General features: G+C 41.8%; 1 long non-coding RNA gene across 2 annotated transcripts; it reads right to left on the bottom strand.

Moving 5' to 3' along the window:
• Positions 1 to 26,423: 26,423 nt before the first annotated feature.
• On the bottom strand, positions 26,424 to 101,014 carry LOC309545268. Of its 2 annotated transcripts, XR_014224886.1 has the most exons (4): positions 100,916 to 100,993; positions 59,917 to 60,072; positions 32,142 to 32,258; positions 26,424 to 26,537 (listed from the first exon to the last, which is right to left on the bottom strand). It is a non-coding gene; the product is annotated as an uncharacterized lncRNA (long non-coding RNA). The 2 variants fall into 2 exon arrangements; XR_014224885.1 differs by lacking the exon at positions 59,917 to 60,072 and having other exon boundaries at positions 100,916 to 101,014.
• Positions 101,015 to 144,179: the final 43,165 nt, after the last annotated feature.

The raw sequence follows: 144,179 nt of genomic DNA, 5'->3' as shown, positions 1-144,179 counted from the left end.
GCATTCTGCTTTTGCGTGCTCTGGCAGAGGAATTTCCAGTCACAGAGAGACAGTTGCGGGTAGCAATCCAACAGCGCCTGCAAGAAGAGGGCGGTTTGAAGATGTCTTGGTCACTTCAGATATTAGATCCTTCTTTCAGCCGACCCATCGACAGCTGTACTCCGGATTCAGCATCAGGGAACGCCTAGACCAACAGGCGTCTGACTACATCGGGGTTAATGGCCGATGTGGATGCTCTGAGGAGTGATGAACCCCTGGACTACTGGGTGGGCAGGCTTGACCTCTGGCCAGAGCTTGCACAATTTGCAATGGAACTGTTGGCTTGCCCCCCATCCAGTGTGCTGTCCGAAAGGATGTTCAGCGACGCAGGGGGGATCGGGACCGATATGCGCACTCGCCTAGCTCCTGACAGTGTAGACTACCTCACATTTATAAAAATGAATGAGGCATGGATCTCTGAGGAATTCAACACATGTGACCAGTAGACCATGTTTCATTGAAATTCCTCATGACAGGCCACAAATATCCGCCAGACTGCCATCCACCCACAACAATTCCTGGTCCTTGTCTTCGTTAAATACAGCGGCATAAAAGGCATTTCATGTCCATTGAATGCCTAATTTTGGGGGCCTTTCATGGCCGACAATTATTTTTTCTGTGAATGCCTAATGTACCTCCAGCCACAGAATACAATGTTCTTAGCTGTCAGGTAAACGCATGTGGGATAATTTTTGGGGCCTATACTGGCCGACACTTACTTCTGTATCCTGTGAATGCCTAATGAACTTTCAGCCACAGAATACTACATTCTTAGCTGTCAAGTAAACCCATGTGGGCTAATTTTTGGGGCCTATAATGGCCGACACTTACTTCTGTATCCTGTGAATGCCTAATGAACCTTCAGCCACAGAATACTACATTCTTAGCTGTCAGGTAAACCCATGTGGGCTAATTTTTGGGGCCTATAGTGGCCGACACTTACTTCTGTATCCTGTGAATGCCTAATGAACCTTCAGCCACAGAATACAACGTTCTTAGCTGTCAGGTAAACCCATGTGGGCAAATTTTTGGGGCCTATAATGGCCAACACTTACTTCTGTATCCTGTGAATGCCTAATGTACCTCCAGCCACAGAATACAACGTTCTTAGCTGTCAGGTAAACCCATGTGGGCTAATTTTTGGGGCCTGTACTGCCAACACTTACTTCTTTATCCTGTGAATGCCTAATTTTTCAGACTGGAATTGAAAATCAATGGGTCTGTAAATGTTCCGCCAAATTTTGGAATGGATGCGGACCCATTTTACAGATGTGTGAATGGACCCTATATGTATTTGACATGTATTTACCAGCTGCTGTCTGTTCTGGCTGATTTATGAAAAAAAAAAAATTTTTGTTGTAAAAAAAAAAAAAAATTTTAGGGCAACTTTTCCAAATGCAATATTTCTGTTATGACATTGTCCATGTGGTGGGACTATTTGTGCACAGCTAGTAAGTCTTTTGTGGCTGCAGATATGACCTAAAGGTTTTTAAAGTTCGCCTTCCATTAAAGTCAATGAGGCCCGACGCGAACATGCGGTTCGCGGACATTTGAGAAAATTCACGGCTGACGTTAGCGAACCGACCCGGCCGATGTTCGTCCATCACTAATTCTCACTACCCCTCATTACATGGGAGTTACAGGCACAAAATAATGCATGCCTGACTTTGTGAACACTTGGGTGAAAATGCGAACAGGTTGAGAGAGTCATACAACTTCTTATCTTTCATAAAAAGCCTACCTATAAGAGCTTTTTTAAAATAAAAAAAAAATACTACTACTTTAGATACAATAAAATGAACTCCACATTAATATACTTAAAAATGCCTATTTTTGTCATTAAAAAACTTGCTTCTTCTAGCTTGCATTGAGGAACACAATGACCTCTGTATATACAGTATGCAATACCTCTATGGGGTCGAACACCAAACAAAAAAAGGTCATGGCTCTACTTACAGTATACCCCTGTAGATATTTAACAATCTCAAATTAGCTTAGTGTCCAAAGGAAGCAAGATGCCTCTCTAGCTTGGCTGGATAAATACCCTGAAAATGATGTTTCCTACAGGAACAGCTGCTGGAATTGACACACAGATCCTGGATATTCACCCCTGGAGTCAACATTTGCTCAGTATAACAAATATGCAGATTAGGATATTTGCTGTAGCATGGGTCATACCAGACCCACAGATCTGAATATTCATGCCCATTTCCAAGCTCAGTATTGCGCTCAGCCCATGTCCATTTTCCAGCTCAGTTACTTTAGACCTCCAGATTTGGATACTCATTGAAGCTTCTTATTGTTTCATCACCTTTAGAAATTTTATTTTTTTACTTTGCTGTTTCTTGTTTTTTTTTGGAGGGTACATTTTCTGGTGCATTGAAGAAAAAGAAGAGGCTAGCACCAGAATGTTTTTGCATTGGGTGAGGGGATCCTGTAAGCTGCTCTCTGCCTTCACTCTCTCCTGCTTACTATCTTTCGCTTTCAGGGAAACCGCATACAACAGGTTTTTACCACTTGGGCTTCTGATAATAACACTCATTAACATTTCTAAGTTAATTAGCATGGCAGCTTATTGCCTTCCCAGGGCAAAAATGTTCTTCTGAATGGTGACTATGCCCCTGTACTATTTCAAAAGGCTTAAGGCCCGTACACACGATAAGAAAATCTGAAGGGAAATTTCGTCCGACGACCAATCTGCCGATTTTCGGATTGTTAGTATGGTGTTTTCGACAGCCAACTCCGACTTTTCGGCTGAAAAAATCCTGATGTGCAGGCTATATCATTTTTGTTGTCCGTCAACACAACGTCCGATTTTCGTTTCATTAGCACAGTTTGACGGAAAAAAATCTTGAGAGCAAGACTAGGTATGCTCAAAGACAAAAGAACACATACAAAGCAATCCAACACATGACATCACTTCTGAAGTAGAATTCTGTAATACGAGAAAATTCGTATGAAAATAACCTCTTCACTTTTGACATCAGACTAGCATGCAACAAAAAACGGATGACAGATCGTTCGATAATCTGATCGTGTGTACGGGGCTTTAGGATAGGAGGTTGGGGTTAGCTCTAATTGGGGTATCTTATTTGGGTGCCACTTAAGACCCTCCTTAATAATGTTTCCTGATCTTTACCAGATTACCTTGGTATAGGTTCCCAATGTTTAAAATTTAAATCTATAAACATTTTTACACTATGGCAAGTTTTTTATTCCATATATGGGGAGTGTCACTTCATGAGATTTTCTGAAGTCAGACCATTTGCTGGATATTTTTAAGGGAGATCTATTCATTTCATCAATCCCTCTGGAGACACAAGGCCCAGGCTGAGCTTAAGCCAAAAGTGCTGTTGACCTTTGCATGAGGTCCAAATTTTCTGGTAAGCAGGCATTCTTGCTTTGGTGGAGGATATCATTTTTGGGTGGTGGAAGGTGTTATTATCATGGAGAAGATTAGTTTGGAACAATGTGCTTGGACATTATTTTGTCTTTTTTTTTTGCACTAGTGTGTTGAAGGATTTTTCCTTGTTTTCTTCTTTTTTGTTTTCAATATTGTTTAATGTCTTTATTGTACATGGTAAACTGTATATGATTCAAATATTTATGCACAGCTGAACTTTTATATATTGTTTGCTTTTGTGTGTATCGCACATTTAAGTTGCTGTTTTTTTTTTTATATTTATTGTAGCGCAGTTTTCTTCTCTTTTTTTTTTACATATATAGAGCTGGCCTGTAGCAGTAAATCTGCTATGGGGCGGTCCTGAAACGGTTAAACACTGAAATTAGGCTTTGGAGTGTGGCTTTATATTTTTTACCTACACTTTTACACTATATACAGTATATAACAGGTGTACAGGGCGCCAGGGCTGGGTCCCGAATGGCAGGTAAATGTCCCCACTAGGTATATTTTCCCACAATGTGGGTTGTGATCCCTTTAAGGGGGTGATTTGCTGGTAATGTTGAATACTTAGGGGTTCTTATCCATGCAGGTTGAGGGGTTTCACGGTAGATTGGCTGAAGAGGAGTGGATTGGTTTTCAGTATTCTCTGGATTGTCCTTATTAGGGATCTGGAATTTCAGAGGTTCGAAGAGTTTTGGGTGGGAAGAACCTTCAAATCCTGATTTCAACAACTTTGGTCCTGAAGATACCCCAGAATCAAGAAAAGGGAGCGAAAGCAGTAAGCACCTGGCTCTCAGATAGTGGGATTGCTTTACTAATAGTGGAGTGCAAAATCTAGTGCAGCTCTGCACAGTAACCAATCAGCTTCCAGTTTTTTTTTTTTTGTTTTTTTTTGTAAAAGCCTAATCAAACAAGCTTAAGTTAGAAGCTGATTGGCTACCATGCACAGTTGCACCAGATTTTAGGAAATCAACCCCAGGTGAGTTGGATACCTGTGAGAGCAGGGTGGACTGAGTTTAGGATTGAGCCACGGTTGCTGAGCTGTGAAAACCTCCTCCTTGGGATCCCTGAGGCCAACTGGAAACCCCAAAACCCCAGAGTGAGACTGGTATGGTGGTGGTGCGCCAATAACTTGTTTTGTAATTTTGAACCAGAGTATGGACTAATTTTCTGTTTGCTGAAGACTAAAGCAGGGTACACACTAGTAGTAAATCTGCCGAAAATTCGCCCGATTTGAAATCGTCTGATTTTCGCCTACTGTGTACACAGCTTTCAGCAGCTGATCCCGACATTTTCAATGAAAAAAAACGGAGGGAGAAACACCAAAATTTCTTTCGGCCGTCTTCAGAACGACCAATTTTCGTTTAATGTGTACACAGTACGTCCGGGAAAAATCGGCTACGAAAGACCGCGCATGATCGGAAGTTACTGACGACCCGGAAGTTTATCAGAAAAAAAAACAACTAAAATGGATAATTCGTATCTATCTTCGTTGTACTTGACTTTATATTACATGTTTATTCAGTCTACAGGGGATGTGTATTCTATACAGCAATGTATATATGTCAGCATAGAGAAAACTACAGTGTTGTGAAGAATTTACATATCCATTGTCTTTGCATGTGTATTGCCAATTCATTAGTTTCAATACAAGTGTATTCAGTCTACAGGGGGTGTGTATATTCTATACACTAATGTTGTTACATGATATTATATTACCATGTATGTATGTTGGATAAATAAAAATACAACTATTAATATATGAAATAAGTTTTTTTATTTAAACAAAATCAACAAAACATTGAACACTACCCATCTCAACAGGAAATGGAAATAAATAAATTCATATAATAACTGAACACAAATAATTAAAAAAGTGCAAATGCAAAGTAGCAAAAAAAAAAAACGAATTTTAAAATGTAACTAAAATCATAAATTAGTGTATCGGTAATCCTGGGGCCATGGTGAGTTATTATGTCCATCTGGTCCAGGATAATGCCAATGTGATGTTGGCAGAGGTGAGGCTGGAGTTGGAGGTGGAGTAGGAGCCATGTACTCAGACACACAAGTGTTGTTGGTAATATCACCTCTTACACCTTTGTTGAGAACGTTCAATAAAAGGCACTCCGCCATTGTCTTTGCTCCTCAGACATGCTACGCAGCTTATTGGCAGTCAGTAAACCAAACGCATCTGCAGCGTCATATTTTTTGTTTAGAGCTGTAGACGCATGACTCAAAAATTATGTCGTAGCATCCTCAATATTTTTACGTTTCCTCTTTGCTGCAGGCAAGCGAGGTGTGGGCATGACAGTATCGCTGTCCTAGAGATGATAATGAGAAAAAACATATAAACATCTTTTGTCATTTAACTAATGTCATTAGAAATTTCACATTGAAAAAAAACTTACCGCCTTCCCTGAGAACTCCTGGGTAAATGATGGCTCTTGTGTGAGCGGTATCTCCTCATTGTCTTCCCTAAACAGTTCAGGTGACTCTGACTCTGTAGAGGTAGACGGTAATGTGGACAATGAAGGCCTGCAGTCACACTGATCCGTCAGAAAGCGTAAGCTTTCGAATTACCACAATCTTGGCACGTAGATGTCATCTGCCCCAGCTCCGGAACGTTCTGAGTCCTTGATCTTGTTCAATTCCTTTTTGAACACAGTGCGCAGATTGGAAATTTCATTCTTCACATAGTTAATGTCTGCATTAGGACTTATGGTTTTGCACAGCTCCACTAGCTTTCCCAAAGCCTCATTTTTAAGAACCCTGTTTGAATATTCCTTAGATTTTATTTTCCATAAGCAGGGCATCTTTTGGTACTCCTCAATAAATTGGGGCAAGAAAGAAGGTGATGTGAACTTGTCTGCCATATCTGTCACCTGCAACATACAAAAAGAATGTCAACCGTTGTTTGTAATAGCATATACACTACAAAGAATATTCTGGTAAAGAAATGAATTTACCTTCGTTCGTACAGCCAAGATTCTGCGGTGGATGAACTTTGGTGATGGGGAAAAATCCGTCTCAAAAAGAAACTTCCGTAGTATAGAGGAACTTTCCAGGAGAACTTCGGGAACAATGGCGAAAGTTTCGGTTAAAAAAGGTTCATGACCAACGTCTCGTGCGTTCTGTGCGTGGCTCTGCCCTTCCATATCACGCGGAGTCGGTATGTGCCCACCAGATGCCATCTGTGACACAGGGCTACAGGGAAGATGGAGGACACCGGAGAAGGCCGCAAGTGCAGCAACCAAGCAGGTAGAGCAAAGGCAACAGCCATGAGCAGTGAAGAAATGGTGGAGATGGTGCACCTGCTCAAAAAATATGATTATGATGGACGGTTGAAGAACTACCTCAAACCAAACGCCAGAAAGGACTAGATTCTTACGAAAATTCTGCAAGTTCTGCAAAAGAAGTGTGGGGTTAAAAGATCCAAAGAGTAAGTCAGAAAGAGATGGTCAGATCTCAAACATCGAGAACCTGAGAAGCTTGCAAGTATCCACAAAATCCTAAAGAAAAGTAAGTATTGTGGCTTTTAAATCTTATGTTTTTTGCAATGTGGTTGAACTGTGCACCTGCTGTGCACCTGTTGTAAGCATATAGAATTGACATGACATGTTCTTGTTTTCAGGAAAAATCAAGAAGCACCTTTCTAAACGGAAAATATCTAGGAAAATATATGCTAACGGCACAAATGGGAAAAGTAAGCAGTGTTCAACGATAATAATTGAAAACGTAGACTCAGACACCCTTCAGAGCAGTACAGGTAGGTGCACATAATGTATGATTTGTGTCCTATCCAATGAACATTGCATATTTGACATATATGTAAAAAGATGTATGTATATAACTATATATATATATATATATATATATATATATATATATATATATATATATATATATATATTATAGAGAGAGAGAGAAAGAGAAAATAATGTGAATTTCTAAAAAGTGTACAATTACATTTTTTTCGCCGTGCTGAATACTACAGAGTTAATGTCATTTTTTATAATCTACAGTCGTACAGGTAGATGTCAGTGATGAGGATAGTTTGAAGACAATGGATACAACTAGTATGCAAGATCTACAATTTGAAGAGGAAGCACTGGAGAACATTACCAGCAAAGATCTGTCATGCACAGGTGAGTTTAATTATACAGTATTTAATATAATTAAAAACTGTCTCTCTTTTGCAATTATGCTCTTTTTGATACTCATGTCCAGCTGTATTGTATGTTGCTTATTTCACTACCTGTGGATTACTGCATTCTCCTGTTACTGTTGTTTACACTTATTTGTTCAATAAAGACCTGTTTGATTAAAAAAAAAAAAAAAAAATGTCTCTAAATGCTATTGTTCACAAGTCTCTCAGCCATTTTTTTTTTTAGAAAAGTTAAGTATTATATTAGAAACCAAAAAGGTCAACAACACCCCCTGTAAACTTTTGCTTTTCTGTTTAATAAGGTGTGGGCACAACCACTGCGAATGAAGATAATATACATTCAACATACCCTGATTCTGCGGTTGACATCCAAGATGACATTCCCAATCTAGATGTGAGCTTGGATGGAGAAAATGTTGACGCTCATGTTTCTTCAAGAATACATGACAGTGAGTATGTCTCCTACACATGTATTGTACATATATAATGAGCATTATCGTTTCGACAATTTTGGTTTGATAAATGTCTTTATTACTACAGGCCGCAGTGTGGATAGTGGCACCATTGCACGACTGACCATGGATTTGTTCCACTGCTGTCACAAATTAGAAAAAATAAGGGATGCAGCTAATGTTTTACGTCAAAAATTGCAGAACTTTATCGACATACTTTGTAAAATTCAACCACTCGGAACTGAAGACCTGACTCCCCCCAACTAGTGAAACAAAAATCTCAGGGCCTCAGGCTGGGACTTATAGCCTTTCACTAGTTTGGGTGCTGTCATGTCCTCAGCTCTGAGGGGTTCATGCTGGAACTTGCAGACCTTGGCAGGTCCATTCACAGGACTACAAGTCCCAGCATGACATACTGACCAGTGCCCATCACTGTGGGTCCTGTGTAAAATTGTGTAATAATGTTTTTTTTTTTGTTTTAAACATGTCATTGACCTTCCACAGTAATTCTATGAGGTCTGTTATATTTTTTGCAGGCTGCATAGAATTTTTTGAAGTTATATGCATGTTTTCACAGAGATAATCATCTGCAATATTGTGCTCTGACACAGGGATGCAGTTGTCTGCCAAACCCAGTACATCCCCTTCCCTCAAAACCCTCCCACCCCCCTCTGTTAGTACATTTCATTAATCTTAGTAAAAGTAAGGTTAATTTATATTGTGCAACTATCTCCTCACCTGGTATCAAGATGGAAGACAATGACACTCCTACGTACTGTAATTATGTAAAAATTACATTGTTTGCCTAATAAAAAGTGTTCTTTTCTTCTAATATTAGAGGTGAATTTAAGATGACATTGCACAACGTTACTGTACTATATAGCACTTTGTAGGCACTTTAACCTCCCCGGCGGTATGATTCTTTTGGATTTTAGGTGCTGAAAGTGGTACCATTATTTTGCATGTAATTCTTGTGAATGAGCAGCCCAAACCAACTGTATACATTTATTATATATATATTATATATATGTATGTATGTATACATATATTATGTATACATATATTATATATATATACGTATATATTGTAAGGGATTAGCTCGGTGGTAGGCGTATGGGTGACCCCTTTGGGGGTGCGTTTTCACAGAGATAGCCGATTAGAGGTTGAAAAACAAGACTGATTTATTCATGCAATTTACTTAACACAATTGCAAGCATCAAAACAGCCAAAATAAAATAAAAGACAAAATAAATCCTTGCCTCTGTGGGCGGCTACCTTCTCACAGCTGGAACCTACCTAAGAAGTCTTTCCAACCTACTGTTGGGCCGACACTGCTGATCCTACAGCAGACACTCAAATGTCCATTTGTTTGCTTTTCACACAGCACAAACATTGTCCATTGAACATGTCCCTTTGTTTTCTTTCACACAGCACATGTTCATTTATAACAGGATCCTTTACTCTTCAGATTCTTCACATTGAACACAGTTCATTTAACAGGTCCCTTTACTCTTCACACTCTTCACATGGAACACTTCTCTTCACACTCTTCACATGGAACACTTTGTCTTCTCACCTTTGAGACGTCTTCACTCGTGGTTACCCTCCTTAGCTTCACATCGCTTTAGGGGGTCTTCTCCCATGCTCACCAGCTTGTCGGGAGGCACACATCCGACTGTCCCCCTCTCCCAGCCCACACGGCGACAGGCGGCAGCAGTCCTTCTCCCATGCCCACACGGCGTCGGGAGGTACACGTATGTCTGTCCTCCTCTTCCCAGCTCACACAGCGACAGGAGGCAGCACTCAATAGATTTTCTCTGGACAAATTATAGAGTCCTTGATCTCCTCATTCTGAACAGCTGAATGGTTTTCAACTTCCTGCTGGCTCTCTCTGCAGCCAACACCCTATAGTATCAGTGAACTTTCAAAGCAGGTGGGAATGTGTCTCCTCTCAGTGACTACATTCCCAGATTTACCTGACTTCCTGTCACAATATATATATATATAAAATATATACAGTTGGTTTGGGCTGCTCATTCACAAGAATTATGTATATATATATATATATATATATATATATATATATATATGTATATGTAGGAAAGGGCACTGGGGGGCAATGTAATGTGAATTTTTTTTATTTTGAATGGTATCAGTGTGTTTGGTGTGTTTTACATTTGAATTTGCCGCCGGTTCTACCCCCCTGCGAACGTCACGTCGCCGGAGACGGAAGCCGGGGCTCGCAGACGATCGGGAGGAAGCTCCGCCGCCGCATGCCGCCCGCATACTTCGCTGGATCCCCGAGAAAAGGTAAGTAAAACCTCTACCAGGATCCAGCGATCTTCCTAGCGCTACCCCGAGTGTGGCTTGGGGTTACCGCTTTTGGCTCTAAAATCTAACCCAGAGTCACGCACGGGAATACCGCTAGGAAGGTTAATGTTTGAAAATGTTAACAAAATAATGAAACAATTTGCACCAGGGAAATGATGCCCACTTTATCATTATACTACGTTTTTGGTTATGTAAAAATGTGGCAATAAAGTATATTTATCTGTTACTGGAAGTACAGTTTCTGTCTAATTATTCGAACATCAGATATGGCCTTTTATAGTAGTCAATAGGCTTATGTTAACGATCAATGAATTGGTATGTCTAGATGCAAAAATAGAAGACAAGAGAATCATGACGTGTGTATCAATATACAAAAATATTTATTATTAAATTATAACACTCTGAACAAGAAGAAATATGAAATTAACTGTAAAAATGTAACAAACTATGTGATGCAACAGGCATATAACATGAAAAAACTGAATTTTTGTAAAATCTTACCTGTAAAATTCCTTTCTCTGAGTCCTCCGACAGTCGCCGCCATCTTCATATTCGTCACAATGGGGTATTAGACTTTGCTCCGAAGGAGTAGCTAGGCAACAGAATATGTTAATATAAAGGCTTTTAACATATCCCACCCCCAGGGGGTGGTCCCCTCAGTCAATACCCTCCTACTTCCTGTATCCATACTTCAGTTTCAGTGGAATAGCAGTAGAGTATACAACCAAACCCCAAAAGAGGGGCGGGGGCGGCGACTGTCGGAGGACTCAGAGAAAGGAATTTTACAGGTAAGATTTTACAAAAATTCCGTTTTCTCTTACGTCCTCCGACAGTCGCCGCCATCTTCATATTCGTCACAATGGGGACGTCCCAAAGCAGTGCAAACATGAGGGGTGGGAAACGCAGCCGCGCCTAAAGGCAACGCAGTCTCCACATCAGAGAAAAGAACCTTACCAAAGGAAGGAAACCAGCTGGGCAACAGAAGAAAAAACTTGCTCAACAGAAGCAATAACCCAGGAAAACAAATAACCTAGGGATAACAACATGTATCCCAAACAGCCAAGGAGCCCATACAAAGAGCTCTAAGGAACTGCCGCACTAAGAACCTTGCGGCCAAAGGAAGCATCTGCCGATGCCTGAACATCCACTCTGTAGAATTTCGTGAAAGTGTGCACGGTCGACCAAGTCGCCGCCTTACACACCTGGGCCACAGAAGCCCCATGCCGACAGGCCCAAGACGTACTCAGAGATCTGGTAGAGTGCGCCTTCACAGGCACAGGGGGAACTTTCCCCTTCAAAGCATAGGCCTGTTCAACAGTCTGTCTGATCCATTTGGCGATGGTAGAGGCCGACGCAGCCATGCCCTTCCGAGGTCCCTCAGGAAGGACAAACAAGGAATCCGACTTGCGGAAAGATTCAGTCGATTTTAGGTAAACCCTAATTGCCCGAACAACATCCAAGGAATGCAGCTCCACCTCCTTCGGATGTCTGGGCTTCGCGCAGAGCGAAGGCAGGACAATGTCCTCATTGATGTGAAAATCCGAAACCTTATCCAGATGAATAACCAGATACGGAGACTTGCAGGACAAAGCTGCCAGCTCCGAAACCCTGCGAGCCGAAGTGATCGCCACCAAAAAAGCGACTTTTTTGGACAACATGGACAACGAAATCTTCCTGATCTGTTCAAAGGGAGCATGTTGTAGCACGGACAGAACAAGATTCAAGTCCCAAGGAGGTAAAGGTTCCCTCCTAGGAGGGACCAGATGTCGCACCCCTTGAACAAAGGTACTAACCAAAGAGTTAGACGCCACAGGACGTTGAAAGAGAACGGCCAGTTCCTGACAAGCTAGACATTGAAACTGAAGTATGGATACAGGAAGTAGGAGGGTATTGACTGAGGGGACCACCCCCTGGGGGGTGGGATATGTTAAAAGCCTTTATATTAACATATTCTGTTGCCTAGCTACTCCTTCGGAGCAAAGTCTAATACCCCATTGTGACGAATATGAAGATGGCGGCGACTGTCGGAGGATGTAAGAGAAACAACAATTTCTGCTGGCTAATTATAATAGGGAAACAATAACAGTTTAAAGAATATGCACATCCTGACGGTTACATGTAATTTTGCCACTCCACTGCACCAACCCCATTGAAATAATTAATGTACTTTAGCCTGTTTTGTCTAGCGCTCTGAGTGGCTAGTCCAGAACGGCCCATGCCAATGGGTGTCATAAAATCCAGATGTTCATGCTCCTGTTTGCCAGATGTGTTCCCTGCCCTTGCTGGATCCTCATCAAATTGATGCGCAGAAATGTATTTAGCTGCATGTCTCCGAAGAAAGTTATGTAGAATACAGCAACACAGAACAAGTTTGTTCACTTTGTATATGGCCAGGTTGATGGTAGTCAGGAAAATTCAAAACCGATTTGCCATAATTCCAAAGGTGTTCTCCACCACACGCCTAGCCCCAGACAGTCGATAATTGAATATTCGCTGTTCTCGTGTGAGATTGCGCATAGGGAATGGTTTTAATACATTTTCCGAGAGTGTAAAGACGTCATCTGCCACGAATACGAAATTCAATTTTTCAATGTTATCCTCAGGTGCAGGCAAATTTAGATTTCCGTTCATCAACCTTTTATAAAATTCGGTCTGATCAATAACCCCGGCATCCGAATTACGACCATTCTTCCCGATGTCCAGATATATAAATTCATAGTTGGCCTTTACCACAGCCATCAAAATTATACTAAAAAAGCCCTTGTAGTTATAATAATAGGAACCCGATTTTGGGGGAGGGCTAATTCGAACATGTTTACCATCCACAGCTCCTCCACAATTCGGAAAGTTCCACTGCTGGTTAAATCGGACTCCGATCTCCTTCCAATCCTCTGCAGGTGTAGGGAACTGATAACATACAAAAAACAAAAAATATAAACATTTTTAGGATCAATATATATGTTTTTAGGTTTTTGCAAATTGAACAGGCATACTCAACAATTATCAATTTAGTTTAAAATACATGTATATATACTACCTTTATGTATTCTTCCTGGAGGACTTGGATGACGGCATTACAGGTTTCAGATATTATAACTCCAAGGGCTTGCGGAGAGATGCCTGTCGTGAACTTTAGATCCTGTAAGCTTCTGCCCGTGGCCAGGTAGCGCAAGGTGGCATCCGTAAATAGTTCCTGAAGTCATCAGGATTGTTCTCTTTCAATTCCCTCAGTAGTGATATATGAGAGAACTGGTCACGGTTCAGCAGCCACCTCTTGCACCATGCTCTCCTCCTCTTCATCTACCTTTTCTGCTGCCTTTGGATAGCCAGGACTCCAAGACCAAGTATAGCAAGGGTCTCGGATGTTTCGATTTCCATCTTCCAAGATCGTTGTATAACGAAAAAGGTGATAAATCTCGAAGATTCTGAAAAATCCGAGGCGCAGTTCCATGAATGATCCGAGAACAAAAGCCACGTCACATCCGCAAGAAGGAAGGCGCGGCCTCGGGGGTCACACGTATACGTACTTACATCACACTCTACGAACAAAACGTCAACAAAAAAAAACAAAAATCGTACGAGAAATTTCGTGAACATTTATGCACTGTCAACTAAAAACGGTTGTGAACGCGAGCATGAGAGAGAAAAATCGGAGGATATTTCGTCCGATTTCCGTCAAGTGTGTACGGGCCTTAACTGTTGTTCTGTTTGTCTATTTTGTTCAGAATCAAAAAGGACTGTTTGCTTTTACCAAAGTGCTTAGCTGATAACCCCCAAACTTCATAGGTGACAGGTGACACAGGATATTTATTGAACAAACTTTACCTTCAGGTATGACCTTTTCAGTTTCCCACAAACTGCCAGATGAAATGTTTATCTCCAATCCTTTGTGGATTAAAAACTCAAAGTGATCTGTAACAAAATTCTCATGGAAACATTTGGAAATCTGTAAAAAATTCAAAACATGGCATATTGTTATCATATATATAATAGCTGACTTTCCTATTATGTCTTGCAGACAGGAGTGAAATTCTACTGAATAATCTAAGGGTAAAGTGATTTTGCTGCTAAAACTATAATAAAAAAAAAAAAAAAAAAAAAAAAAGAAAATTAAAAAAATGTAAAAATACGTTAATAATGCTTACCATTCCCACTGCCTGGTAGGCCAATCTTCAGTTTCTTAAAGAGCTACAACTATTAGTAAAACCTTTAATATCTGACACTTGACACTCAGATGAGTTAAAGTGATTCTAAAGGTAGTATTTTGCTGTGTGAGCCAATGAGGAGAGAGAGACCGAGGAGAGCCGCTGCATTCATCCATGGAGTTGGAGCTCAGGTAAGTATTCGGGGGGGGGGGGGGCTGCACACAGGTTTTTTTTTACCTTAAAGTGATTGTAAAGTCTAGTATTAAAAAAAAAAAATAACAAACATGTCATACTTACCTCCTATGTGCAGTAGATTTGCACAGAGCAGCCCGGACTCTTCTCTTCTCAGGTCCCTCTTAGGCTCTCCTTGCCCCTCCCTTCTGTTGGGTGCCCCTACAGCAAGCAGCTTGCTATGAGGGGCACCCAAGCTGAGTCACAGCTATGTGTATCCGTTCAGACATGGAGCTGTGGCCAGCCCCGCCCCTTTCTATTCTCATTGGCTGATTGACTTTGATTGACAGCAGCAGGAGCCAATGGCATCGTGCTGCTGTTTCAGCCAATGGGGAGGGGAGTCCTGGACGGCTGAAACATTCTTACAACATCAATGGAGCTAGAGGGACCTCAGGTAAGTATTAGGGGGGCTGCAGCACACAGAAGGATTTTTATCTTAATGCATAGAATGCATTAAAATAAAAACCTTCTGACTTTACAACTCCTTTAAGGCATAAAATGACTTAAAGTAAAAAACCTTCTGCCTGTAAATGCCTGCATCCTCCACTGCACATTGTAGTTAGACCTAAAGCCAAGATACATGGATCCACCAATAACTCGTACCCAGTGTGTGAAACCAGAATATGAAAAGGGGATGCAGGGATCTGATACATGCAAAGTTGGCTGCTGAGGGTTCTACTGGTGGGTGTAGCTTTGCAACATTAATCAGACTGGGGTCTGATTTTTTTTAGAGACAAAGTAGCTTCAACATAAAAATCAGGCTGTGTTTACACCAAACAATATATTTCCAATATATTTTTATCTTACCTTTTGGCAAATTATGCTAAGATTATTTGGACCTTTCAAAAATTTGCCTATGTAAAAAATGTATTGAGTTCTCCAAAATAAATGAAAGGAATTGCTAGATATGTATCTATTAATCTATCTATCTGCTTCTAAAAGTGATCCAGTGGTAAAAAAGGATTGCCCCCTCTCCTCCCACCGCTTTCCGGTGATCAGTAGCTTCAGGAACTGTTCCGCACTGGCATTGGCTGGGCACAGAGATGAGCGAAAGAAAGATGGCCTAGGAGGACCAGAGCGACATCATGACGTCATGTCCAGCCCCATGTAAACAAGGTTTTTTCTGAAGCAAAAGATCTCTGCAAAAGGGGACCTGTCATGCTGTATTGTTATCACAAGGGATGTATACATTCCTTGAGATAGCATTAAAAGTGATCAATTTTATATTTTTTTTTTTTTTACAGGGATAGTGTGAAAATTAAAAAAAATTTAATAAAATAAATTCAAAGTATTTTTTTTTTTTGTTCGCACACAGGGGTGAGCCCATACGTAGGACACGCCCACATATAGTGGGGATCGAAAGTTTGGGCACCCCAGGTAAAAATTTGTATTAACGTGCATAAAGAAACCAAGGAAGGATGGAAAAATCTCCAAAAGGCATCAAATTACAGATTAGACATTCTTATATGTCAACAAAAGCTTGATTTTATTTTCATCATTTACACTTTCAAAATAACAGAAAACAAAAAAAATGGCGTCTGCAAAAGTTTGGGCACCCTGCAGAGTTAATATCTTGTACTGCCCCCTTTGGCAAGTATCACAGCTTGTAAACGCTTTTTGTAGCCAGCCAAGAGTCTTTCAATTCTTGTTTGAGATATCTTTGCCCATTCTTCCTTACAAAAGTCTTCCAGTTCTTTGAGATTTCTGGGCTGTCTGTCACGCACTGCTCTTTTAAGGTCTATCCATAGATTTTCAATTATGTTGAGGTCAGGAGATTGTGAAGGCCGTGGCAAAACCTTCAGTTTACGCCTCTTGATGTAATCCCCCGTGGATTTCGAGGTGTGTTTAGGATCATTATCCATTTGTAGAAGCCATCCTCTCTTTAACTTCAGCTTTTTCACAGATGGCATCAAGTTACCATCCACAATTTGCTGAAATTTTATTGAATCCATTTTTCCTTCTACTTGTGAGATGTTCCCTGTGCCACTGGCAGCAATACAACCCCAAAGCATGATTGATCCACCCCCATGCTTAACAGTTGGACAGAGGTTCTTTTCATTAAATTCTGTGCCCCTTCTTCTCCGAATGTACCTTTGCTCATTCCGGCCAAAAAGTTCAATTTTAACCTCATCGGTCCATAGAAATTGTTTCCAAAATGCATCAGGCTTGTCTATATGTTCATTTGCAAAGTTCAAACGCTGATTTTTGTGGTGAGGACATAGAAGAGGTTTTCTTCTAATGACTCTTCCATGAACACCATATTTGTAAAAGTATCTCTTTATAGTGGAATAGTGTAACACAACTCCAGTGTCTGCCAGATCTTTCTGGAGGGATCGTGCAGTCAAACATGGGTTTTGAATTGTTTTTCTCACAAACCTGCGAGCTGTTCTGTCTGATATTTCTCTTGGTCTTCCAGATCTTGCTTTAACTTCCACTGTTCCTGATGACTGCCATTTCTTAATTACATCCCGAACAGAGGATATTGACATCTGAAAATGCTTTGCTAACTTCTTATAGCCTTCTCCAGCTTTGTGATCGTCAACTATTTTCAGTTTCAGTTTTCTAGACAACTGCTTAGAAGATCCCATGGTGCTGATGGTTGGTGCAAGGTCAGATGAGTCTGGGCATTTAAAACCTTTGAGATTGACATCACCTGGTCTTCCCAGACGATAATTGAGAACAATCCATGACACTGGCAGGTCTCAGCCTTGCAAAGGGGGCAGTGCATGCTATAAATTCTGCAGGGTGCCCAAACTTTTGCAGACTCCATTTTTTTGGTTTTCTGTAATTTTGAAAGTGTCAATGATGGAAATAAAATCTAACTTTTGTTGACATATTATAAGAATGTCTAATCTGTAATTTGATGCCTTTTGGTTGGAGATTTTTCAATCTTTCCTTCTTCTTTATGCACATTAATACAAATTTTTACCTGGGGTGCCCAAACTTTTGATCCCCACTGTATGCAAATGCTGTTCAAAACACACATGTGAGGTATCGCTACAAACATCAGAGCGAGAGCAATAATTCTAACACTAGAACTCCTCCTCTGTAACTCTAAACTGGTAACCTGTAGACATTTTTAAAGCATTGCCTATGGAGATTTTTAAAGTGCTATAATTTGGCGCCATTCCATGAGTGCATGCAATTTTAAAGAATGACATGTTAGGTATCTATTTACTTGGTGTAACATCATCTTTCATAGTTTACAAAAAAATTGGGGTATATATTGTTCTTTTTTTAAAATGTATTAAACACTTCAGCCCCGGAAGATTTTACCCCCTTCCTGACCAGGCCCTATGTTGCGATTCGGCACTGCGTTACTTTAACGGACATTTGCACGGCCGTGCGACGCTGTACTCAAACAAAATTTACCTCCTTTTCTCCCACAAATAGAGCTTTCTTTTTATCACCTGTGCGATTTTTATTTTTTGCGCTATAAACAAAAAAATAGCGAAAATTTTGAAAAACAAAACAACATTTTTCACATTCTGCTATATGACATTCCCCAAAAAAAAATTAAAAATCAAAATTTTTTAACATTTTGGGCCAATTTGTTTTCCACTACATATAAAAAATCGCAATAAGCATATTTGGATTGGTTTGCGCAAAAGTTATCACGTCTACTAACTACCGGAAAGATTTATGTCATTTTTAATTGTTTTTTTTTTTACTAGTAATGGTGGCGATCTGCGATTTTTTGCGGGACTGCAACATTGCGGCGGACAGATTGGACCCATAACTGACATTTTTGGAACTTTTGGGGGTACCAGTGACATTACTACAGTAATCAGTGCTAAAAATATGCACTGTTACTGTAATAATGCCATTGGCAGGGAAGGGGTTAACCCTGTTGGTGATGAAGGGGTTAAATGTGAGCCTAGGGGATTGATTCCAACTGTAGGGGGGGCGTGGCTTCTGAGATGACCATAGAGACATGTGATCCTATATAGCAGGATCACATGATCTCTATGATCATCCCAGGGAGAAGGACGGGCGGCTGTGTTTACAACAGCTGACCGTCCTTCTCCATCAGCGGGGAACGATCGCGGGTGTCAGGCAGCAATCAGACCCGCCTGACACAGGTATCGGCTTCCCCGCTGATGAGTGTGCTCGCCCCCTAGACTCCTCAGAGTAAGCGCCGTACATGTACAGCGATTTGCCTGGGAGCGGCTGCCTGCCGCAGTACATCTGCGGCGGGCGGTCGGGAAACAGTTAAAATGCTTTTTTTTTTTTTTTTTAAATGCGTTTGAAAAACCGCTGTACAAGAACCGTGTTACATAAAAAATTGCAATGACATATGTTTTAGGGACTCTGCTAAAAAACATATAAATATATACATTTTTGGGGATTCTAAGCAATTTTTTAGCAAAAAATACAGATTTTTACTTGTAAACAAAGAATGTCAAAAAAATGTCTGGTCAGCAAGTGGTTAACACAATTAATAAAAATATAATGTTTATGGCATATACATGAAAAGTGGCCACCTTATAAACTCACGTAGCATATACTCAACCAATTAATAAAGGATATCAAGTATATATTTTTTTACTTTGAATTCATTAATTGAAATATCAAATACAAAAGTTATCAAGTATAAATGTAACACTTCACCAAACCTATTGAGTTATAACTATAGAGTTAGCAGACTAAGCTGTCTGTTGATACTGTTCATCCTAGGATTTGAGTGGGCAGTTTTAGACGCGGTAATTTGCCCAATGACAGAGATGACAATTTAATACATTTGTATGGTTGTTGTTAAGGTTATTTTGTGACTTCTAGACGTCCATTTATGTATATAGTATACAGACAAATGTGTCTTTTTAATAGGTGTGGTGAAGGGTTACACACACACACACCCACACAGGTTGAACTGGTTGGACTGGTGCCTTTATTCAACCTTACCAACTCCGAAACTATACATGAATAAAAAATAAAGATACTTTACATACTTTATCAACCACTTAAGGACTGCCCCACGTACATTTATTGTGGCAGGGCAGACCCTAAGCACAAAATCATGTACCTGTATGTGATTGTTTTTATCGGCTCTAGGGGGAGCGCGAGTGTCCCCGGAGCCACGATCCCGCTGTGATTTGACACAGCGGGAGCCAATCAGCGGGTCTGGCGGCCACGATGGCCGCCGGCCACCCGTGATCGTTCAGGGGAATGACAGAATGGCGGTCTGCCTACGTAAACAAGGCAGACCATTGTTCTGTCAGTTAGGAAGAGAGAGATCTTATGTCCCTACTAATCAGGAACACAGATCTCTCTCTTCCTGTAGTCAGTCTATCCCCTTCACAGTTAGAAAGCACTCCCTAGGAGCACACATAACCCTTTGATCACCCCTGATGTTAACTCCTTCCCTGCCAGTGTTACTTATACAGTGAAAGTGCATTTTTTTTTAGGACTGATCACTGTATTAGTGTCACTGGTTCCCAAAAAAGTGTCAGATTTGTCCGCCGCAATGTCGCAGTCCTGCTAAAAATCGCTTATCACCGCCATTACTAATAAAAACAATAAAAAATAAATAAAAAGTCCATAAATCTATCCTACAGATATCTAGACGCTATAACTTTTGAGCAAAACCAATCAATATACGCTTTCTGGAATTTTTTTTTTTTACCAAAAATATGCAGCAGAGTACAAATTGGCCTAGACTGATGAAGAAATTTGATTTTTTTTTCATTTGTTTTTCGTTGAATATGTTTTATAGCAGAAAGTAATATATATATATATATATATATATATATTTTTTTTTTTTTGTTTTTTTTAAATTGTCTGTCTTTTTTTGTTTATAGCGCAAAAAATAAAAATTTCAGAGGTGATCAAATACCACCAAAAGAAAGCTCTATTTGTGGGGAAAAAAAAGGACATTCATTTTATTTGGTTACAGCGCCGCATAATTGCCAGTTACCCTCCTTAGCGGTATTCCCGAGTGTGGCTCGGGGTGGAATTTTAGTGCCATTAGCGGTAACCGCGAGCCACACTCAGGGTACCACCAGGGAGCATCGCTGAATCCTGGTAGAGGTTACTTATCTTGTCCCCGGGATCCCTGCAGCATGCGGCGGCCGGATCTTCCGCCTGATGCTGTGAGCCCCGGCTTCCGTCTCCTGCGACGTGACGCTCGCAGGGGGGGTGGAACTGGCGGCAAATTTGAAAAGTAAAACACACTGATATATTGAAATCCTATTGGATTACATTACAAAATAAAATAAATTGACATTAGTTTGCCCCCCAGTGCCCTTTTCTGCAGTTTTACTGTACTTTATATATATATATATATATATATATGTATATATACACATGAGGGTCTCTGCTAATATATATATATATATATATATATATATATATATATATCATGTTTGGGGGTTCTAAGTAATTTTTCTAGCAAAAAATACTGATTTTAACTTGTAAGCAACACATGTCAGAAAAAGGCCTGGTCTTCGAGTGGTTAAAAGAAGAGGCATCACAACAAAGTACACATCCTACTGACTGTAAGGGCTCTTTCACATGGGCGTTCCGTATGTCCGTATATCACCCCATCCGTTTGCGGGTGATATACTGACATAATGCATGTCAATGGGATTGCGGATGTCAGCGGATGACCATCCGCTGACATCCGACTTGCGTCCTTTCAGTTCTGTTCCGTTGTTTGGAACGGAACAGAACCCTATTTTTCTTCCGTTAAAAAAATGGAACGGATGCAAAATCGGATGTCAGCAGTGTCCGCAATCATCATAGACATACATTATGTCCGTATATCATCCGCAAACGAATGGGATGATATGCGGACATATGGAGCGGATGACACAAGTGTCATCCGTGTCCGTGAAAAAAAAAAGTGCCGCAGCGGAAGAGCGGCCGTGTGAAAGAGCCCTAAGTTATGCTCATTGTGCTGATTTTTCTGTTTTTTTTATTTAGGCTGCACTTAGGCTTTAACCCTAATTTTGTGCCTTCTGTTTCTATGTGGTACACTGCGAAAACCATATGCATGGGATTTCATCCTTGCAATCTTCACTCTAAGCACCAAAGTATGGAACCTGCTTAATTCCTTGGATTGCAATTATGGCCTCTCTCACACGGGCATTCCATATGTCCATTTTTCATCCCATCCGTTTGCGGATGAAAAACGGACACAATGCATGTCTATGTAAATACGGATGTCAGCGGATGACCATCCGCTGACATCCGTTTTGCGTCCGTTCCGTTCAGTTCCGTTTTTTTGAACGGAAGAGAACCCTATTTTTTCTTCCGTTTAAAAAACGGAACGGACGCAAAAACGGATGTCAGTGGTGTCATCCGCTGACATCCGTATTTACATAGACATACATTATGTCCGTTTATCATCTGCAAACGGATGGGATGATAAACGGACATACGTAGCGGACACTCCAATGTGTCATCCGTGTCCGTTAAAAAAAAATAAAAAATGAACTGATCGGAGGAAAAAAACGTAACGCCCGTGTGAAAGAGCCCTATGGCAAATCATCTGATTTACTAATGAATACATGGATATGCAGGTTGATCATACAATAATTCTACAAGAATAAGAAAAACCTACACTTACAGAATTCATTGATCAAACAAATAATACAGGCTCCAGCATATATTGTATACATGGAATATATTACCATGTATGCTTTGCTATAATATGTATGTTCCAGTTGTTGTTTGGATGGCAGCTAAGATGTGTGAAAAAAACCTTTAAATAAATAAATTTTAAATAACTTTAAATTTTAATAGCATCAGAGAGTCATATGTGTGCGGACAGTGGCGGCTGGTGTTTATGGGGCGCAGGGGCATCACCCCCCTATCCATGCGTCCGGCCCCCTAATCTACATGCAGGGCGCGGGACGCATGGAGTTCAATGGGGCTTTTTTTTTTTTAACAATGTGATTAGAGCCAGAGGCTCTTACAGGCTAAAAAAAAAAGGTGGACTCGGGGCGCGGAGCAGTGCGCCCCAAGCCCACCCAGTTGTGTAACAATAGCAAATGAAAATTCGCTATTGTCACATGGATCCTCCTCCTGGCCAATCAGGAAGGGGGTTTTGAGACCCATTTCCCGATTGGCCGAAGGGAAAAGCCATGCCATTGGGCATGGAGGAGGAGGGAGGAGACGCAGAAAATGGGGAAGAAGCCGAAGCCGCCGCTGCCGCCGCTGCCTGCTGCTACATCCAGGCAGGGTGAGTGAGGGGGGGGGGGTCCTGTCCTGTCTCCTGTCTCTCCTATCCTGTCTCCTGTCTCTCCTGTCTCGCTTTGGTTCGGGGGGGGGGGGGTACGGTGTGCGGTTGCCTGGTGTGGTCCGGGCGGGGGGTATGGTGCGGTCCATCTGCCGCCCCCCCTGGCCCATGGAGCACCAGCCGCCACTGTGTGCGGAGATGTTATACTGTGCATACACAGGGCTTTATCAACTCCGAACAGCATCAAATAGTGGGTGTGATCAAATTTCAAAAACAATGGGAGGATCTTAAAGGGGCATTAAATACCAGGAGTGAAGAGTTCGGGAAGGAGGGGCTAACAGAGAGCTCAGAATTCGGGGGTGCGCTACTTACACACAGAGTGCAGAGTTCATCCACATCTCACTTTGAAACCTCTTCAGCTGTGACCTCTGGATGCAACCCCATCCTCCCTCCACTGCCCCCATCTTATCCCCACCTCCTTAAAAGCTCCATCATCTTCCACATGTCTTACTTGTGTTGCTGTATTAAGCTGAAGCACCCAGTCAGCTCAAGTACCTCCCCACACACTGCAGATAGCTCCACCTCTATCACTTGCAGGGAGATCATCCAGTGGGGGGGGGTCCCGGCATCCACACTGCACCCTGGGCACCTGCATCTCCATGGTCCCCATCATGCACTCAGTGGGAGCCACTAAGGAGAATAGATCTGTGGGAGATAAACTGTCACTGACAAACACAGAAGCCGGACTTCTGTGTTCACAAGTGATAGTGGTGAGTAGGGAGCCGAGGGCCTGAGCCAAAGGTGGTGGAACTGAGTTCCACAAACACAAAAAAAGGTCCAGGCGCTAGTCCTTTAAACAGATTCCTGAAAGGTCATAGATCCAAATTCTGTAATACTATGGCTGTGACCGATTGTAATCAATTACACCAAGGCTGCCAAATCCTTAACATGGGATAATGTTCAAAACTGTCAATACTATAAAAAGACTGAGTTCCACCAAGTTCCAACTGAAAAAAAAGCACTGGGTATTTGACATATCCAGTAGTTCAAGAACTACTTAGTGTATGAAATGTAATATACTTGTGCTTAGCATACAAATGACAGTGAAATTCCAGCAATTGCTAAACGATTTCATTTTAAGGCTCTTTTTAGGTGCATTTTAATTTAGTGCATGCATGTTTCATTGCCTAATGGGCCATTATTCCAGGGATCTCCAAACGTTTTAAATAAAGGGCCAATTTACTGTCCTTCAGAATTTAGAGGGGTCGGATTGTGGTCAGTGGGGGGTAGAAAATGTCCCAGGACCCAGCATCAGTGAGAATAATCATGGTCTCCGAGTTGGTGGTCAGTTGGAGGAGAAGTAGTGCCCCATCTTTGATATTAGTGGGAATAATAGTAGCCCATGATTGGGATCAGTAAAAGAAATAGTGCCCCATTGTTGGTATCAGTAGGAGGAATAGGGCCTCATATTATTGTGAGGAATAGTGCCCCAAGGGCCTGATAAAGACTAACAAATGGTCGCATCTGGCCCTCAGGATGCAGTTTGGAGACCCGGCATTATTCTTTTATTTTAATGTACTATTACGATTAGTGTTGAGCGAACACGGACTGTATTATTCGTGTTCGTACCGAATAATTGGATTTTTGTTACCCGAACACGGACCCGAAAACTTTACTGTATGTTCGGGTTTAAAATTCGTGTTCGGTCATTTTATTTCCTGTTTTGTATGTAATGGCGCGCTTTTAATGGCGGGCTTTCAACAGCCAATCAACAAGCGTTTAACTGGTGTGCCTTAAACCATCCCAGCCATGCCTACTAATGTATTAGTAGCTGTGATTGGCCATCTGAAGCATGTGACCATGTTTTTATAAGTTCGAGAGCCCCAGCGCGCTGCGTCATTCTGCTGTAGATTAGGGAGAGAGCACACATCATACGTGCTGGCTGCTGATTAGGGACAGACAGTGATTCTGTAAAAAATTGTGTCCGAAAAGAATGCAGGGTCAGGTCGGAGTGCAGGCAGGGAGAGTTATTAGAGCATTTTAGGGCGAGGCTGGAGTTTAGGCAGGGTCAGTGTTCTACATCGATTTTGCTGTGTGGGGGGTTGTGCAGTGAACGATCTTATTGAGCATATTAGGGCGAGGCTGGAGATTAGGCAGGGTCAGTGTTCTACATCGATTTTGCTGTGTGGGGGGCTGTGCAGTGAACGATCTTATCGAGCATATTAGGGCGAGGCTGGAGATTAGGCAGGGTCAGTGTTCTACATCGATTTTGCTGTGTGGGGGGTTGTGCAGTGAACGATCTTATCGAGCATATTAGGGCGAGGCTGGAGATTAGGCAGGGTCAGTGTTCTACATCGATTTTGCTGTGTGGGGGGTGGTGCAGTGAACACAATCTTTTTGCCCTCACTTGAGCCCACTGAGGAGGAGGAGGGAGAAAAAAATCTATTTTTATCAGTCAGTTGTGTGCAGCGTTCATCTTAGATCTATTTTACTACAAGATAAAAGGGTTTTTTTTTTTTTTCCCCCTTCATAGCCTTTTTGCTTCAGTGCTGACTGTGATAAGACACTGCTGTGTTCACATGTGCTATTGAGTGATTTTCAATTTTATACACTTTTTTCTATTCCACTATTCAATATACACCCTTTTGGGTTAAAAAAAATTAAATTGTGGCATAGTCTGTACTAATCTATTTAAAAATTACAAACTTAAAGGGGAATTTTCTTTTTTTTTCCCTTCATAGCCTGCAGCAGAGCTGACTGACATAAGACACTGCTGTGTTCACATGTGCTATTGAAAAATCACCAATTTTATATCATATTTTCTATTCCGCTATTCAATCTACACCCTTTGGGGTAAAAAGAATTAAATTGTGGCATAGTCAGTATCGGTACATGTGAGATACACCTTTCCAATTTTTGGGACGCATCTTAACTACGTTTTGCTGCCATTTGCAGCACTCTAGCCCTTTCCATTGGTGTTTTAGAGCCATTTTAGTGCCTTAAAGTTCGGGTCCCCATTGACTTCAATGGGGTTCGGTGTCCGGGTAAAGTTCGGAAAAAGTCCGGGACACGGACCCGGACTTTTTTTTCAAGTTCGGCCGAACCCACCGAACACGGACATCCAGGTGTCCGCTCAACTCTATTATGATCTTCATACACAGAACACGCACAAGGCAGTGTACAATCAGCAAAATAGGATCAGAAAACACGATTATGTATGAAAGCACACACATGCGGGCCCATCCTAAATAAATACTTTCTCTTTTACCCCTTCCCCCTCTTGATGTTTTATTTTGTAAAACAAAAGAGAGAATGAACACGAAGAAAGAAAAAGAATGAATACTATATTTATTACCCTTTGTAGAAATAAATATGCATTTACTTTAAAAAAAAAAAAAAACTTAAACAATTTTTAAAATGTTTATGCTTACATTTATGTCTTCTTTACAGCTTTCTTCATTCTCATTGCGAAACTCAATGTGATAGGTGTGTTCTGCCATTGATCTTGTTATATTGCAGTCCCATGTCACATTGATGAACCCTGGATATAAAAGTATTTTCACATTTGTTGGTAATGGGAAAAAATTGCCTTCTAAAAGAAAAAAAAAAAGACCATTTGTTAAAAGTGTGTACATTTTACCTAAAAGCTAACAAGCACAAGTGCACAATATGTACTTTGAAATTCTACTGGGTATGTGGTACCCACACCTTAAGCAAAACTTCAAGCACAAAAAAAATGAATTTAAAAATATTCCCCTGTAGCCACAAAGGGTATACATCAACCCTGTGTGCAGAAATGCTTGTACAAACTCAGATATTACCTGGTAAATTGGTGGTGATATCATTACTGGACTTCACATAGCCTTAGCACAAAACTGTAGGCAAATTCCTTTGTTTTTTGTTCCTTTTATGATTATTATTTTTTTAGTTTATCAAAATGATGCTTATAAAGTTGGCCATACATTATACAATTTTCTTATTCAGCCTCCGCTCGTATGCGGCGGTGGGGGCGTCTTGGTTTGGCCGTGCGTGCTAACAGAGCCCATTGAGCTACCATGTGTTTTATAGGGGATAATTGTAAACCCTCTGGTTGGTTGGCCTCCTCCCCCCGAGGTCGTAGTTTTTGATCTCCTCCAGATTAAGGGGCGAGGCTCGACACCCCATCTTTTGGGACAACTTTTCTTGCCCCTTTGGGGGCTGGAGATACCCAGTTTGTTGCCTCTTTGAACGTGGGTGTGGAGCCGTGCATCAGGTTGTATGTGGAACCCCCTGGTCACCAGCAACTATCCTCAATTTCTCTATTTATGTGTCCACCCGGGACTGGCTATGGTCTTTGAGAAAGCCCATCCAAGGGCGAAACGCGTCAGACATGTCCCAGGGCACATGTGAGACCTATTTGGACTGTTGCACTGAATGTACTATGGAAATGTTGTTTCCTTTTTATATGTCTGTTCATTTTATGTCTATGACTTGCAAATTTAATAAATTATGTTTTTTCAACATGTGAAGTAATTGTCTCATGCTCACCCATCAGGAGTCCTCCTCAACATATCCACTATTTTTATTCCTAGTTACCAGTATCCTTTTACCCTCTGGGGTTGGGGATCAGGTTCCTTGGCTCTTTTATTTGTCTATTAGGATTGGAGGCCTCCTGTAATCACACCCACTAAGGCTATTTCTATTTTGATATCATATACAATTTTCTTATTCAGTTTGCTTTAGTTTTACCTTCAACTATCAAGTGCAAAGGCCTACCTGATTGCATACAAATTGAAAGTGTTTAGGTTTGACCTCATATTGTATGATTTTGGTAAATCTAAAGGAAAATTGTACAGGAAAATTGTATAATGTATGTCCAGCCTTACGATGGCCATACACTATACAATTTTCTTGTTCAACTTTCCTTTAGATTTACCAAAACCATATAATATGAGGTCAAACCTAAACACTTTCAATTTGTATGCAATCAGACAGGTCCTTGCACTACATAGTTGAAGGTAAATCTAAAGGAAATTGAATAAGAAAATTGTATAGTGTATGGCCAGCCTTAGGTTGGCCATACATGTTCAATTTTCTTGTACAACTTTCTGTTAGATTTACCAAAAACCACATAATATGAGGTCAAAGCTGAACAACACTTTCACTTGTATCCAATTAGGCAGGCCTTTTTACTACATAGTTAAAGGTAAAGTTCAAGAAAATTGTACAGAAAAATTGTAAGAAAATTGTATAATGTATGGCCAGCCTTAAGCCTCGTACACACGCAACGAATTTCCGCCAAACGGTCGTCCGTCTTTTGTCCAGAGTGGTGTCTGTTGGTTGGAATGTGCTCTAGACTGCACACGAATTTTCTCGCACGACAGAATTCTACTTCAGAAGTGATGTCATGTGTTGGATTGCTTTCTTTGTGTTCTTTCATCTCTGAGCATGCCTAGTCTTGCTCATAAGATTTTGCCCCATCAAAATCTGTACTAATGAGATGAAAATCAGACGTGTTTTGACGGTCGACAAAAATTTTATAGCCTGCACACCAGGATTTTTTCGGCCGAAAAGTCGGAGTCAGTTGTCGGAAGCATCATACTAACAAGCCGAAAGTCGGCAGTTTGGTCGTCGGACGAAAATTCCCGGCCGAATTTGCACTCGTGTGTACGGGCCTTTAAGGAAAAAGTCTTCAGAAAATTGTATAGTGTGTATGGCCCATTAGTCTTTTATGTGATAGTAACCAAGTGCTGCTTACCCTGCCACTAGAGCAAGCAGATATGCGTCTACACCCAACTGCCCTAGCCAGGAATCAAGAGCTCTGAACCAGAAAGTGATCAAAGCTGTTCATGTCTGGGTTCAGTCTCAGCAGAGAAGAGAGAACAAATGCTCCCTGATCTTTGCCACTGCTTTCTGTTCTAAAGTTGCTCAGCCATCCTAAAGCCCCATACACACGAGTGGAAATTCGGCCGGGAATTTTCGTCCGACCACCAATCTGCCGATTTTTGGCTTGTTAGTATGGTGCTTCCGACAACCGACTCCGACTTTTCGGCCAAAAAAATCCTGGTGTGTAGGCTATAAAATTTTTGTCGACCGTCAAAACACGTACGATTTTCGTCTCATTAGTACAGAGTTTGATGGGGAAAAATCTTATGAGCAAGACTAGGCATGCTCAGAGATGAAAGAACACAAAGAAAGCAATCCAACACATGACATCACTTCCGAAGTAGAATTCTATTGTGCGGGAAAATTTGTGTGCAGTCTAGAGCACATTCCAACCAACAGACACCACTGGACAAAAGACGGACGACCGGTCGGCAGAAATTCGTTCCGTGTGTACGAGGCTTAAACCCTCCCAGTACCTGTCCTGGGCTCACAAAGGAGTAAGGTGAGTCTGGGGACACAGAGGGAGGGCAGCCCACTGACAAAATGCACGCATGTAGACATGCATGCACAGCATGTAGAAAGCATCGTTACACACACACATAACGCACACACGTTCAGGTCCCATTTGTGTGCTTATTAAATATCCCCACACACCAGAGGTATGATAATCATTTTAGGGTAATAATTTTAGGACTAACATTTGAAATTGATAGAGAAAACTCTACTTTCAGCGAAAAAAAATAAAATAAAAATCAATACAGCATGTAAAATTTGCTACACATTGGGGTTGATTTACTAAAATTGGAGTTCAAAATCTGGTGCAGCTCTGCATATGCCCCGTACACACGTGCAGATTATCTGCAGACTTTTGTCTGCAGACTTACCTTTTCTATGTAGTGCAAGGGCCTGCCGGATTGCATACAAATTGAAAGTGTTTAGGTTTGACCTCATATTATATGGTTTTGGTAAGTCTGCAGACAAAAGTCTGCAGATAATCTGCACGTGTGTATGGGGCAATAGAAACCAACCAACTTTTAGGCTTTTTTGTCAAAGCCTAATTGAACAAGCTGATTGGCTACCATGCACAGCTGCACCAGATTTTGCACTCTCTAGTTTCAGTAAATCAACCCCAATGCATTTTTTTTTATTATACTAAATGTATTTAAAGTAGTGATCGACCGATATCGATTTTTTATTGCCGAAACCGATATTTTGGTCATCGGATATCGGTATCGGCCGATATTTTCGGACATTTAAAAAAATGTTTTTTTTTTTTTTTTTCCACAGGTACTCTGGTGGAGGGTCCTGGGGGTCTAAAAGACCCCACACCCCTCCTCTGCACTTAAAAAAAACCGCCAAGTTTGGCTGTTTTGAATGCGCGCATTTTTTTGAATTTGCCGCCGAGTACCCAGAAGTGATGTAATGACATCACTTCTGGGTTTTTTACATGGAGACTCGATCAGAGCCGAATGCTGCTTTGATCGGGTCTTCTCTTCGGCGGCCATGCAATAGGATGCCCGGGTTTCCCGGTGGGACGGGAGATCCAGGCGAGCCACGGAAGGGGGGGACATCTCCTCCCACTCCTTATAATGACAGCTGAGCGGCTTCTCAGCTGCATTGGTTGTCTGGTACAGCACTTTCCCAAAATATCGGTAACCTCATGGGCCGATTCCGATATATAGAGGAAAGTGCATATAGGCCCCCGAAATCTCGGCATTGCCAATAATCGGTCGATCCTTAATTTAACGTTTTAAACTAGAAAAAAATCTCTACATTTTAATCTGCAGAGACTATAATTTTCTAAAAGTGTCAAAAACTTAAAGGAGTTGTAAAGTCAGAAGTTTTTTTTTATCCTAATGCATTCTATGCATTAGGATATAAAAAAAAAACCTTCTACGTGCAGCAGCCCCTCTCAGCCCCCCTAACACTTACCTGAGGTCCCTCTCTGTCCAGCGATGTCCAAGAGTGTCTTAGCCATCCAAGATTATTCCTCCTGATTGGCAGAGACACAGCAGCAGCACCATTGGCTGCCACTGCTGTCAAATCAAAGTCAGCTAGCCAATCAGGAGAGAGAGGGGGTGGGGCCGGGGTAGGGCACCAAATATGAAAGGACAAAGGGAGCTGTGACACGGCTCGGGTGCCCCAGAAGCAAGATGCTTGCTGTGGGGGGCATGGATAGGAGGGAGGGGCCAGGAGAGCAGAAGAGGGACCCGAGAAGAGGAGGATCTAGGCTGCTCTGTGAAAATCCACTGCAACAGAGCAGGTAAGTATAACATGTTTGTTATTTTTATAGGAATTTTTTTTTACTATTAAAATAACAAGCATATTATACCTACCTGCTCTGTGCAGTTGGTTTTGTACAGAGCAGCCCGGATCCTCCTCTTCTTCTCGGGTCCCTCTTTGGTGCTCTTGTCCCCTCCCTCCTTTTCAGTGCCCCCCACAGCAAGCATCTTACTATGAGGGCACCCGAGCTGACCTGCAGCTTCGTGTATCCATTCAGACAAGAAGCTGCTGTTTGGCCCTGCCCCCTTCTATCTCCTGATTGGCTAACTGAGTTTGATTGACAGCAACTGGAGCCAATGGTGTTGCTGCTGTGTCTCTGCCAATCAGGAGGGCACACAAAGCAAGGTTCATAAAGACATGGATGAGCGAGTTTGGGGTGCAGGAAGTTGACTGGCCTGCACAGAGTCCTGACCTCAACCCGATAGAACACCTTTGGGATAATTTAGAGCGCAGACTGTGAGCCAGGCCTTCTCGTCCGACACCAGTGCCTGACCTCACAAATGCGCTTCTGGAAGAATGGTCAAACATTCCCATAGAAACACTCCTAAACCTTGTGGACAGCATTCCCAGAAGAGTTAAAGCTGTTAAAGCTGCAAAGGGTGGGCCAACTCAATATTGAACTCTACAGACTGGGATGCCACTAAAGTTCATGTGCGTGTAAAGGCAGGCGTCCTGATACTTTTGACAATATAGTGTACGTTAGAGCAACAGTACTTTTGGGATAAAGGGTTTACATGAATAAATGAAAGCTGATCATTGTAAGCACCCCTGTCAGTGGTAAATGGTTTGCCTCATCCCTGTAAACTGATACGTTATCAGGACATCTGGACATCTTGTTCTTTTGAAAAACAACAGACTTACTAGCTGGATCACCAGATGAAAATAAAGGAAATAACGTTTTTAAAAAGAAAACAAATGCAGCCATCACATCTAAGAATTGGTAAGCTGCAATACATTAAATGTTTGCTTTTGGGCTTAATATCATTATATTAGAGTGTCCTTTTCAAACATTTTGAAGTAACATATTATTACTGCTTTACTTACTTACCAGGAGTTATCATTGAAGCCTTACATGCTAGTTCAAGTGATAACCGCAGAGTGATGAAAAATACCAGACAAGATATTTGCAGCATCATTTGATCAGACCTTATATCTTGTTTTGATTCTAAAAACAGACAGAAAATACACGTAAAAGCAATACAGTACATCCTGCCGTAGCCACATACATTACAATGCTTAAAACTTCAATATAGCCTTGCCAGACTTGAAAAAAAAGTGCAGACAAAACTAACATATGTAGGAGGAGAACAGAATAAATCGATGAAATCCAGAATGCTAAAATTTCTTTGATTGGACTTCAAGGGCCTTGACAGGTTCATCCTGCACTTTTGGTAGCTTTCAGTAATTTTTTTGAGTTATCATGAAAAAGATAGGGGTCTCTTTACCCACATAAGAAAATGTAAAAAATAACTGGGTTTGAGTAATATAATACTAAACCACATGTGGGTGTTCTAAAGTGCAAGTGCTCTTCTATGATTACTTCTTTATAAGCCTAATCATCATGGAGGTATCAGGGGTCTATTACCCCTAATGACTCCTACATAAAGAATACCTGTCACTGAAAAAGCGCTAACACATAGGGACAGGGGCGTATCATGAAATGAGTGGGCCCGTTTGCAAAATCAAAAGTGGGCCCCAGGCATCAACAGATAAATAATTGCGGCGCCATGATGAAAAGTGGGCATGGTTTAAATTGTACCATGCAGAATGTAATAATGTTAAATAGTGAATGTACAGTACGGAGTGTATGGCGGCGGGTAGTATGTGCAGAAGAGGGGTATTGAGTTACTGTAATGGCGGCGGGTAGTATGTACAGAAGAGGAGTGGCGAGTGTACAGCAGTGGGTAGTATGTGCAGGGAGAGGAGTGCAAAGTGTTGTGTATGGCAGTGGGTAGTATGTGCAGGAGAGGAGTGTGGAGTATACGTCGGTGGGTGGTATGTGCAGGTAGAAGAGTGTGGAGTGTATGGCGGTGGGTGGTATGTGCAGGTAGAAGAGTGTGGAGTGTATGGCGGTGGGTATTATGTGCAGGAGAGGAGTGCGGAGTGTACAGTGGTATGTGAAGGAGAGTGTATGGCCAGGGGTAGTAATTGCAGGTAAGGAGTGTACAGCGGTGGGTAGTATGTGCAGGATGGTCACAATAGGGCTTTGAATGATGTCAGTAGTTCTTTATTATTATTTTATTTATTTTTTTACAATTAAGATTTTTTTTTTCGTTTTTTTTTTCAAAATTCTTTTTGGAACCAGTGAATGGTGTCAGAAGGGCAGTAGATTGTGTCCATAGAGCAATATACAGTGTCATGAAAGAAGAACATGGGGGGCTGGAGGAGGACACAGAGGGGCCAGTTGAGGACACAGGAGGACTCAGAGGGGCTGGGGGAGGACACAGGGGGACTGTCAGGGGTGATCGGTGCAGTGGTGGGGGGCAGTTACAGCAGGGCAGATGTAAGAAATCATGGGGCCCCCTACAGCCTACCTGATGGGGCCCCCAATCACACCCCTGACCCTGCATACCTGCCTAAAATACCTGCCCTCAGTCCCCCCACTGGTGCTTAGTCCAGAGAGATGGGGGGTCTTGGTGTTTAGTGGGGGAAGATGGGGGTCATGGTGCTTAGTGGGGAGAGATGGGGGTCTTGAAACTTACTGGGGAGAGATGGAGGGTCCTGATGTTAGTGGTAAGAGATGGGGGATCCTGGTGCTTATTGGGACGGGTTTGGGGTCTTGGGGGGGATCTTGATGCTTAGTGGGGAGAAATGGGGGTCTTGGAGCTTAGTGGGGAGAGATCGGGGGGTCCTGGTGCTTAGTGGGGGGGGGGGGATCAGGTTCTTTTTGCTTAGTGGGGAGAGATGGGAGCACATTATGCTTAGTGTGGAGAGATGGGGGGTCCTGGTGCTTAGTGGGTGGATATGGGGGTCTTGGTGCTTAGTGAAGAGAGAAAGGTGGTCCTGATGCTCAGTGGGGAGATATGGGGGATCTTGGTGCTTTGTGGGGAGAGATGGGGGTTTTAGAGCTTAGTGGATAGAGATGGGGGTCCTGGGGCTTAGTGGGGGGGGGGGGGTGGGAGTCCTGGTGCTTAGTGGGGAGAAATGGGGGTCCTGATGCTTAGTGGGGAGAGATGGGGGTCCTGATGCTTAGTGGAGAGAGATGCCTGGTGCTTAGTGGGAAGAGATGGGGGGGGGGTCTTGGTGCTTAGTGGGGAGAGATGGGGGTTTTAGAGCTTAGTGGGGAGAAATGGGAGTCTTGGAGCTTAGTGGAGAGAGATGGGTGATCCTGATGCTTAGTGGATAGAGATGGGGGTCCTGGTGCTTAGTGGGGTGGGGGGGTGGGAGTCCTGGTGCTTAGTGGGGGAGAAATGGGGGTCCTGATGCTTAGTGGGGAGAGATGCCTGGTGCTTAGTGGGAAGAGATTGGGGTCTTGGAGCTTAGTGGGGAGAGATGGGGTTCTGATGCTTAGTGGGGAGTGATGGGGTCCTGGAGGTTAGTGGGGGGTCTTGGTGCTTTATGGGGAGAGATGGGGGTCCTGGGGCTTAGTGGGGAGAGATGTGGGGTATTGGTGCTTAGTGGGGAGAAATAGGGGGTCCTGAAGCTTAGTGGGGAGAGATGGGGGGTCCTGGTGCTTAGTGGGGAGAGATTGGGGTCTTGGGGCTTAGTGGGAAGAGATGGAGGTCCTGATGCTTAGTGGGGAGAGATGGGGGGTCCTGGTGCTTAGTGGGGGGGAGATTTGAGTTCTGATGCTTAGTGGGGTAAGATGGGGGGTCCTGGTGCTTAGTGAGAAGTGGTGGGGGTCATGGAGCTTAGTGGGGAGAGATGGGAGATCATGCTTAGTGGGGGGGGGGGGTTGGGGTTGGAGACAAAACATAAAAAAAAATGCCCTAAGGCACATACTCAAGCACTCACAAACGATTGTTGTATCACAATATAAAAGTCCACTGTGTGAACACATGAAGTAGCGGTCAATAGGTGACAGCAGATAAGCATCTGTCAAGGGGAAAAAATGATTGAAATAAATTGTTATGCAGTATAAACTGAATAAAAAATACCAATGAAGGCATAACTAGTGATCCGCATCTCCAGGTAATTCAGATTGGGGAAAGATCCATGGAAAGGTGCACACTAGTGTTGAGCGTATTATTCGGGTCCGTACCAGGTAATTGGATTTTTGCTACCCGGACACGGACCCGAAAACTTTACTGTATGTTCGGGTTTAAATTCCGTGTTCGGTAATTTTATTTCCTGTTTTGTATCTAATGGCGCGCTTTTAATGGCGGGCTTTCAACAGCCAATCAACAAGCGTTTAACTGGTGTGCCAAAGAAGCCATCCCAGCCATGCCTACTAATGGCATGGCTGTGATTGGCCAGCTGAAGCATGTGACCCATGTCTTTATAAGCTCGAGAGACACAGCGCGGTGCGTCATTCTGCTGTAGTGTAGGGAGAGAGCACACATCATAACGGTGCTGGCTGCTGCTGATTAGGGACAGATAGGGAAAAACAACATTGTACCCGAAAAGAATGCAGGGACAGGTCGGAGTGTAGGCAGGGAAAGATATTTGAGCATTTTAGGGACAGGCTGGAGAGAGTAGGCAGGGACAGATAGGAGACACAGGACAGAACAATCGTCCGTTAGCGATTTACATGGATTTTGCTGTGGGGGGGGGGGGGGTGCAGTAAACAATCTTTTTGCCCTCACTTGAGCCCACTGAGGAGGAGGAGGGGGGAGAAAAAATATATTTTTATCAGTCTGTTGTGTGCAGCGTTCAGCTATATTTTACTACAGATTGCTGTTCTAATCTGCTATTTAAAAATTACAAAGTTAAAGGGGATTTTTTTTTTTTCCCTTCATAGCCTGCTGCTGACCGTGACATAAAACATAAGACACTGCTGTGTTCGCATGGGCTATTGAAAAATCACAAATTTTACATACTTTTTTCTATTCCGCTATTCAATATACACCCTTTTGGGGTAAAAAAAATTAAATTGCGGCATAGTCTGTACTAATCTGCTATTTAAAAATTACAAATTTAAAGGGGAATTTTTTTTTTTCCCTTCATAGCCTGCTGCTGACCGTGATATAAAACATAAGACTCTGCTGTGTTCACATGTGCTATTGAAAAATCACCAATTTTATATACTTTTTTCTATTCCGCTATTCAATATACACCCTTTTGGGGTAAAAAAAATTAAATTGCGGCATAGTCTGTACTAATCTGCTATTTAAAAATTACAAATTTAAAGGGGAATTTTTTTTTTTCCCTTCATAGCCTGCTGCTGACCGTGACATAAAACATAAGACACTGCTGTGTTCACATGTGCTATTAAAAAAATCACCAATTTTATATACTTTTTTCTATTCCGCTATTCAATATACACCCTTTTGGGTTGAAAATAATTAAATTGCGGTATAGTCTGTATAGATACGTGTGAGATACACCTTTCAAATTTTTTGGGCGCATCTTCTACCGCCAAGGATTGCAGGGAGCTTCAGTTTGTCTCCTGTTCTGAACTCCTCCTACTCCTCTTCCTCATCCTGCCTTTAGGGTACAAAAAAATTGTAATCGGGGCCTAATCTGTGTTTGTACGTGTGAGATACACCTTTTTATATACTATTTTCTATTCCGCTATTCAATCTACACCCTTTTGGCGTAAAAAAAATTAAATTGTGGCAAAGTCTGTATCGGTACGTGTGAGATACACCTTTCAAATTTTTTGGGCGCATCTTCCACCGCCGAGGATTGCAGGGTGCTTCAGTTTGCCTCCTGTTCCGAACTCCTCCTACTCCTCATCCTCATCCTGCCTTTAGGGTACAAAAATTTGTAATCGGGGCCCAGTCTGTGTTTGTACGTGTGAGATACACCTTTTTATATACTATTTTCTATTCCGCTATTCAATCTACACCCTTTTGGGGTAAAAAAAATGAAATTGCGGCACTGTCTGTATCGGTACGTGTGAGATACACCTTTCAAATTTTTTGGGCGCATCTTCCACCGCCGAGGATTGCAGGGTGCTTCAGTTTGCCTCCTGTTCCGAACTCCTCCTACTCCTCATCCTCATCCTGCCTTTAGGGTACAAAAATTTGTAATCGGGGCCCAGTCTGTGTTTGTACGTGTGAGATACACCTTTTTATATACTATTTTCTATTCCGCTATTCAATCTACACCCTTTTGGGGTAAAAAAAATGAAATTGCGGCATGGTCTGTATCGGTACGTGTGAGATACACCTTTCAAATTTTTTGGGCGCATCTTCCACCGCCGAGGATTGCAGGGTGCTTCAGTTTGCCTCCTGTTCCGAACTCCTCCTACTCCTCATCCTCATCCTGCCTTTAGGGTACAAAAAATTGTAATCGGGGCCTAGTCTGTGTTTGTACGTGTGAGATACACCTTTTTATATACTATTTTCTATTCCGCTATTCAATCTACACCATTTTGGGGTAAAAAAAATGAAATTGCGGCATAGTCTGTATCGGTACGTGTGAGATACACCTTTCAAATTTTTTGGGCGCATCTTCCACCGCAGAGGATTGCAGGGTGCTTCAGTTTGCCTCCTGTTCCGAACTCCTCCTACTCCTCATCCTCATCCTGCCTTTAGGGTACAAAAAATTGTAATCGGGGCCCAGTCTGTGTTTGTACGTGTGAGATACACCTTTTTATATACTATTTTCTATTCCGCTATTCAATCGACACAATTTTGGGGTAAAAAAAATTAAATTGCGGCATAGTCTGTATCGGTACGTGTGAGATACACCTTTCAAATTTTTTGGGCGCATCTTCCACCGCAGAGGATTGCAGGGTGCTTCAGTTTGCCTCCTGTTCCGAACTCCTCCTACTCCTCATCCTCATCCTGCCTTTAGGGTACAAAAAATTGTAATCGGGGCCTAGTCTGTGTTTGTATATACTATTTTCTATTCCGCTATTCAATCTACACCCTTTTGGGGTAAAAAATAAATAAATTGCGGCATAGTCTGTGTTTGTACGTCTGATATACACCTTTTTATATACTTTTTTCGATTCCGCTATTCAATATACACCCTTTTAATGTAAAAAAAATTAAATTGCGGCATAGTCTGTATCGGTACGTGTGAGATACACCTTTCAAATTTGTTTGGCGCATCTTCCACCGCCGAGGATTGCAGGGCGCTTCAGTTTGCCTCCTGTTCCTAACTCCTCCTACTCCGCTTCCTCATCCTCTACCGCCTCCTCATCCAGTCAGCGTAACACCTTCACCACCAACTTCAGCACAGCCAGGGGTAAACGAAAGCAGGCTGTTTTAAAACTTGCCTGTTTGGGGGAAAAACCACACACCGCGCAGGAGTTGTGGAGGAGCATGGAACAGCAGACAAATGAGTGGTTTCTGCCAGCGAGCCTCAAGCTCGGCCTGGTGGTGTGCGAAAACGGGCGAAATCTCATAGCAGCTCTGGGCCTAGCCAGTTTGACGCACATCCCTTGCCTAGCGCATGTGCTGAATTTGGTGGTGCAGAGGTTCCTTAAAAATTACCCCGATATGTCAGAGCTGCTGCAGAAAGTGCGGGCCGTCTGTGCGCACTTTCGACGTTCTCACCGTGCTGCTGCTCGCCTGTCAGCGCTGCAGCGTAACTTCGGCCTTCCCACTCACCGCCTCATATGTGACGTGCCCACAAGGTGGAACTCCACCTTGCACATGCTGGAAAGCAGCAGCAGGCCATAGTGGAGTTTCAGCTGCAGCACGCACGCGTGAGTCGCTCTGCGGAACAGCACCACTTCACCACCAATAACTGGGCCTCCATGCAAGACCTGTGTGCCTTGTTGCGCTGTTTTGAGTACTCCACCAACATGGCCAGTGCCGATGATGGCGTTGTCAGCTTATCTATCCCACTTCTATGCTTCCTTCAAAAAACGATTTGGGCGATGATGGAAGAGGATGTGGCACAGGAGGAGGAGGAGGAGGAAGAGGGATCATTTCCAAGGCTTGCAGGGCAGTCAGTCACAAGTGGCTCAGAGGGTGGGTGCCTGCACCCACAAACGCCAGGTACACAATTGTCCAGCAGGGGCACAGTTCTGGAGGATGAGGAGGATGAGGAGGAGGAGATGGAGGAGGAGATGGAACCATGTTCACAGCAGGGTGGCACCCAGGCCAGCTCACGGCCATCACTGGTGCGTGGCTGGGGGGATACAGAGGACACAGACGATACACCTCCCACAGAGGACAGCCTTTCGTTGCCTCTGGGCAGCCTTGCACACATGAGCGATTACTTGCTGCAGTGTCTCCACAATGACCGCCGAGTTGCCCACATTCTAACTTGTGCTGATTACTTAGTGGCCACGCTGCTGGATCCCCATTACAAGGACAACGTACCGTCCTTAATTCACTCACTGGAGCGTGATTGCGTGATCGCAAGATGCGCGAGTACAAGCGCACGCTGATAGACGCAATGCTGCTGGCATTCCCACCTGACAGCGGGGCCACAGTGGAAGCACAAGGCCAAGGCAGAGGAGGAGGAGGAGGAGGAGGAAGAGGTACCAGGGCACCGCCAGCACCTCAGAAGGCAGGGTTAGCATGGCCGAAATGTGGAAAAGCTTTGTCAGCACGCCACAACAAACAGCAGCACCAGCAGCTCATATGGAACGTCTTAGCAGGAGGCAGCATTTCACCAACATGGTGGAGCAGTATGTGTGCACACGCCTACATGTAGTGAATGACGGGTCTGCCCCCTTCAACTTCTGGGTCTCCAAATTGAGCACATGGCCTGAGCTTGCCCTTTACGCCTTGGAGGTGCTGGTGTGCCCTGCAGCCAGTGTATTATCTGAACGTGTATTTAGCACGGCTGGGGGCGTTATCATAGACAAGCGCAGCCGCCTGTCCAGAGACAATGTGGACAAGCTCACCTTCATTAAAATGAACCAGGCATGGATCCCACAGGACTTTTCCGTACCTTGTGCAGAATAGAGATGGATACCGACCTTACCCAGCCATTGTTATATTTTTGATCTTTCTCACTCTTGTAGGGTGTACCCTAATTTAAAATGACTAAAAAAAAGCAGTTGGCTACCTCGTCCCACTCCGCCGCCGCTTCCTCCTACACCGCCACATCCACCGCCACCTCAACCTCCCTCCTACTCCATATGGGCCTCGTCCTTTACAGATGAAGAAAATTGTTTTATTTTTCTGTTTTTTTTTTGTTGTTTTAAGTTATTTCCCTATCCACATTTGTTTGCAGAGCACTTGCCATGCTCTTAACTACATTTTTCTGCCATTTGCAGCACTCTAGCCCTTTCCATTGTTTTTTTAGAGCCATTTTAGTGCCTGAAAGTTCGGGTCCCCATTGACTTTAATGGGGTTCGGTGTCCGAATAAAGTTCGGAAAAAGTCCGGGACACACGGACCCGGACTTTTTTTTCAAGTTCGGCCGAACCCGGCGAACACGGACATCCAGGTGTCCGCTCAACTCTAGTGCACACAAATAGCCAGGGAGCAGGATCAATAAAAGTGTCAAAAGTTTATTAAAGCAACAGTCTCTGGGAAGCAATTCAGAGGTGAAAATTGTAAAGCAGACACAAACCAGGGACTGCTGAGCAGGATGGCGGTATGCCACACTGTTGTGGATCAAAAGGCTGTCAGCATATTTACTGATCCCTCTGTCGATTGATCAATGCTGCAAACTAAGGGAGCACTGGAGTTGGACTCACAGGGACTCAGCACAGCAAGGAGAGTGGGGGTCCCACTCAACAGCAGTGTGAGATGTAGGACAGCTGGGCCAGGAGATGGAATGCCAGACCTCCAGGGGTACAAACTGCTGTCAGCATGTGAGGCTTCCCTCTGGACTATTGGAAGAGACCAAATTTGAATGGCTGTCGAACATGTTTCAGGGACCCGCCCCTTTGTCAACGTCATCTGAAGCCTCACACGGGTGGGGGGTCCTGGTGCTTAGTGGGGAGAGATTGGGGATCCTGATGCTTATTGGGGATATATGGGGGGTCCTGATGCTTAGTGAGGAGAGATGGGGGTCTTGGAGTTTAGTGGGGAGAGGTAGGGGGTCATGGTGCTTAGTGGGGGGAGTTGGTGGTCTTGGTGCTTAGTGGGGAGAGATGGGGGGTCCTGGTGCTTAGTGGGGAGTAATGAGGGATTCTGGTGCTTAGTGGGGGGAGATGGGGGTCCTGGTGCTTAGTAGGGAAAGATGGGGGTCTTAGTGCTTAGTAGGGGCATATTAGGGGGCACTGCCAGTCAGTGGGGGAGGGGGCACTGGTGCTCCTAACCTGGCTGCTTGATTCATATGGAATCCTGTGAAGAATCATCCCCCTCTCACTTTTCTTCTCGGCTGATTTTTCTAGTCTGAAGGGATGCCCAGGATACCAGTGCAGTGCTAGCTCAGACAATCTCACAAATAGCTGAAAGCAAAAGAAAACTTCCTCTGCTCACTTCTCTGCCAGGCTCTGACTGATGACTTATTTATTGCAGAGCCCAGTAGCGGAAGCCAGTGGTGGAAGCCTTCCTTTGCTGCCACTTTTTGTTTACTTGGCTGAGCTGTCACTGCAGTGACTGCCGAAGCATACCTCAAGGCATACCAGCCATAGGAGCATTGATACATAGCTCCCAACTGTCCCTGATAAAATGGCAGTCGTTACAATATTCTTTGTCATGTGGTATTTGCGCAGCGGTCTTTCAAACTGCATTTTTTTTTAAATACATTTCACTGCATTAAAAAAAAAAAACTAAACAGTAAAGTTAGCCCTTTTTATATATTGTGAAAGATGATGTCATGCCGAGTAAATAGATTCCTAACATGTTACAGTTTAAAATTGCGCACAACCGCAGAATGGCGTCAAACTACGATCAATAAAAATCTCCATAGGCGACATTTTACAGAGTACAGTTACAGAGTAGCTTTTTTTTTTTTTTTTAAATAATTGCTCTCGCTCTGGCGATCGTGGTAATACCTCACATGTGTGGTTTGAACATCGCTTTCATTTGCGGTTACGACTTCCGTATACATTTTTTTTGCCTGCGAGCTCACGGTGACGGGGGCGCTTTAACATTTTTTTTCCTATTTCTTTTATTACATTTTTAAATTTTAGCACAGGTTTAAAAAAAAAATAAAAATCTGATCACTTTTATTGCTGCCACAAGCAATGTAAACATCCCTTGTGACAGCAATAGGCAGTGGCAGGTACTCTTTATGGAGGGATCAGGGGTTTAAAAGACCCCAAACCGCTCCACTGCACTTCAATGTATTCAAAATGCATTTTTGAATACTGTAACTTTTTTAAATTTGGCGCCTTTAGCTGCCGAGTAACCTCGATGTGACGTCATGAACGCCGCTTCTGGGTTACATCATCGGAGGAGGGTTAAATCCCCGTCAGAGGTGCCGGCTGGTTGCTCGGGTCTCCCGGTGGGACAGGAGACCCGGGCAGAGCTCGCTGGGGTAACGGCCGAGCGGCTCCCGAGCCGCATCGGCCATTACCACCTGAAAGCCAACCGCCGGCTCTAAAAAATGTTACTGGGATGATGGCAGGCATCACCCCGGTACAACCACTTATTGCAGCTGAGGTAGAGCTACGTGATTTTGTGGGAAGTGGTTAAAGAGGAGCTCCAGTCGTTTTGTGTTTTTTGACCACTTGCCGATCAGGCTTTTTCTGACACTTTTTGTTTACAACTTTAAGTCAGTATTTTTTGCTAGAAAATTACTTAGAACCCCCCCCCCCCCCCCCAAAACATTATACATTCTTTCTTAGCAAGAGACACTAGGGAATACAATGGCATTCATTGCAATTTTTATGTCACATGGTATTTGCACATCAGTTTTTTTAAATACAATTTTTTAGCAATAAATAAATTTTAATCAATTAAAAACACACCAATATATACCCCAATTTTTTGTAAAAGGTGAAAGATGGTGTTACGCTGAGTAAATAGATACCTAACATGTAACGCTTTAAAATTGCGCATGCTCATGGAATAGTGACAAACTACGGTACTTAGAAATCTTCATAGGTGACATTTTAAATGCCTTTACAGGTTAGCTGTTTAGAGTTACAGAGAAGGTCTAGTACTAGAATTATTGCTCTCATTCTAATGTTTGCGGCGATACCTCAAATGTGTGATGCAAACGCCATTTACATATTCGCTTCTGTGCCCAAGCAGTGAGGGATGGGCACGCTTTAAACTTTATTTTATTTTTTATTTCTACTTTAATAGTTTTTTTTTATCATTTTTTTTCCTATTACAAGGAATGTAAACATCCCTTGTAATAGAAATAAAGAGAGGAGGTCCCCTTCATGGAAATATCTTTACCTTTAAAAGCAAAAGATAAAAAAAAATATATATATTTTGTTCTAGCCTGGACTGAAAGCAATGGCTACTCTCTGTTCGCATATGGGAGCAGCCGGCTGCCTCAATGGAATTGTTTCTTGGGTGAACCGGCAAAAATGGTAGGGGGGGGGGGTGTGCTGCCTGAATAGTCAGGCAGTCCGGCAGTCTTCTGGGACCTATGATGTGTCCCAGAAGACTGCAGGGAGGGAGGGGTAGAGGAAAACTTCCGCTCGGATCGCCTAGGTCAGTGATGGCGAACCTTGGCACCCCAGATATTTTGGAACTACATTTCCCATTATGCTTATGCACTCTGCGGTGTGGTTGAGCATCATAACATGGCTAAGTTGACCTGAGCAAAAGTGGAAGTGGGTACCTGTCAAAACTAGGTACCAACTCTCCCCCCCCCCCCCAAAAACAAAAATTGCATGCCAGATGTGGCAGGGAGGAGGGGGGAGTTACTTAAATTGGAACTTCCCTTTTTGGGTGGAGCTCTGCTTTAAGTTAAGTTTGAAAAATGTAAAAAGTATCTAAAAACTGAAGTAAAAAAAAAAAAAAAAAAAAGTAGATTAAAGTAATATTAAACTCCATGTGATGGATACATTTGTTCTCTTTTTTTTAGGTTTTTTTTCCCTCTGTTTTCACCTGGTGATCTGGTCACTAAGACACCTCCTGTATTAGGGTGCCTACACTTTGGATGAAGCAGCAACAGAAACGCCTTTGGGAAGCAGCATTGTCAGCAGGAGGAGGGGAGTGTTAGATTTTCTTTTGGGACAAAGGTTTTACATAAATAAAAGCTGAACATCGTAAGTACCCCTGTCAGTGGTATATGGTTTGTCTCCAGTGTTGGAAGTAACTGCGTTTAAGTAAATGGCGTTACTTAACGCAGTTACTTTTCAGGGTAACGAGTAATCTATCAGATTACTCGTTGTCTTCCTGTAACGCCGTTGCCGCTACTTCCGGCTGCGTTACCGCAATTACATCTACCGCCACTAGATGGCAGTAGATGTAATTGTATTCCCCCTCTCCTCTATGACCGCTGTCCGCGGTACTGGAGAGAGAAGAGGAGGAGACTCATCGAGTGAGTCACGTCACGCGGCGCAAGGACAGGACTCGGAGTCGAACAGTCACAGCCTCAGGCTCACACAGCAGCAGCAGAACAGCGCGCCAGGAGGACACAGGAGAGGGCATAGAGTCTGGCGATCCGACCCAGCCATTGCCGCCCACAGTGCCAGTCTGCCAGTGCTTGCCACCACACACTAGTAGTAGACACAGTGTCAGTATATAACTTGTGTTGTGTGACTACTGACTTTAGCAGCAGAACAGCGCGCCAGGAGGACAGGGGAGAGCTCAGCCATTGCCCCCACAGTGCCAGTCTTCTGCCAGTGCCACCCACCACACTAGACACTGCAGTATATAACTTGTGTGACTGACTAGTGACTACTGACTTACTTAACTTTTGCCTGGCAAAATATAATATAAATATTATAACAAGTCAACCAGTGGCAGTTACTTTACTTACAGTTACAATTACTAAACGATATAGTCCAGGCCAGGAGGAGACTCCACCACCATTCCACCACAGGGCAGTAGGGCACTGGGCAGTGGGCAGCAGCCAGCAGGAAGTCCACCACCACCAGTCCACCAACGACGGTCCAACGCACACAGCCAGCCCAGAAGAGGAGAGAGGCACAGAGACAGGCAGGCCTGATGCCTGCAGGAGGATGGAGCCAGAGGGACCCGGACAACAGTGTGCCTGCCAGGCCAGAGGCCACACCACCACCAGCAAGCCCAGCACAGCAGGTACCAAAAAAAAAAAAAAAAACTCACAGTCAGTCACAGACAGTCAGGACAGGAGTCAGGACTCAGACCCCCACCAGCAACCAGCCACCCACCACACCACCACCAGTGTGCCACACCACCACCAGCAGCCAGCCAGTCCAGAGACAGCAGCAGCCAGCAGGTACCAAAAAAAAAAGGTTAAGTCAGGAGGACTCAGACCCCCACCACCACCAGTGTGCCACGCCACCGCCAGTGTGCCACGCCCACGTCACCACCAGTGTGCCACACCACCACCAGTGTGCCACATCACCACCAGTTTGCCAAGCGCCCACGCCACCACCAGTGTGCCACGCCACCACCAGCCAGGCAGCCGCCCACCACCAGTGTGCCGCCCACGTCACCACCAGTCTGCCAAGCACCCATGCCACCACCAGTGTGCCACGCCACCACCAGCCAGGCAGCCGCAAACCACCAGTGTGCTGCCCACGTCACCACCAGTGTGCCAAGCGCCCACGCCACCACCAGTGTGCCACGCCACCACCAGCCAGGCAGCCACCCACCACCAGTGTGCCACACCCACGTCACCACCAGTGTGCCACGCCCACGTCACCACCAGTCCAGTGTGCCACATCACCACCAGTGTGCCACGCCGCCACCAGTGTGCCACGTCACCACCAGTGTGCCAAGCGCCCACGCCACCACCAGCCAGGCAGCCACCCGCCACCAGTGTGCCACACCCATGTCACCACCAGTGTGCCAAGTGCCCACGCCACCACCAGTGTGCCACGCCACCACCAGCCAGGCAGCCGCAGAACGTAATTGCATTACAGAATATTAAAAGAAGTCACAGTTACTTTGCTGAGTAACTAATTACTTTTTCAATGTGGTAACTGAGTCAGTAACTCAATTACTTTTTGGGAGAAGTAATTTGTAACTGTAACTAATTACTTTTTTGAACTAAGATGAGCAACACTGTTTGTCTCAGCCTTCTAACTGCAACATCTGCAGGACAGCTTGTTTTGTTGAAAAAGAACAGACTTGGGTGTACGTTTAGTAAACTGAGATAAGCCGAGATCTGGATGATCACGGCTTGTCTCAGAGCATTGCCAGTTTAAATTACTGAGAAGAGTAGTGGAGAACATAGTCTTCTCCTCTCAGTACACAAACGGCTTGCTTTCACTGCAATAGAAACGGCCAGTTTAGTAACACATGATGTCACCTGATCACGGTGCTTCTCTTTGAAGATCTCGTCTTCCTGCTTCTCCAGCTCAGAGGTGGAGAATCAGGGGGAGAAGAGGAAGAAGACTTCTTTCTTCCTATATATCAGCACCAGTGGGTTCAAAATGAATGTATATATTGTATGTATGTATGTATGTATGTGTGTGTGTTTGTGGGTGTATGTATGTGTGTATATATATATATATATCTATATCTATATCTATATCTATATCTATATATATATATATATATATATATATATAGTTTGTATATATACAGTATATAAATATATATATACTGGTGTGTGTGTGTGTATATATATATATATTGTGACAGGAAGTCAGGTAAATCTGTGGATGTTGTCACAGACAGGAGATACATTTCCACCTGGTTTAGAAAATTCACCAATTACTATAGGGTGTCGGCTGCAGAGGTAAGGACGTTAATTGCCTCATCCTTAACAGCTGATGTCTTTCAACGTCCTAACACCTTTCTGGCTACCTCTGCAGCCGACAACCTATAGAAATTGGTGAATTTTCTAAACCAGGTGGAAATGTATCTCCTGTCTGTGACAACATCCACAGATTTACCTGACTTCCTGTCACATAATATACATATATATATATATATATATACTGTATGTACTGGTGTGTATATATATATATATATATATATATATATATATATATATATATATATATATATATATATATACTGTATGTACTGGTGTGTGTATGTATATATATATATACTGTACTGTATGTACTGGTGTGTGTGTATATATATATATATATACTGTATGTACTGGTGTGTGTATGTATATATATATATATATATATATATATATATATATATATATATATATACTGTACGCACTGGTGTGTGTGTATATATATATATATATATATATATATATATATATATATACTGTATGTACTGGTGTGTGTATATATATAAACAGTATATATACTGTATGTACTGGTGTGTATGTGTGTATATACTGTATATATACACACTGTATGTACTGGTATGTATGTATGTATGTATGTATGTATATACATACGTATGTGTGTATATATATATATATATATACTGTATGTATGTATGTATATATATACTGTGCATGTGTGTGTGTATATACATATGTTTTCATGTGTCAGAACATGTCATTACGAGTTCTTTTAAACTTTAGTTTCACTTTTTAAACTTAGGGGCGGCTGTAATCTCACAATATCTCGTGAGATCACAGGCAGTCCACCCAGTTATACACAGATCACGGCAGTTCTCAGAGAAAAAAATTCTCCTCTGATCACCCTGTGAGAAGTGAAGTTATCCACCTTCTAAACTGGGTGCCAAAGGAGATATTTTTTCTCTGAGAACTGCAGAGGAGTGAACTGAGAGAAAACTTCTCAGTTTACTAAACGTACACCTTACTAGTCCAATCAACAGGTGAATATAAATGAGAGAAAGCTTAAAAAAGAAAACTAATACACCCATCACATCTAAGAATTAGAAACCTGCAACATAATAAGTGTTTGCTTTTGGCTTTAATACCACTTAATTCCGACAAAATATTTTTTACAAGTTTTACTAACCCCTCCCCCTTTTAAAAAAAACAGACACACACACACGCAGACACACACACACACTTTCTGCTCTACTCTGTAGATTTCTTTAACCACTTTACCACCGGAGGATTTTGCTGTCTTACGTCCAGGCCACTTTTTGCGATTCGGCACTGTGCGACTTTAACTGACAATTGCGCAGTCGTGCGACGCTGCACCCAAACTAAATTTATGTCCTTTTTTTCCCACAAACAGAGCTTTCTTTTGGTGGTATTTGATCACCTGTAAGATTTTTATTTTTTGCGCTATAAACAAAAAAAGAGCATACATTTTGAAAAAAATTATATTTTTCACATTTTTTTATATGAAATCCCCCCCCAAAAAAATGTAAAAATCAAATTTTTTTTAAAATTTTTGGCCAATTTGTTTTCTGCTACATATGTTTGGTAAAAAAAATCACAATAAGCGTATTTTGATTGGTTTGCGCAAAAGTTATTGCGTTTACTAACCAATGGAAAGATTTCTGTCATTTTGGTGTTTTTTTTTTTAACAAGTAATGGCGGCGATCTGCGATTTTTTTTTGCGGGACTGCGGCATTGCAGCGGACAGATCGGACCCTTGACTGACATTTTTTACACTTTTGGGGGTACCAGTGACATTACTACAGTAATCAGTGCTATAAATATGCTCTGTTACTGTAAAAATGACACTGGCAGGAAAGGGGTTAATTTTATTGGAGAGGGAGGGGTTAATGTATGCCTGGTGCTTACTAACGTGTGTGGGGGGAGGTGACTGAGTGATACAGGGACAGATCTCAGGTTCAGCTATGCTGAACCCTGCAATCTGTCACTGTCTGTCACTTAGGAGATTCGCCCGCTTTGTTTACACAAGCGGGCGGATCTCCAAACTCGATTCCCAGACGATCGGGGAAGAGCGGCGGTGATCACCGCCGCTCCTCCCCTGGCCCGACTCCCGCTGTGACTGAATACAGCGGGAGTGAGCCTCCGGCGGCGCGCGTGTGCCGCCCACAAGGGGAGGAGTCCAGCGACGTAGGTCTACGTCGCTGGACGGGAACTAACCACTTTGCCGCAGTAGAGCTCGAGTGAGCGGTCGGCAAGTGGTTAACCACTTCCGGATCGCCCACCACATATATACTGTGGCAGGGCAGCCCATCTGCACAAAATCACGTATAGGTACGTTATTTTGTGCACGGGCTCATGAGGGCGCACACGCGCGTGCCGCCGGAGCAGCGCTCCCACTGTGATTAGACAGAATCGTGCAGGAGAAGGTAGACCACTGTTCTGTCACAGAAGAAGAGTGAGATCTTGTGTTTCAGGTAAGCTGAAACACAGATCTCTCTTTTTCTCTAGTACATCCATCCCCCACAGAGTTAGAAAGCACTCCCTAGGAGCACACTTAACCCCTTGATCACCCCTAGTGTTAACCCCTTTCCTGCCAGTGTCCTTTATACAGTAACAGTGCATTTTTTTGAGCACCGATCACTATATTGGTGTCACTGGTCCCCAAAAAGTGTCACTTAGTGTCAGATTTGTCCGCCGCAATGTCGCAGTCCCGCTGATCGCCACCATTACTAGTAAAAACAATAAAAAAATTCCCTAAATGTGACGTTTAATGGCATCCCAGTCTTAGTCCATAGGGTTTATTATTGAGTTGGCCCACCCTTTGCAGCTATAACACCTTTAACTCTTCTGGGAAGGCTGTCCACAAGGCTTAGGAGTGTGTCTATGGGAACATTTGACCATTCTTCCAGAAGCGCATTTGTGAGGTCAGGTACTGACGTTGGAGAGAAGGCCTGACTGTTCAAATTCATCCCAACGGTCTTCTATCGGGTTGAGGTTAGGACTCTGTGCAGGCCAGTAAAGTTCATTCAGCCTAAACCCTACACACCCATGTCTTTAAGGACCTTGCTTGCTGCCAGCTACCCTCTCCCACTGTGATCACACACAGTGGGAACCCAGCGGTGAGTACCGCACACTGGATGTCTGTAAACAAGGCAGATTGCCGTTCTGTCAAAAGGGAAGGTATTGATCCTGTGTTCCTGTAAAACAGTTAAATGGATCATTGCCTTCCCCTAGTCAAAGCACCTCTCCCATAGTGAGAAAGCACAGGCTAGGCACACTGTTAACCATCTAATCGCCCCTGACGTTTAACCCCTTCCCAGCCAGTGTCATTAGTACAGTGACAGTGCATATTTTTTAGCACTGATCACTGTATTAGTGTTACTGGTCCCCAAAAAGTGTCAGTTAGGTGTCCGATTTGTTTGCCACAATATTGCAATCCTGCTATAAGTTGATGATCAATTCCATTACTAGTAAAAAAAAAAAATAATTAAACAAATATATTATTTTTTCCATGGTTGTATAAATAGATGAAAAAAATCCCATACGCAAGATAGTATGATCAGGTAAAGATTCCCAACAACCATTTAGAGATGATTCTTCCTGAATATTTTTGTGATCCTATTTAAATACACCATGCTCCACTGCACACAAAAGAGTATTTGCCTCTTACCAGATGGGTTGACCTTTGCAGGTCTAACACAGCTTTTTTTATCACAGCCTTTTCAATGCAAGCAAAGGGCGCCTCATTTATGGGATGGCACTTTCTTTGCAGATCCAAGCTCTCAGTATAGATTGATATGCTGCATCTCATCTCATTATTATGTTTTATAGCAGAAAGTAAAAAATATTGTTTTTTTTTTCAAAATTGTGTTTTTTTTTTTGTTTATAGCACAAAAAATAAAAACCACAGAGGTGATCAAATACCACCAACACAAAACTTTATTTGTAGGAAAAAAAGGACAAAAATGTGTTTTGGGAACAATGTCGTACGACCGCGCAGTTGTCAGGTAAACTAACGCAGTGACTTATCGCAAAAAATGGCCTGGTCATAAAGGGGGGGCAAACATTCTGGCGGTCAAGTGGTTAAAATATGAATATTATTAACCACTTTACCACCGGAGGATTTTCCTGCTTTACGTCCAGGCCACTTTTTGCGTTTCGGCACTGTGGGACTTTAACTGACAATTGCGCGGTCATGTACCCAAACAAAATTTACGTCCTTTTTTTCCCACAAACAGAGCTTTCTTTTGGTGGTATTTGATCACCTCTGCGCTTTTCATTTTTTGCGATATTAATAAAAAAAGCGACAATTTTGAAAAAATAACAATATTTTTCTACTTTGACAGTTAAAAAATATCCAATATATTAAATTGTTGTCATATATTTAGGCCAAAATGTATTAAGCTACATGTCTTTGACAAAAAAATTCTCAATGAGCTTATTTTTAACCGCTTTAAGACCGGAAGATTTTACCCCATTCCTGACCAGGCCATATTTTGTGATTCGGCACTGTGTTATTTTTAACGGACAATTGCGCTGTCGTGCGATGCTGTACCCAAATTACATTTATGTCCTTGTTTTCCCCCCAAATAGAGCTTTCTTTTGGTGGTATTTGATCACCTATGCGATTTTTACTTTTTGTGCTATAAACAAAAAAAGAGCGACAATTTTGAAAAAATAACAATATTTTTCACATTTTTTTTATATGAAATTCCCCCCCAAAAAATGTAAAAATCTAAATTTTTTAACATTTTAGGCCAATTTGTTTTCTGCTACATATATTTGGTAAAAAAAAAATCGCAATAAGCGTATTTTGTTTGGTTTGTGCAAAAGTTATCACAGCTACAAACTACGGGAAATTTATGTCATTTTTATTGTTTTTTTTAAACTAGTAATGGCGGCGATCTGCGATTTTTTTGCGGGACTGCAACATTGCGGCGGACAGATTGGACCCCTAACTGACATTTTTGACACTTTTGGGGGTACCAGTGACATTACTACAGTAATCAGTGCTACAAATATGCACTGTTACTGTAAAAATTACACTGGCAGGGAAGGGGTTAACTTTTATTGGTGATCAAGGGGTTAATGTATGCCTGGTGCTTACTGACGTGTGTGGGGGGAGGGGACTGTGTGACACAGGCACAGATCGCAGGTTCAGCTATGCTGAATCCTGCAATCTGACCCTGCCTATCACTTAGGAGATCCGCCCGCTTTGTTTACACAAGCGGGCGGATCTCCACACTCGATCCCCGACGATCGCCTCTCCTCACCTAGCCCGACTCCCACTGTGTCTACAGCGGGAGCGAGCCTCCGGCGGCACGCGCGCGCCGCTGAAAAGCTGGACGATAACGAGCCACTTTGCCGCAGTACCCTCAACGTGAGCGGTTGGCAAGTGGTTCATTGTCAAAGTTTTAAAGTAACTATGTATAGTAATATTTAAATCTTTATATAAATGGGCAAAGCAACAGGTTTGCTTTCATCTCCTACCCCTCTCTAAGATTTACTTACCTTTCATTTGCTCTTCCTCCACCCCTGACAGCTAATGAAAATATCTTGTGCTTTTAAATAATGGAGGATCATGGGACTCTCTCCATGTGGAAGTGCTGGACCAGACAGAGCTATGATTCTGGCTTACACAAGTGTTTCTATTGCTCCTGGTGCATATAAGGAGTGGCAGGGAAATGAAAGGAATGTAAATGTATACTGCTAGATAGGGCTAAGTTAAAGTAACCTTGTTGCTTTGCCCTGCCTGGACAAAGCACTGATTTACTTCAGATATATTTCAGAATGCTCCTAGTAGATGTTCTATACCACACTGGAAAGTATCTCAGTCTGACTGAAATCTCCTCAGAACCCAACATTTATTGATATGTGGGGGCCCTGCCAAACTCAGTGGTTCCTCCTCAGGGGATTAGTGGGAGGATCCCTGAGTTCAGAGGGAGACCAAGAATCCAACACTCCTGGAAGTGTTGGTTCTAAAGAGACTTCAGGTGACAATTTCCCCTTTATCACAGCCGCTTTGGAGGCATGGGCAATAGGAGGGGTGGAGGAGGGGCAATAGAAGTGCTGGGGGTTCTCAAATTTTTCATTGTATGTGCATACACTTCTCAGTGACCAAACCAGTCTTTATGCACTAATTCATCCCAGGTTATGTGCATTAAACCCTGAATGACCGTGATATAGTATCCCTTTTTTCTGCATTTAATATAATTACCTATTATAAATGTAATACTTATTAGAAGTAGCACCCTCTCAGATAGGTGGCTAGGGAAGATAAGTAACTATAGTTCTGTTTTGTTCCACTGTAATCAGTGGAGCAGTTTGTGATTGCTTTGGGTTAATCTGGGTTCCACTGGTTGTAGGTTTGCTTGTTTTCCCTGCCTTATGGAGGGTTCCAGGATGTAGTGGGCTGGAAAGGCACACCAGCAACCTGAATATTTACATTGTTTCAGCCAATCCCTGGGGCTGAGGGTGGGTGCCCAGTAGGTGGCTGGAGAGTTAACCAGGGAACTGAGGCAGCCCAGGAGGAGAAGTTCCCAGGGCTAAAAGACTGCTGTCTTAAAACTCTGCCTGTGTTCACCGAGGTCCCAGCTCCTGCTGAGTTAGCGGGCCTCCTTGCTGAGATTCTCTGCAGTTTAAGGGCTCTTTCACACGGGCTTTCCGTGTGAAAGGTCCGCTGCGGGACTTTTTTTTTTTCACGGAGCGGATGACATTTCTGTCATCCGCTCCGTAGGTCCGCATATCATCCCATCCGTTTGCGGATGATATGCGGACCTAATGTAAGTCTATGGGGGATTGCGGATGTCAGCGGATGACACCGCTGACATCCGATTTTCCTTCCTTTCCGTTTTTTTGAACGGAACAAAAATAGGATTTTTTCAGTTCCAAAAAACGGAACAGAACTGACAGGAGGAAAATCGGATGTCAGCGGATGGTATTCCGCTGACATCCGCAATGCCATAGATTTACATTATGTCCGCAAATCATCCGCAAAAAAATAGGATGATTTGCGGACATACGGAGCACCCGTGTGAAAGGGCCCTAAGGCTTCTTTCACACGGTCCGCCTCCGCAGGCGGATCCGTGTTGCTCAGCGGGGATCGATCCGCGATCCCCGCTGAGCCGGGTGGATGACAGCTCCGTCTCTGCTTGCAGAGCGGAGAGGGAGGTGTCTCAGCACCCGCTGCCCTCTATGGGGGATCGGAGGAGAGCGGACCGCTTGTCCGCTCTCATCAGATCCGCTCCGCTCCGATTACTGAACGGATGGAAAAATAGGGTTTCCATCCGTCCAGATTTCAGCACAGGATCGGATGCGGATGGCAGCGGGTGTCAGCGGAGGTGACCTCCGCTGACACCCGCTGACCCATAGAGCTGCATGGAGGATCCGATCAGATCCGCCTAAAAAACTGATAGGCGGATCTGATCGGACCGCCCGTGTGAAAGAGCCCTAAGGCTTCTTTCACACGGTCCGCCTCCGCAGGCGGATCCGTGTTGCTCAGCGGGGATCGATCCGCGATCCCCGCTGAGCCGGGCGGATGACAGCTCCGTCTCCGCTTGCAGAGCGGAGAGGGAGGTGTCTCAGCACCCGCTGCCCTCTATGGGGGATCGGAGGAGAGCGGACCGCTTGTCCGCTCTCATCAGATCCGCTCCGCTCCGATTACTGAACGGATGGAAAAATAGGGTTTCAGATTTCAGCACAGGGTCGGATGCGGATGGCAGCGGGTGTCAGCGGAGGTGACCTCCGCTGACACCCGCTGCCCCATAGAGCTGCATGGAGGATTCCGATCAGATCCGCCTAAAAAACTGATAGGCGGATCTGATCGGACCACCCGTGTGAAAGAGCCCTTAGGAAAGTCTGTCGGAAATTGGAAGGTGGCATCAAAGTATCCAGGGACACTGTGAGTACAGACCTGTGTGCAGGATTTTGGTGACTGCTGCGTCAAACCCTTTTGTATTATGGCTAAAGCTTGCCCAGCCTGGGGCTTTGCATATGGTGTCCATTTTTTGGGCTACCACTGAAGGAACTGGGGAAGATTTAATAAAACTGGTGCACATAGAATCTGGCACAGTTGTGCATAGTAACCAATCAGCTTTTAGATTTTATTATCAAAGCCTAATTGAATATGCTGAAGTTAGAAGCTAATTGGTTACTGTGCACAGCTGCACTAGATTATGTTTGCACCAGTTTTAGTAAATCTCCCCCAATGTTCCTACGAGTAGCTACAGAGTGAGGAGTGTCCTTTTTTTTTTTACTGTTCAGGGCTTCTGACTCGAGTAACCCACGACTCCCTATGCCTTATCCAAGTTATTCAGAAATAATGTGAAAGAAAAGCAACTCCTACAATGGTTATTGAACCTGAAGAGTAATTGTTGCTGTGTGTCTGGCGGCTAATGCACTAAATTGGAAAAGGAACCCAGGGCAATTCATCATGCCCTTTTGGGGGTGAGCGCTACATAAAAAAAAATAATAATAATAAACAATGGCATACATTAATATTTGATCAAATATTTTATAAAAAAAATATGAATTCATAATATCAAGTTATATAACAGCTTGTATGTAAAAAGAATATAATCATATAAAATGTAAAGCAATCAGACTGCAAATTCGATGAGAAATAAAAAAATAGGGAAATATATTAAACTAAAATGAGTGGGTTTTAATAATGTTTAAACAAATTGTTAAATACAGATTTGTATAGACAAATTTGCACATATGTATCATATTAAAATAAAAAAATACATATTTAAAATCACAGCCAGACTGTGTGCTAAATTAGAAATGTTCTGCATCATATGCTTGTTTATCACATCAATAAAGATTCAAGGTTTAAACAATTTTGTTGCACATTCAGTGAACATATGGGACATATTTATTGTACATTTTCTGCAGATTAACTCAAAATCCCACTGCTGTACATTCGGCATTCACCAACTTGAACATTTACAATCATCATTTTCTCAGCATTATAAATATTGTAATTGTTGTTAGTGAATGCCAGTGAATCCAGTAAGTACTGTGATTGCACCTGAATTCACCAGAAGGTTTAAAATATAACCTACAAAAAGCTATATAGTGTCATAAACATATAGAAAATCATTGCATTAAATAGTGCATAGATTTTAAAGTCACTCTCATAATAAATAAAAATCTGATTGCTGTGACTAATCTAGAATAACATTTCTAAAACAGTATTTAAGCCAGAGTATTGCTAAAAGAATACAACATTTTCAGTTACATTTTCTTTTGATAGAATTACATTTATAAAATTTTCTATTAATGTACTTTCCTTTCTCTTTTCTTACCTCAGTTTTGCAGCATTTTCTTATACAGATTAAATGGGTCTTTAAAATGCAAGTTCAGCCTACTGAGACAGATAAAGCAGTATTTAGCAGTGTGCTAAAACTGCCAAGCACCCATCCAATCATTACAGTGATATATATATATCAGAGAAGGGAGGAGACCAAGGCATCATCTAGTTTAGATCAGACACCATGCAACATTTATATCTCTGCCCACATAATTGTAAAATGTAATACATTTGCAGATTACCAAAACGCTCTTCGTGCATATCATACAATTAAGCCACTTTTATATTAATTATGTTAAACTGGAAGTATGAGCAAATCAAAAATGTACATATATGATACAGTCTGTCATTAGCATTAAAGCAGTTGTAAAGCTTTATTTTTTTTCCCTACAATAAAACAGATGTTATACTTACTTGCTTTGTGCAATGGTTTTGCACAGAGTGGGCTCTTACCTTCTCCTCTGGGGTCTCCCGCTGGTTCTCTCCCCTCCTTCTCTTCTCCAAGTGCCTCCACAGCAAGCCACTTTCTATGGCAGAAACTTGTTTGGGCACACTGCCGAGCCAGGCTGCGTGTGTCCATAGACACACAAAGCGTGGTCCGGCCCGCCCTCCTGCTCCCTTCTCACAGGCTTTGATTGACAGCAGCAGGAACCAATGGTTCTCACTGCTGTCAAAGCTTCCTGTGAATACAATAAGAGGGCAGAAGAGTTGCTGCATATGGGAGAATGCTGGAATGAGAGAAGATCCAGCACTTGTGTTTGGCTGGAGGTAGCTGCTACTGAAAGTTTTTTTTACCGTAATGCAATGAATACATTAAAGTGGTTGTAAATGCAGAAGGTTTTTTTTTTTTTTTTTACGTTAATGCATTTTCTTCATTAAGGTAAAAAACCTTCTGTGTTCAAACCTCCCACCCCATCCCCCCTAAATACTTGATCCAGTGCTGCCCCTGAGAACAGTGGCTTCCCCCCCCCCCCTTCTCTCTCCCCATTGGACATGGAGGCAGCCGGGGGGAGAAATTGGCTCCTGCTGCTGCCCAATTTCAGCCTGTGAGGAGAGAGTGGGGGGCGGGAGCAAGCCGTGCTGCATGTGTCAATGGACACATAGGGCCTGACTCAGCATTGAACCTTGCATGAGTGTCTCATGGCAAGAAGCTTGCTATGGGGACACTCAGAAGAGGGAAGAGTCAGGAACGCCAGTGAGGGACCCCAGAAAAGAAGGATCAGGCTGGCATGTGAGTATGACACATTATCACAAACATATCCCCTTTAGCTGTGAATCCATCTCAGCAATTTAGGACATCTGTTTTCACAATTATAGGTCATTGGTTACCAAAAATTGGCTCCAATATCACTATCACTGATGTGACCATAATAAAACTTCAAAAGAATGAATGTGTATGGGAAATCCCATGCAGCAAATCATAAAGAGAGAGTTGCTGAGAACTGAAGAATGATCTTAACCTCCTAGGCGGTAATCCCGAGCGTGACTCGGGGTTGGTTTTTCATATCAGGAGTGGTAACCCCGAGTCACGCTCGGGGTGGATAGACAGAGAGCGCAGCGTGTTCTCTTACCTTATCCTGGCGATCCAGCGATGATCTCTCATTGCTGAGATCGCCAGCAGAGAGTCCCGCCGCTCCTCCGTCCACCGTCGGTCTGATCACTTCCTAGTTCCGTTCCCTGCAGCAGCAATGCTGCATGGGAGCGGAACTAGGGAGGGAAATTCAAAAAAAAAAAAAAAAACGTTGCACAAAACACATAACACATTTTATATTATATATATATATGCATATATATATATATATATATATATATGCATATATACATATATATATGCATATATATATATATATATATATACATATATATATATATATATATGCATATATATATATATATATATATATATATATATATATATATATATATATATATATATACCGGTATATTAATGTATGCATATATATATGTGTATATATGTATATATATATATATATATATATATATGCACACACACACATATACATATATATATATATATATATATATATGTATATATATATATATATATATAAAATTATATTATTGATTCAATTATAATTCATGCGTTATATATTACACATATATATATATATATATATATATATATGTGTGTATATATATATATATATATATATATATATATATATATATACACACACACACATATATATATATATATATATATATATATATATATATATATAATATATAATGCATGAATTATAATCTAATCAATAATATAATTTTATTATATATATTATATATTAAATAATAAAATTATATTATTGATTCGATTATAATTCATGCGTTTGTGTTTCAAATTTATCACTAGACTCTTGTTTTGGTCAGGTTTAAGTCAGTAATTACTAAGAATTGTAGGCCTATAATACATAACGCCAAATTTCCATGAAAACAATTGTACCGCTTTTGGTATGTAATTCCTGACATAATCATACCGCCAGGGAGGTTAAAACTAAACCATACAGCTCTATATCAGCAATCCAGATGGAGTAGAACATGCACTATTCAGGCTAAATCAATGGTTGATCATATCTAAATAACTAGACACAGTTCCAGCAGAATGAAAGTGTAGATACCTAGTTGCCAAACAGAGAGCAATCAGTCCCATTCCTCTATTCCCCTCTGGATCCATGTTGGTGACATGTCCATCTCCATTTAGGGAAACATGCGACCTTGCCAGCAGACTATAACGGGCTCCATATTTAATCTTATGTCATTGCTGCTATGGCTTCCAACTTATGATGCCATTTTTCCAAATATGTTCTGAAGATACTGCCAAAATAACAGTATTCTAACCAAATCTCTCCATCAGTTCTTTATATAGTCTCTTTATAATATTGTAAAGACCTGTTTGCTGTCAGCAACCTGTGCAATTACAATTTAACTCAGAAATAGTAATAGAAATGAGTCCCACTGATCATTAAGGCTCCATTCACACCTGGGCGTTTTTGAGCGTTTTTCAGCTCCAAAACGCTAAACAAAAACGTTCCAAAACGCCCAACAAGTAAAACCCCATTCATTTAAATGGCTCCTGTTCACATCTGAGCATTTTAACGCCTGAAGCAAAACGCCTGTAGCTGAAAAAAGTACATGAGCTTCTTTTTGGGCTGATTACCAGCATTTTTGATAGATGTCAATGCCTGCCTCCAAAAACGCCTGAAAATCGCGGTAAAAATTGCGGTAAAAAAACGCGCGAAAACGTGAAAAGTGTGAATGCAGCCTAACAGGTCTTTATCCATAATGTGACACACACCACCCATGCCAGTTTCCTGTGCCATTAACATTGGAAGCCTAATTTTCACCATTCGTAACTTTATGAGGACTGCATGTAGATGGGTACTAGGCCCAGGGTATCCACTCAAGGAAAGATCAAATGCAATCTTATATGGTATGAATTGTATTGTATTATTTAATAAAGGTTAGCAGTAATGGGTGATGACAATCCTGAAGGTACTGATATAAGGCAATACCAGAATTTGTGTTTATGCAGTGTTGCCAGGCTCTGACTGGTAATACCAGAAGATTGCTTCCGTTGGAGGGGGGACAGTTTGTGGTGCATTGGGATGGTTCTGTATTATTCTCTGGGAGAGTCCCACTTTCCTATTCTAGTTACCGGGTCATTTCCTCACTGCAGGGACCTTTCCCTGAGCTATTCTCTTTCCCTAACCAGAGGGTACCTGTCCCTAACTTACCACTTGCTTCAGGCATGCCCAATTGACAAAAGAGACCATATATACAGTATAAGGTCCCTCGTCAAGATGGCTAACTGTGATCTCAAGTGATTTTAGCATCTGTCTTCTCTGAGACACCAATAGAGTCCATAAGGGGATGATTCCCTTATCAGATTCCTCAGCACCTGTAACAATGGTGCAGTGCCACCTACAGGTTGTAAGAACATGTGCACCTGCCTACATGAGTAACGTGGTTGCAAGAAAAGTGGGCTTTAATGCCCAGTTGCCACACATATACATAGTCACAGTGGCCTCAGGTTTTGAATTGGGAGTACACTCACTTCGTGCTCCCAACAACATGACTAAGCTGTCACAAACAGCTCTCAGTCATGACTTCCGATAGGGAAACAGCAGGGTGAGCTCTCACTCATGTGACCTCTGTGGGAGCCAATCACAGTGGTCACATGACAGAAGCTATGCTTCCAGGCATTGAGGATCACTATAGGGCCATGAGGAGGGAGGGTTAAAGGGTTAAATCTGGACACAGCTCCACAAAAAGCCTGAGCTGTATAAAACAAAGCAGACAGACAGAAAATTGAATAACAGGGAGTCAGTGAGAGACAGACACCCAGACAAACAAACAGAGATCAGTCATCATAGGGTCAAAAAGAAAACACTTCTCCTGACTTTAACCTTAGTTGCACAATTAATGATGAGCCAATTATACCTGGGTTCAGTTCGAGTAGTGTTTAGAGAACATTACTAAATTTTGGTGCCGAATCAGAACCCCATTTAAAGTCAAAGAAAGTAGAATGTTAGAAAATAGTTCTGGCCATTTTCAGGGCTAATAGGCAAGATATTATTTAACAAATTACAAGGGATGCTGGACACTGCCCTAAAGGGACAGATTCCAAAGCAAAAACTATTTTTAAAAAATTGGCTGGGAGCAGCATTTTTAGTATTGCTAAAATTAAAAATACCAAATTCCATTAAATAACATGCCTGAGGGATGCCCTGATCCTGCCTATAAAGTGGCATATCTTTTGATGTATATAACGTACTGCAGAAAAAAATTATATCTACAACAAAAAAGGCAGTTTTAATTGCTGGAAAAATGACAACTCCCAGCTGCTTCTTTCTAGTTGTAAAATTGGGATCCCCTGACTAAATAGGGTAATGTTTATAAATGGTCGATGACATCACCAGGGCCTTGTATATTATAAACTGTCATCTGCAAGACCTGCCATTTAACTATAGTGAAGTGATAAGAATGGATGTATGTCAGTAGGCAGTTTTTTTTTAGCTTTCAGTGGGTGCCAGGCATCGTGGTCGCTGTGGATCCACATTGCTGGGTGACATAATTAATGATGGATGTGCATCGTGGGACAATTTTTGATTAAAGTTCTTGTCAAACACCTTCTCCTTGTTTTCTCTTGTCAAAAACCGTCTCCTTGTTTTTTTTTACACTTTACATTTTTTGTGAATGAGTAGGGGTACCACATAACCCTTAGGCCCCTTTCACACAGGCGGACCGTTCAGATCCGCCTGTCCTTTTTTTGGCGGATCTGAACGGTCCCCCCATGCATTTCTATGGGGGATCGGATGTCAGCGGAGACATGTCCGCTGACATCCGATCCGTCAAATCTGGACGGATTGGAAACCCTATTTTCCATCCGTCCAGTGGATAGGATCGGATCGGATGAGAACGGACCGACGGAGATGCATGGGGAACTGACAGCTGTGTCTCCGCACACAGCGCGGAGACACAGCTGTCATCCTCCTGCTCAGCTGGGGATAGGCGGCTCGATACCTCGCTGAGAAAAACGTAATCCGTCTGACGGACGGATAGTGTGAAAGGGGCCTTACTCATTCACAAGAGCCTGATATGAATTGGGGCGGGGGAAGACACAATCAAGGAGATTTACTAAAACTGGAGCACTCAGAATCTGGAGCAGCTGTGCATGATAGTCAATCAGATTCTAACTTCAGCTTGTTCATTTTAAGCTTTGACAATAAAAACTGGAAGCTAATTGGTATCTATGCAGAGCTGCACAGATTTTGCACTCTCTAGTTTTAGTAAATCACCCTCCATGTGTTTTTTTTTTTTCAAGCTCATGCTCCTTTGCTTACGTGGCCAGCCATTCTCCATCAAATGTTGCCATTGCCATGGGTGTGCACTTGAAGAACTTCTCAGTCATCAGGTGATGTTTCAGATTGCACAGCTAAAACCCTCTGCCATATCCAGTATGTTAGCAGAGCTACAAGTCAACTTCGCGATTACTTTCATGAGCACATATATAGTGTAGAGAAAAATCAATCAACTTGGAGTGGGATGTGAGCCACTTTTATGAATGAAGTATGTTGAGACACCTTTCCCCAACATTGACCGGGAAGCTTAATTTATTCCCGCATGTGTAGGAAATACCCTCGGCTATTTGGACAGGGGATTGGAAACTTTTCGAGTCTATATGCTTTATTTTGTTTTTGTTCTGGTCTAGTTGGAAATAGGTTCAAATGATGTACAATAAGCATATGTATACGTATTATACTAGCTAATTCTTTGTGGGGTACTGATTGTTCCCCTCTCACCTTATCCAAATCATGTTTTTATAAAATATTTTTACAATGTATCACGCTGTTTTAACGTGATACATCATAGTCAATTATTTTTTTTTGTCATTTTATCTCACTGTTTTGATTTTGTCTCTTTTTTTCATTTTTTGATACATATTCTGTCTCCCGTATGTATGCATGCTTATTGTACATGTATCTTTATCTGTTTTTAGTTGGTTTAACGGGGGTACACTCTGCTTCATGTCATTTGGTAGATATATATTATATATTATATTTATATATTTATATATATATATATATATATATATATATATATATATATATATATATATATATATGTGTGTGGTTTTAAAAAAAACTCTTGTAAAGACAGCAGGTAACTGATTAACACCCCCTGACACCTTTGTGAAAGAGGGGTGGATCTATTTAAGGTGTATCAGTTGGACATACCTGTGTTATGATTAAGCACATATGTAGTGTGTGAAACGCGTCAACCATGCATCCTGTTGGTGTTCTGTAGTGTCACATTGGGAACTCCAATAAAGGATTTTGCAACAAGCTGTGGTGTACAGCTATTTCCTCCTTTGATAACCCTTCTGACAAACTCTGTAACATGATTAGTTGTACCCAACATTGATGTCAATTTCTTCTCCTTTTTTCTAATCCTCCTGAGCAAAACGAAAACTTCTAATTAATTATTATGTCTTCCTCTTTCATGCCAATGGACCTGCTGAACAGTTCCCTCTTTCATTGTGTTCTGAAAACTCAAAGCTCAGGGATGTTTTGAGGAAACATGATTTATAGGACAATTAACCTCCCTGGCGGTAACCCCGAGCGTGACTCGGGGTGGATTTTTCATACCAGGATCGGTAACCCCGAGTCACGCTCGGGGTGGATGTGCAGAGAGCGCAGCGGTGTTCTCTTACCTTCTCCTGGCGATCCAGCGATGATCTCTCATTGCTGTGACCGCCAGCCGAGATCCCCGCCGCTCTCCGTCGGTCTCCGTCGGTCTGATGACTTCCTAGTTCCGTTCCCTGCAGCAGCAATGCTGCATGGGAGCGGAACTAGGGAGGGAAATTAAAAAAAAAAAAAAAAAGTTGCACAAAACACAAACACATTACACATTTTATATTATATATTATATGCATATATATATATATATATATATATATGCATATATATATATATGCATATATGTATATATGTATATATATATATATATATATATGTGTATATGTGTTTATATGTATATATATATATATATATATATATACACATATATATATATATAAAATTATATTATTGATTCGATTATAATTCATGCGTTATATATATTATATTTTTATATATATATATATATATATATATATACACATATATATATATATATATATATATATATATATATATATATATATAATATATAACGCATGAATTATAATCTAATCAATAATATAATTTTATTACATTATATATATATATATATATATATATATATATATATATATATATATATATATATATATATATATATATATATATATTATGTAAAATTATATTATTGATTAGATTATAATTCATGCGTTTGTGTTTCAAATTTATCACATCTGGGATGTCTACTAGACTCTTGTTTTGGTCAGGTTTAAGTCAGTAATTACTAAGAATTGTAGGCCTATAATACATAACGCCAAATTTCCATGAAAAGAATTGTACCGCTTTTGGTACAGAATTCCTGACAGAATCATACCGCCAGGGAGGTTAAAGATATATTAGAAAACCCATGTGAACAATGGTACATGTTGCATCTAAAGGCAAAACAAAGACGATACTTCTCTGATTTTTTACACCAGCAATTGCATAATTAAACATGGGGGGAGGGGGAGGGGCAGTGTAAGCCTGCATTTACCCCTGTACATTTCTGGAAATCTTGATGGGCTGTTTTAGCAAGTATAAACATACATTTTAAGCATATTAAAGGCTTTGTGCAAGTGTTTTGCACATTTATTATACATCAGGCATTGTTTCATGGGCTGGGCATAAGGAGGAGAGAATTTCTAGAGCAATTGATGGATTTTTTTAAGTGCAAAAAAACATAGAAATGTATCTTCCTTTGAAGTCTCTAGAGCTGAAAATGCCTGATTATGTTCAAGAATACTTTAACAATATACAATGCTCAAAAAAATAAATGAACGCTTTGAAAACACATCAGATCTCAATGGGGAAAAATATCATGCTGGATATCTATACTGATATGGACTGGGTAATGTGTTAGGAACTAAAGGATGCCACATTGTTTGATGGAAATAAAATTATCAACCTACAGCCTACAGAGGGCTGAACTCAAAGACACCCCCAAGATCAAAGTGAAAAAATAATGCAGCAGGCTAGTTCATTTTGCTGAAATTTTGCAGCAACTCAATATGATACTCAGTAGTTTGCATGGCCCCCACGTACTTGTATGCATGCCTGATAACATGCTCCCAATGAGACGACAGATGGTGTCCTGGGGTATTGTCTCACAGATCTGGACTGGACCAGGGCATCACTGAGCTCCTAAACAGACTAGATGCATCAGATTGACCAAAACATAATGTCACAGAGGTGTTCTATTGGATTTAGGTCAGGTGAGCGTGTAAAACTAGTGAAAAACCGTCAGAAAAAATTAGAATGGAAAAACAAAAATTCTGTGGCCTCCACCAGTAAAACCATTCCTGTTTTTTTGGAGTTGTCTCATTGTTGCCCATCTAGTGCAACTGTTGTTAACACCAAATCATCTGAAACTGATTAACAACCCCCTACTTAACTGACCAGATCAATATTGCAGGAGTTTAATTGACTTGATGCTGTACTCTGATTAAAAAGTGTTCCTCTATTTTATTGAGCAGTGTATTTCAAGTGCCCATGGGATTTTTTATGAGGTGCACCACAAAACAAGGTAAACAATGAAAGAAAATATTTTATCTTTAAATATTCATAATAAAATGCATCTGTAGCACCCTCCTAGGTAGGTGCTAGGAAAAAGCATCTATTTGCTCCTTCTGCTTATCAGGGGAGCCTGATATGTTAGTTTCCCTGTCACATGTTTCCAGGTGTGATTCACTGGTTCTAAGGGAGTGTCCCCACTGCATCCAATGAGGGAGCTTGTTGGACAGTGGAGGAAACCCAGCCAGTCACACATCAGGGTTTATGGCAGTCCCAGAGGGAGGGCATTCCTGCAATGCATCCTGGGATTGGCCATAAATACAAGGAGGACATGTAACAGGGTGTCTTTGGTGGAAAGCAGAGTCCCAGGAGGAGGCAGACGGCTGGTCTCTCCTCCTGCAGTGTGAGAGGAAAGTGATCTTAGGCAGTCGGCCTAGGGAACCGGGTGTGGAGCTGAGCTGCAAAGGATCCAGAGTGCTGACAGTGGAGTTGGTGGCAGAGTCTCTCAAGAAAAACAGTGTCGTGAGTACTCGGGGACTTGCCAAGGGGTCTGCCCAGGAAGGTGGACCAATCCAGAGAAGTCAGGGGGATCAAAGAGCTAGCTCACACAGGAAGTGTAACAGTAAAGGGGGTGCTGTGTAGTTGACCCTGGAGTATGGGAACAAAGGGGGTGCCAGGAAGGACCCCGAAGATTGTTCTGCAGTACAGTACAGTTTATCTCAGACAGTTCATTTCTTACTACGTCACTACTGCTGACAAGGTGAAGCAGCGGCCCAGCAACTTTCAGCATTATTCAGTCACCCCAGCTACTTGTGCATAGTTATAAAAGTTGGGGTATCCCACTCATTCCCTTCTCCCATCCAAGTTCCAAATAAAAACACAAAAACCAAAGCTCCCAGACTGTTTCCTGACTGAGCCAGAATTACTTGGAGAATGTTGAACTGTCGTGTTGTTGCTAATGGTAACCCAGGGGAACCCGTAACTAGCAGCTCCCAAGGGAGTAGTGCTACAAATCTTTAAATAGAACACCCCATAATAAAAAACAGCAAGCTGATTCACTATAGTTTTTGATTACAATATTAATGATATACTGTATTTTAAAAATAATTTAAAATGGTAACTATATACTTTAAGCCCAAAACTGGTCATAATACTTACAAACCAGCTTTATCTATAACCCTTCCAGATGATAACAGCCAAAGAATGTCTGCCCCAAGAGCTGTTAGAGTAAGTCCTTTGTCACTCCAGCTGGACAAATAAGCGGGAACAGTTACAACAATGATATATAGATGAAAATTAAGCATCATTGCAACCCATAATCACACCAATTGAAGCCTACAAAACAAAACATATTATATAAACAAATGTGCTTAAAAATATACGTATGCACATTAAGATTTAGGGTCCAAGACTCCAATCATGCCAAAATGAAAGTATGTGACATGCCATGAGACACATAATGATGACTAAAAAGGTGTGCAGGCATATTAACATGAGCCAATAGAAAGACTGTGCAACCACGTTGATCAGTATTGTTGCCAAAATTCCCCAAAAGGATTTGGAAAAGAAAGGGAATTCAAGAAACAATAACAAGAAAAAATGGTGACCTTAATGACAAAATTGTATTTTGTTTTATTTTCCCCTTTTTATTGGTTAAACTAGATGGACATTGTGTCTTTTTTCAACCAGATTAACTATGTAACTATGTAAGCAATGAGAAAAATGCTGTGATATTACCTGTGCTATGAACCAAATATATATGTTGTGTCCCAGCTGCAATTCTCAATGTGCTCCCCACTTAGTGCACATACATTAAAAAATGTAAATTTAAGGTGAACTGCACTAATACAATATATCTTAAAATTACCAAAAATGTGCTTATTTAATGCTTTCCATTTCGTGTAAATACACTACGCAAAATATGTGAAGAAAAAAACAAAAGACAAAAAACACATATCACTTTATCCGGTTGCCGACCGTCTGCCGCAGTTATACTGCGGCAAGCAGCCGCTCCTGAGCAAACCGCAAACCGACGTAGGTATACGTTGGTCGCGCGCCCTCACTCGTCAGTGGAGACTCCGATGTACGGGAAGACGGCTCCGATTGCCACCTGACACCCGCGATCGTTCCCTGCTGAGCCAGAAGAACGGTCAGCTGTTGTAAACACAGCTGACCGTTCTTCTCCCTGGAATGATCACAGAGCTCCTGTGATCCTTCTATATTGGAACACAGGTCTCCGTGATCATTTCACAAGCCATGCCCCCCCACAGTTAGAAACACACCCCTAAGTACACATTTAACCCCTTGATCACCCACAGTGTTAACCCCATTCCTGCCAGTGTCATTATTAGAGTAACAGTGCATAATTTTAGCACTGATTACTGTAGTAATGTCACTGGTCCACCCAAAAGTGTCAAAAATGTCAGTCAGGGGTCCGATCTATCCATCGCAATGTGGCAGTCCCGCAAAAAATCGCAGATCGCCACCATTACTAGTAAAAAAAAAAAAAAAAAAACAATAAAAATGTTATAAATCTTTACTGTAGTTTGTAGACGCGATAACATTTGCGCAAACCAATCAAAATACGCTTATTGTGATTTTTTTTTTACCAAAAATATGTAGCAGAAAACAAATTGGCCTAAAATGTTAAAAAAATTTTCATTTTTAAATTTTCTTTTGGGAATGTTATAAAGCAGAATGTGAAATATTTTTTTTGTTTTAGAACTGTTGCTCTTTTTTTGTTTATAGCACAAAAAATAAAAATCGCACAGGTGATCAAATACCACTAAAAGAAAGCTCTATTTGTGGAAAAAAAAAGGACATCTATTTTATTTAGGTACAGCGTTGCATGACCGCGCAATTGTCCGTTAAAGTAATGCAGTGCCGAATCGCAAAATATGGCCTGGTCATTAGGGGGCAAATCCTTCCGGTCCAGAAGTGGTTAAATACCAAAGTCGCCAGTGCATTCCATAAATGTGCCAATTTATTCCAGAGCCACACTCAGGGTTGTGATCCAAAATGCCCCACATAGATGTGAATGAACCTGTTGACCGTCTTATTTCTAAATAGGTCAGAATGCGTTTTATATAGTAAAAGGCTTTACCATTCTTCCAATCCACCAAAAACCAGGGTGCAGTGTACAGCCAAAATTACTCCATGTAGCTCAGACCAGAAAATACAAAAAAAAAACGGAACACAAATATCATTGCACAACATATTTATTTCATAAAAACAGCAAATAAAAAGAAACCCGGGAAAACTCACATAGCATGGTGTCCAACCGCTACTACCCCCACCGCCACTGTTCTGAGTCACTGGAACCAGCATGCATTCCAAGGAGAGGATGTGACTTAATTGGAAGTGACCTAGACATCCATGACCCTGCCTCTACATGCTTCACCCATACATGGGCGGCATCAGAACGCTTAAGAAACACAGAGAACAAATGGTGACAAGCAATGAGAAAAACAATGCATCTTGATGTGGATGTGAGAGTGCCAAAAAGCCATGCAAATGAAAATTCTATAAAGCCTGCAACACCCAAGTGCTGAAGCAAAGTAAAGTGAGTCTAAGCAATCTTCATGATCTCACATGTAAGAACTGCAAAGTCCAAGTGGTACAAAGAAGGCATACCTATGTAGGGGACCGTGCTCTGAATACCCCTTCAATTTATCCTAGAAGGGCCTTATAGCCTCTAAATTTGGAAGACCTGATCCCCTACCATCGATGCCTAACCATGTTGGCAAGATGGCGTGATAATTTCATGTGCATTACAACTGTGCATGTGGCGTCCCAATGTAATGACCTCATACATATAAATGCACACTGACGTCACATGTCAGGAGCAAACATGGCACCAAGGTAGGTAAAAACACCCACAAAACAGGAAGCGGTAAAGACGGACCAAGCAAATCAAACTCGAACCATGGAAAATACAGAAAGTAAAGAACAAAATAAAACAAAACATAAACTACCAACCACATGGAACAAAAACAGACCAAGAAAGAAATCCATACAAGAACAAAAACAAAATAAAAAAGGCCAAAACAAAACCACAAAACAAAGCGAAATACCAAACAAAAGCAAATGACATAAAGAGAGAAGAAAGAAAAGTATGGTTTATGATCAGTTATGGGATTTAAATATATATTTACTCTTTTAAAGTGTTAGAAATTCTTTATCTAGCCCTGCAGAACAGACAATGCCACATATGCTTTGCTGCTTAACTGCAGAAAAGAAACAGGGATTTTTATTATACAGAGAAAAGACATAGGGGGTTATTTATTAAAGGCAAATCCACTGTGTGCTACAAGTGCAGTGCAAGTGCACTTGGAAGTGCAGTCACTGTAGATCTGAGGGGAACATGCAAGGAAAATAAAAAACTGCATTTTCGCTTGTACATGATTGGATGATAGAAATCAGCAAAGCTTCCCCTTATTTCAGATCTTCCTCTAAGATCTTAAGGGACTGCACTTCCAAGTGCCCTTCCAAGTGCACTTATTGTGCACAGTGGATTTGCCTTTAGTAAATCAACCCCATAGAGTTTGCCATAGAGCAGCTGCAAACCTATAAACATTGCCATCTACTGGTTGATTCAAATATGTACCGAATACTGATGTAGAGTAGTTGTCGCACAAAATGCAATTCTGTTTTCCAACACCTCCCACTCAACAACTACTCTTTTTATTAGTCCCAGATGTGAAGTATTTGTTGCATAAAGTACAATTCTATATTCAAACATAAAGGATATTTGTACTAAAGTATTATGAGGATATTTAAACCTAGAATTCTGTTTACCAGTCTGTAGATGTCCTGTCAGTATCATCTACTCCTGATAAAGTGAATGAATATTCATGCTGGGTTTGGTGATGTGCTATATATTGATATTCAACAGATACAGTGTGGTATTTTTGAACATTTTGATACAAGTGTTTTTCAATATTGTAATCTGTGACTATAGTGAATCAGCTTGTTGATTTTATTATGGAGTGTTCTTTTTAAAGATGAATTCTATTGTGAATATTTTTTTTAAAAAAATCAATCTGTTATTATTTACCTTGTTTTTGTGATGTACCTAAAAAAAAAAAAAAAACCCATGGGCACTTGAAATGTATTGTTAGATTATACTATAAGGCAGGGGTGTCTAACCTTCGACCCATGGGCTACAAGGCAGGCTAAGACGGCTATGAATGTGGCCCAACACAAAATCATAAACTTACTTAAAAATGTTGATTTGTTTTTTTTTTTTACATTTTTAAAATAGATGCGTTTACACCTAGCAAACATATGCGGCTGAAGAACAATTAGACAGTGTCTCTTTACTGGACTTTATGTTTTAACTTCCCAAAGAAAAATAAAGAACTCTTCAAAATCCCCCCTTATTCATGTCATCAGTTTTTGGCAGCATAAATATTTGTGAGCAACTATTTTCAAGCATAAAGCACTAAAGTACATGAAGGGCAAAACTTGAACCAAAATTTCAGATGAGCATTTTGAGAATTTATTGGAAATTGCTACTACATCCATTGAACCAGATATTGATGCAGTAGTTTATTAAAAACAGTATCAAATATCTTACTAGTTTTATGTTGCCCCTTTTTCATTTATAATATAAATCTTACAAAAACTGAAGTTTTATTACTCGGATAGGTACATTACCTATATCGGTGATCTTGAACTTGTGATCCGCCTGACTTTTTTCTGCTCATCAGCTATCCTTATTGTTAGTGTATTATACGTGTGGCCCAAGACAATTCCTCCCCTTCCAATGTGGCCCAGGAAAGTCAAAATGTTGGACAACCTTACTATAAGGAATAGAGGTACTTAATTTTATATACCAGATTACCACATATGTATATATTTGGGTTGATTTACTAAAGGCAAATAGACTGAGCACTGTCCTCAATTCAATTGCTATGCAGTGCATTATGGTTTTTAAAAAAGTTTGTCCCGGAGAATCTTAACAAAATTTCACGGAGACCATGAATTCCAAACCCGCAGGATTCTCCTTAATCCCATGGTAGTGGAAAACCCGAACCTCATCCCTTTTCTGGGGCAGGAACTAAGATTAATAGTCTTTGCATTCTGTAACTGTGTAGATTTAGTAAATATAGCAATGATGTAATTACTTTAATGATGTCAATGGAAAGATTGTGAGAAGCTCCAGGAAAAGAAATCATGAAGAAATGATGTATGTGCTTTGTAAAAATGGTGGTTAAATAAATAAGTAAATAAAAAAGGATATTAGTTATAACATTGTTTTTAAGGCCCCTTTCACACTTATGCGACGCAATTTTACCGCGATTTTGCCACGATTTCGCGGCACGATTTTGCCGCGACTTTGACGCGATCTTGACGCAATTTTGAAAGCAATGGCAAGGCTATATGCCTCAAAACGCATTAAAATCGTGGCAAAGTAGTGCAGGAACTACTTTGAAGTCGTGCGACTTCAAAACGCACTGATATGAATGGGGCTCATTGAAAATAATGGAAAACGACTTGTCATGTGATTTTGCAGTCCAAAATCGCGGGACAAGTCGCACTAGTGTGAATGGGGCCTTAAGAATAACGTGGTTTGTTTTTATTGCTTAAAGTCTGCCAAGTAATGTCATGTAAATGCCAAGTCTTAATAAGTAGCAACTGTCCAAAGAAGTTTTTGAGTGGCTGTGTACTCACTCATAATGAATTGTTGCATGGCATTGAAAAAAAACCTTGACGTTTTCAGAATGCAACGCTAATAAAATAAAGAACAACTTAAAATGTTTAAAAGAAAATGTTTAAAATGGTGGTGTATGCTTATTGAAAAACCATAGAGGTCCTAGGAAAAATCTAAGACAAAAGGAATCAACTATTTATTGCACCTTCTAAAACACTTGGTGTGAATTGCAAACCCACAATGGTTTTTAAAACCCAATTCCAAGAAGCTTATACATTCTTCCTTGCAGTGGAGCTGTGCCCATATTGCAAGGGTTAACTGTTCATTTAGATCTTGGGGCATTAAAAAGTAGACTTACTTACCCAAGCCTCCATTCCTCTGCACTGCTAGACTGGTCCTCACGGTATATTCCCCCCCCCCCCCATGTTCCAGCAGCCTAAGGTCCTGATGTTAACAAGTCTGGCCAAAGCTCTGCATTGGATGTGAAGGTGCAAGGGGACAGTCCACTACCAGAGCATGAGGGGGGGGGGGGGGCACCATCTGCCTGGAGAGCAGAGGATTGAATAAGTAAGGGTACTTCCTTCCCCCTGACCCAAATTAGTAGTTTTTTTCAGATTTTCCAGAGTTGAACATTAAGATGATGTCAAGATGAAGAAATAATATAGTATATATCAGCGATCTGCAATAACTTTTGAATATTAAATGTGAACACCCAAAAAAAAAATCCAGTATCCTCTACAGCCAACTGGTTGTAAATGCTATTTGAATGCAGTGAAAGTAATATTAGTCTTCTGCCATCTAATGCTACAATTGATAATCAGTGATTGCTCATGTCAACCTAGCAGGTGGTTTCTGTTATCCAGGTCCAAGCATTATGTTGTGCAGGAACATCAGCAAAAGCAGGGCATACAACAACTGAACACCATGGTGCCACAGATCTGTCAAATCTGTTAAAAATACATGTAAATCAAAACAAAGCTGTCCTGGAATGCCCTAGCTTTTGGTTGCTAAGGGGTGGGGTGTGCATTTTACATCCAAGGAAAAGTTTCTACATATCAGAGAAACTAATTAATATGCAGGACTAAAAGCATTCTGAGCACCACGTTCCTTATTACTCAAGTACTAAGTACTCAATCCAAGCAAAGATTTTATTACATTCTCAATGTCTCTTAGAAGCAGTTTTCTGCCCCTTAAGGTAATACAAACGATGACAGAGGTTTTGGAACACATATTTTGGCATTTTGAGTTGTGTAAAAACCCATGGGCAACCCCGGGTACATATATTGAGATATATGGGTGGTAGCTAAATATGTCCATATAAGCTGTCACCAATGTTATTGAGTAATCAAAATAAATATTTACACTGTAATAATAAACCTCTGGGTTGATTTACTAAAGACAAATCCACTGTGCACTAAAATTGCACTGCCAGTGCATTTGGAAGTGCAGTCCCTATAGATCTGAGGGAAGATCTGAAATGAAGGGAAGGAATAGTTCTCCATCAGGTCCCCGTCTCATGTGAGTTTATCATTACCCAGATATAAGCACTGTTATATTTGGGTAATGGCGTCACCAGTACTTACTTATTTACTTATTACTTACTTACTCTTATTTTTCTGAGATGAAATAGAGGGACACCCAAGTATAAGGTATGCAGATGAGAGAGGCCCTCCTAAGATGTCACCAAGGCTGATCCCCTGGCTCCTAGTTCCATAGGATGCCCCCATAGCAGAAGCACTGTGCCACGTCCCTGGACACCAGGTAGAAATAGCTAAACCATGCCAGCTGCCGCAAGGAATACGTGTTGGGGCCTGACCACTCCTGGAAATTCACCAACTGCCCAATTTACCTCTGCATGCTATCTTTTCTTGGGCTGTCCAGGCTAGACCCCTCTGGAGTCTACCATCTACCGCATCAGCTTGCATCTCAGACTTCCTTCTGCAAGGTTGCATTTTTGACAAAGCACCAGCAGAACATAGTGGAAAGAGAACACTGGTTGTTCTGGAAGAGAGATAGGGGCTGAGCCAGCATCATGTGGGACGTCAGTTACCTGGGTTAATTACTTATATATATATGTAGCACCCTCCCAGGTAGGTGCTAGGCAAAGCGTATGTGTGGCCCTGTTCTGCTTATCAGGAGGGCCTGATCTGTTAGTTAGCCTGTCGCATGCTTTCAGGTGTGACCTGTTGAGTCTGGGGAGTATCCCCACTGTATCCAATGAGGGACCTTGTTGGACAGTGGAGGAAACCTGACCAATAGCACACCAGGGTTTATGACTGTCCCAGTGGGTGGGCATTGCCGCAATGCATCCTGGTATTGGGAATAAATCCGGAGAAGGCATGTGACAGAGTGTCTTTTGGCGGGAGCAAAGTCCCAGGAGGAGGTGGATGGCTGTCTCTCCTCCTTCTGAAGTGAGGAAGGTGGTCCAGACAGTCTGCCTAGGGACTAGGGGTTGAGCTGTGCTGTAGAAGGATCCAGTGTGCTGATCAAGGGGAGCTGCTGGGCAGACTACTTCTGGAAAAACAGTGTCGTGAGTACTTAAGCATCTGCCCAGGGGTCTGCCTAAGAGAGAGGACCACTCCAGCGGGGTCAAGGGGATCAAGGAGCCAGCTAACCCAGAGTAATACAGTAAAGGGGGTGACAAGTTGTCGAGCCCTGAAGATTAGGGGGTAAAGAGGGCGCCAGGAAGGGCCCTGAAGTTTCAGCAATACAGTCTACCTTAAAGATTAGCTACCTCATGAACCTTTAAGGACTCTTTCACAGCCAAGGGCAAAGTGAATCAGTGGCCTAGCCATGACTAGCTCAACATAGCGTTAACCAGAGTTAATCAGCATTTAATCAGCATTAATCAGCAATTTCCCTGCCTATTGTGCATAGTTCAGTTCAGTTGGAGTATCCCATCCCTTCTCCTATCCAAGTTCCTAATAAAACATAAAAACCAAAGAAACTGGACTGGTCCTTGTCTGCGGTAAAACACTTGGAAATATGTCAGAATGTTCTGCTGTTGCTAATGGTAACCCAGGGGAACCCAAACTCAGCAGCTCCCATGGGAGTAGTGCTACATATAGGGCAGGGAAATCCCCCACCTGGTACATAGCTAGTGATGTTGAGTGCTAGAACCAATGTTCTGCCACTCTGCTTTAGGATGAAGCCCCGGATACACAAAGTGCTAGGATTTAGCTGAAATCCCAGGATAGTCCCACAGAATCTGGATTGATTGGGAGTAATGAATATGTAACACAGATATCACAGATGCAGATATGTTAACAATCAAATGGAAAACCCACAGAGCCACAATAGGTCATGTAGAAGCATAGCAGGAGTGACTTCACCCAATTGAAAAAAAGTAAAATGGCAGCTTCAGGAAAAAGGAAGTGGCTTGCATGTAGTAAAAGGATCATTTACAGCAGCTTGCAGAGACAGGAAAATTACTGTGTGTGGGTGTCAGCAAGTGCTTTAGAGCAGTGGTCCTCAACTCCGGTCCTCAGGGCCCACTAACAGGCCAGATTTTAAGTATTACCTTGGGGAGATGCAGACTAGAGTACTGAAATCACTGAGCAGCAAATGATATCACCTGGGATGGATTTAGGTTATCTTGCAAACCTGGCCTGTTAGTGGGCCCTGAGGACCAGGGTTGAATACCACTGCTTTAGAGTGTCAGAGGACCTCTTAAAGACACCGCATACTCTGAATGTGTTTCGCCCAGACCAACTTCATCAGAGAGCTACCCAAGGCCTGTTGTTGCTGATATTGTTATGATGCCTGAATGTGCATTTCAGACTGAGGTTTTATGTGTTCAGTTACTATGAGCAACCATTTCTATCATTATTTGAACCATTATAAATATAACAGCAGGTAAAATATTCACAGGCATAGACTCTTACAAGTAAAACATTTCCTTGGATGTAAACTGCACACGCAACAGGCAGTGGAGGCAGCTAGCTAATCCTCTGCATGTAAGGGCAGCTTCATTTTGCTGTGATTTGCACGTATTTTTGACAAATTAGCAGCACTTATTGGCCACCAGATGGCGCCAAGTATCATAGGAAATTTAAATGCAGTCAAAATGTGGTCCAATGCAGTATTTTATGTTTTAAATCAATGAAAGACATTGAACAAGCACAGAAACTAGCTTGAATATAGAAATTAATTTTGCTCTATTTGTACAGAACAAATATACATGCACTTTCACTTGCCAAAATGCTATGCAAATTTGTTGGTAAATACGCCTAATAGCATATGCCGCTTGCACTGTTTGCAGGGAATGCCTGGGCTGTGAAAATTGTCCATCTGCCATCAATGGTTAGAGTTCGTAGAGGGGTTCTGTGGACGCTAGAGTTTCTCAGGAAGTTGCTAAAGGCTCCTTGAGCAATGAGCAATTTCTGCTCTCCTCTCAGGTAAAGAACCACTTACAACAATGATCTTTTTAGCTATCTGTCCTCCCCAATGGCCAGAAGTATAAGAAGCATTCTTCTTAGAGACCATCACGCTATGTAATGTGAGCTGTAAATATTATAATTATTAGCAGGGGTTCCCTGAGACCATAAGTTATTTAAGGGTTCCTCTATGTTAAAGGTTAAAAGGCTGACGTAGAGTATGTAGAAGAATACATGATGGCCCGCCCTGAAATTATGTACACACTGTCGTAGAGGTATTAGATTGTAAGAGCATTTTTGTAGGACAGCAGCTGATATGAGTGGCTCAATGTTCTCTGTAAAGTGACACAGCAAAAGTGATATGTGCATAACTGCTACAGTATGGTAGTGGTACGTTTGTTGATTTAAATACACATATTCACCATATAAAATCACCAGATGACACTTTTATAAGTGTCCCAAAGCTACACAAAAATCAAGATCTAAATTTCTGCACATGATTTTATGTATAATATTTTTTTTCCTTTTTGCTACCTCAACTTTTACAAACTAGAACACCATTAGATCATTGCTAATAGGTAGCTGTTATAGTTGTTGAGCTAGAAACAGATGATCTGTTATTTGGTAGAGGTAAATGTTTTTACAATGCAAAATGACAGAAGGAAGTGTAAGTGGAAATGTTTACTCACTCAGTTCTAACGTGGAAGTCGTTCACCTTGCATTTCAGACTCAGTGAGCTTCATATTCTCCTAGGAGACTCAGTGGTTAATGGAAATGGGCTTTAAAGTCAGAAATGGGAAGAGACAATTGGGGAGGGGGGGGGGGGGGCGTATATAGTAAGCACAGGACGTCAAATGAAGAATGATGTTTTATGTTGACTTACATTCTTTTTTTACTTTTATTTGCATACTTTCAGAATGTATTATTGTATTATATTTTTCAATTGAAGGAATACATTCATTACAATTATTTTTCTGCTTGTATATATTTGGATGTTTTATTTATTTATTAGATTTTTTTTTTACCAATTTACTAAACTGTCCCTGCATTTTTATATCACTAAGTGGCAGATCAGACTGCGTGGCTTTTTATATTTTGGAATTAGTAAAAAGAGAGCATAGTCCCTAACCAGGAAACATCTGCAGCTTCATTATTATAGAGATTATAGTTATGACATTTAGGAGGGATATGATTACAATGTACAAATATATGAAAGTTGACTCCAGTAACTTTGATAAACTGTTTAAGATCTCTGAAGAGGACACGATTTGAGGTGTGAAGAAAGAAAGTTTACTCTTGCACTGAGGAAAGGGATTTTACTGTTACAGCAGTAAAAATGTGGAATGCCAACCCCCAAGATGTGAAGCTATCTGAGAGTGTTGCCAACTTTAAAAAAACTTTTGGGTGCACATTTGCCTCTTGGAGCATCAGAAAGGATTTTTTCCCCCACTGGGGCAAATTGGATCATGCTTTACTGGAGTATTTTGGATAAACTGTAGGTAAAGGATTATATATATATATTGAGGTTTTCGATTTGTGTGTTTTTTGTTTTTTCTCTGGGGTTTGAACTAAATGTCCTTTTCTTTTTTTAACCAGTAGCTATGTCTCACTCAGGCTTCAGAATATGCAGGGCTATTGGAATTGGTTTATTGAATAAAAACCACACACACACACACACACACACACACACACACACACACACACACACACACACACAGAACTGGGTGGACTTTATCAACTATGTAACTATTTATCCTGTATGTGCTGCCCCACCAATGATATGTCTACATACATGCACACAATAAGGTGTTTCAGAAGTCCTTATAGGGACCAAATGTTGACCATAATGTCAGCCCACTACTCTTTCTTATGCTATTTTAACAACATATACATATCCAAAAAATGGGGCCCTAAGCAGAATTAATATACAGTATCTCACAAGAGTGAGTGCACCCCTCACATTTTTGTAAATATTTTATCTTTTCATGTGACAACACTGAAGAAATGACACTTTGCTACAATGTAAAGTAGCGAGTGTACAGCTTGTATAACAGTGTAAATTTGCTGTCCCCTCAAAATAACTTAACACACCATTCATATCGAAACTGCTGGCAACAAAAATGAGTACAAATGTCCAAATTGGGCCCAAAGTGTCAATATTTAGTGTGGCCACCATTATTTTTCAGCACTGCCTTAACTCTCTTGAGCATGGAGTTCACCAGACCTTCACAGGTTGCCACTAGAGTCCTCTTCCACTCCTCCATGAGGACATCATGAATCTGGTGGATGTTAGAGACCTTGCGCTCCTCCACCTTCCATTTGAGGATGCCCCGCAGATGTTCAATAGGGTTTAGGTCTGGAGACATGCTTGGCCAGTCCATCACCTTTACCCTCAGCTTCTTTAGCAACGCAGTGGTCGTCTTGGAGGTTTGTTTGGGGTCGTTATCATGTTGGAATACTCCCCTACGGCCCAGTCGCTGAAGTGAGGGGATCATGCTCTGCTTTATTATGTCACAGTACATGTCGGAATTCATGGTTCCCTCAATAAACTGTAGACCCCCAGTGCCAGCAGCACTCGTGCAGCCCCAGACCATGACAATCCCACCAACATGCTTGTCTGTAGGCAAGACACACTTGTCTTTGTACTCCTCACCTGGATGTCACCACAAACGCTTGACACCATCTGAACCAAATAAGTTTATTTTGGTCTCATCAGACCAAAGGATGTGGTTCCAGTAATCCATGTCCTTAGTCTGCTTGTCTTCAGCAAACTGTCTGCAGGCTTTCTTGCGCATCATCTTTAGAAGAGGCTTCCTTTTAGGACAACAGCCATGCAGACATATTTGATGCAGTGTGCAGCATATGGTCTGAGCACTGATAGGATGACCCCCCGCCCCTTCAGCCTCTGCAGCAATGCTGGCAGCACTGATATGTCTATTTCCCAAAGACAACCTCTGGATATGACGCTGAGCATGTGCACTCAACTTCTTTGGTCGACCATGGTGAGACCTGTTCTGAGTGGAACCTGTCCTGTTAAACCACTGTATGGTCTTGGTCACTGTGCTGGAGCTCAGTTTCAGGGTCTTGGCAACCTTCTTATAGCCTAGGCCATCTTTATGTAGCGCAACACTTCTTTTTTTTCCGATCCTCAGAGAGTTCTTTGCCATGAGGTGCCATGTTGAACTTCCAGTGACCAGTATGAGAGAGTGAGAGTGATAACACCAAATTTAACACACCTGCTCCCCATTCACACCTGAGACCTTGTAACACTAACGAGTCACATGACACCGGGGAGGTTAAATGGCTAATTAGGCCTAATTTGGACATTTTTCCTTAGGGGTGTACTCTCTTTTGTTGCCAGTGGTTTAGACAATAATGGCTGTGTGTTGAGTTATTTTGAGGGGACAGCAAATTTACACTGTTATACAAGCTGTACACTCACTACTTTACATCGTAGCAAAGTGTAATTTCTTCAGTGTTGTCATATGAAAAGTTTTAATAAAATATTTATAAAAATGTGAGGGGTGTACTCACTTTTTTGAGATACTGTAAATATAAAAAAAAAAAAAAAAATATATATATATATATATATATATATATATATATATATATACACAGTATCTATACACTAAACTGACCTTGTGAAAAAAAATGGCTGTGACCCTTTATCATTGTTTTTTTTTTTTAAATTAATGAATTAGTTATTTAATAAAAGTATATAACCAAATACATTATGCAGCTCTAGCATTAGACAAACCTAAGCCATTCCAGCTCTAGTCAAACAGATGAACTAACAATTAGTGAAAATAATGGTCCCCCTTAGTATTGAAATGATGGAATAACATAATTAGAGCCACGACATTAGAGGAAGGGATGCTTCTTCAGCTTATTTTCTTCTGCTACTGATAGATAACACATTTCTGTTGTCTCTGATTGGTTGCAGAAGGCTTATGTGAGAACCATTGAACTTACTTTAGTTGGATACAGATAGGAAATAATACAGGGCAACACAAGGCCCAGAAAACATTATTTACGTTTGCCAAAATTTCATGGATGTGCTTTGCTTCCCCACCCCATATTCTCAAAGCATACCTTTTCTGGAATACTTATTGTGTATCCATTACTGCTGCATTGGATTTCATTATCTGTAAATTTATGTCTTGATGCTGACCCATTGGGAAAAGCTCAGCGTGATTCGCACATGCACAGTAGGAAACTGGCTGTGAAGCCGCAAGGCTTGACTGCCAGTTCCCTTACTCAAGATGGGGCAACAGCACCCGAGAGCCAATTCAAGAATCGGTTTGGGTGAGGACACACGCGCGATCCCTGGACAGGTAAGTGCCCTAATAGTAAAAGTCAACAGCTACAGTAATTGTAGCTTTTCATTTTTTGGTGGGGGGGGGGGGTGGGTGGAGCTCTGCTTTAAGGAAGTGGGAGCAAGCATTTGCAAGCAAGCAAAAGGTACTCCCAAAAAAAGCAAAAAAAAAACGGTGCTTTCGTTAGAGGTTTGGATTAGGAAAAGAATACCAGCAACTTTAGTTTTCAGGTGAAGGTTTGCTTTAAACACACAATCCAGTTAAACAAGGAACTCAGATATTTAAATTGTCTAAGAGCTCTCATTTGCCTACCTACTTTGCTGTTTATATTGATCCTTCCTGAATTTGTTTGCTGTATTATTAGCCTTAGCTGCCTAACAACTCCAGCCATTTTTCATAGATTTGTTGACAAGTTTTTGTTTGTTGTGTCCCCATTTCCTTACTTCATTTTGTATTACGAGGACAGGAGTTTGTGGGAAATCTCGACAAAAAAGAACCCTGACAGCTTTAACAAATAAACTAAAAACAAATCTTTGGACAGAGTTCTAATTTAAAATGATAATAAACTCTATGTTTTTTTAAGCACTTCCAGCAGAACAATGTTTATTTATTTTATTTACTTTTTGAATTTTAGCACAGTTTAAAAAAAACAATCTGATCATTTTTATTGCTGTCATAAGCAATGTAAACATCCCTTGTGGCAGTAATAGACAGTTACAGGTACTCTATTGAGGGATTAGGGGTTTAAAAGACCCCAGATCCCTCCACTAAACTTCAGTGTATTCAAAATACTGAAATTGGCATTTTGAATACTGATACTTTTTTAAATTCGGCGCCTTTAGCCGCCCAGTAACCCGAACATGACGTTATCATGCTGCTTCCGGGTTACTACATCGGAGACCCGATCAAAGCCGAACATGGCTTTATTATGGGCTCCAACCAACCGGAGGACATGTCGGCTGGATGCTCGGGTCTTTCGGTGGGACAGGAGACCCAGGCAGAGCAATGGAAGGTGGCGAGGCGAGGGGGGGGGGGTGCGTTGTTAGTCCATCTGCTGTAACCAACAACATGGTCGCCTCCAAGGCGGCGACAACTTTTTTTCTCCTTGCCCGGTGTTCTGTCAAAACAGACAACTCATAGCCTACCGTAGTGTATATGCTGCCAGCGTTCTGTGAAAACAGGTAAATCTTCAATTACAGCTGCTGGAGAGTCACGGGAGGTGACGTGGTTGGAGATTTTGGCAAGTTGGCTCTTTTGACAGAACACCGGAACTTTATTTCAATTTTGGGAGCCACAACAGGTAGGATTACTATTCCTTATACTGAAAAATAGTCCACTCCCTAATCCTGGCCCTAACTGCTAAACTGATAAGTCCTTGGCAGTGACATACTTGGGGGGGGGGGGGGGGGGCTGCAGTCTGCACAATAGGTTCTGGCACTCTGGGGTACATGCTTATTTTTTTCTCTTGCTGTCAGACAGACAAAAGAAATGCTGAATTACAGCACCCCTTCTGCCTATCTGACAGCAAGAGGTCAGAGCATAGGAAAGGCTCCTCCTCAGGTGCAGTCTCATGACACAACAGAGGGTAAAACTTCCTTCGCTCTGAACTGGCACTGATTATGAAGGCGATCTATACTATAAGAATCTTTTCTGAAAAGGTTTGTACTGGGGTGTGTCTGAAAAGTGGGGTGTGTTTGTAAACTGGGGTTCCGTACTGGGGGATTCTGTACTGGGGGGTTCTGTACTGAGGGCTTAGGATGGAAGAAGGGGTTGGTATTGAGGGATTAGACTGGTGGTGGGGGCTGTACCAAGAGGATAGAGTATGAAGTGGAACTGTACTGGGGAGGGGGGTCTGTACTGAGGTGGTGGGCTGGGAGAGGGGATTCAGGGCAGTGGGGGGAAGATCTATACTGGGAGAAGATTGGGGTTATTGATTGATATTTTTACTGTGGGGGATAGGGACATGGGGGGGGGGGTATGAGATTTCCTGAAGGCAGGGTGTGGATGCAGCGGCCAGTGTCCAATAGAGCGTGTGGTGGGCGGTTACATGTTTTGGAGCTCAGCTCCTTCTTCAGACCTCCACCCACTGGAGGTAAAAGGACATTTAAATAGGCAACTGAAATCATTATTACATGGGACAGGTGCATTCAGGCAGAAGATAAATGGATAGGAAATTGATACCAGCATGTGCATACCCCTGAAAGCTGGTAACCATTGCACAATTATCGCACATGTGAATACTACATTACGATGTTAAAAATATTTAAAAAATGTATAAATATATATATACATACATATATATATATATATATATATATATATATATATATATATATATATATATATATACATACATACACATACACACATATACACAAACAATGTGTATGAAGACACAGGTCACTTGCACGAGGACTTACCTTTGCTCCCAGCACCCCACCAAATGCGTTCAAACTGTTCAAAGATTTGAACAGATTTGTCCGCAATCTTACGGTTAGTAGTCGATTCTACGACATTAGGGCCACCAAAGAGAAGGTCACTGATCCTTTATAAGATACCTCTATAGTTTCACCCCAGGACAACCCCACACACAATAATATGGATGAAGAAATTGCACTTAACATTCTAGAAGAACTATAGAAGACAACGGACCCATATTAGACCCAGATAATATAGAATCGGATGCATACATGTTAACACAGTACTTGGTTCACTCTCCTCCCATCAAGCACATGTCGTTTAAACCCAAATCAAACTTTTATCCCACTCAATCTAAGGGCCCATGTATAGAAGCCTTTTATCGAGTGGTGTATTCAGAATTTAAAAGTATGTGCAACAAAGACCTACACATTTAAAATATAATCTTACATCAGCTCTTGAGGCCTTAAAGACTAACGCTAATATTTCAATCAAACCAGCCGATAAAGGAGGGGGCATTGTAATACAAAGCAAAGAAGACTACATAAAGGAAGCTCTCAGATTGTTAGGAGACCAGGATACCTACATTAAATTACACCAGGACCCTTTGCCAACATTTATTATGGAAGCGAATACACTTGTAAACCAGGCCCGCAAAGAAAACATCATCACTGCCCAGGAATCGTCTTTTCTTCTAAAAAAGTATCATCTCCCAAAGAGCCATAAAGACTATACAACACCACCAGGCAGACCGATTGTGGCCTCTATGGACAGCATTACCAGTGGGCTCTCGCAATATGTGGATTTTTCCTCCAACCACTTGTACAGGACCTACAATCCAATATCCGTGATGGGACCCACCTTCTGGAACTGTTGGAACCGTACAAGGGGGAATCTAACCACTCATGGCTGTCCTTAGATGTCACATCGTCATATACATTCCACATCACGTTGGTATACGAGGCGTACAAACGTCTTTGTTGGATGATCATACTCTTCCCACAATCAGATTCAATTCATTCTAGACGCTACATCTTTTTGTTTGACCCATAATTATTTTCAGTTCTCAGATCTTTTTTATCTCCAAGTGAACGGGACTGCTATGGGTACCAATTTTGCCCTGTCATATGCAAACCTTACGATGGGATACTGGGAATCCTCATACATTTGGACCCAGAACCCCTACATGTCACATATCACCTTTTATGGACGATGTATTGATGACATTATTATCATCTGGGCTGGGGACACGCAGGATATACCTCTATTTGTCAACTATTGCAATAACAACGACATGGGCCTTTCATTTACCTCGGTCCATGATAAGGACCACCTGGCATTTCTGGATTTGGATCTGTACCATGAAAATGGTCAGATCTATTCGAGAAACTATTACATCTGGGAACTCCTTTCTCCTTTATAATAGCTGTAACCATCCGCGCTGGCTAAATATTATATCCAAAAGCCAGTTTTGCAGATTACGAGGCAATTGCATCAAGCTTGCGGACTACCAGGAACAAAGTCTATCCTTAAAAAAGAAGTTTGCAAATAAAGACTACCCAGCGTCTTTGGTAGAGGAGGCCTGTGCTTTGTATGACACCCCTGATCCGAGGAAGTCTATCAAAACGAACAGTCAGGGAAACATCATACTCTTTACCACCCAGTTCCATAGTCAATACAAACGCATGGAACATATTATGCGCAAACATTGGTCAATACTTCAACAGGACCCTCACCTAGCTAATTCCATATCCAATCAACCCCGGTTTTCATACAGAAAAGCTCCAAATATTAAGAGCCAGATAGCCCCGTTCCAGAAAACATGCATCTCCCTCATTAAAATTCTTCTTCATTATCAGAATGTATCAGTGCAAAAAACCTCTGTGCCTCACTTGTAGTTTGGTCCAACATGGACAAAAAGAGTTTTCTGTCATGGTAAAGTTTACCCCATTAAAGAATTTTACACTTGTTCTACGGAACATGTGGATTACTGTCTATCCTGCCACTGCGGCCTACATTATGTAGGCCGCACTATATGGCCACTAAGACAGCGGTTTGGAGAACATCGCTGAGCAATTCAGGCCGGTAAAGATGACCGCAGTGTAACTCGACACTTCACAAAACACCACAATACATCTAGTGCTGGCCTAAAAGTATGGGTCATAGAGTCAATTCCCCCCACCTTTTCTGAAGCAGAGAGGTTTGTGCGTTGATGTCGCAGAGAAACCTACTGGATTTATGCCCTTGACGTTTTGTCACCTGGGGGCATAAATTAGGAATTAGAAATTAATACGCTATTATAGAATATCTTTTTGGGTCTCTTTGAATATTATTTTGCGCTGGATGTGCGTTTTTTTTCTCCCGCAGAGAGGTTCGTGCGTTTATGTCGCAGAGAAACCTACTGGATTTATGCCCTTGACATTTTGTCACCTGGGGGCATAAATGAGGAATTAGAATTTAATACGCTATTACAGAATATCTTTTTGGGTCTCTTTGAATATTAGTTCGTGCTGGATGTGCGTTTTTTTTTTAAATTTTTTTATATATATATATATATATATATATATTTTTATTGTGATTATCGTGATATTTGTTCCTTTTTTAACTATTTCTGAACAATGTCCTGAGGGTGCATACTCTTTGACCTGTGTCTTCATACACATTGTTTGTGTATATGTGTGTATGTGTATATATATATATATATATATATATATATATATATATATATATATATATATATATACATATATATATATATATATATATATATGTGTGTATATATATATATATATATATATTTTTTTTTTTTAATATATTTTTATAAATGTTTTAAATATTTTTAACATCGTAATGTAGTTCACATGTGCGATAATTGTGCAATGGTTACCAGCTTTCAGGGGTATGCACATGCTGGTATCAATTTCCTATCCATTTATCTTCTGCCTGAATGCACCTGTCCCATGTAATAATGATTTTAGTTGCCTATATAAATGTCCTTTTACCTCCAGCGGGTGGAGGTCTGACGAAGGAGCTGAGCCCTGAAACATGTAACCGCCCACCACACGCTCTATTGGACACCGGCCGCTGTGTCCACACCCTGCATTCAGGAAATCTCATGCCGACTAAGCTGAGACACAGACGAAAGGACGCATCTACAGGAAGTGGGTCACCGGATGTCCTCACTTCAACCACTCAGCACAGCGTATAGGAAGACTCCAGACAGATCTTTGCTATGCCCATTTCACATTTGCCAAATGTGAGTGCTTTTACACTTTTACCTAATAAATACTCAGAGCCTACTGCACTTAGAGCCGCCTTGTCTTTTTATCTTTATGAGTGAAGGATAGATGGCCACCTCTCATCTCTATGCCCTTGGAGGACCAGAGTGACGTTGACGTCACTTCCGGTTCTCGGGCCATGTACACATTTTTTTTTTCCTGAAAGCAAAGGATAACATTTTTTTTTAATCTTTTGTTTTTAAGAGCAGAGGAGAGATTTGGGGTCTTTTAGACCCGATATCTCTCCATAAAGAGGACCTGTCATGCTGTATTGTTATCACAAGGGATGTTTACATTCCTTGTGATAGCAATAAAAGTGATCAAAAATGATCATCCCGGCGTACTCACGTGCAGTGGTAAATGCATACTTAGGTCACGCCCACATATGTAAACGCCGTTTGCACCACACATGTGAGGTATCAATGCAAATGTCTGAGCAGTTCTAATTCTAGCACTAGACCCTCCTCTGTAACTCTAAACTGGCAATCTGTAGAAATCTTTAAAGTGTCGCCCATGGAGATTTTTAAGTACTGTAGTTTGGCGCCATACAATGAGCATGTGCAGTTTTAAAGCATAACATGTTAGGTATTTATTTACTTGGCATAACATCATCTTTTACATTACTCAAAGAAATTGGGCTAACTTTAGTGTAGCACCCTCCTAGGTAGGTGCTAGTGAGAGAGTATAGTTTTTGGCTCTGTCTGCCTATCAGAGGAGCAGCAGGCAGATCTATATTGATTTTTGTATAGCAGAGAGCAGGATCTGTTAGTGAGGTCTGTTAAGTGTGCTCAGTATGTGATTCATTGAGTCTAGAGAGTGTTTCACACTGGTTGTAACGCTTCTGCGTTTTATGTATGGTGTGGATTTTCAGCTGCAGAAATATTCCACTTCAGTAGTCATGTAGAGAAACGCTGAGACACCATTCCCAACTCCCAATGACTCATCATGTGTGGAGGATCTCAATTCAGCAAGTAAATACACACACTCAATAAGATGTTTCCTAGAGTGACTTATGTATATAGTAACACAGTGATGATAGGCTGAAGAGACAGGTTGGGTAGAGATGGTAGATGACAGACACTTGAAAGGAAATGTTCTTGAAAGTAAGATAGTAGCAGATGGATGCAGATAGGTTTAGCAATCATGTATGGTAGCAATTGACAGAGTAGCAGGTGGACATACAAGAGAGATCAACCCAGTGCAAGAACAGGTGGTAGTAGGTTCAAGAGCTAGCAATCTTAGATAATGCAGATGTAGTAATAGTCCTTAGTATGCAGAGCTAGATAGTGTAAGCTTCAGTATGAAGGTTATAGAGGTTTCCCCTGTGGGGTACTTATCACTAATAGCAATGTAGCAGAGGAGAGGTCCGGCAAGAGCGAATGATCCGGTAGCGGGATACAGGGATCAGCGCAGCGTGGTTCCGACAGCGAGGTATGCTTGCAAGCATGAGAGCTTCAAGACAGGTTAGCATCAAGGCACAAAGCAGTTTGAACGAACACATGTGAGTGAGAGCCGGCGATCTAAATAGCCATCAGTCCGGTGCTCAGTGATGACAGCATCAGTCTTAAAGGTGTATGCGCACCTTACCAAAAGAGAATGGTGGGGCGCATACACTTATGAAAGAGTAATTAGGGTACCCAAAGGTACCAGAACATTACAGTACCCCCCCCTTAAGGCCGGCTCCTGAAGGCCTCTGGAGCTGGTTTGTCTGGGTACTTCGCATGAAAATTGCGGATTAATCTAGAGGCATGTATGTCAGAGGTGTTTAGCCAGGTGTCGTCTTGGGGCCCATAGTTCTTCCATCGAACCAAGTACTGAAGTTTTCCTCTGTGGATACGAGAATCCAGAATCTCTTTTATCTCATATTCTTCTCCACCTTCAACTTGGAGGAGGTGGGATAGTAGGCCTTATTCCTTGGTCAGGAACATGGGGCTTCAGTAGCGACACATGGAAAATGGGATGTATTTTGAGGTCTATTGGCAATGTAAGCTGTACTGCAGCTTTTCCAATAAGTTTCTTGATTGGGAAAGGTCCCAAGAACAGATGTCCAAGCTTTTTGCTAGGGATTTTCAGTCTTAAATTTTTTGTTGAGAGCCAAACGAGGTCCCCGATAGCGTACTGAGGAGAAGGTCTTCTGCGAAGATCATAGTACTTCTTTTGTTGACTATGAGCGTGTGCAATGGTAGTATTAAGCAAACCCAGAGAGTCCTTTATTTGGGTAAGATAGTCTGAAGCTACTGGGTTATTTGAAGGAAGGATGCGTGGTGGAAGAATAGAGGGATGAAACCCATAGTTCAAGTAGAACGGACTCTGCTTGGTCGTACTGTGGGTTGCGTTGTTGTAGGCAAATTCTGCCAGAGGGAGAAGATCCACCCAATCATCCTGTTGGTAAGAAGTGTAACAACGTAAATATTGCTCGATGCATTGGTTGACTCTTTCAGTCTGTCCGTTGGTCTGCGGAGGGTAAGGAGAAGTGAGCTTCCGCTCGATCCGTAGTATGTGACATAGTTCTTGCCAGAACTTGGAAATAAATTGTGATCCACGGTCAGACAGAAGAGTTTTTGGGATACCATGTAACTTAAAGACATGTTTCATCAGGAGTTCTGCTGTTTGTTTGGACGAAGGTAGTCTGCGAATAGCAATGAAATGTGCCATTTTTGTCAGATGGTCCACTGACACTAAGATGGTATTAAATCCTTTGGAAGGAGGCAATTCCACTATAAAGTCCAAGGACACAACTTCCCATGGAGTTTGGGGTATTGGTAGACTGCATAGGAGACCGGATGGTCTCGTAGTGTCAATTTTGGACCTGGCACAGACATTGCATGAAGAGACGAATTTTTGTATAGATGTTTTCATGTCAGGCCACCAGAATTGCCTGGCAATCAGATTAATAGTCTTTGTCATACCCATATGTCCTGCCATTGGCACATCATGCGATAATTCCAAGATCTTGGTGCGTATGGTAGGTGGTATGTAAAGTTTGTCGTTGTAGTAGAGGAAGCCTTCTGCATCAGTATTTAGTTGTGGTGGAGGTGAATCCAAACTTATACCATGCAAAACATCTTCCTTCAAGGAACGGACAACTCCAATAATGCGTTTGTGAGGTATTATAGGAACAGAAGGGATTTCTAAGTAGTTTTCTTCAGTTAGTCGTGATAGTGCATCCGCCTTTTTGTTCTTATCTGCAGGTGTGTAGGTCACTAGGAAGTTAAACCTTAGAAAGAATAGTGACCATCGTACCTGTCGGTGCGAGAGAGTTTTGTTAGTCTGAAGATATTGGAGATTTTTATGGTCCGTGTATATAAGTATTGGTAATTGGGTGCCTTCGAGTAGATGTCGCCAATTCTCCAGAGCCAATTTTATAGCAAGCAGTTCCTTTTCACCCACGGGGTAATTTATCTCTGGACTGCTTAGGGATTTAGAAAAAAAGGCGACTGGATGAAGTGGTGAAGTGTGAGTTGGTCGTTGGGAGAGTATTGCTCCTACTGCCATGTTTGACGCATCTACTTCCAGAATGTATTGGAGGGATGGGTCTGGATGGCGTAGTATGGGAGCAGAAGTAAACCTTGTCTTTAACAGGTGAAAAGCTTTATTTGCTTCATCTGACCATTTGAATGGTTTTTTAATGCTAGTGAGCTGTGTGAGGGGTCTCACAATGGCAGAGAAGTTTCTAATGAACTTCCTGTAGAAATTCGAAAATCCAAGGAATCGCTGTAGCGCCTTGCGTGTGGTTGGTGTAGGCCAATCCTGAATGCAGGATATCTTACTCATGTCCATCTCGATTCCTGTTTTGGATATGATGTAGCCTAGAAACAGTACCTCTTCTTTATGAAACAAGCATTTTTTCAGTTTCACATAAAGGTTGTGTGCAAGCAATCTCGATAATACTAGTCTTACATGTCTTATGTGTTCAGACAGGGATCGTGAATATATAAGTATATCGTCCAGATATACCACAACACAGACATCTAGTAAGTCTCTGAAAATATCGTTTATAAATCGTTGAAAAACTGCAGGGGCGTTGCATAGCCCGAATGGCATTACAAGATATTCGAACAATCCGTATCTGGTTCTGAATGCAGTCTTCCACTCGTGTCCATCACGGATTCGAATGAGATTGTATGCTCCTTTCAGGTCCAATTTTGAAAAATAGGTAGCTCCACGCACCTGCTCAATGAGCTCAGGGATAAGCGGTAGAGGATAGCGATCTTTTATTGTAATAGCATTCAATTGCCTATAGTCGATGATAGGCCTGAGACTTGAGTCCTTATTGCGGACAAAAAAGAGTCCTGCTGCTGTGGAAGAAGTGGAAGGTCTAATAAAACCTTTTTCCAAATTCTCATCCAAATAGTCTTTGAGATGGGAAAGTTCATCCTGTGAAAGAGGATAAACATGACCAAACGGCAATTTGCTATTTGGGAGTAGATCAATGCTACAATCATAGTCTCGATGGGGAGGTAGTGCTTGAGCATTTTTCTCAAGAAAAACCTCAGAGAGATCCTGATAACATAGTGGTGCAATCTCATCTGTCACCATAGACAGGATCTTCCCGAAAGACGGGAGGTTACACTTACCCTCGCAATAGCAAGAGAGGAAGGTCAGGGTCCGTTCCTTCCAATCTATGGTTGGTTGATGTGTGTGCAACCAGGGAAGTCCAAAACAATGGGAAAGTGGGGTGAAGGTATTAGATCGAAGGTAGTGGTCTCCATATGAGACCCGTTAGTAGTGACTAGGAGTGCCTGTGTCTGATCAGTGATCGGACCAGAGGATAAAGGAACACCGTTTATAAGACTCACTGAGACAGGTTTAAGTTTAGAAATAATAGGAACTTTATTTAAAGCAGCAAAACGTATGTCAATATAATTTCCACAAGATCCTGTGTCAATCATGGCCTTAGTAGTAATCCTGTTCTGGTCCCACTGTAATGTTAAGCAAACAGAAAGGTAAGGGTTAGTGATTGAAGTTGTCAATCCCCCTAGGAGGACATGTGAACACTCACCCTTCTTTTTGTAGACTAGGGGACAGACGTTTATCTTGTGATCCGGGGATGCACAGTACAAGCAGAGATTACCAGATCGTCTTCTGGCTCTTTCCATAGTTGATAGAGGTGGGCGTATGGTTCCTATCTCCATAGGAACGGGGTCAACGGCTGAAATCCGAGAAGAACTGGATAATGGCATTCCCATTTTCTCAGCCTTTCTTTCTCGTAGTCTTCTATCTATGGTGATACTGAGTTGTATCAATGCATCCAGGGTTTTTGGCAGATCCGCTCGGGCGAGCTCGTCTTTAACGGCCTCTGATAGGCCAAGCCTAAATTGGGTTTTCAGAGATGCATCATTCCATTCTGAATCAAGGGTCCATCTCTTGAATTCTGCGACAAAGTCTTCTACAGGTCTCCCACCTTGTTTCAAGGATCTTAATTGAAGATCGGCAGTACTCTGCCTATTGGGATCATCATATAGGCTAGTGAGTTCTGCTAGGAACAAGGCATAGGAGTTGAGAAGCTGATCGCTTTTCTCAAAAAGAGAGTCTGCCCAGGCCCGAGGTTCGCCTGTTAGGTAAGAAATAATAGTACAAACCTTAATGTGATCAGTAAGGTAGGTACGGGGGTTTTAGCAAGAAAAGTAACTCACATGCGTTTTTAAATTCGCAAAATTTTTTGCGATCGCCTGTAAATACCAAAGGAGGATTTATTTTGGGTTCAGGGGACTGAGCAGTGGTAAGTTGTGTCAGTCTAATTACCTGCTGCGACAGAGCCTGATTGTCTTCTTTTAATTCAGCAAGTGCGTGTATTAACGCAGTTACTTGCTGTTTTAATTGTGTCATCTGAGTGGTTATTTCTGCTGAATCCATTTGTGGTTCGTTCAATCTGTAACGCTCCTGCGTTTTATGTATGGTGTGGATTTTCAGCTGCAGAAATATTCCACTTCAGTAGTCATGTAGAGAAACGCTGAGACACCATTCCCAACTCCCAATGACTCATCATGTGTGGAGGATCTCAATTCAGCAAGTAAATACACACACTCAATAAGATGTTTCCTAGAGTGACTTATGTATATAGTAACACAGTGATGATAGGCTGAAGAGACAGGTTGGGTAGAGATGGTAAATGACAGACACTTGAAAGGAAATGTTCTTGAAAGTAAGATAGTAGCAGATGGATGCAGATAGGTTTAGCAATCATGTATGGTAGCAGATGACAGAGTAGCAGGTGGACATACAAGAGAGATCAACCCAGTGCAAGAACAGGTGGTAGTAGGTTCAAGAGCTAGCAATCTTAGATAATGCAGATGTAGTAATAGTCCTTAGTATGCAGAGCTAGATAGTGTAAGCTTCAGTATGAAGGTTATAGAGGTTTCCCCTATGGGGTACTTATCACTAATAGCAATGTAACAGAGGAGAGGTTCGGCAAGAGCGGATGATCCGGTAGCGGGATAGAGGGATCAGCGCAGCGTGGTTCCGACAGCGAGGTATGCTTGCAAGCATGAGAGCTTCAAGACAGGTTAGCATCAAGGCACAAAGCAGTTTGAACGAACACATGTGAGTGAGAGCCGGCGATCTAAATAGCCATCAGTCCGGCGCTCAGTGATGACAGCATCAGTCTTAAAGGTGTATGCGCACCTTACCAAAAGAGAATGGTGGGGCGCATACACTTATGAAAGAGTAATTAGGGTACCCAAAGGTACCAGAACATTACACTGGTCCAACAGGGAGGAATGTTGGATAGTGGGAGGAAACCTGACCAATGGATACAAAGGCTTTGATACAGTCCTGGTGATTGGCAGAGACAGGCTTGGTGCATTCTGGGATACTGTATAAAAGCCAGGAGCACATGTGCTGCAGGGTCTTTGGCTGGTGAGCAGAGTCCTGGAAGGAGAGTGGGGGCTGCCTCTTCCTCTGTAGCAGTGGCATGTGGCATCAGGAGGTCGTCCTGAGGGCCAGAGGAACAGAGCTGAACCCAGAGGTCCAGGAAAGCTGACTGAGGGGGAGACACTGGAGACCCTAGAAAACAGTATCGTGAGTACAGGGGATCGTGTCAAGTGGCCTGACCTGAGGGGGGGATCTGGACCCTTGGAATACCAAACCCCAAAGCAGGTTGCTCTACAGGTCCACCATATCCAACTCACCCATGTGGCTGGCGATACTGTACTCTAATGTAGCTCCCCCATAACAAAAGATATAAAATGCCAATAGTGCATTATCCTTTTAAAAAAACGTTATTAAAAAAGAAACACACTTACATGGCAAATGGAAGGAACTGGGCATAAACAATGGTTCCAAGTGTACCGAACGTGACCACCTGCAGTGCGGAATATGTGGTGTGGCGTGACGGCGTGGCTACTCCCCCGATGCGTTTTTCCTTATCAGGCTTCAGCTGGGACCCGGAGCACCCATTCATTTACAGGGACTTGTGCCAAGTATATTTCTGCTTGTATTTACATTGTAGCAGGTTTATGCAAAGTATGTTTAAAGTATGTTTAAAGCATATTGTTACACTGTTTCTTACCCTGAGCTGATTACCTGAAAAGTATCAGCTGTGACAAACAAGATTCAGCCTAAACGGCTCTCTCCCCCATTTGTTTGCTGTGTTAGCCCTAGTGCATAAGCGTTCGCATGTTCACCTCTGCTGGATCGCGTTATGCATATCTATGGCGTACGCCTAGTCGCGCACGCAGGAGCCTTCGCATTTAAGTACAGGCATACGCCGCGTGGTGGATGTGGATGCCACACACCAGGCCGCACATGCATAAAAGGGCACATTCTGCAAGGAACTGTTTTCAACACACTAGCCTCTGTCACAGGCTGAAAGGGGACACAGAGCAGCAGCAGCTGGGTTGTGTGAGTCACTGTGGATGTATGTTCTTGGCACTAACAGGTCCTGTATCTTAGGTAATCAGTGTTGTGTGCATTAGGTTTTGTAAGCTTGGCACAGATCTTGAGTACACTTTAAAGGTAGTACCTGAAGTTTGTCTTGCTATAAAGCAATGTCTGCCTGAAAAAAGGGCTGTAGGGAGCGCAGTTGGAAAGGGCACTATGATGCCACCGTCAGGCCTTGAAGGTCCTAGTTGTGTTTCCACTATGTCTACTCCTCCTGATAAGCCAGAGGCAATTAGCCAATCTGAGCCATTATGTTTGTCAGTCATAGTAGCTACTTTGTGTACTTCTGCCACACCCTATGTTACCAAGGACGATTTGGCATCGGCATTAGCCAGCCTAGAGGGTAGGATTACTGACATGATTGCAGCACCACATGGAATAAAGAAGCGTGTTAGATCCCCCTCTCCCGAGCTGCCCCCTGAAATCAGTTTAGGATTGGGCGGAAGATGTAGCTGAGGGGAGTCAGAGTCAGAGGAATATCTATCAGCCTCTCAGTCCCAGAGATTGTTTATCCAGTCTTTTGCTGAGATGGTCCGGGCTGAGTTTAAACTCCTGCCCTTAGAGACTACTGAAACCACTTTTTCCTCCCTGGGCTTATTGTGCCCTCTTCAGAGTCCTTGGTAATTTCCCATGCATCCACTCTTGGAGCAAGAAGTGTATAATGACTGGGATCATCCGGATTGGATGTTTGTTCCTCCTAAAAGGTTTTCATTTTTATATCCTATGGAGGATATGTTTTCTAAGAGATGGAAAATCCTCACAGTGGATGCAGCCATTTCTTTGGTTAACAAGAATTTACCTGTCCTGTGGAAAATGGCCAGGTTTTTAAAGGTTTCAGCGGATAAAAAGCTGGAATCTTTATTGAAAGTCTCCTTTGCGGTTGCAGGTTCTGCAGTACAATAGCAGCCATGGGAGTGTGTCAGTCTTTGAAAGACCGCATAAAGCCAGTGTCCAAGACAGTTCCTTCTCAAGGAGAGTCTGTGGAAGATCTGTCAGATCTGCCTCGCACTTTGTGTTTTGCAGTAGATGCTCTTACGGACTCCATAAGGCAAATGTCACGGTTTGCTCTGATGACAGTTCATATGCGCAGAATCCTTTGGTTGAAGAGCTGGTCTGCAGAATTATCATGTAAAAAGTTACTGACTAGCTTCACTTTCAGGGAAAATGCCTTTTTGGTGATGATCTAGATAAGTATATCCAAAAGATCTGGGGGGGGGGGGGGGAGAACACTACATTGCTACCTGTAAAGAGGAAGAGCAGGCTTCCTTCCTTTAAGATCCCCAGAACACATAATACCAGTGCAGTGGCGATGGCCCCAACCATCAAGCCTTCGCGGCAAGGTCAGGAAAAGCCCTGGGCCCAGAGATCAGCCAAGTCTTTCTCTAAGCCCTCTCAGTGAAGGGGCGTCCCCACTCACCTGGGTGGGGGGAAGGCTTCTGCAGTTCTCAGGGGCATGGGTGGAGTTAATTCAAGACAACTTGTTTGTCTCCCCCATTTCACAGGGATACAAGTTGGAATTTCGGGTGTTCCTGTATCGGTTTGTGAGGTCAAGTATACAGTATCCCCTAAAGTATACCAACAGATAGCCTAAAAGAAAGATCGCACCTTCAGGCATTGGACCAGTTGAGAGCTCAGAGGGTGATAACCGAGGTTCCAGAAAATGAAAGGTTCAAGGGTTTTTACTCAATCCTATTCGTAATCCCCAAACCAAATTGGATCTCAAGGCACTGAATCAGTTTCTGAATGTTCATTATTTCCACATGGAATCAATTCATTCAGTCGTAGCTTTCCTGCAGGGAGAGGAATACCTAGCATCCGTTGACATAAAGGATGCATATCTTCATGTGCCTATTTTTCAGACTCATCAAAGGTTCCTTTGTTTTGCGATTGGAAACCATAATTTCCAGTTTGTGAGCCTGCCCTTCGGGTTGGCCACATCTCCTAAAGTGTTCACAAAGATCCTAGCTCCAGAATTGGCTGTTCTAAGAAGGTCCTGAGGGATATCCGTAATAGGATATCTGGACGATCTATTACTAATAGATCAATTGGCGTCAGCTCTAAGCCGAAGTATCCTTCAGACAGTACATTTTTTGGAATGTCTGGATTGGATACTGAACTTAGCAAAGTCAGCATTACAGCCAGTCCAGTGTCTGGAATACCTGGGGCTTCTTGTCGACACGGTACAGGCAAAGATATTCTTGCCTGCAAGAAGGGTCTCAGAACTGAAGGGTCAGGTTCGGTCTATAGTAAGATTGAGATATCCGTCTATACATGATTTGCATGATGTTACATGTCTGTTGATGAGACAAGTCTCTGCATGATGTTACTGGGGAAGATGGTGTCCACATTCGAGGTGATTCCCTATGCTCAATTCCATGCCAGACCCTTTCAGAACAACGTTCTGTCTGCTGGAACAGAAAAGTTCAGTCCTTGGACCGGTCCATATCTCTGCTACCAAGAGTACGACAGAGTCTTAATTTGTGGTTGTTGACCAGAAATCTGAAGAAGGGAAAATCCTTTCTTCCAGTGACCTGGAAAGTGGTGACTACAGATGCCAGTCTCCCAGCTGAGGAGCGGTTCTGGAGGAAGCCACTGTCCAGGGGAAATGGTCATAGGTAGGGAGTCGTTTCCGCATCAACATTTTGGAAATTCCTGCAGTCAGTCGGGCTCTGAAATTCTGGACGCCCAGACTTCACAGTCAGCCTGTCAGGGTGCAATCTGACAATGCCACGGCCGTGGCTTATGTCAACCATCAAGGAGGCACAAGGAGTTGATCAGCCCAGAAAGAGGTGGATATTATCCTATCCTGGGCAGAGAAGTTTGTGCCATGCCTGACAGCAGTGTTCATTCCAGGAATAGAGAACTGGCAGGCAGATTCTTGAGCCGTCAACGGATGTTTCCGGGTGAATGGTCTTTACATCCAGAGATTTTTCAATTGATCTGCCTACAATGGGGGATCCCAGATGTAGATCTGTTGACATCCAGGTTCAACAACAAATTGGAGAGATTTGTGTCCAGGACCAGGGATCCACTCGCAGTCAGAGTGGATGCTTTGGTGTCTCCTTGGGAGGAGTATTCCCTGATCTGTGCCTTTCCTCTGGTATAGCTGATATCGCGTTTGTTGCGCAGGATCCAGCTGGAGGGGAAACCAGTAATTCTGGTAGCTCTGGCTTGGCTGAGGAAGGTTTTGGTATGCACAAATCCAAAGGTTGGCAGTGACGAGGCCCTGAACCCTTCCACTGCATCTGGACTTGCTCTCTCAGGGTCCAATATTCCACCCTGCTATATAGTCTCTAAATTTGACAGCTTGGCTATTGAAGCCCTAATCTTTGAAGAGCAGGGTGTGTCTGGCCCCGCAGTTCATACACGGATAAATGCCAGGAAGCCAGTCTCTAGAAATATTTTTTACAGGGTCTGGGAATCCCATATTGCCTGGTGTGAAGACAGGAAATGGCATCCCCACACATATATTATCAGAAAAATTCTATCCTTCCTGCAAGCAGGGGTAGATATGAAATTAGCCCTGAGCACGATTGAGGGACAGTTTTGAGCTTTATCGTTTTTTTTCCAGGAACCGATCGCTTCCCATTCGTTGGTTCAAACCTTCATCTGAGGAATATTGCGTTTGCTTCCACCAGTGAAGCCACTGTTGTGTTCTTGGGACTTAAATTTGGTGTTGGCAGTTTTGAAAAAAAAAGCTTTTTAAACCTCTGGGGCAGGTTCCCCTGGTTCTTTTGACCAAGAAACTGGTCTTTTTGATTGCGATAACTACGGCTAGCTATCTTTTATCAAGATAGGGTGATTTTACGTCCTCACCCAGATTTTTTGCCCAAGGTAGTCTCCGCCTTTCATTTGAAACAGGACATTATACTAACTTATTTTTTTCCAGATCCTCACTCAGAGGAGGAAAGGTTATTGCATTCTCTTGATGTAATGCATGCACTTAAATTTTATTTACATGAAACAGCTCAGATTCCTAAGACCGAGAGCTTGTTGGTGCTGCCAGAAGGCCCCAGAAAGGGGTTGGCAGCATCTAAATCTACAATTTCCTGTTGGATCTCCAGGTTATTACCCGGGCATATGGTTTAGTAGGAAAGGTTCCTCCTTTTCCTGTAAAGGCACATTCTACAAGCGGAACAGGTGCCTCTTGGACACATCGCCATCAAGCCTCTATGGCTCAGATTTGCAGGGACGCGACCTGGTCGTCGGTGCATATGTTCACTCGTTTCTATAGAGTGGATGTTGGGACCCAGGAGGAGTCTTCTTTTGGACGCAGGGTGCTGCAGGTGTATTCCTTCTGTTAAGGGTCAGATGGTGGTATTTTTGGTGTCCCCCTCCCCTCAGTTGCATTGCTTTGGGACATCCCATATGTTGTGATGTATGGCTCTGTGTCCCGTGATGTTCGAAAATAAAAATGGATTTTTAATTCATACTTACCTGTAAAATCAATTTCTTGAAGTACATCACGGGACACAGAGGCCCCTTCCCTCTACTATGGGGTCTTTTATTGCTTGCTACAAAACTGAGGTACTTCCTGTATGGGAGGGGTTATATAGGGAGTCATCAATTCTGATTGGTTGCCAGTTTCCTTCACCTATAGGTGGCTATATAACCCATATGTTATGATTTATGGCTCTCTGTCCCATGATGTACTTCAAGAAATGGATTTTACAGGTAAGTATGAATTAAAAATCAATTTTTTGTTGTAGTCAATGTATTGAACCAAAAAGGTTGAGGGTTTTTTGCTACTTTATTTATTCATGGAATAAAAAGTGCAGCCTACTGTGTCTACAAGTTCATGCAGTTTCTGAGTCTGCGGCTTTATCTATTACTAGTAGTATTATAGTATACAACCAACATTTCTCAACTTTCAGAGTACATATAACCTGCCACCATCAGCCTAGTCTCCAAAAGAAGCTCACCATCTCATTTCCCTACTGCAAAAGGGACAATTTATGTGGCGGTGCCAGTTAACCTAACCTAACTGTAATAAATAGCTTGAGCACCTGAAAAAAACTGTCACAAACCCAGAAAGAACATACCATCTATGCAATAGTGTTACAGGTGGGGTTCAATTCTGAAACCTAAAGCTCCGGATAGCCGTCTACCCATTATGCTGTCCAAAAACACCAGAGAAAGCTTATATAGTATTATGTGGCAAGCAGTTAAACAAAATATATATTAAACTTCAGAGTAGACTTTTAGATAGTAGCATATTGGCAATGTTTCTTGAAAGCACAAGCTAATCACTGACTTTTCTTTTGGCTGACATTAAAACAGAACTGGAAGACATGCAAGGCAAGCGAAACTACTATGCTTGTGTGCAGAAGAGGAAACCTTCACGCGCATTATTTTCTAGGAGTAGACAACTAGCAGACAGCTGAAAGGATAATACACTAACATTTGTGACATCCGTTACATCAAAATTTCTACTGAACAAGCACATGCAGGAGGAAGAAATGCTAAGCATACTATACACTGTATTGTACATTATGTACTATATACATTTGCTATGTGTAACCTCCAGATAATTTAGAAAATAACACCATATACTCTGAGTTAGTCTTTGGGTTACCTACAATTGCACCAATTATCTGACAAGATGTATGAGCATTATGTGTTAGCACTACCCCCCCCCCCCCCCCCCCAAAAAAATAAAAAAGCACTGACCTGCATGCTTATCCTCTAAGCATAAATTCTCCCTACTCCCAGAATTTATTCGCTCCGCCTGCTGAAATCCCCAAGCACTAATGTCCCCCCAAAAAAATCACCCTTTCTAGCACAAATCCTCTACCCTTAAAATCCCTAAAATTTCCTCTCCAAATACACACTCTCTCCCGCCAACACTCCAAATCCCCCTCAGCACAAATCTCCCCCCATCTCCCTCCTAGTTCAAATCTGCCCTCCCCAAAAATGTCCTCCTAGCACAATTCCCCTCTCCCCTCTTCTAGCAGAAACCACCAAATCCGCCTTTCTAGCACAAATACCCCGTTATTACATCCCCAAATTTCTCCTCCTAGAATAATTCTAACCCCCTGCTGCAACCTAAAATCCCCCCCAATGCAAATCCTCTCCCCCATCTCCTCATGGTGCCCCCCCCCACCCCACATGATACCACAGTGCCCAGGGCAGCCGACCACCCTGCCCACCCCTTGTCCCGGCCCTGCTGATGATCATGTGTATGGAATGTGTTTGGAAATATAGGGCTTACTGCCCCAACGATTTTGTCTGATTAAACCACAGAAATTTGTTTTTAGACCCAAGTTACTTTAAAGACAATCAGGGAAATTCATTAAAGTCCAAGTAACACTTTTCTGTTGGTATGGCTAATTAAAATGGCCTGAGCCATATTAAAAAAAATCCCTGCTGCCCATTTTGGAAGTTTTTCACTAAGGCTTAATGCCGAAGAGATAAATATTTCCAATAATCCCCCCCTATTCCCAGTTGTTGTATAATAAATACATTATGTAGCATAACGTAGAGTAGCTCATAAAAGCTCATAGATATGCTGTAGGTATATCCCTTACTTTCACAGCCCAAAAACCATCACCCTAGAGACCCCACAAAACTTAGCACTTGACATAGTAAATCTGTACTTACAGATGCTTTATAGTGTTTAGTGGTGTTCTGACATGAACTGCATTCTCCTCTCTTGCCCAGGTTGTGTGAGATCTCTCTGTCTCCTTATAGGGCTTTTCATTAGGAAACATCTAGGTAAGAATATAGGTGTTTCTTGTTTCCTAGCCTGTTTAACTGGATTGGAGGCATTTACATAACATTGATGTCTCAGATAACATCTGACTAAATAGCCTGAGCGTAAAAAAGCTGTTATATTTACTTCAGCAAGCATTATCATTATCCATATTTCTAGTACAAGTATCATATGCAAATTCTGACTCATCTATTTGCAAAAGCGTAATTATTGTGCAATACATTGCATTTGTGTGTCAACTGAAGGATAATTAGCAATAAGAAAAAAGAGGAGAGAATAAAAGGGTGTTCAAGGGTGTCCTGGCGGTATTTCCATAACATAATAGAATATATCAAACCATCAAATAAAATATATTGTTAATGTAATTATTCCAAAAAAAACAATGTATATACAGAAGCTTAACAAGAGATTACTGTTAGGTGTACTGTTGCGTTTCGCGGTTAGCACCGCTTCTTCAGATTAGCACACTCACTTGCGACAGTTATCCAGTAAAAGATCTCCTAGTTAAAAGCAAACAAATAGTGTCTGGAGAAAGAGTCAGGTCCTCCTGGGCTGTGGGAAGGCATAGAATGGGGATCAGAAAGCAGGGAAGGGATAGGAGTATGCAGGAACTCACCCAAACTCAAACCACTGATGAACCAATGCAGGGCTGAGTGTCGGTGCTCAGGCAGTAACATTCAAAAACATTTTTAAGTATTAAAAGGAAGCTGGCACATGAAAGCTTCTTTTTAATGCAGTTTATTCCAGCAAAGGCAGCAATATGAACATGGAAATGCTAACGCATTTTGGCCGTAGCCTTACTCATAGCATGAAGGTATAGAACATGATCTCAGTGCCTGGTTTGGCAACAGGTTCAAAATATGGCCAAAAAACAGGTGACTATCCTTCAGTGGGACCAGGGTTTTGTCTTCTAAATTAAAACACCGTAAACTTAGGTGGGAGGGGGGGGGGGGTCTCCAGCTGTCTCTTTTTTTGATGATCTGAAATCTGGTGCTTTGTGAGGATTTGCATGGAAAAATATGGACTACCAGGGCTATATGTGAGAGGTGGAGTTAAGCATTATCTGTCCCTGATCTGGCTGGAACTTGTGGGCCTATGTATGGGTCTATATTATGTATATACAGTGTTTTGTATATGTTTTTTAATGTTATACCAGTTTTGTATAATAAAGTTAACAATATATTTTAAATGATGGTTTGATATATTCTATTATGCTTAGGAAATACCAGCAGGCCATCCTTGAACACCCTTTTACTCACTTCTCTTTTTTCTGTTTTGTTTTTTTTTGGGTTGGTGACCTCCCGGTATACTGTAGTCATTTTGTGGCTCCCAATGCTGCCTTGGCAGCCTCACTCTTTATATGGTCATAATTTGCAACAAAGTGTGGCATTGAAAAAAATGTTATAGTCTTTTGGCTTAGTCTGTTATTGGGCACCGTTAACATTCCACTTTTCTCTAGCTTTTTTACACATCAGTCATCACATGTGTACAAGACATTTCACTTCCCAGGGTTCCCTCCATGAACAATCTTACTAGTTGCTATGGGAGCCATTCCTTTTGGGAAGGGAATTGCTGCACAGTAGGTAGAACAACTGAGTTTTCAGCTGCAATGTACCTTGCTATCAGTTTGGTAAACTGAATAACTTTGCTCCCTCCATGGTCCATAACAACCTGTTACTGAAATTGGGGGTTAAGTTGGGCCTGCAACATAGATCATAGTTTGCATCTACAAACAAGGTAACAGCTATACTTGTGGATATTTGCAACCTACTAAAAGCTAGTAACTCTTATTTTTGTTAGAAACTGTTATTATTTTTGAATGAACAGAAATCACAAAAGACCCCAAAGGGTCAGAATTATACAATCAATTACAAAAAAAGGGTAAGAATCTTATTAAAAATAAACATTAAAAGAAAACAGTGAAAATATGAAAATATTAATTAAGACAGGAAGTATTAAAAAAATAAATGACGAGAAGCTTTCCAAGCGTTCCATTTAGTATCAAAGATGCTATTATTACTTATAATTATCAATAGCCAGTTATATTTTGTGCATTTAGAAAGGTTATCAGTCTTTTTTTAAACAAGCTGAATGAAGCGTTGGCTAGAACTATTCCATGTAGAGATTTTTTGCAGATTTTCACAGATTTTACTGTAAAAAAATTCTTGCTATAATGTGACTTTGAAACCATTTTATCTCCAGAAGCAAAACATGCCCCACTGTCATTAGCAATGATCTTAAAATACAGTTTACTATATGAACCATTTACTGTATGTGTTTATACACAGTAATCATACATGCATTATGTCCAGTTCTGCAACATCCTTTTTGTAAAAGTGACCAATTGCAGCATCACACAATATAAACAACCTCAGAAAGTGAAAAAAAATGAAATGGTGTGCTGTTCCTTTAAATAACTCTGGTAGATTAAAATATACCTTGTTATATAAATCCGCCATACTATAACATATAACAATATAAACTTAGTGATAAATAAACATATAGAAACTTGCAATGCAAAATTCACGCAGTAAATATTGTAATAACAATAGAGAGAATGTCCAAACTGTGCTTCCAATCACCAATCACCCCTAGGTGCAATGCTCACTCACCTTAAATTTTGACTGTAAACGTCAATAAACGCAGATTAAAACACTGACTTTCTTAACCACTTTAGGACCGGAGGATTTTCCTGCTTAACGTCCAGGCCACTTTTTTCAACTTGGCACTGCGCGACTTTAACTGACAATTGCACGGTCATGTAATGCCGTACCCAAACAAAATTTACATCTTTTTTCCCCACAAACAGAGCTTTCATTTCGTGGTATTTGATCACCTATGCACTTTTAATTTTGTGCGATATTAATAAAAAAAGAGCGAATATTTTTCGAAAAAATTGACATTTTCTACTTTGACAGTTAAAAAATATCCAATATATAAAATTTTTGTCATATATTTAGGCCAAAATGTATTTAGCTACATGTCTTTGACAAAAAAATTCTCAATGAGCGTATTTTTTCACCACTTCAAGACCGAAAAATTTTACCCCATGCCTGACCAGGCTATATTGCGATTCGGCACTGCGTTACTTTAATGGACAATTGCGCGGACTTGCGACGCTGTACCCAAATGAAATTTACGTCCTTTTTTTCCCCAACAAATAGAGCTTTCTTTTGGTGGTATTTGATCACCTATGCAATTTTTAATTTTTGAAAAAAAGAGCGACAATTTTGAAAAAAGAAAAACAATATTTTTCACATTCTGATATACAGTATAACATTCCCCAAACAAAATTTATAAATCAAAATTTTTTTAACGTTTTAGGCCAATTTGTTTTCTGCTACACATTTTTGGTAAAAAAAAATCACAATAAGCGTATTTTGATTGGTTTGCGCAAAAGTTATTGTGTTTACAAACTACAGGAAAGATTTGTCATTTTTATTGTTTATTTTTTTTTTTACTAGTAATGGCGGCGATCTGCGATTTTTTTTTTGCAAGACTGCGACATTGCGGCATACAGATCGGACCCCTAACTGACATTTTTGACACTTTTGGGGGTACCAGTGACATTACTACAGTAATCAGTGCTATAAATATGCACTGTTACTGTAATAATGGCACTGGCGGGGAAGGGGCTTACCCTGTGGATGATCAAGGGGTTAAATGTGTGCCTCATGCTTACTGACATGTGTAGGGGGTTGTGTGACGCAGACACAGATCACAGGTTCAGCTATGCTGAATCTTGTGATCTGTCCCTGCCTGTCAAAGAGGATTTCCTCACTCTTTACCCGACGATCGGGGAAGAGCGGCGGTGATCACCGCTGCTCCTCCCCTGGCCCGACTCCCGCTGTGTCTTAATACAGCGGGAGCGAGCCTGCTGCAGTAGCAGCAACGTGAGCAGTCGGCAAGTGGTTAATCCACCATACGGTTCATAATGTCACTTCCATACCACATTTGTCTCCTTTAATCCACGAGTTTGGCTCATATATATATAAACAAGAAATGTTTTTATAGTGCAATATGTTTAGTGTAAACCAGTATATATAATGCACTCACAGAGCATACACAGAAGTATAAGGGAATTGGCAGCAATCCTTCTCTGTGAAACTTAAGTCTCTCAGAGTCACCAGGAAGTGACGTCACTGGCTCCGCCCGACGCATTGCATCACTGGTAACATGACTTCACTTAAAGGGTTTGTTTAAGTGATTGAATACACTTTGGGGTGGGTGAATTGCGGCAATTCCTAGTTTTACCCGGAAGATATGAGATTTAATTTACCTCAGACAATATTCGGGTTAAATGAGAGTTCTTTGACCATGAGTAACAGTTTCAAAACAGCAATATGAATTTATTGATAAGTAGCCTTGAAGCCTAAATTAATTCACAACAATTTTATCTGTAGTACATACACAAAAATACAAACAGGAAAATATTCAAAGTTTAACTGAACACATGTAGCGCATAGGATTCAAATTATTATGATATGCACCGCAAGACAGACAACAAACATGTATACATTTAAGTGCAAGGAGGTGCCCTGATATTTACCAGTGGTTGAAGATGATATGGGGTCCCCTTCTCAGGTCCATGGCTCCCCCTTCCTCTCTGCTCACCTTGCAATAATATACACCTCTATCCCGTAGACTTGTATAGGGCTATTCTGATTGGTTCAGCTATCCTGCCCTGTTCCTCCCTCTGGGCGTATCTCGTTCAGGATTGGACAACTTCCTTCTCGCTTAGCATAATTCAACCCCTTGCTAACCCCTCCTCTCTGTTGGAGGGAGAATTTAATTATACATGCTGATTTGCTCTGAAATTGAAATTTAAGATATGCAATGTTCATATCCGGGGCACATTGTCCAACCCTCAACAGATAGTCAATCTTCATTGCATATCTTAATGAGAGTTCTTTGATATGGAGGCTGAATTATGGGCGGATATGACATTGTCTATTCACCCTATTGCATTGGTCCCAGGATGTCTGGCTCACTACTGATACTATTTTGCATATCAGCAGACCACCTCCCGGGTAGAAAAACAGCTCGTCCATTAAACAGACTTATCCTTTTATGTGTTTAAGTGTTAATAGCAGGCTGGCATTTCAAACGGACTTGTTAACTACTGCCAGTCCGTCTGGGTTACACAACTTACAAATCTACCATCCTATAGCAAATATGAGTTTGAAATCAAAAATTTGTACATTTATTTACATCTATCTATTTACAATTACTCCTCATCAGGCAACAAAGTAATGGAGATTACACATAAAACTCCTCATTAGGCAACACTAGCACGTGCAAGAGTGTATAAGCATGTTTATTCGTAGCCACCTATCAACGCATGAGTTTACTATTATAAACCTCAGAATGTATTAGAAAATTAGGTATTAAGTGTACATAATACAAATTATAACAAAAATAAATATATATAAACACTGGACTATAAGGAGCCACCAAGCCAAGGGTATAAATTGGATGGTTCAGTTTTTATATATTCTGCAGAAAATAATACAGTCGAGATTATAGAGTAAATATTATAATAAAGTGGTCCTAAAGACTGGGTGTTTTTTTAATTTAATGCATTTCTTGCATTAAGGTAAAAAACACCCCACTAACTTTTTTCCCTACCCCCTCTCTGAACACTTACCTGAGCCTACCAGAGATCCAGCGCCGCACCCTTCTCTCCCCCTTCTTCCGCTTCTTCCTTGGCTCCTGCTGCTGTCAATTAAATGGTGTGAGGAGGATGTGGGGGCCAGAGCCAAGCCGTATTGTCTGTGTCAATCTGTGTTCTCCTGCATAGCTACTTGGAATACTTGTAGGAGGGATGAGAGATACAAACAATGTTTCTTCTTTTCAATCAACCACTTGCCGACCGCTCACGTTGAGGGTACTGTGGCAAAGTGGCTCGTTATCGTCCAGCGACGTAGACCTACGTCGCTGGACTCCTCCCCTTGTGGGCGACGCGCGTGCGCCGCTGGAGGCTCGCTCCCGCTGTATTCAGACAAAGCGGGAGTCGGGCTAGGGGAGGAGAGGTGGTGATCACCGCCGCTCTTCCCCGATCGTCGGGGATCGAGTGTGGAGATCCGCCCGCTGAACCTGTGATCTGTGCCTGTGTCACACAGTCCCCTCCCCCACACACGTCAGTAAGCACCAGGCATACATTAACCCCTTGATCACCAATAAAAGTTAACCCCTTCCCTGCCAGTGTCATTTTTACAGTAACAGTGCATATTTATAGCACTGACTACTGTAGTAATGTCACTGGTATCCCATAAAGTGTCAGAAATGTCAGTTAGGGGTCCGATCTGTCCGCCGCAATGTCGCAGTCCCGCAAAAAAAATCTCAGATCGCCGCCACATCGCCGCCATTACTAGTTAAAAAAAAACTATAAAAATGATATAAATTTCCCGTAGTTAGTAGCTGCGATAACTTTTGCGCAAACCAATCAAAATATGCTTATTGCGATTTTTTTTTACCAAACATATGTAGCAGAAAACAAATTGGCCTAAAGTGTTAAAAAATTTAGATTTTTACATTTTTTTTCAAAATTATCACTCTTTTTTTGTTTATAGCGCAAAAAGTAAAAATCACACAGATGATCAAATACCACCAAAAGAAAGCTCTATTTCTGGGGAAAACAAGGATATAATTTGGGTACAGCCTCGCACGACCGCGCAATTGTCCATTAAAATAACGCAGTGCCGAATCGCAAAATATGGCCTGGTCAGGAATGGGGTAAAATCTTCCGGTCTTAAAGTGGTTAAAAATACGCTCATTGAGAATTTTTTTGTCAAAAACATGTAGCTAAATACATTTTGGCCTAAATATATGAAAAACTTGAATATATTGGATATTTTTTAACTGTCAAAGTAGAAAAATATTGTTATTTTTTCAAAATTGTCGCATTTTTTTATTAATATCGCAAAAAATAAAAAGCGCAGAGGTGATCAAATACCATAAAAAGAAAGCTCAGTTTGTGGGAAAAAAAGGACGTAAATTTCGTTTGGGTACGGCGTTGCATGACCGCGCAATTGTCAGTTAAATTCGCACAGTGCCGAATCGCTAAAAGTGGCCTGGACGTAAAGCAGGAAAATCCTTCGGTGGTAAAGTGGTTAAAAACAAAATAAAAATGTATTCAAAAATGAAAATTTAGCTGGGGCTGCAATACCTGCTACAAATACATCCTATACTAGGGTGTCACAGCCCCCCCCCTCCCCCGGTTCGAAAATCACAAACGTTCTGAGCCAAACAATTAACCCCATTAAAGTCTATAGGATCCGAACTGGAAAAATCAAAAGTGCCCATTTTGAAGGCTTATATGCAAGTTATTGAGCATACAAAGGATATGGGGGTCTAGGTACTGCCCTGGGGAACATGTATCAATGCAAAAAAAAGTTTTAAAAAAATTCCTTTGTAAATGAGCAGTGATTTATTGATGCTGAAAGTGAAACAATAAAAATGAAAAATTCCTTTAAATATAGTGCCTGGTGGTCTGCCTGTAAAGTGGTGCATCTGTATAGAACCTGCTGCAGAAAAAATGACATTCATAAAGAAAAAAAAATGACATTTTCCCTGCAAGCTGTCTTTATTTTGTAAACATTGGCTTGGGGAGCCAGTCTGTATGATGAGGCCAAAATTTAGGACACTCAAAACAAGATTAGAAATTTTTGGATACATTCAGGTGTCTGTTTTTGCAGAATTTGAAAATAAGTAACAGGTGCAGAAAAATTGGGCTTTGGGTGTTGGTGGTGCCTTCACACCGTAACCCTATAAAGGTACTGTTGATGAATCAAGTAATACCTGTGCATTATTTCCTCAATGTGATATAATAGGTTGGCTTCTCTCTACTCCTCTATGATGGCTGACTCGTTGGGGTTGTGCCTCTTCATCATTTTCCTCCTCCGCTCTATCCAGCACCCAAGTTGTGTCATTGACCTCATCATCATCATCCCCTCCATCCTCATCATCACTGGAGCCAACTGGGCAATACGCTGCAGCCGTGGAAATGTGTCTGCCAATTTGTGGTTTACCAGTGTTCTCCCCTCTCTGTAGGCTCATGTTCATACCTTCCTTAATCTCAGAGTCAGAACCAACATCAGAATCAAGTAATAGTTCCAGTATCATCAAGGAGCAAGTGGCTGACGCTGTGTTCAAATAACTCAGCTGACTCCTCCATGAATGATGCTTGAACTATGGCTGGAGTAGCTGTGGACAAGGAGGCAGAATAAGCCACTCTGGAAGCTGGGGTGGACTGTGCACTAGTCTCTACTTGCGTGATAGAGGATGAGGAGCATGAGGATGGTTTAGTAAGCCAGTCCACCGCCTCTTCTGCATGTTGTGGCTGGATAGCGTGGGCAACATCACTAAACAGAGAAAATTGTGCTCTGCCTGAGGACGGGCCACCTTTGCTGCTGGACATATGCGCTGCCAGCCCCTCACAGTGGCATGGAAAAGTCTGCCTTTCCTTGTTAGCCTCCCAGACATGATGGTGGAGGGGCTTATTAGCGAAATGTAATAGAGATAGGAAATGTGTAAATGAATGCACTTTAATTATTGAAAAGTTGTGTTTGATTACAGAAATGTCACTTCTATATACTGCAGGAAAACTGCACTGATGCACTACAATATACTGCAGTAAAGCTGCACTGACACACTACAATATACTGCAGTACAACTGCACTGATGCACTTCAATATACTGCAGTAATGCTGCACTAACATACTACAATATACTGCAGTAAAACTTTACTGACGCACTTCAATATACTGCAGTAAAACCGGCCTAACACATTACACTAACACAACAAAATACTGCAGCAAAACTGCATGGGCATACTACACTGACACATTTCAATGTACTGCCGTAAAAATGCACAAACGCTCTACACTGACACTACAGTAAAACTGCATGGACGCTGTAAACTAATGCTGCACTATCACTATATTCACACTACATTGACACTCTACACTCACAATAGAATCACAATAGCACACTAACTCACTAAACGCAAAGAATAGAGCCCTGTTCTATTTATCTCCACTCAAATATCACAATGCAAATGACTCCTCTGGGAAGGAACCTTTTATAGTGCGGGGTGGGTCTATGAGCAATGAGCCATGATTGGCCTAAGTCATCATGACTTTCTCCAGTCATGGCTCTGACAGTGTTCTGTGCCCTGATTGGGCAAAGCCTTCATGGCTTCAGCCAATCAGAGCTTAGAATGTACTCTGCGGCACACAGTGCATTGTGGGGCTTTCGGTGGACCAAACAAACCAATTTGGGCATTCACCGAACTGGCGAGCAGCCAATGATCGCACTGAATTTATGCTAGGCCCAAACTGTTCACCCAACACTAGTGGCAGCACTCACACACTGTACTGTACTGTACTTTATCTATGGGGGAATAGTGTTGTCACCCTAAAGCAGAAGGTATGTTAGGACAATAGAACTCCTCTCTGTCAACTTATCCCCTTAACATAATGAAGAGTTGTTCTGTAGTCCAAAGAAGAAAATTGGGCATGGCTGAAAACTCTGTTATGGATTTCAGTGAACATACAAAGCCTATCAGCTAACATTTGTGCTGAGAACTGCAGGAATCAGACAGAATGTAAATAAAACTGTGAAGCAATCTAGAAGCACTTTATCTTATTTGCTCAGATTTTCTTTGCTAATCATCCCGGTAGACAAAACTCAGTACAAAGCGTCAATTTATTGGAATTACAGGAAATTCACTAATAAAAATGAAATCAGTGAAATATTTTTGTTTCCTCTTGTGCTGGTGTAGTGTGCCAAAGATGGTATTGCCTTTTGGACTTTGTCCTAATTGTAATGCTGTCTCTCAAAATAGAAACTATAATGATTTTTGGACCATTTAGTTACATTGTTTTACAATACATTACGTTTTTGCTTTATAAATAAACATTGAGTTCATGGTAAGGGCCTGTTCACACCAGAACACAGTGCAGGAAACTCATGTTCCATACGTATTTCCTGCACTGCAGTTGCGATCTGCAGAGAGGGTCAATATTAGGTTAATAATACCCCAAAGGCAGATCACAAAAGCAGTGCGATTGCCCACACCAGATTGCATGGTACATAAGTACAGAAGTACCATGCAAGCCGGCTACAGTGAATTTCCAAAAGTATTGCATGCACTACTTTCAAGTGGTTTTGTGCTATTTCAGCCTATTCAAAATAAATGAGCTGAAAAATTGCACCGCACAGAACTGCATGTGAATAGCACAGGAATGCACAGCTCCTTCCTGTGCTATTCCTGGTGTAAACCGGCCCTAAGGGATTTCTGGAGAACTATAGGCTAGATAAAGAGAAAGCACAACACAACTACTTTCTTTTCAGGTATGCAGTTTCTCATTGACTGTGACATTACAGGCACTACACCAGCCATCATTAAATGGCGGCCCGCAGTCCGAACACGGGTGACACTCCTGTACAGACCATCAGGCTGCCAGCCTACAGTGCCACATCCCTACTCCGCCGCTCAGCAGTCATTGGTTGCTTGGACTGCGGGCGTCCCTGCAACCAATGACGTTGTGTGTGCGCCCCGCCCCCTGCTGCTTACTATCTCGCAGCTCCCAGGCCGTGATGCGAGGTAAGAGGTGACGTCACATGCACACGCCCCTTCCCCTTGCTGCTTGTTATCTCACGGCTTCCAGCTCTCGGCTCTCACTTCACCAGCCACAAGGTATGATGTGATATGCATGCCCCCCCCCCCCCCCACAGCAAGACTCCCGGATCAGCTGACAGTGGCAACTGATTTATGGGGGTAGTCTGATGGGGGCACCCTATGTATTGAATTACTCTGGTAGGGGCACCTGATGTAAGGGGGAAACACTATTGGGGACATTTACATTTACAGAGTATTACCAGAGTGTGTGGACGAAACAGTAAGAAAAGCGCCAGAGAGCGTGGTTTGCACCAAAAAAGGAAAGGCTTCTGATCCGGACCTTGGTCGGGAAAAAATTTTAGTGACCGGACCTCCTTAAATTTTAATTCATTACCCCTTCTCTACACCATGCAGTATGCTCTGCTAAACTGGCTGTTCAGCTGGCTGTGTGGGATGGGCATCCACAAAGAGATATGGGGTAGCAACCAACCTCTTTTGTAAGTATTATTAAAGGTTATCTATATCATGTGACTGTCTGGGAATTTATTTGGGGGCCATCCACTGCTGGTAATGGGATTGTATGATTGGGGCATCCAGAAAAGATGTATTCTTACTTGAAGCTTGGTGTGCTTCATGTACACTGCTCAAAAAAATGAAAGGAACACTTTGAAAACACATCAAATCTCAGTGGGGAAAAATATCATGCTGGATATCTATACTAATTTGGACTGGGTAATGTGTTAGCAATGAAAGGATGCCAAATTGTTGGATGGAAATGAAAATTATCAACCTACAGAGGGCTGAATTAAAATACACCCTGAAAATCAAAGTGAAATAATGATGCAGCAGGCTAGTCCATTTTGCTGAAATTTCATTGCAGCAACTCAAATTGGTAGTTTGTATGGCCCCCACGTGCTTGTATGCATGCCTGACAATGTCAGGGCAAGCTCCTAATAAGACGATGGAGGGTGTCCTGGGGTATTTTTTTTCCAGGGCATCACTGAGCTCCTGAAAAGACTGATGTGCAACATGGCAGCGTCAAATGGCCCGAAACATAATGACCCAGGGGTGTTCAATGGACTTAGGTCAAGCGAGTTTCAGGGCCATTCAGTAGTATAAATTCCTTCATCTTCCAGGAACTGGCTGCATACTCTCCCCACATGAGGCCTGGCAATGTTGTGCACAAGGAGGAACCCAGGGCCCACTGCACCAGCATACGGTCTAACAATGTGTTCAAGAACTTTATCCTGATACCTTATGGCAGTCAGGGGTCTGTACGTCCCTCCATGGATATGCCTCCCCAGACCATCACTGACCCACCACCAAACCTGTCATGCTGAACGATGCTACAGGCAGCATAACGTTCTCCACGGCTTCTCCAGACCCTTTCATGTCTGTCACATTTGGTCAGGGTAAACCTTCTCTCATCTGTGAAAAGCACAGGGTGCAAGTGGCGGACCTGCCAATTCTGGTGTTCAATGGGGAATGCCAATCAAGCTCCACAGTGAGCATGGGGCCCACTAGAGGACGTCAGGCCCTTAGGCCACCCTTATGAAGTCTGTTTCTGATTTTTTTCGTCAGAGACATTTACACCAGTGGCCCCCTGGGAGGACATTTTGTAGGGCTCTGGCAGTGCTCCCCCTGTTCCTCCTTGCAAAAAGGAGCAGATTTTGGTCCTGCTGAGGGGTTCAGGACCTTCTACAGCCCTGCCCAGCTCTCCTAGAGTTATTGCCTGTCTCTTGGAATCTCCTCCATGCTCTTGAGACTGTGCTGGGAGACACAGCAAACCTGGCAATGGCATCATGGAGGAGTTGGACTGCCTGCCCAACCTCTATAGAGTCCTGGTTTAGCCTCGTGCTACCAGTAGTCACACTGGCCCTAGCCAAATGCAAAACTAGTAAAAAATAGTCAGAAAAGATGAGTAGGGAAAAAAAATGTTAGTACCCTCCACCTGTAAAACCATTCCTGTTTTGGTCGCCTCATCGTTGGCCATCTAGTGCACCTGTTGTTAATTTCATGAACACGAAATCAGCTGAAACTGATAAACAACACCCTCTGCTACCTAACTGACCAGATCAATATCCTAGGCGTTTAACTGACTTGATGTTATACTCTGATTAAAAAGTGTTCCTTTAATCTTTTTGAGCCGTGTATCCATCTTCCAGGTCTGTACAGTCTTCCAGTGTGAAACTTTGCCTTTGTGGATTAGCTTATAATAATAAGGACCGGTCACTGCTGCTCTCTCTCCTTGTGCAGGATGACTGGTTGTGTATCCACTAGTGATTCGCAAAAAATAAAATTCTGGTGCCGAAACCGAAAATTCAGGATGCATTTGGCCAAAAACTGAAACCGAAATTCGTTTTTTTTTTAAATGTATAAATTTAATTATGTGGCTGGCATTTTTGCATTGAAGTCAAGGGGACCCGCTTTTACAATTAAGCCAATGGGACGCAATTTCACATTGAAGTCAATAAGGGGCGTTTTTGCTTTGAGGTCAATGGGACGCAATTTTGCATTGAAGTCAATGGGACACAGCATGTCCTTATTAGCACCTTTTTTTTCCTATCAGCATAATGCTGATAACCCTATTTTTGGCTGGTAGTTTTCAGCGGCCAATATATCGGTGATGTCCTAGTATCCACCCCCTCCTGTAGTTTTCTACACATGGAGGCCATCATCTATCTAATCTTCTTTTGTAAGTTATTAACTAAACCCAACATTATGTAACTAATTTACTAACTTAAAGGAGTTGTAAAGTCAGAAGGTTTTTGTCCTAATGCATTCCATGCCCATGCAGCTGAATGTGGCTGCTCACAGGGACTTCCTGGTACTATTGCCGGTATCTATTAAAGCATCACTGCAAAGCCATGCCCCCTCCTTACCCTGATTCTGTCCTTCCTGACCACGACCTGTCCCACCCAAAAACACTGCTGTCCCGCCTGACCCCGATCCATTCCACCCAACTACACCCCACTCCTGCCCAACCATGGTCCATCCCACCTGACTACACCCCTGCGCCACCCAGCTCTGCCCCCATCCTGAGCAGCCCTGCTTTATTCCTGACCTCACATGCTTTCTCATTAATGAGGACTCTCATGTGTCCTCATTCATGAGAGAACTGACAGGGTATGTCACTTCCAGAAGTCACACTGCCAGGACTGAATGGTTTATACTATGCAAGGATGGGGTCATGGTCACATGACAGCAAGTAAACACCATAAGAAAAAGGTACAGACATGGAGATTTTAACAATTTTGCACATAGCAATGAACTTATATATACAGTATCTCTAATGATTGGAGAGAGGATTTGAATGCAGGACTTTTATTCCACTTACATTTATTTGGGGGCACTCACTGGGAAAATTTGTAGTATTTGGACTTCCTGGAAGAGACACATGGCAGGGGCCACCTTCTTTTGTAAATTATTAACTACTTAATCTAAATAACTTACTGATTAAGACTTAACTATATCTTGGAACTGTCTGGAAACTGGATCATTTATTTGAGATTTACTTACTTTTACCATATAAAGCTATTCAAAAGTTTTTCATTCAACCATACAAGCAACAAGGGAGGATTCTAAACATGTGAAATTGAGCTACGGCTGGTGCCAGTGCTTTAAGAGCCACCACACACAGATGTATCCAGGTCGCATTCCTTGTGTCAAGCTACTTCTGAACTAGAGACAACGTCAGAAGCATCTTACCTGGGCTAAGAAGAAAAAGGACTGGACTGTTGCTCCAAAGTCCTCTTTTCGAAAGAAAGTAAATTTTGCATTTTATTTGGAGACAGCATGCATGTCACATGAGGTCCAGTATGAAGTTTCCACAGTCAGTGATGATTTGGGGAGCCATGTCATCTGCTGGTGTTGGTCCACTGTGTTTTATCAAAGTCAGCGCAGCCCTCTAGCAGGAAATTCTAGAGCACTTCATGCTTCCTTTTGCTGACTACTAGCCTTCTGGAGATGCTGATTTTATTTTCCAGCAGGACTTGGCACCTGCCCACACTGCCAAAAGTACCAATAACTGGTTAAATGATCATGGTATCGCTGTGCTTGATTGGCCAGCAAACTCGCCTTACCTAAACCCCATAGAGAATCTATGGGGTATTATCAGGAGGAAGATGAGAGACACCAGACCCAACAATGTAGATGAGCTGAAGATAAATATCAAAGCAACCTGGGCTTCCATAACACCTCAGCAGTGCCATAGGCTGATCGCCTCCATGCTATGCTACATTGGTGCAGTAATTCATGCAAAAGGAGAAACGCCCAAGTATTCGTGAGTGCATACTATACTGTACATGGACATACTTTTCAGTAAGACAACTTTTCTGTATTAAAAATCCTTTTTTTAATTGGTTTAATGTATTAGAGGTGGGCTGAAGGACCCCCTGTTTGGTTTGAACTTTAGAACATTGCAAAAGTTCGGAACCGAATAATGAACCCTATTGAAGCCTATGAGACCCGAGCTGGGAAAATCAAAAGTGCCCATTTTAAAGGCTTATATGCAAGTAATTGGCTATACAATGGTTATGGGGGTCCGGGCACTGCCCTAGGGTACATGTATTAATGAAAAAGAAGTTTGTAAAAAACATTGTGACAGTATGCATCCGTCAACGGAGGCACCCAGTCGGGGTTGATCCATTACAGACATAATTTTAAAGTGGTTGTAAACTCTCCCACACACCTTTTTTGAATTGTAATCCTCATAAAAAAACACTAATGATCGCTGCTTGTATCTGTCTCCTTGCTTGTTTTGTTTTGTTGTAATCCATCCTGTTTTGTTTAATGATGTCAGCAGGGCATGCGCTTCTCTTCCCTTGACTTACGGCACACTCTGTGTACAGTTTGTCCATTGAATGTATGGTCAATTCACTGCATGGTGCTGTGAGTTGGACGTGAGCTGTGCCCAGTGGCACAGCTATGAAAGCTTGCGAGACTGCAGAGTGTTTCCTAGCGTCCTGGTACTCCCATGTAACCATGCGGAGTAAACTTACTGCATCCTAGAGCGGTGACACAGCTAGTATAACAGTATAAATTTGCTGTCCCCTCAAAAAAACTCAACGCACAGCCCCTAATATCTAAACCGCTGGCTACAAAAGTGAGTACACCCCTAAGTGAAATTGTCCAAATTGGGCCCAAAGTGTCAATATTTTGTGTGGCCACCATTATTTTCCAGCACTACCTTAACCCTCTTGGGCATGGAGTTCACCAGAGCTTCATAGGTTGCTGAAGACAAGCAGACTAAAGACATGGATTACTGGAACCATGTCCTGTCGTCCGATGAGACCAAGATAAACTTATTTGGTTCAGATGGTGTTAAGCGTGTGTGGGGGCAACTAGGTGAGGAGTGCAAAGATGAGTGTCTTGCCTATAGTCAAGCATGGTGGTGGGAGTGTTATAGTCTGGGGCTGCATAAGTGCTGCCGACACTGGGGAGCTAATGCCAGGGAAAAATGAATGCCAGCATGTGCTGCGACATACTGAAGCAGAGCATGATCCCCTCCCTTCACAGACTGGGCCGCAGGGCAGTATTCCAACATGATAACGACCCCAAACACACCTCCAAGACGACCACTGCCTTACTAAAGAAGCTGAGGGTAAAGGTGATGGACTGGCCAAGCATGTCTCCAGACCTAAATCCTATTGAACATCTGCAGGGCATCCTCAAACGGAAGATGGAGGAGCGTAAGGTCTCTAACATCCACCAGCTTTGCAATGTCCTGGAGGAGTGGAGGAGGAGGCTGTTAAGAGGTCATTAGGTATAGCGGGTGTAGCTTGGAAAGGTGAGGAATGAGGAGGAACAGAATAGTGTCCCTTTTGTGTGTCTTTCAGGTGCTCTTGTCAATTAGCGGTGTGGTGGCAGGGTAAAGGCCTTGTCAAGCATGTGGTACCCAAATGACTGGTGTTTTTGCAATGTTTGATGTGCATGAGGTAAAGTTTGCAAATTGTAACAGTGCGATCAGCTGCACATGTGCTAAAAAATGCCCAGAAGCTGTGCTGTGGGAATCTATCACGTACCTGGTGGAGATCGAGCTGTAGAGGGGGCTTCTCTTGCACCTCCTGTCCAACACCCCTGGTAGAGATGACAGGCAGTGTAGGACACAGAGTGGCAGGAGGGCCGGTATAGCAGGTGGTGCCTTGACAGGAGACTGATGGCTGTGGATCACCGGATGAGCACATGGAACTGGAACTCGGTGATGCTGGATGAGAAGGCAGGAACGAAGCCGGAAAACACAAGCCAAGGAGTCGTCAACAGCCGGGCAGCGCGGGTACAGGAACATGAGACAGAAGCAGGGGTCAGGATACAAGCCGAAGTCAGTACACAGTCTGGCAGCGAGGTACAAAGGCATAAAGACAGGAGCAGGGTCAATCACAGGCCGGGGTCACAGGTAGGCAGGCAGGAATCCAAAGGAGAGTCAAGGGCAAGCCGGGTCAGTACGGGTAATCCAGAAGCAGGTCAGGGTACAGGTAAACAGGAACAAGCTGAAAGACCAATCAGCAATGTGCTCCTGTCACTGCTCAGTTTAAATAGGCCGTTTGGCTCCAAATACGTGCGCGCGTTCACGCATTCGCGTACGCGCATGTGCATATGCACATTTCTTCCTGTATACCCAGTAATGTGCCTGGGCATGCGCACCACCGCCTGTTTGGGTCCAGCTGAGCGTCTCTTACAGAATGGGCTGGGAGATAACAGCTCTACAATCTGGTGAATTAGGGTGTCTGCTCTCTACTCTTCCATGATTGCTGCCTCTTTTGAGTTGTGCCTCACCCTCACTTTCCTACTCTGCTCTATCCTGCACTCAATTTGCATCAGTGACCCCATCATCATTATCCCCTTCATCCTCATCATCGCTGAAGACAACTTGACAATACGCTGCAGCTGGGGGAATATGACTGACAATTTGTTGTTTACCAATGTTACCCCCTCTCTGTAGGCTCATGTTCCTACCTTCCTCCAAGATCCAAGATCTGAATCAAATAATGGCTGTGCATTTTAAAGGAGCAAGTAACTGACTCTGTGTTCAAATAACTCAGCTGACTCCTCCATGCCTGATGCTGGGCTATGGCAAGAGTACCTGTGGAAAAGGAGGCAGAACAAACTGCTCTGGCAGCTGCAGTGGACTGCACACTACTCTCTGCTTGGTTGACTTGAGGATGAGGAGGATGAGGATGGTTCACTAAGCCAATCCACCATGCATGCTGTGGCTGGATACTATGGGCAACATCACTAAACAGAGGAAATAATGCGTTGCCTGAGGACGAACCACCTTCACCTTTGCCTGTGGACACATACACTGCTGGCCCCCTCACAGTGGCAAAGGAAAGTCTGCCTCTCCTTGTTGGCCTCCCAGACATTAAGGGGGGGGGGGGGGCTATTAACAATATTTAGGAAAGATGGGGAAATGTGTACGTGGATGGACTTAAATCAATGGAAAGTGGTGTTTGGTGCACTTTAACTTGAGTACTCACTACAGAGACACACTCCACTGACACACTACAATATACTGCAGTAAAACTGCACTGACACACTGCAATATACTGCGGTAAACTGAAATATGCTGTGTTAAACATGCACTACCGCACTGCAATATACTGCAGTAAACGTGCACAAATTCACTGCAATATACTACAGTGAACATGCACCAATGCAGTGCATTGTGGTTGTTTGGTGGGCCAAACAAATGGTCTAAAGCCCTGACAATATAGATGTTTGGGGAATGGGCAAACAGCCAATGTCCGGCCCGAACTCATGCTTGGGCCGGAACATTCGCCAAACTCTATTATGTCATATTCTGATTTTCTGAAATACTGAATTTTGGGTTTTCACTTGCTGTAAGCAGGGATGGGCCAAACACCTCCGCCCCCCCCCCCCCCTTCGGTTCTCCTCTCAGCAGAACTCCTGAACAGGGAATGTGTTCTAAAGCAAACAGCAAACCCCATTGAAGTCAATTTGAGCCGAACAGGAAAAATCTAAAGTGCCCGGTTTGAAGACTTATATGTAATTAATTGGCCATAAAAGGGGTATGGGAGTCTGGGTATTACCCTGAGGGACATGTATGAAACAAAAAAGTATTTTTAAAAACTATTGTTTTTTCAGGAGCAATAATGCTCAAAGTGCAACAATGAAATGAAAAATTGCTTTGCCTGTAAAGTGGGGCATTTGTAGCATATACAGAAAATGCTACAGCAAAAATGACATTTCTAAAGAAAAAAATCCCATTTAAAATAGGTCGCAGTTGCAATTGCCGACTCCCGGCTGTGACGAGACCCTTGCTCGCTCGCTTCCGCTCTCCCGACACTCCTCTGTTTCTAGTGAGTAAGCTTGCAGATCGCAACGTCTGATGGTTCGGTCAACCAAGGCTCCGGGATCCGAACTACAGCTATGTGCCATTCGGAATCCATTAGAACAAACACCAGGCAGGCTGTATGTAAGTTTAAATAGGAAGACAATTTATTGGAAGTACACAACACACTTATATACAGAATTTGGAACATCCTGCCCCCAACAACCGCTTTCCCATTGGTCAATTGCAAAGTACATGCCGTTCTCCTTCAGGTCCTCCTTAGCCATGCAAATGAGGACTTGAAAATGAGTCAGCAGGGATTGGTCCGATAGCTTGAGTAGAAGGACTGTCAATACATCCCTTAGCAGACAACAGGTGAGTTCATTAGCACACCCGACAATAGGTGAATGGAATGCCACCTCAGACAAAAGCAACATTGTTAGACAGTCAGTCTCCTCATTGAACTTCCTGGAATGACCATATTAGGAGTTGTACTTCCTGGTCAGAGACCTCATACTGTACAGGGAATAAAATCTTCATATTACAAGGGAGACATTATTCCTGAATATGACTGTCCCATTTGTAGTAGTCCAAACCATATTCTCAGTGTTCACCACCCTCCTGGTCCCCCTGCATCCATAACAGATGCAGGGTGACTTAAACATAAGAAAACCCCATAAGGCTAGGCATGGTGCCCCCCAACCTCTCTAAAGGAATTTGGGGTCCACAACCCCCATGCCCAAAGAGACTCCCTGGCTATTAAAAATGAAGCAAAAAATGGTATGGGGTCCCCCACAAAATCAATACCAGACCCTTATCCGAGTATGCAGCCTAGCAGGTCAGTAAAAGGGGATGAGCGAGTGCCCCCCCCCACCTGAACCATACCAGGCCATATGCTCTCAACATGGAGGATTGGGTGCTTAGGGACTGGGGGGGGCTCTGTGCCCCCCACCCAAAGCACCTTGCCCCATGTTGATGGGGACAATGGACTCATGCTAGAACTGTTTGCCCATCCCTAGCTGTAAGCCATAATCATCACAATTAAAAGAAAGAAATGCTTGAAATATATCACTCTGTGTGTAATGAATCTATATAAATATATGACTTTCACTTTTTGAATTGGATTACTGAAATAAATGAACTTCTTGATGATATTTTAATTTTTTGGGATGCACCTGTATGTTATATACTTTGTTCGTTGCATAATATGATTGCTTTCATATTAGTGCTGTAGTATAGCTAGTGTTGTATGTTCATTATTACCCCGTGTGTTTTTTTTTTTTTTTTTTGCCAGGTATTAAAACATAAAACTTGAATTGTCTAAAACTTTAGTGGGAATTGTAATATTTGGAAACTTCAGAATTTGTAACAGAAACAATACAAGGGAGGAACCTGTTAAAGGTTGAAAAAATGTTCATGAGTACTGCAGTACCCAGATGTCATTGTTCTATTCCAATAGGTACCAACTGTTATGTAATTACAGTGATATCCTTCAGCAGCAGTGCCCAATTCTTGAGGCCATCTCTAGGCCAACAGGTGCCAATCATTAGGAAACACTGATGTCCTCCAGTCAGCAGCATTTTTCTATTCCTGATGCCATCCCCAAGTCAACAGGCACCTGACAAGATTTAAAACAGTGATGTCTTCCAGTAGTATTGCTCCCTTTCTGACACCATTGCCAGGCCAATCAACACTAAGATAAATGTAACCCAGTGATGTTCTGCATAACCAGGGACCCATTCCTGATGCCTGATAGCCTGTAGATGTGTCACCATAGGAAGTGGCCTCTTATGGTGGCACACTGAGAAGAGGAGACGCTAGGAGCTCTTGGGAGACCCCAAACAAACAGGGTTTAGGGCCACTCTGTGCAATACCACTGCACAAAGCAGGTAAGCATAACATATTTGTTATTTTTAAAGAAAAAAAAATTTCTTTACAAACGCTTTAAGAAACTTTGGAACAAGAAAAGATTGTATACAGTAAGACTTGATGGCAAACTTACTAAAAAATAGATTAGGGTTTGCATACATGTTTATCTGCTATTTTCAATGTGAAGTGCCTTTTTAATTTACAGATTGATAATAGAGTGGTTCATTGTTATGTTACAATAGCAAGAAACAGCTAGGGATGGGATGTTTGTCTACTACAAATACAAAATTATACTCTATAAAAGCACATAATTTATGTGTTCCTTTCTTAGGGAATTGCTTAGGGCATAAAGTGTACCTTCGCCCTGTGCCTGAAAATACAGAAAATGCCTTTCTTTTTGTACAGAAACCCAAGATTTGTTTTGCTTAACATGTATGGCTTTCGGCATTAACAGGCAATGTCCATTCATTACTAATTAGAAAAAGTACTGTATATGCGTGTGTCAGGGAACACGAGGAATGTGCATAACATCAGGCATGGGAAAATGCATATTTGTCTGCATAAAACAGGGTAGATATTAGAACTCACTTTAATGTTAACCTGCAAAATAGGCAAAAGGAAAAAAGAGAAAAAACATGAGATTAAAATAAAACAATTAATAGTCTGTGGATTGCGTAACCCTGATATGTTGCGGTAATTTTCTTGAGCTTGTTTTGCTTCTTTCCTAATATAATTTCAGTTTTTTCAAGAATAGAGAAGAGGTTGGGGCCCTGAATAGTAACAAAATAGGCACAGAACCCCACTAGTAAAAGGAGAGATAGTTTGACAACATTATGAAGTTAAACGTAAGTCAATGACTTGATCTCCATCATGGGAATAATGGTGAAACAACAAATAAGACAGGATGTTAGAGAAGCTGTTAAATTAATTTTGTAAATAGACAATACACAGGATGTTGCAGTGAAAGAAAAATGCGGCATGGCCTGTGCTAATGTTAGTAGCATAAATATACTGTAGAAAAACTGTTTTGTATTCTGAAAGAGCAGTTGGAACATTTCTCCTTGAGTGTTCTTAGCATTATTGGCAGCTCATTTGATGAGGTCACAAATCTCAATGGGAGTGATAATAGAATAGAGGCTCACATCAAAACAGTTCTGTATACATGTCATTCTATGCTTAGGGTTCCTAATTTAATCTCTAATTTGATGTCACACAGTGCGCCACTCCTGTGAAATCATTTTTTGAACTTTTCAAAAAACAGCTATCCTTTTATCAGTCATGAAAATTCTCTACAGTTTAGACTGAACAGGTCTATTCTTAGGAATCAAGGGCTTGAAAATCTCTCTGGACTCTCTATGGGAAAAGAGAAGAATAAATGTAGCAGCATATCTTTTATCATCAATGTTTACTGCTCCCTTTTTGCACAGTCTTGTCAGCATAACACGCCTTTCAAATTTTGGTATGCGGAGTCAGGTTCAGGTCCATGTGCAGCACAAACAGGACAAACAGCACAAAGGAAGCATGGGACTTGTATTCCCAAGGATCTTGGAAACAGTGTTAATTTTGGCAGCAAATTTCAATTTAGTTTTAGTCTTAGTCTTAGGATTAAAATGGCATTTTAGTTTTAGTCCCATTTTAGTCTTCTGCAAGTGTTTTAGTTTTAGTCGTATTTAGTCGACTAAAACTCCAGGACATTTTAGTCGACTAACACATCTTACATTTTAGTCGACTAAAACGTCCTACATTTTAGTCGACTAAAACTCATTTTAGTCATATAAATGGTCATGGTCAGGTCAGAGAGGAGGCCTGTAATGTTGCTGCCTGCAGTCAGTGCAGTGAGTGCACACAGTGCTGCTCAGAGTGCTGGATGGGGGTCTCAGGTTTAAGGGTGGTCTCTGGTCTGACTCTGAACTAAAGTTGTTGAACAGGATGGGCCGGGCAGGCCTCAGCGGCCTATATGCACGCACACAGTCCTGGATGGATGGCGGAATCGGATGCCAGAGGTGACTGGTGAGTGGTCCGAGGGGACTCAGGGAGGCAGTAATAGCTGGCCTGACTGTTAACTCACAGTGGGTGCTCTGCTCTGGATGTGGTGGTGGCCGGGTGCCAGTGCCGTGTGATGAGTCGGGCCTGGCGCGTCTGGCTGTAGTGCTGCAGCTGCAGTGCTCTGGTGAGGTCAGATGACTGGTCTCGAGTCGACTCTCTTGTAGTAGTCCACTCCTCACTTCAGACATCACGGGGCACGCCACACCAGATGCCATACAGGCGGAGCTTACTTATGCGTATGCGGCGGTGCAATACATGTTTAAACTTTAATGTGCTATTATTACATGCTCTGGATGGAATTGTGTTGCCGATATAGAAATGGCCAGCAGAGGAGTGTTAATTTTGATTATGTCAATTTTTTATTTAGTTTTAGTTATAGTCTTATGACTAAAATGGCATTTTAGTTTTAGTTGTATTTTAGTCTTAAGACTAAAATGCCATTTTAGTTTTAGTCGTATTTTAGTCATCTGAATTGTTTTAGTTTTAGTCGTATTTTAGTCAACTAAAATTGTGTTAACTTAGTCGAGGAAAACGTTTTAGTCGGTTTCAGACGACGAAATTAACACTGCTTTGAAATTCTCAGGGTGCGCTCTCCCTGGCCTCAAGTTCTGTGAAGTGCTGAAGAAAGGGATCCAGGATACTGAACATCAAAGAGCAAAAAAGTAAGACTGGAACACAATAAACAAAAATCCCACTAAACTTACTACTATTTAGATGGAGCTTAATTTAAATAGGGATATTTATATGAGGGTTTAGTACTAGTACTGGTGATAATAAATGGTGGAATAAGCCAGGAGCACTGCGTACCATATTTGGTTTCATTGTTGATCAATCAAAAGAATTGTATATTGTTCTATTATACTATTAATACATTTTTTTTTATCCCCAAGATCTGACAATAAAGTGACTGAGATATAAAATCTGCTAATGCTTGGACCAAATATAAAAGCTTCCTTATCTCTTTCCCATTTTTTAGATATTTATTATTGCTAGTCTGGTTTCCAAAAATACTCATATTATATACTGTATTTTGAAGGCATAACGAATGGTCGAAATTGCCCAGCACTAAATTAGGATGCATAGGGATTAATTTTCAAACCTAACTACATAGATGGAATTATTTGCCACAAACTCAAGGAGTACCCTTCTGAGGCATTCTGTTAATGCTGCAGCTGAAAGCTATTTACCTCAGAAAATATGAACCTCTTTCTAACCCCCTTGAAATGTTTAAATAATATGTTTTCTATGTAGTCATTATTCAAGCAACAATCAGCCTAGGAACAAAAGTTCTCAAAAAATTAAAAAAGTAACCTGTGATATAGCATATTTAGACCCTAAACAGTTTAGCCAGATCAAACAATACAAAAAACCTCCCCAATGGAGTAAGGACCATCCCTTCTAGATTCATGTGTGGCACATAATCAGGACAATTAGTCTGCAGCTGGATAAGTCTAAGGAGACAAGACTTTATAAACCATAGAAAAAACACAAACTTTTCCAGAACAAAATTGTTAACACATAATTGTAAAAGATTATTATTAAACAGACCCAGTCAATAACAGTACAATATATTTGGTCTGTTAATGCAATGGTTGTTGTAAACCTTCTGTGCAATATGAACAGAACTCCCAACTAGAGAAGGACAGTGAAACCTTAGGGACCTTATAGTCTGTGGGTAAAAAGTTTATTCAAACTGCAATTAAAAAATAAAAATAAAAAAAGACAAGTAATGGCTAAAATCATTGTGTCTTGAAACCACCAGCAATGTGGTATGTGCAGCAACAGTTATAAAACAGCCAGCTGGAGGACAGGAGCCTCAAGAAGCTACCCTCCCTAAAGGATATGCCCGGACCTCCCGGGGATGCTGATGGCATGGCACTAATGCCCCGTACACACGTGCAGATCGTCGGCCGAACGATCGGCCGTCTTTTGTCCCCGGGCTGTCGTGTCTGTTGAAAAGTGCAAAAGACTGCACAAGAATTTTGTCCGCCGACTACAGCCGACTGCAGAAGTGATGTCATGTGATGGTTAACTTTCCCTGTGTTTTTTCTTTTCTGAGCATGCCCAGTCTTGCAAAGCTGCTGTCTGTCGGCCGAATTCTGTACTGACTGGCGAACAATCGGCCGCTCTGGTGTCGGCATACAAAAATTTTAATGCTTGCACGACAGATTCTGTTCGGCCGAAAGTGCGCTGTCGGCTGTCGGAAGCATCATACTAACAAGCCTACAATCGGCCGACAATCTGCACGTGTGTACGGGCCTTAAGTCTCACAGGCATACATGGATGCTGGCGATGTCTCCCCTACTTTAATGAGTCCAGTGGAGAAGCCAGGGAGGTAGCATGCGCTGTCCACCAGCAGGCACAGGAACGGAGGCAAACAAGATCTGCAACGTCTGTACCAGGAGAACCTGGAAGGTGGCATGCGGCGCTGACAGGCACTTAACCGGGAGCGAGCAGGGTCAGCTGTGGCCACTACAGGGAGCATGGAGAACTAAAGGGCTGACCTTCTCTGGGGCTGTGAACTGCACATCCAGCTTGGAGCTGTGTTTAGGGCAACACAACGCGTTTCAGGGCCTTGTCCCTTTCTCAAGAAGAAGAAGACTTGAGAAAAGGGCCAGGCCCATGTTGTACAGTTCACAGCCCGAGAGAAGGTCAGCCCTTTGGTTCTCCGTGCTCTCTGTATTGGTCACAGCCAGCCCTGCTCTTTCCCGGTCCAGCGCCTGTCAGCAGACGTGCACAACACCTTCCCAGCACTCCTGGCACAGACATTGCAGATCTTGTTCGCCTCCTTTTTTGTGCCTGCTGGTCCGGGCATATCCTTTGGGAAGGTGGCTTCTTGGAGCTCATGTGCTTCCACTTGGCACAACACTGCATCCACGTCCCTGGCCAGGAGGTGCTCCCAGGTCCACTCCATCCAGGTCTGTGATTCCTTCACCTCCAGCTGGCTGTTTTATTATTTTTGCTACACATACCACCTTGCTGATAGTTTCAAGACACATTAATTTTAACCATTACTTCTCTTATTTTATTGTTTTTTTCAATTGCAGTTTGAATAAACTTTTTTCCCACAGACCATAAGGTCCCCAAGGTTTTACTATCCTTTCCTAGTTGGGACTAAATTCTGATCATATTGCACACAAGGTTTACAATAACAATTGCATTAATGGACTAATTACATTGTACTATGTATGGACTGGGTCTGTTCAATAATAATATTTTACAATCTTCCAACAATTTTCCACAATTTCTACCACATTTTTGGTTTCCATAATTGGTTGACACCATCTGGGCGAAAGGTTTTGCATTGGAAAAGTTTATATGTTTTCCAGATCAATCAGTGTGAATGCAGAAACTAAAGTCAACACCATCCTGTAAAAGTAGATTACTGGGAGCCAACACAAATTGATGTATAGTTCTCTAAGCTAAAAACCTGAGTCAAGGCAACCATGTTTACAAACATGTTTAATTTTCCTTGCAAAGTTTATATTTCTGACTAAATCGATCTAAATTGTTTCTAATTGTATAATGTTGATCCTTTCTGCTGGAGTACAACCCTGTGTTGTATCATGGGCTTGGCGAGTTGTTACTGTCTTGCTTAGTAATAGTTTAATTTTTCCTGAGGAAAATGTTTTTCAGTGGCTCAAACTGTTTAGAATAATTCCAGATCATTTGACTATTCTTAACTCCAATAGCAACTAAGCAGTTACCTGTGGTAATTCACTTTCAGTTGCATTTACATTTAAAGTTAACTCAGGATAAAAGGTTCATAGGTTGCTAACTGTACATGAGGTTTGGCTCTGAAAACTACTCTGTTGTATGCACACAGGTGATTTTTTATAAAACTGACAGTAAAATAGACTTTGCCAGTTTTGGTTTGCTTAAAGTCTTTCCCCCTACCCCTGTGTTTTTTTTTTTTTTCTAAACCCCTGCTTACCCATTGGTGTGTTCTGCACATTTCAGATACTCACCCAATGTCAGGAAAAGACACGGAGCTGTGGCCTGGCCCTGCCCCCGCTCTCATAATTGGCTCACAGAATTTTATTGACAGCAGCAGGAGCCAATATCGCCGTGCTTCTGTCTCAGCCAATCAGGAGGGAGAGTTTCGGGCAGTCAAGACACTCCTGCAACATCGCTGGCTAGAGATGGGTTCAGGTGAGTATTAAGGGGCTGTGGGGGGCTTCTGCACACATAAGGCATTTTATCCTAATGCATAGAATGCATTACCCACTTGCTGTAGCTCTTTTTTCGTTTATAGCGCAAAAAATAAAAACCACAGAGGTGATCAAATACCACCAAAAGAGAGTTCTATTTGTGGGAAAAAAGGACATCAATTTTATTTCGGTACAACGTTGCATGACCGAGCAATTGTCATTTAAAGTAACACAGTGCTGTGTCGCAAAAATATGGCCTGGTCATTAAGGGAGTAAAACCTTTCGGTCCCTAAGTGGTTAAGATAAAAAAAAAACTCTGCCTTCACAATAACTTTAATGCTTTAGATACACTTTAAAATTTGATCTCAAATTGCGGTAAAGGTTAATTGTTTGAAGAACTCAGTAGCTTAAACTATAATTTTGTTGCACCTATCCCAGTGATGCATCTATGATCAGGTGAGGTTTCAGTGATAACTAGCCTGTGAAAAGGAGATAATTATGTCTGTGCTGTCCCTTTAGATAACCTATACTGCTCTGAATTATTTGCCATGTAGCTTGTAAAAACAAAGAGTGTATACATAGATGAAAAATTAATATAAAACTATTTTTTTTTTATACAGTTGGGGGTTAAATCTAGATTTACACTAGACATGCTCTGGAGACCCAATTGTTGATAATAGGTAAATTGCATATTATACTAAAGCAACCAGGAACTAGATTGAAATATGGCTGGAAGGGAACCTTGGAATAACTGTAGACGATTCCCGCAGTCAATATAAAGAGCATAGGCTGGTTTCTAAGATTATTCCTGAAAGCACCAGTTCATACAATTGAAGCTCTTTTAGATCACATTTACTAAGTACTATTGTTAATGATATTTAAAAGGAAGAAAGAGACCTTGTTCCAATTGGCAGTGGTAATAACACTCATGCTATACAGTAGAATGTATTTCCTTTAATAGAATTGATACTTCTGAGGCAGATAATTATTTTTGAATGAATAGTAGCAGGTATATTAACTATTAGTGTACAGTAATAAAGGTGACTAATTTAAAAGAGTAAAATTGCCTCAATGCCAGTCCTTGCTCACTCTAATAAGACTCCGTTCACACTGGGGCGATCCGACTTGCCGGGGCGACCTCGCAGGTCGCGGTGCGCAGCTGGCACCGCGACCTCGGAGCGGCCGGCACGGACTTGTCAAGTCAATGCAGGTCGCTCTGGGTTTGACCCAAAGAAGCTCCGGACCCTTTTTCTAAGTCGGAGCGACTTGTGTCACTCCTATTAGAACAGGTCCACAGCTACTTTATGGCAGGCAACCTACGACAACCTGTCAGGCGACCAGGTCGCCTGACAGGTCGCCCCAGTGTGAACGGGGAGTTTACAATTACTCTGTGGCATGTTTTGAATGTATTAAAATAATTCAATTTTTTCTTTTTTGTTTTGTTTAGGGCAACTGTTGCAGTGGGTGACAATATTGGGATTTGGAACTTGAAGAGGGAAAATAGGGTTAATATATATATATATATATACATTTTCTGCTATGCCCCTTTATCTCTGTGGTTCATCAGATAATTTGCACTTGCTGGTAAACAATCACCACATTTCCAATACCCTTATGGATCAGTATTGTTAATATCATGCATGTGGAAAAAAAATAACTAGCCTATGATAGTGATAAGCTGGATCATTTTTTTTTTTCCAATGGGTTTATTATTCTAACTCATCATCTCCTAAAAATAGGTTTTAGTTGACCTTCACCACCAGACCATTACCTTACTTACAAAAAAACACTGCTCCCTTTTAATATTTTCACTAATGCAGCTATATCCCTAATAAAGATATATTCTTCCTTAATTTACTTCCTTCTAAACGTTTATATTGTAGGGCTGCTGCATGTAATGTTTGGGGTTCCCATGTGTGTTCCTCTACTTTAGATTACGGATCGCATACCATTTCAGCGGAGGTGCCTAATTTAATTTCTTTGGCACAAGTATTGCAAAAACTCTACATTTTACCATTTTGTGCTTGTGTTTTATATGCAATGTCTACTATTTTCATATTTTATTTTGAAATGATAATATTGTACTGCTTTCCTGTTTCAATCTTTATATCATGATATATTCATAATGTATGTAGTCGTTCCTCCAAGTCCATATTTGTTCTGTGGAACCATTTCTGGATGCCTATTTGGAAAGTTTCTGAATAGTGGCACAGAAAAAAAGTGTATGCACAAATCAGTATTGCTGGTTAAAAAATTCTTAACTAAAATTCAGTAGAAAAACATCTTCAACTCCTGTTACGCATTTTAGACAACTTACAGCAACCTACACTTCTTAGTGTTATAGTGTATGTCTTGAATTGAACGTCTACCCTACCTTACATATTTATTTTTGTTCCAGTGACCTTGTTCTTGGTCGTAAGGCAGTTTGTTACTTATAATGCAGGTGAAAGGACCGATAACAATGAAAAAAAGAAGAGGCTAGTTAAAAAAGCCGCAGTTTTTGTATATTGACTGATGTTTATGTTGACTAGAGCTCTCCTTTAAATAAAAGGTAACATAACTGCTAATTTTCAGATTGTTTCAGTTTGCAATCCATCACTTGGACCTGGTAACAAGTAATAAATTCATGTTGAATACGTACTGTATTCATGAAACGTTTTCTCATTATCTGATACATTTTTAATTACTCTTACTAAAATTATGTTTGGTAAGAGTTTTGAAAATCTTAGCTTGCAAGTATGTCCAAGTTATTTCTATGTGGGCAATGCTGAATTCTTAGAAGTCTAGTACAGTATACTATGGCTTGTATTTTTTTGCTGTGATTATCACAAAATAGTTTATCTCTCTAGCTTCCTTCCTTATTGTTTATGTATAATGAACTCATGTAGTTTCACTGTTCTTTGCATTCGCATGCAATGCTGGTCATTGAACAGAGTTTTATCTAAAGCAGATATGATTGTGAAGATGTGTGGGGTTTTAGAAAAGGACAAGTAAAACTATTAGGAGCCTATTAATTAATAAAAAATAAAAATAAAAAAATGCATTTTTACAGCCTCTTTGCTGTTTTTTTTTAATGAATTTGTTTTAAATAACCTTAGAAGAAAACTAGCAAAATAATACAGGGGGAAAAGAGGAAATCTATTATATCGCAAGTACATTAGCAAACATAAAATCTTTATTCAAAAAGTCCCTGGAGAAAATAGTGCTACAGTAAAACCTTGGTTTGCGAGTAACGTGGTACACGAGCATTTTGCAAGAAGAGCAACATTGTTTTTCTACATTTTAACCTGATATATGAGCGGGGTCTTGATACACGAGCAGTATATCAGTATACGAGCGTTTTGCAAGACAGCAACCCAAAACAAGTAAAGCAACCCAAAACTATAACATTTCCACTATCATGCTTCAAAGTTGGTATGGGGTTCTTCTCCTGAAATGGTGTCCTCATTTGTACCAAACATTATTGCTGTTACTATAGCCGAACAACTCTATCTTTAATTCTTATGTCCACAGCACATTGTTCTAGAAAACCTGGTCTTTTCCTATATTTTCAGTGTTGAGCTGTAGTCTTGCTTTAATGTTTTTATTAAACAGCAAAAGTTTGATTTTTCCTGGCACACCTCCCAAGAAGATAAAAATTGTGCAATATCTTTCTGATTGTAGATGCATGCCTTTTCACATAAACTGTTGCAAGCTACCTGTAGATCCCACACTGAAATCTCAGGGTTCTTAGAAACTACTTTTAGCATCAAATTATGAACTTTTTGCTGGGTTGGCCAATCCTGGAAAAATTTTTAGCTGTTTGAAATCAATGTGTAAAAATGTATCAGCGCTGCTTAAAAAGTGTGAAACTAAAGTGCAATGTATAGTGAGAAATATTAATAGATTATATCAAATTATTATCAAATTATTAAATTAATGTCTAGTGTTATATATCATAACAAAGTGCACAATATGTAAACTTATAACTTAAGAGATCCCCCGGATCTCCTCTACATAAACAAAAGTGCTCAGTGCTCAGTGCATAAGTAAATATTGCTGACAGTCCCAAAAAATTAATTAATAGTCCCACAAGGATCTCCTTTTCAGAAATCCAAAGTGCTCAGTGCTTAATGTAAATGTGACAAATATTGCTGACAGTTCCACACACATGTGCAATGGTGCTTAGGTGCCTTCCTCATGTGCTCCCCTCTTGGTCCCTCACTCACCGGATGACCAAAAATATATAACCCGTCAATAACACCTCCTCCTCACGGTCTGGAAATGGAAACCGGCTGGTTTGGGGTATACACATTCAGATATACATGGCAGTGTGGCTCTGGATTCTATAAATCTCCCCCACAGGTGTAGCCATATAAAGAGAGAAGGTCTTCCATAGTGTAGTATTTAGAATGAACTCCTCTGCTGTCACCTTCAGCAATGTCTCCTCACTACGCCCTCCCTACTCACCTGTTTGAAATCAATGCCACTTATAAATTATTTTCTTTACAGTGGAATAATTATTTCAATTGTGATTTTTTTTTTTTTTTTAAGCACTTGCCTCCGAAGCCTATTCTGACACTTATCATATACTGATACAATAGTAAGTATTCAGCGCTAAACTCACAATAATCAGTACCTAAATTGGGATTGACAGCTGAACACTAAAGGACAATCTCATAAAGCCTTTAAAGAAATCATAAATAAAAAGTGCAGCGCAATCATATTAAAGCACACATAATGAACCATAAAATGGATGTGTTAAAACAATGATGTATAAATAAATGCAAGTCCACTAATATAGGAAAGCAGAGTTCCAATCCATAGAATTCAGAGACAGATAGATGGAGAGTTCCTCAGTGAATGCATAGAACGAGGATCAGGTTGCTAATATCAATACGATGACTCCTTAAGTGCTCCTACATTCCCATCACCAAGGCATTATCTGCCTCTCACCTCCAGATCCAGAACCTGCAGGGTCAGACAACATGAAAACAAAGACCTGAAAGCTCCAATCTTCAGACACTTATAAATAGCTATTCTGGACCTCTTCCACAATTTGCAATGTAGGGGGAAAGGAAGCATGAATCTAGTGCTCTCTGTAAAGTCAAAAATAAGTTTATTGCAGTAAAACCACTGCACTTACATTATGATGATAAGAATCAATCATGTAGCAGACAGGGTGTGCATCTGCGTGTTCCAAACCATATGGTCACATGGCCTCAAAATGAGAGGGTACCATTCCAAAGAGGACCATGGGACAAAGCACCCTCAAAAAGAAGTATGGGCTTGTAAAAAAAAAAAAAAAAAAACACTTATACTCACTTAGATGGATGCAGCATCGATCCAATGCTGCATTTGTCCCCTGCTTCTTTGACTGCTGACTCCTCTGTTCTCAGCCTTCAGTGAGAAGAAAGCCGGTGACTATCTGTCACCTGGTCTCTGCTCTGTCCTTGAACTCTCACTGGAGTGCTGAGCTGTGGAAGGGGCAGGAGTGGATGGCTCAGAAGCTCACTGAGAGGTTGAGCCATATACCATTTCAGGTTTCTGGGCGGGTCCCAACCATATGGTCGGGAACTTTTCATAGTCTGGACCAGCTGTGGGATGTCAGCTGACAGCTTTAGCTCCCTGTCAGCTGAAAGGGGTCATAGGAGTGCAGAACACACTGCACTGCTGTAATCCCCAGGAAAAGAGTAGCCAAAATAGCTTTGGCTATACCTCTCCTTTAACCCTATGTTAAGGAGGAAAAGCGCCTTTTCCGCACAACCCTGGCCTGGAGGTTGTAAGGGTCTGTGAGTGGGGTATGTCTCAGAATCTAGAAGCCATCTTTAAAAATAAGGAGGCCCACGGATACTGGCCTATTCAAACGAAGAAGTAAGGGGTACATAATAACCCTCCTTATTCACAAGTAAAGTAATAAGTAAATAAACACACATACAATTTTTGGCATTAAATTAAAAAACAAAAGTCCAAAGATGTAAATTCACCATTGCTTTTGTTAAGCGATGTAGATCCAAGTTAATCATAATGCCCGATGCCTGTCAGCCCAGTGAAAAAAAAAAAAACGCTGCTGACATGCCCAAGCCTATCAATTGACTCCCGATAATTTTTATTTCCCAGTCCCCACTGCTGCAAAATATGTAAAGGGGGGGGGATCTCTGGGTGATATCATCGACCACATTTGGACTCGTTGGTGGGTTGGTGGGTGCACAGGTTTTCTCTCTTTCAGTGGATCGGCGGGTGTCAGACATCATGATTGACCTGGATCTGCATTGCTGTATGATGTGATTGATTGACAGTGGATTTGCAATGTGGGACTTTTTTTTAAGTAAAGGATGAAAAAAAAGGTCAAAAATTATGTGCGTGTTTTTTTTACTACTAACTTTTTTGTGAATTAGTAGGCACAGTACAACATATGTGTAATGCATCCCCATAGGAGCTGCAGAAGAACTGGGATCCCCTGCTCCTGCACAGCCAAGCACACACATGTTCACAAGCACCCTGAGACAGAGAACAGTCTGTGACTTTGTTTTTGTTATTTATTGAGGGTTAATAACTTGGATAGGAATGGGAGGATATGGGATGCCCATCTGACTTCAGCAGAGCTTCAACAATTACTTCAGGGACATCTTCCTATATACAGTCTCCTTCACTTGCCTCCTGCACACACTTGCTTCCTCCAGCAGAATCACTGTTGAATAATCTGACAGGCTCCAAGTCAGACTTTAGCAATAGCCCTTTACAGGCAGAAACTCAAAGTCCCTTGTTGTGTAGCAATGTTTTAGTGAGACAGCTTGTACTTCTTTTCTGTGGTCACTGCTCCCAGCCCCACCTCTTCAGTCACCACCAACCCACCTGGCTGCAGCTGCCTCTTTCACTAGCCCTCTGGGCTAACTCTCCACATCAGTCTTCCAGACTGACTCTTCACCAGCCCACCCAGCTGACTCTCAGGAGATCTCTCAGGAAATGATGAAGACTTAAGCACACCATGTCTTCAGGAAGACTGACTACATGTGGCAGCCTCCTCCCCTGTTAGTTCCTAACAGTGCTGATCTGCTCACTCTATCCCCTCTTGCACCCATGCCTGCTGTGTCAGCAGGATCCTTCCAGCACCCAAGCCCCGGCCCAAGGCAGGAGAACCCCCCCCCCCCCACTAGTCTCCTCAGCACTGTATCTCCATCTTCCACCCGACTGTCCCTGCTGGCATGGCTCATGTCTATTTATGAGGTGAGCTCTGCCCCCGGCCAGCCCAGTACTGGGGATTGGCCCAGGCCTCATAAATGTTCAAGGTAGCTCCTCCTAACCTCCACCCCCTAATTCTAGAAGATTTTCCAACCTTCTAGACAAGGGGTAGGCACCACAGGAGTTGTCAGGATAAGTCATCCAGCCCTGAACTTCACTGACCCCTGATCCAGATTGCATGGCTCAGACTTAGCTCTGAGCCAAACTAGAGTTTACCTACTTACCTACTAACACACCCTACAATAACTTCTAGCACACACTAGAGGGTGCAACATATGTACACCTTACCCCTTTAATGCAGGGGGGCTGGAATTTGGGGGCCACCATACTTTTAAAGTGCGCTTCCAGATGCCAACAAGTTCTCCACTCACAGACTCTCACACCCACCAGGGCAGGATTGTGGAAAAGATGCCCTTGTACTCATCAACAAAGAGACAAGTCGCTTTGCTATGGATTTCCCCTCTTGCAAGATTTCCACCTCCCATGTTAGCTGTTATGTTTGAGTGTTCTTTAGCTTTTTTTCTTTAGGATGAAATGTCAGGAAATGGTACATTCATCTTGTGAAAGGAAACAAAGAAAATATAACACCCATATGAATTATTTTCAAAATAAACCCCTAAAAGTTGTAGCTGGCTAAATGTCTTGAACTGCGGGTAAATATCTTACTTTAAGCTGTCACGGAACATGGTCCTAAACAAAAAAAAATAATAATTATACTAATAAGCAATACGTCTTGGTTGTGTTTCTACCTTTACTACAATAAATCTTCCACTGCCAGGTATAATTCCTATTAAATCTACTGCAGGTATTTATTTAAACCACACTCATATGGTCATGCTCACCTTTCACCAGCCATGTCCACTTTTTGCTGTTGTGTGGAGAGCGCATTTGCATTCCACCACTTTAAGCAGTGTCCCTCAATTTCAAAAGTTGGGGAGAATGTAGTTTAGCAACCTGAGTGAAAGCGTTTCAGTGTTTGTTTTATTTTCACCTGCACCTGTAAATATTGTAATACATACAGTGCCTTGCGAAAGTATTCAGCCCACTTGAACTTTGCAACCTTTTGCCACATTTCAGGCTTCAAACATAAAGATATAAAACTGTAATTTTTTGTGAAGAATCAACACCAAGTGGGACACAATCATGAAGTGGAACGAAATTTATTGGATATTTCAAACTTTGTTAATAAATAAAAAACTGAAAAATTGGGCGTGCAAAATTATTCAGCCCCTTTACTTTCAGTGCAGCAAACTCTCTCCAGAAGTTCAGTGAGGATCTCTGAATGATCCAATGTTGACCTAAATGACTAATGATGATAAAAAGAATCCATCTATGTGTAATCAAGTCTCCGTGTAAATGCACCTGCACTGTGATAGTCTCAGAGGTCCGTTTGAAGCGCAGAGAGCATCATGAAGAAGGAACACACCAGGCAGGTCCGAGATACTGTTGTGGAGAAGTTTAAAGCCGGATTTGGATACAAAAAGATTTCCCAAGCTTTAAACATCCCAAGGAGCAACGTGCAAGCGATAATATTGAAATGGAAGCAGTATCAGACCACTGCAAATCTACAAAGACCTGGCCATCCTTCTAAACTTTCAGCTCATACAAGGAGAAGACTGATCAGAGATGCAGCCAAGAGGCCCATCTGCATCTGCAGCCCAAGGGTCCGATCTGTCCGCCGCAATGTCGCAGTCCCGCAAAAAAAATCGCAGATCGCCGCCATTACTAGTTTAAAAAAAAAACACCAAAAATGACAGAATTCTTTCCCTTAGTTAGTAACAACTTTTGCGCAAACCAATAAAAATATGCTTATTGTGATTTTTTTTACCAAACATAGGTAGCAGAACACAAATTGGCCAAAAATTTTAAAAAAATTTGATTTTTACATTTTTTTGGGGGGGAATTTCATATAAAAAAATGTTAAAAATATTGTTATTTTTTCAAAATAAACGCATTTTTTTGTTTATAGCGCAAAAAGTAAAAATCGCACAGGTGAACAAATACCACCAAAAGAAAGCTCTGTTTGTGGGAAAAAAAGGATGTAAATTTTGTTTGGGTACAGCGTCACACGACCGCGCAATTGTCAGTTAAAATCACACAGTGCTGAATCGCAAAAAGTGGCCTGGACGTAGGACAGCAAAATCCTCCGGTGGTAAGGTGGTTAATGACCAGGTAATTTTTTGCGATTTGGCACTGCGTTACTTTAAAATTAAATTGCGCTGCACCAAAAAAAATGGATGTCCTTTTTTTCCAATAAATAGAGTTTTCTTTTGGTGACATTTGGTCACCTGTGCGATTTTTATTTTTTTCGCTATAAACAAAAAAAAACACAGACAATTCTGAAAAAAAAAAACAATTTAACTATATAACAACCCCCCCCCCCAAAAAAAAATTTAAAAATTAAATGTTTTCATCATTTTAGGCAAATTTGTATTCTGCTACATATTGTTGGTAAAAAAAATCCCAATAAGCGTATTTTGATTGGTTTACACAAAAGTTATCGCATCTACAAACTAGGGGAAAGATTTATGTAATTTTTATTTATTATTTTTTTTTTTTTTTTACTAGTAATGGCAGCAATCAGCAATTTTTAGCGGCACTGCGACATTGCGGCGGACAAATCGGACCCCTAACTTACACTTTTGACACTTTTGGGGGAATCAGTGACATTACTGCAGTAATCAGTGCTAAACATATGCACTGTTACTGTAATGACACTGGCAGGAAAGGGGATAACCCAGGGGCAATCAAAGGGTTAAGTGTAAGCCTAGAGGTGTTTTATAACTGTGGGGGGGGCGGGGGCTTATAAAGTCAATACAGAGACCTGTGATTTTAAATAGCAGGAACACAGGATCTCTGCATTGATTACTGAGAGAACAACGGTCTGCTTGTTTACAACAGCAGACCGCTGTTCTCTAATCACGGGGAGCGATCGCGGGTGCCCGATGGCAATCGTGGCCGCTGGCCCTGTGGATCGGCTTCCCCGCTGGCGAGTGGGCGCGCGCCCCCAGGATCGCTCCCGCGGACCGCCGTACAGGTACGGCACTTCGCAGGAACCTGACGACCTGCCACCGTATACCTGCAGTGGCTGGTCGGCAAGTGGTTAAAACATCCTGTGTGCAAGAGGTCCTATAGCAGAAGGATAATCATTCACACGGTACAGCAGGTGCTCTATGGCTCTGTCAAAGTGTGTCACCTGGCTGTTAGGTGCTGACTTTGCTGTGGCTGTAGTGTGTTGCAATCTGTAACACACAGTACATCCATAAATTAACAAAGTCAGCACTCAACAGCCAGTTGACACACTTTGACAATGGTATACTGAAGTATAATTACAAGCATTTCATGAATGTCAAAGGCTTTTTATGACAATTACATGAAGCTTATGGAAAGAGTTAATATTTGCAGTGTTAACCCTTCTTTTTCAAGACCTATTTAATTCGCCGTGGCATGCTGTTAATCAACTTCTGGACCATATCCTGACTGATGGCAGCCCACTCTTACATAATCAATGAGTTTTTCCGAATTTGTAGGGTTTTTTTGTTCACCTGCCTCTTGAGGATTGACCACAAATTCTCAATGGGATTAAGGGCTGGGGAGTTTCCTGGCCATAGACTCAAAATGTCGATGTTTTGTTCCCCAAGCCACTTAGATATCACTTTTGCTTTATGGCAAGGTGCTCCATCATGCTGGAAAGGCATTGTTCCTCACCAAACCTGGTTGGGAGAAGTTGCTCTTGGAGGATATTTTTGTACCATTCTTTATTTGTGGCCATGTTCTTAGGCAAAAATGTGAGTGAGCCCACTCCCTTGGCTGAGAAGCAACCCCACACATGAATGGTTTTATGATGCATTACTGTTGGCATGACACAGGACTGATGGTAGCGCTCACCTTTTCTTCTGCGGACAATTTTTTTTCCGGATTTCCCAAACAATCAGAAAGGGGATTCATCAGAGAACATGACTTTACCCCAGTCCTCAGCAGTCCAGTCCCTGTACCTTTTGCAGAATATGAGTCTGTTCCTGATGTTTTTCCTGGAGAGAAGTGGGTTTTTTACTGCCTTTCTTAACACCAGGCCACCCTCCAAAAGACTTCACCTCACTGTATGTGCACACCTGCCTGCTGCCATTCCTGAAGGAGGGAAAATCACTATCAAAGAGTAACCTGCCTTTTCCCCAAGCAGAATTTTTTTGGGAGTTCTTCAGCCTTTCTAGAGGAGTTTTATTCCCAAGGAATCCAGCCTAGTAAATACCAGATGGGTGGTAAGAAAAAAAGGAGGAGAAACAATAGAGAAAGGAATAACATAGAGAAAAGTATAGTAGAGAGGTGACAGCAGTAAACCTTATTACCTACAATGTCCGAGGGATGAACTCACCGGTAAAGAGACAAAAAATTTTGGGGGAAATTAAATACTTAAAAGCAGACATAATATTTTTACAGGAGATTCATATTACTCACGCATCAAATATCAGGTTGTACTATCGAAACCATCCCACTTGGTATTACGCAGACTCATTTAAGAAAAAATCAAAGGGGGTAGCCATTGGTTTAGCTAGAGGAGTGAGGTTCGCCTTGGAAGAAAGGATGACAGATCCGGAGGGGAGATTCCTTTTTTTGAAGGGGAAGTTATTTGATGAGGAATCACTCTAGTAAACATATACTGTCCCAAAGAGGGCCCGGCAGATTACTTAAGGAAGATATTGGGGAAATTAATGGAATTCAGAAAAGGAGGGGTGATTCTGGTGGGGGGACCTCAACCTTTGCCTTGATCTGAAAATAGATAGCACTTTGCGTTCTCAGAGGAGCAGAAATTCCCAGATAAAGATGATTAAGAAAAAATTATATCAATGTCAACTGGCAGACATATGGAGAATTTTGCACCCTAAAGAAAGGGATTATATCTGCTGCTCAGCTGTACACGGGGCATACTCAAGAATCGATTACATGTTGATACATAAATGGATTAAAAGGGTGATCGAGGCGAAGGTTGGGATCAGAACCTGGTCAGATAACACCCCTGTCATAGTAAGGATGAAAATGTTAAGAGATCAACCTAAAATGAGCTCCTGGAAAATCAATGAAGAATTAAGAAGGGATAAAAAGTGGGGAAAAAGTTGAGGAGAAACTAGCACATTTGGAAGCCCCGATTGTGGACCAAGAGATGGAAAGAGCCATAAAAAACACCACCTCAGGAAAGAGCCCAGGCCCTGATGGGTTCACAATTAATTACTCTAAGAAATATAGAGAACTTCTGGTTCCGAAATTGAAGGGCTATCTGAATGGGCTAGGGTCTCAGTTTGAGATGAGTAAAGAAACTCTCTTGGCATCTATTACTGTCATTCTGAAAGAAGAGAAAGATCCAGTACTGTGTTCGAGCTATAGGCCAATTTCACTCCTAAATGCAGATACAAGACTGTTCACAAAAATATTAGCAATAAGGATGAAAGGGTTGATGATGGAATAGGTACATAGTGACCAAGTGGGATGTATCCCCGAGAGACAGGGAAGAGATAATGGAGTAAGAACAATTCTTTTAATACAACAGATGTTAAAAAATGAGCTCCCAAGCTTGATACTGTTGATAGATGCTGAAAAAGCATTCGACAGGGTCAATTGGGAGTTCATGATAAGAACTTTAGAGGAGCTGGGAATGGGCCCTAGAATGATGGCGTGGATAAGAACACTCTACAGTCATCCCACGGCAAGAGTAAAAATCAACGGGACACTATCAGAACCATTTGAGATGTATAACGGAACGAGACAAGGATGCCCCTTATCGCCAGTGCTGTTTGTGCTATCTCTGGAGCCCCTCTTAGCAACAATAAGGGGAAGCCCGGATGTTAGAGGTGTGGAAGTTGGGGAGGTGGAGCATAAAGTCACAGCTTTTGCAGACGACGTGTTGCTCTACGTATCCAACCCAAGGATTACCTTGCCAAATGTAATCAAAATTTCGAAACAATATGGAAAATTATCTAACTTAAAAATCAAACCATCAAAATCTGAGATCTTGAGTAAACAGGAGGAAGAGAGGTTAAAAAGTGAATTTCCCTTTGTATGGAGAAAGGATGAATTAAAATATTTAGGAATTAAATTAACATCTACCCCAGAGAAAATGTATAAAGCACATTTTTTACCATTACTAAATGAAATAAGAACAGAGATTAATAAATAAACAACAAGGGTCCTATCATGGATAGGAAGAATAAATATCATTAAAATAGCAATACTCCCAAAGATATCGTATAAATTCCAAATGATACCAATTCCAATCCCACAGGCATTTTTCAAGACACTGAAATCATTAATAACCAGGTTTATCTGGAAAAATAAAAAACCTAGAATACAATATGCAGTATTAAGTAAAAGTAAACTACAAGGGGAGTTAGCGATACCCGATTTTAAAAAATATTACCAAGCTTCAGTACTTACACTGGTTTTGGAATGGGGCAAAAAAGAGAGTGGAAAATGTTGGGTAAAAATAGAAGGCACTATGAGTGATACACACAGAAAGCTAAATTCAAATACACATATAATTACACATCAGGCACTTAAAATATGGGATATGATACACAAAAAAGAAAAATGGAAATATAACTCACCGTTGATCCCATTACGGGACACACATTTTTTTTTCACCAGGGGAGGGGAAGGGTTATGGTAAGTGGATTGGAGATGAAGATGCACGGATAAAAGATATATTGGAGAATGGAAAAATTATCACTTTTTTAGAATTAAAACAAAAAACAAATTGGAAAGTAAATGAGTGGAGATACTGTCAGCAGAAGCACTTTGTTGCTTCGTTGCCACAGCCATTAAGAGATATGAAAGAGTTGTTGCCTTTCGAACAAATCTGTGTTTCTGAGAGGATAACAAACAACATTTTGAATATTTATAAAATCATGATAGCAAGGATGAAGCCTGACAGAACCTCCACTCATAGAGAAATGGAAAGGGAATTAGGGACACGTGGTGAGGGGTTTCAATTAGAAAAATGCATGAAGTTGGTACATAGTTCCGCAGTGGATATCAACACAGCGGAAATGAATTACAAACTTATATCCAGATGGTATAATACCCCGGATAAAGTGGGGAGATACCAACTGGAGAGCTTGAAATACTGCTGGCGGGGATGTAGGGTAGTAGGTACAATGGCACATATATAGTGGGATTGCCCGAAAATTAAAAAAATACTGGAGAGAAGTGATAGTTTTAATTAAAAAAATTATAAACATACATATCCCAGAGGACCCCTGGATCTGTCTGTTCCATTGTACAAAAATGTCAGTAAAACAATATAAAAAAACATTAATCCCTCATTTACTGAATGCGGCAAAAAGTTTAATACCCCTAAACTGGAAAAAAGAAGAACCCCCCCTCGGGTAAAGATTGGATTAGGAGGGTGGAAAGAACGAGAAAATTAGAATCTCTAAGAAGCTGGGGGGAAGAAGAACGAGGAGATTGGGAGGATATTTGGGAAAACTGGAGATTTTTTAAGGGAACGAGGGATTACATAATTATACAGGGAGAAGGGGAGGGGGAGTAAGGGGGGGGGAGGGATAAGATGGAGATTACCAGGTGTAGGGGATTGAGAAGATAAATGCATATATTTGGTGTGGTTTTATATAATATGGTGATCCTAATAATATACCTGAGAAGAAATGAATGTTAATGTTTTAATGATAAAAAAACAATAAATAAATATAATAATAAAGCACTTTTAATGGAAGTTGGATTATTTTATTACATTTCACATGGTTGATGAATAGCATATATGTTACACTAAAATATGGTTTAATATTGCACTAGAATATGCAGTTATAATTCTAGGGGACAACATTAGAGATGTTAATATTTGTAGACACTCAGCATTTTACAGTGTTCTAAAAGAACATTCTGGCGTTTGCTTTTTTAAAAAAAGTTTTTAACCATCAGTTTGCTAACTTATTCTGAGGAACTGAATTGCAAAATCTGAATCCAATATTGCTATATAGGTTTCTGGTAAAATTATGTAAAACATCTAGAACAATGGGGAAACTCAAGTGCAATGAATTCAAGCCTCAAAACATTAATTCTAAGGACACAGTGTATTAATACTGTACATACAATCACACACATGAGCCAAAAGCATCAAACTAAACTAACAACAGAGGAAACACTGCAATGCTCTGGAAGCGCAAACTTTGCTAAATACAGCCAGATTCCTCGGAGGTGTGACTTTGATAGACAATACTTGTTCATATTATATTCTAACCTATATGTGGATACCATTAGCATGCTGCTTTAACTATGCATAGGAAGTAGGTTCGTACTAAAATAATTTAATGCTCAGTGTTTTAAAAATGTGTTGCTGATTATATCCTGACTCTTGATGAGTGAAAGACAAAATTGGCGGTCTGGCAGTAATTTAGCTGAATGTAGAATAAAATTATCTTGCTGTATGTAAGCAGTTTTTGTGGCATATAGTGAACTAGTAAAGGGGTCCTTTGGACATGTTGCCAGTTCTTTCAGGAAACCCACCTCATGTGAAGTAATTGCCCTAATAAAGAACTATTCCTCCCCATCAGTTCCTATATACAGTCTAATACAGAAGTACTGAACATCACTTACGTAAAAGTGGTGTGTATTACCTCATAATCTTTTGCACCCTCTGTGACTATATAAAAGAAGTATCCACCCTGGATCATGTTTACAAAGCAACTAATGTTCAACAAGTGAGGACAAGAAGGTTGCACCGAGCATGGATCCCCCATATAAATTGGCATGGGGTTTAGGCAGGGCACCTTCAGCTGATCAGGTCTTCTTTACTGCAGAAAACAATGCGTGTAAATATTGTATTTTGTGATAGCGTTAATTTAAAGCTATTGTCTAGGGCAGGGATGGCGAACCTTGGCACCCCAGATGTTTTGGAACTACATTTCCCATGATGCTCCACTACACTGCAGAGTTCATGAGCA

The sequence above is a fragment of the Pelophylax lessonae genome, assembly GCF_965119305.1.
Source record: "Pelophylax lessonae genome assembly, chromosome: 2".
NCBI classification, from domain to species: domain Eukaryota; kingdom Metazoa; phylum Chordata; class Amphibia; order Anura; family Ranidae; genus Pelophylax; species Pelophylax lessonae.
Note: the sequence above shows the minus strand (reverse complement) of the source record. Positions and strands in the feature narration are given on the sequence as shown.